General features: G+C 48.0%; 4 protein-coding genes and 1 long non-coding RNA gene across 12 annotated transcripts in view; 1 reads left to right on the top strand and 4 right to left on the bottom strand.

The window, feature by feature from the left end:
- Positions 1 to 41,156: 41,156 nt before the first annotated feature.
- fbxo3 (F-box protein 3) lies at positions 41,157 to 73,295 on the bottom strand. The gene is made up of 12 exons (XM_030086429.1): positions 73,195 to 73,295; positions 63,535 to 63,624; positions 63,271 to 63,434; positions 48,653 to 48,767; positions 48,371 to 48,575; positions 47,225 to 47,270; positions 46,546 to 46,630; positions 46,346 to 46,468; positions 45,827 to 45,942; positions 45,650 to 45,757; positions 45,462 to 45,544; positions 41,157 to 42,443 (listed from the first exon to the last, which is right to left on the bottom strand). Exons 1-12 carry the CDS (start codon positions 73,275 to 73,277, stop codon positions 42,303 to 42,305), a joined length of 1,359 nt encoding a protein of 452 aa, XP_029942289.1. The 5' UTR covers positions 73,278 to 73,295; the 3' UTR covers positions 41,157 to 42,302.
- On the top strand, positions 61,823 to 62,460 carry LOC115384108 (uncharacterized). Its single transcript, XR_003930800.1, has 3 exons — positions 61,823 to 61,850; positions 61,932 to 61,995; positions 62,312 to 62,460. It is a non-coding gene; the product is annotated as an uncharacterized LOC115384108 (long non-coding RNA).
- A 1,722-nt stretch (positions 73,296 to 75,017) lies between the features above and the next one.
- On the bottom strand, positions 75,018 to 114,298 carry abi2b (abl-interactor 2b). 7 transcript variants are annotated; one of them, XM_030086075.1, is made up of 12 exons: positions 114,159 to 114,298; positions 111,655 to 111,822; positions 110,261 to 110,437; positions 106,391 to 106,408; positions 106,177 to 106,280; positions 100,865 to 101,011; positions 96,824 to 96,948; positions 91,705 to 91,917; positions 87,855 to 88,028; positions 85,308 to 85,391; positions 82,044 to 82,229; positions 75,018 to 76,148 (listed from the first exon to the last, which is right to left on the bottom strand). In XM_030086075.1, exons 1-12 carry the CDS (start codon positions 114,273 to 114,275, stop codon positions 75,973 to 75,975), a joined length of 1,689 nt encoding a protein of 562 aa, XP_029941935.1. In that variant the 5' UTR covers positions 114,276 to 114,298; the 3' UTR covers positions 75,018 to 75,972. The 7 variants fall into 7 exon arrangements, with proteins under 7 accessions (XP_029941935.1, XP_029941939.1, XP_029941940.1 ...); XM_030086076.1 differs by having other exon boundaries at positions 75,973 to 76,148; positions 85,308 to 85,394; positions 91,705 to 91,911; XM_030086079.1 differs by lacking the exon at positions 91,705 to 91,917.
- A 1,293-nt stretch (positions 114,299 to 115,591) lies between these two features.
- Positions 115,592 to 131,235, bottom strand: cyp20a1 (cytochrome P450, family 20, subfamily A, polypeptide 1). Its single transcript, XM_030086083.1, has 13 exons — positions 131,064 to 131,235; positions 130,223 to 130,272; positions 129,947 to 130,113; positions 129,733 to 129,878; positions 129,460 to 129,627; positions 129,274 to 129,352; positions 123,073 to 123,185; positions 122,869 to 122,923; positions 121,191 to 121,311; positions 117,640 to 117,751; positions 117,499 to 117,563; positions 117,316 to 117,405; positions 115,592 to 115,989 (listed from the first exon to the last, which is right to left on the bottom strand). The coding sequence occupies exons 1-13, from the start codon at positions 131,133 to 131,135 to the stop codon at positions 115,797 to 115,799; spliced, it is 1,431 nt and encodes a 476-aa protein (XP_029941943.1). The 5' UTR covers positions 131,136 to 131,235; the 3' UTR covers positions 115,592 to 115,796.
- Positions 131,236 to 137,866: 6,631 nt separating this feature from the next.
- Positions 137,867 to 143,217, bottom strand: part of LOC115384199 (transmembrane protein 237A-like) — a 22,199-nt gene continuing 16,848 nt past the window's right edge. The window contains exons 8-14 of one of the 2 annotated variants that reach the window (XM_030086502.1): positions 141,708 to 141,865; positions 140,516 to 140,648; positions 140,236 to 140,427; positions 139,337 to 139,410; positions 139,170 to 139,257; positions 138,977 to 139,098; positions 137,867 to 138,676 (exon numbers count right to left, since the gene is read on the bottom strand). In XM_030086502.1, coding sequence (XP_029942362.1) covers positions 138,612 to 138,676; positions 138,977 to 139,098; positions 139,170 to 139,257; positions 139,337 to 139,410; positions 140,236 to 140,427; positions 140,516 to 140,648; positions 141,708 to 141,865 — 832 coding nt within the window. In that variant the 3' untranslated portion in view covers positions 137,867 to 138,611. Of the gene's footprint in view, positions 138,677 to 138,976; positions 139,099 to 139,169; positions 139,258 to 139,336; positions 139,411 to 140,235; positions 140,428 to 140,515; positions 140,649 to 140,675; positions 141,629 to 141,707; positions 141,866 to 143,217 lie in introns of those variants that run through there. The other variant, XM_030086501.1, reaches the window with a different exon arrangement.

Below are 143,217 nucleotides of genomic sequence, written 5' to 3'. Positions count from 1 at the left end.
TAGGCAAATGCTAACGTTTTGTGGCTAAAATAGGAGCTAATTTCGCTATTTACATTAATAGCTCCCAAACGATGATAGCTAGCCGGCTCAAACTCGCACACAAGGTGTGTGGTGACCTTAGGCACCCACCGATATGGGGCAGCCCCGCCCACCGCGTAGAATTACTGCACAAAGTGGGCAGGAGCTGAAATTAGCCGTTAGCTGCTAACCCTAACTTCCAGCTTGAATAACTCCTAAACGATTAGGGTTAGGAGGATGGGGGTTGGAGGCATGACTCCTGAGGGGGTCCCTGATGGATGTGTGGAAGGGGATCCCTCCAGCGCATAAGGAAGCCGCGTGGTTGTTGCATTTAGCATTAGCCGCCGCTAACGACTTCGGAGTTGAATAACTCTGGAAGGGGAGGGGCTAGGAGGGTGTGGCTTTAACAGCTGACTCCCTGGGGGGTCCCTGACCGGTATGTAGGACCTCATCCCTCTGCTGCCCTCCTAGCCCCGCCCAATGACCTTTTACCTCAGGAGCGTGTTTAATTGAATAACTCCGGAAGGGGAGGGGCTAGGAGGGTGTGGCTTGAACAGTTGACTTCCAGTGGGGTCCCCGACACTTGTGTGCGATGGCATCCCGATCGGACCTTTGGATCTCCTTCAAATCATGTTTTTTCACTTTTTTCAGCGAAATCTCATTTCAGAGAGGATTGGGAGGCTGATGGCATAGTAACCCTAGAGGATCTGTAGTCTGTCATAGGGGGTGAAAATTAACGCTTTGCCCGATTGGCACGAAACTCGGGGAGGTTCATCGGGGGTGCTGGGAGAGCCGCTGTGTTGATTTTCAGCCCTCTGGGACCAACTTGACCCTAGGGGTCAAAGGTCATCCAACCCTAGTTCGCCGACGATTAGGGTTACGGTGATGAAAATTTGATATGTGTCTCCCTGGGGGGTGCCTGACAGGTGTGTTGTGGTGTCATTTCTGTAACCCTAGCAGAAAAATTTGACCTCATGAATCAGCACATAATCTATATGGTTGCATCCGTGGGGATGAGCCCTGGGTGTCCTGAGGGTCGGTTGGGTCAATTTCCACCATGAAATTTGGGACCCTCGGGGATCGGCAGGACCCCCGCACACATACCTCATGAGAGGTCAGGGATCCCCTCATCACTCTAAGGGTGAAACTCAGAGGGTGAAAACAACGCATTGAGCTAGAGACAAAAAAACGCTAGATCCTGCATCGGGGCTTCCAGGGCATCCATCCTGTGAAGTTTCAGCTCTCTAGAATACTTTTTTCCAAAAAAATCCATCCGTTTTCACTTGCCCTGCAGAAGGCCCGAAATAAAGCCTGAATCATAGCAAAATCCCTCAACGCTTTGACCGATCGGCACGAAACTCGGGAACCTGCATCGGGGGAGCCAGGGTATCCATTGTGAGAAGTTTCAGCCCTGTGCGACCCTCCTGACCCTATCGGTCAAAGGTCAACGGGGTGACCTTTCCCATAAGGCCTTGAGCCAGGGAGCTCAAATTCGGGGTCATGCATCGGGGCTGGCAGCACATCCAATCTGTGCGATTTCAGCCCTCTAGGCCACCCGGAAGTCTTTCGGGAGAGCTGAAGGCACTCGTTTTCAAAAACGCCTTAACCGAACATATTTTGTGCGCCATTTTTGAAATACTTGAGCAAACGAGGTCAAAGTGGCATCAAAATGACCGTCTCTAGACCCCGCTGATGTGTGCCGGCTGCGGTGGTTGTAGCTGAAACGGAAATACCTGAAAAAAGCTACTTTCTGCATTTCGCATTTTCACGTTTTTATTTTTTAAAAATCAACGGTAATAAATGGAGGGATGAGACTTTCAGGGTTGCCTCGGGGTCCCCTTCTGCACCTGTGGTAAAATTTTCAGCCTCCCGGGACATGTAGAAGTATGTTAAATAGGCAAATGCTAACGTTTTGCGGCTAAAAAACGAGCTAATTTAGCTATTTTCGTTAATAGCTCCCAAACGGTGATAGCTAGCCGGCTCAAACTCGCACACAGGGTGCGTGGTGACCTTAGGCACCCTTTGATATGGGGCAGCCCCGCCCACCGCGTAGAATTACTGCGCAAATTGAGAAGGAGCTTAAATTAGCCGTTAGCTGCTAACCCTAACTTTGAGCTTTAATAACTCCTAAACGATTAGGGTTAGGAGGATGGGATTTGGATGCATGACTCCCGGGAGGGTCCCTGATGGGTGTGTAAAAGGATATCCCTCCAGCGCGTGCACAAGCCGCGTGGTTGTTGCATTTAGCATTAGCCACCGCTAACGACTTTGGAGTTGAATAACTCTGGAAGGGGAGGGGCTAGGAGGGTGTGGCTTTAACAGCTGACCCCCAGGGGGGTCCCTGACCTGTATGTAGGACCTCATCCCTCTGCTGCCCTCCTAGCCCCGCCCAATGACCTTTTACCTCAGGAGCGCGTTTAATTGAATAACTCAGGAAGGGGAGGGGCTAGGAGGGTGTGGCTTGAACAGTTGACTTCCAGTGGGGTCCCCGACAGTTGTGTGCGATGGCATCCCGATCGGACCTTTGGATCTCCTTCAAATCATATTTTTTCACTTTTTTCAGCGAAATCTCATTTCAGAGAGGATTGGGAGGCTGATGGCATAGTAACCCTAGAGGATCTGTAGTCTGTCATAGGGGGTGAAAATTAACGCTTTGCCCGATTGGCACGAAACTCGGGGAGGTTCATCGGGGGTGCTGGGAGAGCCGCTGAGTGGATTTTCAGCCCTCTGGGACCAACTTGACCCTAGGGGTCAAAGGTCATCGAGCCCTAGTTCGCAAACGATTAGGGTTAGGGTTATGCAAATTTGATATGCGTCTCCCCGGGGGGTCCCTGACAGGTCTGTTGAGGTTTCATATCTCTAACCCTAGCGTAAAAATTTGACCTCACGAATCAGCGCATAGTCTATATGGATGGATTGGGAGGCTGATGAGGAGCATTTTCAGCCCTCTGGGAACCTCGTAACCCTAGCGGTCAACGGTAATCTAACCCTAATTCCATCAACATTAGGGTTAGGGTTATGGGAGTTGGATATGTGTTGATACGCGATGAGCCTTGGGTGTCCTGAGGGTCGGTTCGGTCAATTTCCACCGTGAAATTTCGGACCTCTCGGGGACCGGCAACAACCCCATACACGTATTTCTTGGGCTGCTGACTGTCTGTTTTGGGTGTTTTTGGGCTCATCCTAGCATGTGGAGCTAACATGGCTAAGGATTCCAGATTCGGTCAACCAATGACAGCTTCTGGAATCAGCTATAACTCAGCTCAGGAAGGAGCTACAGTGGTAAGATTGGTGTCAAATTAAAGCTTAGGACCTCAGCAATGCAATGGTGGTGGTTTCAAGTGTCTAAATGTAACTTTTCAAAAAACGATGTCACATTCTGGAAGGCAATTCCAGATTTCGTCAACCAATGACCAAATCTGGAATCAGCTATAACTTTGCCCGGGAAGGAGCTAGAGGGCTGGGATTGACTTCAGATGATAGCTGAGAGCCTCAGCAGTGCAATGGTGGTGGTTTCAAGTGTTTAACTCCACATTTAACGGTCAAGGACTTATTCTGGAAGGGGATTCCAGATTTGGTCAACCAATGACCAAATCTGGAATCTGCTCTAACTCGGCCCAGGAAAGAGCTGGAGGGCTGGGAGTGACATCAGATGACAGCTGGGGGGTCCCTGACAGGTGTGTTGTGATGTCATCTCTCTACCCCCTGGATAAAAATTTGACCTCATGAATCAGCCCATAGTCTATGTGGTTGATCGGTGGGGATGAGCCTTGGGTGTCCTGAGGGTCAGTTTTGTCAATTTCCACCATGAAATTTGGGACCCCTCGGGGACTGGCAACGACCCCGCACACGTGTCTCTCGGGGCGGTGACTGTCTGTTTTGGGTGTTTTGGGGCTGATCCAAACACTTTGAGCTTCAAAGACCCAATCTGGAAGTGGATTCCAGATTCCAGATTGGGATTCCAGATTCCAGATTCCAGATTCCAGATTCCAGATTCGGTCAAGCAATGATAACTCCGCCCAGGAAGGAGCTAGAGGACTGGGCTGGGCTTCAGATGACAGCTGAGGGCCTCAGCAGTGCAATGGTGGTGGTTTCACGTGTCTACCTGCAATCTTAAGGGTCAAAAACGCAATCTGGAAGGGGATTCCAGATTCGGTCAAGCAATGATAACTCCTCTCAGGAAGGAGCTAGAGGGCTGAGATTGGCATCAAATGAAAGCTTAGGGCCTCAGCAGTGCAATGGTTGTAGTTTCAAGTGTCTACCTGCACTTTTTAAAAATCGATGTCACATTCTGGAAGGGGATTCCAGATTAGGTCAACCAATGACCAAATCTGGAATCTGCTCTAACTCTGCCCAGGAAGTAGCTAGAGGACTGGGATTGGCTTCTACTGACAGCTGGGGAGGTCCCTGACAGGTGTGGTGGGGTGTCATCTCTCTACCCCCTGGATAAAAATTTGACCTCATGAATCAGCCCATAGTCTATGTGGTTGGATCGGTGGGGATGAGCCTTGGGTGTCCTGAGGGTCAGTCGGGTCAATTTCCACCATGAAATTTGGGACCCCTCGGGGACTGGCAACGACCCCGCACACGTGTCTCTCGGGGCGGTGACTGTCTGTTTTGGGTGTTTTTGGGCTGATCCAAACACTTTGAGCTTCAAAGACGCAATCTGGAAGGGGATTCCAGATTCCAGATTGGGATTCCAGATTCCAGATTCCAGATTCCAGATTCCAGGTTGGGATTCCAGATTCCAGATTCCAGATTCCAGATTCCAGGTTGGGATTCCAGATTCCAGATTCCAGGTTGGGATTCCAGATTCCAGATTCCAGATTCCAGATTGGAATGGGATTCCAGATGCGGTCAAGCAATGATAACTCCGCCCAGGAAGTAGCTAGAGGACTGGGATTGGCTTCCACTGACAGCTGGGGAGGTCCCTGACAGGTGTGGTGGGGTGTCATCTCTCCAGGACCTCTAGAAATGTTTGACTTCACCAATCGGCCCCCGCTCTCTAGCGTTGATCCGGGCTGATGAGCTTTCTTTGTCCTCAGGGTCGGTCGGGTCAATTTCCAACGTGAAATTTTTGACCCCTCGGGGACCGGCGGGACCCCCACCCACGCGTTTGTGGGGGTGTGACTGTCTGTTTTGTGTGTTTTGGGGCTCGTCCCAACATTTTTGGCATTTCGGGTGAAAATCCCACATGGCCGGGTTCTCTGATTTATTTAGAGTCATTTTGGTGAAAAACATGGGTTAGCCACTTGAAAACTGAATTTTAAAATGGTTTTCTAACTTTTGATGGCTCTCTAGCGCTCAAAACATAGTGGTCAAAATCCGGAATTGAGATTCCGGAATTGAAAAAACCGGAAACGGAATTTTCAGTTCTGGATTCCAGATTCCAGATTCCAGATTCCAGAATTGCAAATTCCGGATCCGGATTCTTCCGTTCTGGAATTCCAGATTCCTATCAAATCGACGGTGTCCCCTAACCCTAACCCTAACCCTGACACAACCCTAGTTCCAGAATGTCACATTGACCAACTTTTGACCCAAACTTCCAGAAACCCTAACCCTAACCCTAACACCCGGACCGGCTCGTCACCCTCTACGCATGGCTCAAGTCTCAAGTCTCTCACACTTAGGGTTACAAAGTTATTAAAAATCGCAGGCCTGCGATTACCACATTTACCCCTTAACCCTACTGGAAGCCCTAACACTTACATTGACTCCTATGGGGCTCCGGGAACATGACTCTGTAACTCAGCCAAACAAAGGCCCACAGTCCTGATTTTCACACCACGCACTCACAACCCTAGCCCTGACACAACCCTAGTTCCAGAATGTCACTTTGACCAACTTTTGACCCAAACTTCCAGAAACCCTAACCCTACCCCTACCACCCGGACCGGCTCGTCACCCTCTACGCATGGCTCAAGTCTCAAGTCTCAAGCACTTAGGGTTACAAAGTTATTGGAGCTTGAGTCAATGACTCAGGACCCCATTTACCCCTATTACCTAACCCGGACCGGCTCGTCACCCTCTACGCATGGCTCAAGTCTCAAGTCTCAAGCACTTAGGGTTACAAAGTTATTACAAATCGCAGGCCTGCGATTACCACATTTACCCCTTAACCTAACCCTAACCCAAACTTACAGAAACCCTAACCCTAAGCCTACCACCCGGACCGGCTCGTCACCCTCTACGCATGGCTCAAGTCTCAAGTCTCTCACACTTAGGGTTACAAAGTTATTAACAAAAGACTCACTTCAAAGTGCCTTTTTTTGGAATAACTCCTCCCCCTTACATCACAACAACATGGTTCACACATGTATGGATAGATCTCGTCCAGACCTATCCATAGATGTCTCAACCATTCATGTCAGTTGTTCCTATAAAAAGTCATTCAATCTCAAAGCAAAAAAGAGGCACTTTGAGTGGTTTTTATCCCTATACCTAACCCTAACCCTAACCCTAACCTAACCTAACCCCTAACCCTAACCCTAACCCAAGTCTCAAGTCTCTCACACTTAGGGTTACAAAGTTATTCAAAATCGCAGGCCTGCGATTACCCCATTTACCCCTTAACCTAACCTAACCCTAACCTAACCACCCGGACCGGCTCGTCACCCTCTACGCATGGCTCAAGTCTCAAGTCTCTCACACTTAGGGTTACAAAGTTATTAACAAAAGACTCACTTCAAAGTGCTTTTTTTGGGAATAACTCCTCCCCCTTACATCACACCAACATGGTTCACACATGTATGGATAGATCTCGTCCAGACCTATCCATAGATGTCTCAACCATTCATGTCACTTGTTCCTATAAAAAGTCATTCAATCTCAAAGCAAAAAAGACTCACTTTGAGTGGTTTTCATCCCTATACCTATACCTAACCCTAACCCTACCACCCGGACCGGCTCGTCACCCTCTACGCATGGCTCAAGTCTCAAGTCTCTCACACTTAGGGTTACAAAGTTATTAAAAATCGCAGGCCTGCGATTACCACATTTACCCCTTAACCTACTGGAAGCCCTAACACTTACATTGACTCCTATGGGGCTCCGGGAACATGACTCTGTAACTCAGCCAAACAAAGGCCCACAGTCCTGATTTTCACACCACGCACTCACAACCCTAGCCTTGACACAACCCTACTTCCAGAATGTCACATTGACCAACTTTTGACCAAAACTTCAAGAAACCCTAACCCTAACCCTACCACCCGGACCGGCTCGTCACCCTCTACGCATGGCTCAAGTCTCAAGTCTCTCACACTTAGGGTTACAAAGTTATTACACGAGCAGTTATTAACTGGGTTCTTAATGATCCCTATTACCCTACTGGAAGCCCTAACACTTACATTGACTCCTATGGGGCTCCGGGAACATGACTCTGTAACTCAGCCAAACAAAGGCCCACAGTCCTGATTTTCACACCACGCACTCACAACCCTAGCCTTGACACAACCCTACTTCCAGAATGTCACATTGACCAACTTTTGACCAAAACTTCCAGAAACCCTAACCCTAACCCTACCACCCGGACCGGCTCGTCACCCTCTACGCATGGCTCAAGTCTCAAGTCTCTCACACTTAGGGTTACAAAGTTATTACACGAGCAGTTATTAACTGGGTTCTTAATGATCCCTATTACCTACTGGAAACCCTAACACTTACATTGACTCCTATGGGGCTCCGGGAACATGACTCTGTAACTCAGCCAAACAAAGGCCCACAGTCCTGATTTTCACACCACGCACTCACAACCCTAGCCTTGACACAACCCTACTTCCAGAATGTCACATTGACCAACTTTTGACCCAAACTTCCAGAAACCCTAACCCTAACCCTACCACCCGGACCGGCTCGTCACCCTCTACGCATGGCTCAAGTCTCAAGTCTCTCACACTTAGGGTTACAAAGTTATTAACAAAAGACTCACTTCAAAGTGCTTTTTTTGGGAATAACTCCTCCCCCTTACATCACACCAACATGGTTCACACATGTATGGATAGATCTCGTCCAGACCTATCCATAGATGTCTCAACCATTCATGTCAGTTGTTCCTATAAAAAGTCATTCAATCTCAAAGCAAAAAAGAGGCACTTTGAGTGGTTTTTATCCCTATACCTAACCTAACCCTAAACCTAACCCTAACCCTAACCCTAACCCTAACCCAGCTTGAATAACTCCTAAACGATTAGGGTTAGGAGGATGGGGGTTGGAGGCATGACTCCCGGGGGGGTCCCTGATGGATGTGTGGAAGGGGATCCCTCCCGCGCGTGTGGAAGCCGCGTGGTTGTTGCATTTAGCATTAGCCGCCGCTAACGACTTTGGAGTTGAATAACTCTGGAAGGGGAGGGGCTAGGAGGGTGTGGCTTTAACAGCTGACTCCCTGGGGGGTCCCTGACCTGTATGTAGGACCTCATCCCTCTGCTGCCCTCCTAGCCCCGCCCAATGACCTTTTACCTCAGGAGCGCGTTTAATTGAATAACTCTGGAAGGGGAGGGGCTAGGAGGGTGTGGCTTGAACAGTTGACTTCCAGTGGGGTCCCCGACAGTTGTGTGCGATGGCATCCCGATCGGACCTTTGGATCTCCTTCAAATCATGTTTTTTCACTTTTTTCAGCGAAATCTCATTTCAGAGAGGATTGGGAGGCTGATGGCATAGTAACCCTAGAGGATCTGTAGTCTGTCATAGGGGGGGAAAATTAACGCTTTGCCCGATTGGCACGAAACTCGGGGAGCTTCATCGGGGGTGCTGGGAGAGCCGCTGTGTGGATTTTCAGCCCTCTGGGACCATCTTGACCCTAGGGGTCAAAGGTCATCTAACCCTAGATCGCAGACCATTAGGGCTAGGGTTATGAAAGTTGGATATGTGTCTCACTGGGGGGTGCCTGACAGGTGTGTTGTGGTGTCATTTCTGTAACCCTAGCAGAAAAATTTGACCTCATGAATCAGCACATAATCTATATGGTTGGATCCGTGGGGATGAGCCTTGGGTGTCCTGAGGGTCGGTTGGGTCAATTTCCACCATGAAATTTGGGACCCTCGGGGACCGGCAGGACCCCCGCACACATACCTCATGTGAGGTCAGGGATCCCCTCATCACTCTAAGGGATTCCCCCAGAGGGTGAAAACAACGCATTGAGCTAGAGACAAAAAAACGCTAGATCCTGCATCGGGGCTTCCAGGGCATCCATCCTGTGAAGTTTCAGCTCTCTAGAATACTTTTTTCAAAAAAAATCCATCCGTTTTCACTTGCCCTGCAGAAGGCCCGAAATAAAGCATGAATCATAGCAAAATCCCTCAACGCTTTGACCGATCGGCACGAAACTCGGGAACCTGCATCAGGGGAGCCAGGGTATCCATTGTGAGAAGTTTCAGCCCTGAGCGACCTTCCTGACCCTATCGGTCAAAGGTCAACGGGGTGACCTTTCCCATAAGGCCTTGAGCCAGGGAGCTCAAATTCGGGGTCATGCATCGGGGCTGGCAGCACATCCAATCTGTGCGATTTCAGCCCTCTAGGCCACCCGGAAGTCTTTCGGGAGAGCTGAAGGCACTCGTTTTCAAAAACGCCTTAACCGAACATATTTTGTGCGCCATTTTTGAAATACTGGAGCAAACGAGCTCAAAGTGGCATCAAAATGACCGTCTCTACACCCCGCTGATGTGTGCCGGCTGCGGTGGTTGTAGCTGAAACGGAAATACCCGAAAAAAGCTACTTTCTGCATTTCGCGTTTTCACGTTTTTATTTTTTAAAAATCAACGGTAATAGCTGGAGGGCTGAGACTTTCAGGGTTGCCTCGGGGTCCCCTTCTGCACCTGTGGTAAAATTTTCAGCCTCCCGGGACATGTAGAAGTATGTTAAATAGGCAAATGCTAACGTTTTGCGGCTAAAAAATGAGCTAATTTAGCTATTTTCGTTAATAGCTCCCAAACGGTGATAGCTAGCCGGCTCAAACTCGCACACAGGGTGCGTGGTGACCTTAGGCACCCTTTGATATGGGGCAGCCCCGCCCACCGCGTAGAATTACTGCGCAAATTGAGAAGGAGCTTAAATTAGCCGTTAGCTGCTAACCCTAACTTTGAGCTTTAATAACTCCTAAACGATTAGGGTTAGGAGGATGGGATTTGGATGCATGACTCCCGGGAGGGTCCCTGATGGGTGTGTAAAAGGATATCCCTCCAGCGCGTGCACAAGCCGCGTGGTTAACGCGTTTAGCATTAGCCGCCGCTAACGACTTTGGAGTTGAATAACTCTGGAAGGGGAGGGGCTAGGAGGGTGTGGCTTTGTCAGGTGACCCCCAGGGGGGTCCCTGACCTGTTTGTGGAAGGTCATCCCTCTGCTGCCCTCCTAGCCCCGCCCAGTGACCTTTAACCTCCAGAGCGCGTTTAATTGAATAACTCTGGAAGGGGAGGGGCTAGGAGGGTGTGGCTTTGACAGGTGAGGCCCAGGGGGGTCCCCGACACCTGTGTGGAATGGCATCCCGATCGGACCTTTGGATGTCCTTCAAATCATGTTTTTTCAATTTTTTCAACGAAATCACATCCGAGAGCAGATTGAGAGGCTGAGGGCATACTGACTCTAGAGGATCTGAAGCTCTCCCAGGGGGTGAAAATTAACGAATTGACCGATTGGCACCAAACTCGGGGAGGTTGATCGGGGGGGCCAGGCCTTCCGCTGTGTGAAGTTTCAGCCCTCTGGGACCAACTTGACCCTAGGGGTCAAAGGTCATCGAGCCCTAGTTCGCAAACGATTAGGGTTAGGGTTATGCAAATTTGATATGCGTCTCCCCGGGGGGTCCCTGACAGGTCTGTTGAGGTTTCATATCTCTAACCCTAGCGTAAAAATTTGACCTCACGAATCAGCGCATAGTCTATATGGATGGATTGGGAGGCTGATGAGGAGCATTTTCAGCCCTCTGGGAACCTCGTAACCCTAGCGGTCAACGGTAATCTAACCCTAATTCCATCAACATTAGGGTTAGGGTTATGGGAGTTGGATATGTGTTGATACGCGATTAGCCTTGGGTGTCCTGAGGGTCGGTTCGGTCAATTTCCACCGTGAAATTTCGGACCTCTCGGGGACGGCAACAACCCCATACACGTATTTCTTGGGCTGCTGACTGTCTGTTTTGGGTGTTTTTGGGCTCATCCTAGCATGTGGAGCTAACATGGCTAAGGATTCCAGATTCGGTCAACCAATGACAGCTTCTGGAATCAGCTATAACTCAGCTCAGGAAGGAGCTACAGTGGTAAGATTGGTGTCAAATTAAAGCTTAGGACCTCAGCAATGCAATGGTGGTGGTTTCAAGTGTCTAAATGTAACTTTTCAAAAAACGATGTCACATTCTGGAAGGCAATTCCAGATTTCGTCAACCAATGACCAAATCTGGAATCAGCTATAACTTTGCCCGGGAAGGAGCTAGAGGGCTGGGATTGACTTCAGATGATAGCTGAGAGCCTCAGCAGTGCAATGGTGGTGGTTTCAAGTGTTTAACTCCACATTTAACGGTCAAGGACTTATTCTGGAAGGGGATTCCAGATTTGGTCAACCAATGACCAAATCTGGAATCTGCTCTAACTCGGCCCAGGAAAGAGCTGGAGGGCTGGGAGTGACATCAGATGACAGCTGGGGGGTCCCTGACAGGTGTGTTGTGATGTCATCTCTCTACCCCCTGGATAAAAATTTGACCTCATGAATCAGCCCATAGTCTATGTGGTTGATCGGTGGGGATGAGCCTTGGGTGTCCTGAGGGTCAGTTTTGTCAATTTCCACCATGAAATTTGGGACCCCTCGGGGACTGGCAACGACCCCGCACACGTGTCTCTCGGGGCGGTGACTGTCTGTTTTGGGTGTTTTGGGGCTGATCCAGGCACTCAGAGCTTCCGAGACGCAATCTGGAAGGGGATTCCAGATTCCAGATTGGGATTCCAGATTCCAGATTCCAGATTCCAGATTCGGTCAAGCAATGATAACTCCGCCCAGGAAGGAGCTAGAGGACTGAGCTGGGCTTCAGATGACAGCTGAGGGCCTCAGCAGTGCAATGGTGGTGGTTTCACGTGTCTACCTGCAATCTTAAGGGTCAAAAACGCAATCTGGAAGGGGATTCCAGATTTGGTCAAGCAATGATAACTCCTCTCAGGAAGGAGCTAGAGGGCTGAGATTGGCATCAAATGAAAGCTTAGGGCCTCAGCAGTGCAATGGTTGTAGTTTCAAGTGTCTACCTGCACTTTTTAAAAATCGATGTCACATTCTGGAAGGGGATTCCAGATTAGGTCAACCAATGACCAAATCTGGAATCTGCTCTAACTCTGCCCAGGAAGTAGCTAGAGGACTGGGATTGGCTTCTACTGACAGCTGGGGAGGTCCCTGACAGGTGTGGTGGGGTGTCATCTCTCTACCCCCTGGATAAAAATTTGACCTCATGAATCAGCCCATAGTCTATGTGGTTGGATCGGTGGGGATGAGCCTTGGGTGTCCTGAGGGTCAGTCGGGTCAATTTCCACCATGAAATTTGGGACCCCTCGGGGACTGGCAACGACCCCGCACACGTGTCTCTCGGGGCGGTGACTGTCTGTTTTGGGTGTTTTTGGGCTGATCCAAACACTTTGAGCTTCAAAGACGCAATCTGGAAGGGGATTCCAGATTCCAGATTGGGATTCCAGATTCCAGATTCCAGATTCCAGATTCCAGGTTGGGATTCCAGATTCCAGATTCCAGATTCCAGATTCCAGGTTGGGATTCCAGATTCCAGATTCCAGATTCCAGATTCCAGGTTGGGATTCCAGATTCCAGATTCCAGATTCCAGATTCCAGGTTGGGATTCCACATTCCAGATTCCAGATTCCAGATTGGAATGGGATTCCAGATGCGGTCAAGCAATGATAACTCCGCCCAGGAAGTAGCTAAAGGACTGGGATTGGCTTCCACTGACAGCTGGGGAGGTCCCTGACAGGTGTGGTGGGGTGTCATCTCTCCAGGACCTCTAGAAATGTTTGACTTCACCAACCGGCCCCCGCTCTCTAGCGTTGATCCGGGCTGATGAGCTTTATTTGTCCTGAGGGTCGGTTGGGTCAATTTCCACCGTGAAATTTTTGACCCCTCGGGGACCGGCGGGACCCCCGCCCACGCGTTTGTGGGGGTGTGACTGTCTGTTTTGTGTGTTTTGGGGCTCGTCCCAACATTTTTGGCATTTCGGGTGAAAATCCCACATGGCCGGGTTCTCTGATTTATTTAGAGTCATTTTGGTGAAAAACATGGGTTAGCCACTTGAAAACTGAATTTTAAAATGGTTTTCTAACTTTTGATGGCTCTCTAGCGCTCAAAACATAGTGGTCAAAATCCGGAATTGGGATTCCGGAATTGAAAAATCCGGATACGGAATTTTCAGTTCTGGAATCTGGAATCTGGAATCCGGAATCCAGAACTGCAAATTCCGGATCCGGATTCTTCCATTCTGGAATTCCAGATTCCTATCAAATCGACGGTGTCCCCTAACCCTGACCCTAACCCTTCATAAATTTCGCCCAGAACGTATCCTTTTCCCAGTGCCTCCATTAGCTCAACAGAGACCCAGACAGCGCGCAATGCCCTTTGTTCCGGAGTATGACTGCATTCCGTAGTTTGATTGTTTGTGAGAGCGCATAAATGGCATAATGTGAAAATAAGCTTCCCTTTATCGTTTCTGGTGGGAAGTACCGGGAAAAACAGTTTACGCGGTGGATAGAATGATCTTATTTTAGATAATAATTTAGACAGTCTGCTTTTAACTGAGACATGGCTTGGTACTGATGCACCTGTTATCCTCACTGAGGCTTCCCCACCAAGTTTTAGCTTTTTATTTTCAACCAGACAGGGTAAGAGGGGTGGAGGGACTGCTTCCATTTTAAAAACCTCATTTAGTGCGTGTGCAGTGGCTTTTAACAGTTTTAGCTCCTTTGAGCACCACGCCTTTGTTTTTACCAGTCCCCCAATCCTGTGTTTAACTGTGTACAGACCCCCTCAGTACTCTAGTCTTTTTATTAGTGAATTTTCAGAAATTTTAACAATAATTCATTCTAAATATAACAGAATTTTAATAACTGGTGATTTTAACTTACATGTTGACGACATCTCGGACTCTATGTCCAGAGAATTTTTAAACCTTTTAAACCGTTTAGATTTTAAACAGCATGTCGCACAGCCAACTCACAACAGAGGACACACCTGGACCTGGTTATAACCCACGGTGTGTCCATCAGTGTGTCCTCTGTTGTTGACCTGGCTGTGTCTGACCACTACTGTGTGTTTTTTAACATCACCAGTTTTAACCAGTAGGGGGCCCCGGTGAGAGCAGTGAGGAGACGCTACCTTACTTATGAAGTGGCTGCAGATTTTATAGAGATCTTACAGAGCACTCCTGCTGGGATTTTACCTGCACCCTGTGATTTTATCGTTGACAATTTTAACAGTAAACTGAAGTCCAGTCTGGACTCAGTCGCTCCACTTTTAACCAAAACTATCAAGGGCCATTCCAAACCCCCGTGGAGGAAAAACGATGCAATCACCAAACTAAAAAGAAACTGCAGGAGAGCTGAAAGAAGGTGGAGAAAATCCAAGTTGACTGTACATCACGACATTCTACATCAACAACTCAAAATTTACAATAATGCAGTTAAACAGGCCCGAACTTCCCACTTCTCTCAACTTATTTCAGACAATAAAGACAACCCCCGCTTCCTCTTCTCCACCTTCTACATTTTAACTGGCACTCATTTTAATAAAGCTTTTAAGGAGCCAACAGACGCTCTCTGTGAAGACTTTGCAGACCACTTCAGAATTAAAATCATGGACATCAGGTCCAGTCTTTTACCCCAACAGGTTTTATCAGTGAACACAGCTGAACCGTTGTCCATGCCTGAGGAAACACTGGACAGTTTTGACCTGGTTGATGAAGGACTCTTGGTCGAGTTTTCTCCCAAGTAAAATCAACAACCTGCCTTTTAGATCCCATCCCCACACCACTTTTTAAATCACTTTATGGATTCCTTGAGGAACAGATTTTAAATATCATGAACAGCTCTCTTCAAATGGGTGTCTTCCCCACTGCCTTTAAAACGGCGGTGGTGAGGCCCCTTCTGAAGAAGAGCAATTTAGACCCTAATGTTCTTAATAACTACAGACCAGGATCCAACTTACCATTTTTAAGTAAAGTTTTAGAAAGACTGGTTTTTAACCAAGTCAATGACTTTTTAATGATCAATAACATTTTAGAAAGACATCAGTCTGGTTTTAGAGTGAACCACAGTACCGAGACGGCCCTTTTAAAGATTTTAAATGACATCAGGTGGAATTTAGATAAGAAAAAACTCACAGTGTTGGTTCTACTGGACCTGAGTGCTGCATTTGACACAGTAGACCACCACATTTTAATAAATAGATTGAGTCACCTGGTGGGCCTCTCTGGTACTGTTCTTAACTGGTTCAGTTCTTATCTCACAGATCGATGTTTTTATGTAAGTTTGGATACTTGTTCCTCAGGAATCCATGAAATTAGGTGTGGGGTTCCCCAAGGTGCAATTTTAGGTCCCATACTTTTTAATCTCTACATGCTTCCACTTGGGGACGTCATCAGGAGACACAGCATCAGTTTCCATAGTTACGCTGACGACACTTAGCTGTTCATCGCCGTGTCTCCTGATGACTCAGGGCCAATAGAAACCCTTTTTAACTGTATTTCAGACATCAAGTCATGGATGCAGTGAATTTCCTGCAGCTCAACCAGGACAAGACTGAGGTTTTAGTTATCGGTCCCGAAGGTCAGAGAGAGAATATTTTACCTAAATTATCAGATTTTAAGAACCTGGGCGTGATTTTTGACTCTGAGCTAAGTTTTATTCCACACATAAAAAAACATAACTAAGATTGGATTTTATCATCTTAAGAATATAGCCAGAGTCGCCCGTTTCTCTCTCAGGCCAGTACAGAGGTGCTAATGCAGCTTTTATCTCCTGTAGATTAGATTACTGTAATGCCTTGCTCTCTGGTCTTCCCAAAAAGAACATTTCAAACCTACAGTTATTACAAAACTCAGCCGCTCGCGTGTTGACGGGGACCAGGGGGCGGAGCCACATTACACCGGTTTTACAGTCGCTGCATTGGCTCCCTGTCTGCTTCAGGATCGATTTTAAGGTTCTCTTATTAGTTTTTAAATGTCTTAATGGCCTTGTGCCTTCTTATCTAGCTGACCTGTTTTTACCCTATCGACCCTCGCGGGCCCTGAGGTCCTCTGGCAGCGGCCTATTGTGTGTTCCTAAAGCCAGAACCAAAACCCATGGTGAGGCGGCTTTTAGCCACTACGGCCCCGCCTGTGGAACAGCCTGCCGGAGAACCTCAGGACCACAGAGACTGTTGATAGTTTTAAAGGGAGGTTGAAAACACACCTTTTTAATCTGGCTTTTAATTGACCTTTTATACTTCTTATCTCCATCATTTTTATTTTTGGTCATTTTAATTTTTAATATACTTATCCTATTTATTCATTCTATTTTTACTATGTACTTTTAATTTATTTTATTTTCTATTTTATAATCTTATCTTACTTTTTATTTATTTTTATTTTTTTTATTAGCTTTGTATCATGTCTTTTTAACATCTGTTTAACTCCAGTGTTTCCTCAGGGGGGTCCTTCACACCGGGAGTTGGTCCCGGTCCTCTGCTGGGGTCGCTGCGCTCCAGTCCTCTGGTCCTGGCTGGCCCGGGGTCTCCACACCTTGGTGTGCGGGATCCCGTTGGTCTGACGGGGTCGGGGGTCGAGCGCTGGTGCCCCAGTACTAATGACCTTCGCCTTCTCCTGGTGTGAACGGCCCCACTGGTAGTGTTTTCCCATGATGCTTAGTGCCATGCCATGTCTCCTCTGCCTTGCTATGGGCATAAATTGGGTGTGTTTGTGTGTATGTGCGTGTGCGTGTGCATGTGCGTGTGCGTGTGCGTGTGGTGTACACTTATTGATGGTGCAGCTTTTGTTGTTTTTTTCCTTTTCTTTTTTTACTGTTAAGCACTTTGCGTTGTTTTTATTATCATGACTAGTGCTATACAAATAAAGTTTGAAGTTTGAAGTTTGATAGACTTTAGCATGAATCAAGCCAAAGTAATTTTCAACTGCATCGAAATTGTCTCTGATTATTTTTGGATGTGAAAGCGGAAACGATCGACACGACATAATGTAGGGATAAAGCGAAGTGAAATCAAAATAGTTGATCACCTCATCAGCCTCGGCAACATGACGCATCCGGATAGCGGCGGTTCGCCCTCCGTATAAAGCTTCTCTAGGGTCTAGGGGAATTGGTTCTTGAAACCTCTCTAAGAAAGATTTAACAGTAGGGTCTGTTTTTTTAATGAAGTTGCAGTCATATTCCCACATTGGCACCACTGAATGAACATTGTATTCAGTTTTTAAATGCTCGGTTCTTTTTATTGTGTCCGAGTATAATTCGCAAAAACAATCACCTGTGAGAGGAGATTTTTCGTGCGGGTTATAACAGGATCTACAGCCGTGGTAAAAACATCCAAAAAAACTAAAGGCATGTGTCTCGCCATTTACCACCGCATGGTCATCCACAAAATAGCGGCCGATTTTAACTTCTCCCCCATTCAATGCATGTTGAATTGAAATTCCGCGCATGAAAGCCTCATACTCCAACCACTGGATTGAAGCATGTGAGAAAGCTTTGAAGGATGATTGGTAATTATCGGGAGAAGGTATGGCGACAGATTCAGGTTCTAAGAATAAGGTTTGAAAAACACTCAATGCGGCTGAAGCAATTGTAACGTTCTCAAACGGATCACACTTTGTCGTTCGTATGAATTCCTCATGAAATTTCATCGCACCCTCTGCTAAGATTTGAACATCATTTTTACAGTAATACACTAACTCACGATCATAGTTAAATTCCAGATCTTTTACCGTCTCATACCAGTGAAAAAAACGTTCACGCATTTTAGGATTCATTTCATCAACCCCGTACATGTCAGGAGGAGGATATCTCCCTTTATACCCCGCTTTTGAAAAATCTGTAAATTTGTGTGGAAAGTAACCTTTTTTGAGTTTAGTATTACATCCTAACGCCTTAGGGAAATCCCTGAGTTTTGTTTCGTTTCGTTTCGTTTATTTTGTTCTTATTTTTCATGGCAGCATTAAGAGTAAATACATTTATCTTATACAAATTATGAAAGAAAAAAGAAAAAGCAAGTACATACCATGAAGTAAAGAACAGGAATAGGTTGAAGAACAATGTCTTATTTAACCCCTACCCCATTCTCATAACATAAATACAATATTGTAAAACAATATCATATCATAGATGACCTTATGTGACTTAAATCATATACTGTGAAGAGAACACAAATATACATCTTAATTTTCACACTCCTTTTTATATAATCGCATAATTGACTGTTTAAACTTAAACTTAAATTGATCAATATTTAACCATTTTTTCATTTCGTTGTCAGTTCCATTCCATGTTTTAACGCCGGCCACAGAAATACACATTTGTTTAAGTGTTGTTCTTGCATATGGTTGTTCAAAATCATACATCCTTCTGCTAGTAAAACTTTTTGTTGTAAAAAGGGTTTGGAGCCCGGTCAGCAACAAATTCTGCCTGGCTTTAAACATAATCAACAATGTTTGCAACGTAATTAGATCTTTCAATTTTAATAGTCCCGACTTCAGAAACAGTTCATGTGTGCTCCTTTGAAGTAACTCCATGAAGAAGTCTAATTGCCCTCTTTTGTAGAGAAACTAATGACAAGAAATTTGATTTATAGGTATTTCCCCAAACTTCTGAACAGTACATAAAATATGGTAAAATTAATGAACAATAAAGGATCCTTGTTTTGTAATTCAGAATATACTTGACCTTGCTTAAAACAGCGAGGTTTCTGCAAATTTTCTTTTTGACTTGACCAGTATGTGGCTTCCACTTTAATTTATCATCAATGATAATGCCTAGAAATCTAAATTCTGAAACTCTTTCCAGATTGGTTCCATTCAAACTTAAACTAATATTTTCAGAACTTTTTTGATTTGTAAACAACATATATTTACTTTTTGTAACATTTAATGAAAGCTTATTTACATTGAACCATTTCTTGTTCCACATTTTTTTACCAATGAATCTAAATCCTTACCAGTGCAAAAAAAATTTGTGTCATCAGCAAAAAGAACAAAACGTAATATAGTAGACACTGTATAAATATCATTGATATATAAAATAAAAAGTTTAGGCCCCAAAACAGAGCCTTGTGGGACTCCACATGATATTCTTTGTCGGCCAGATAAATATCCATCAAACTCAACATACTGCTCTCTGTTTTGCAAATAACTTTCTACCCATTTTAGTACTATCCCCCTGATTCCATATGCTTGTAATTCAGTTAACAATATATTGTGATTCAGAGTGTCAAAGGCCTTTTTGAGGTCAATAAAGACTCCTATTGTATATTTTTTATTTTCCATTTCTGTTGTTATGTCCTCTGTAATTTTCATGAGTGCCAAAGCTGTAGAACGATTACTTCTAAAACCAAACTGATTATCATGCAGTAACATATGTTTTTCAATAAAGTTGTCAAGTTTCTCAACAAAAAATTTTTCCAAAACTTTTGAAAACTGTGAAAGCAAAGAAATGGGTCGATAGTTTGTGAGACTGTGTCTATCACCTGATTAAAAAAACGGAATAATCTTTGTCACTTTCATTTTCGTTGGAAAGACTCCAGTATTGAATGACAAATTAATAATATGTTTTAATGGTTTAGAAATACAATTTATGGTCTTTTTCACAATAAACATATCCAAACCGTCACTGTCACATGAATACTTTGTCTTTAATTTTGACACCATGGCAATAATCTCAGTCTCACTAACTTCATTGAGATAAAGTGATTGTACAACTTTGCTATCAACTTTTAAAAGTGTTTCTTCGTGCTCAGGAATAGATTTTGCAAGATGTGGACCAACATTTACAAAAAAAGAATTTAATTCCTCAGCCATTTCTGCAGCCTGAATTTCCTCGTTTCGTTCATTCAGTAAATAAAATGTATGGCCATAAGAAACTTTACAACCTATTATTTCTCGTAGCACTCTCCATATTCTTTTAATATCACCTTTGTTCTTCAATAATTCGTTATTATAATAAAATTTGTCAACTAGTCAACTTGTTTTTATAAGTCTTGTATCGTTTTTCTGCTGTAACTGTTCGAAATTTCAGAAAGTCCTTATAAAGTTTGTTTTTCTTCAAACAGGACTTTAATATGCCCTTTGTCATCCAAGGCTTCTCACCACAAGAAGTCGTAATTCCGATTATTTTTGTAGGACAGTTCTTATTATATAACAATAAATACCTTTGTAAAAACTTCTCATATGCTACATTTACATCATTCTCGTTTTGGAGACAGCTCCAGTCTTCTTTCAAAAGATCATCATTGAACTGATTTATTCTGTCCAGTGTTCTCACTCTAATAATCTTAATGTTTTTTTCTGTTTTCATTTTTACCTTACAACAAAAGGTCAAGAATACTGGTAAATGATCAGTTCTATCAGTAACCAAAAGTCCACTTCTAATAGTGTGATCGAATATATTTATAAAAATATTATCAATGAGCGTGGCACTACTTGAAGTTATACGACTGGGCCTAGTGATGACTGGAAAAAGGCCCCTACTGGTCATTAAATCAAAAAACTCTGAAGTAGTAGTATGAATCGATATGTTAAGAAGATTAATATTGAAATCACCACAAACTACAAACTTTTTATTACCATTATATTTTTCGAGTAATCGTTCCAATTCTTCTGTAAATAATTGTACATTTGATCCTGGAGTTCTATAAATGCAAGTCACCACAATATTTTTTTGTTTTGGAATTTCAATCTCAACTGTCAAACATTCCATTAAATCGTCCACTGAAGTCGTCATACACTCAATTATTTTACACTTCAAAGCACTACAAACATAAATAGCGACACCCCCTCCCTTCCTATTAACTCTGTTAACATAAAACAATTCATAACCTTCAAAATAAAAATCTACTCCTTTCTCATCAGTTAACCAGGTTTCAGACAGGGCTATGACTGTAAATCTGTTTTTAAACCTTTTTTAAATATTCAGATATTTTACTGAAATTTGAATACAGACTTCTACAATTAAAGTGAATTAAAGAAAATACATCAGTTATTTCAATTTCATTATTAAATTCAACGTCCGTATAAAATTTACAAGAAGCATTTGTAGGCAAATTGGCTTCTGAGTCCAGTTCATATTCGTAGTCATAGAAATGGTGGTCAGAATTGTCAATGCTCGTTACCAATTGTCCACTCTCTGCAGTCATTGCGCACCATTTTATAACCTAATGACCACATCAAGCCTCAAGACTCCACTCGCCACTGTGATTATCACATACCTCAATCCTTCTTTGTTTCATCTTTTTCGTATTTGTCCAGGGAGGAGCGAAGCATTTTGACGCTGTCTGTTATTACTCCAGCGGGGGAAAGTTTGTTCTTGTTCCGGGGTGAGTGCCAGCCTGCTGCCCGCAGAGCTGACTCCCAATCCGGCTCCTTTTGTGGAGCTTCCATCATTACGCCAAACTCCTTAAGACCTTCAGCTGCCTCTTGTGGATTGTCAAAAGTCTTAAACTTCCCATCTTGCAAGAACAACTTAAGTTTTGCAGGAAATAGTACACGAAATTTAATGTTTCGCTCCTGGAGCTGTTTTCTTGCATTCCTGTACATTCCGCGTTCTTTGTACACTTCGGCCGTAAAGTCATCATCAAAATATATCCTTTGATCTTTAATCCGAATATCCTTTAGAGACCATGCAGCCCGTAGCACTCTCTGCTTCTCCTCAAAACTTCGGAAACGGACTATAATGGACCTGGGGTTGCGCGCAGAGGGGACACCTGTGCGGTGCGCCCTTTCAATGTAAACCTCATCCCGGATACTTAGTTTGTCACAAAGCAACTTTTTAATGAAGTCAGGCACGTTGCTGCCTTCTGTCTTGAGTGGTATAGGTATGAAGGAAAATGAGTCAATAAATTTAAGGTCAAAGTCAGTGTCCATAATCAGAATTATTTTACTCCCTTGAGCCACAACAAATGGTGCTACACCTTGCTTAACATAAGTATTTAAACTTATGTGATGGTCAAAACCTTTCCCATAATGCAAAATGAATGTTGTGTTTTTGTATTGTTTTTTTCGATAATGCATGAGAAACATTGAAGCACAGTCAGAGCCTTCCCAGATCCGAACCTCATCACCTGAGGATTGAGCTACAACGAGCACTGGAACATGAGTACCACTGGTCTGAGTGGTCTCAAAATCAAAAAATACCAGCTTCTTTTCATTAATCTTCTCCTCAGGCGTCTGCTCTTTTACGCGCATATAGCAAATATGTTTTTCTTCAGGTTCTGCTGTGGAATTGGAGTTTTGTTTGCAGGACTCAACAACTGATGCTCTCTCTCCGCTCAACGGGGGCAAAGTGTTTTTACTCTGTTTACAGATGGGACAGCGTTTAACAAGGCATCTATGGGGTTGAGGATTTTTAATCGAAATGTAGTAAATTGATTTGCATTTTGGGCATTTTTTACTTATTTCACAGTTGGAGACTGCTTTTTTGGCCTCGGGATGCCATTTTAACTCACGATGCCGCTCGAAACACTGGATATTCATACAGAACACACATATTACAACTCATTCCACAAAAATGTTTGTACTTCATGTGGTAGCCTGTGTGACAATGTTCGCAGAAAAATTTCACGCCGAGAAATGCCTTAATATTTTTTATCCCAAAATAGTGGCCGCTGTGTAGAAGGAGATAATATGTTTTCGGCCGAGGAGGCGTTTGTGTTTGAAATGTAGCCAAGTTTTTCCGCCGGTTATTCTCGTTATCAATCGAACGGTAAAATACAACGATTTTACAATCCAGCAACTGTTCAAATCGCTCAACGTCACTGAATGTCACGTCTTCATCGGGGTTCAGACCAGCCCTAATGTGAATGTCACGCCCGACGGTCAAAGCTTCTGCGTATGGTAGGGAGGGGTTTTTCAGACAGGCTAAATTTACAGCAAAACATGTCTGATCCGGGTTCAAAAGTACATTTAAATGTCTCGCTTTTTTTCTTATAATTTCAGCCTCAAAGCACGATTCTATTCTCCTTTTACCACTACCACGGGGTGCTCTTACAAGATTCACGACGAGCTCCAGCGATCCATCGGTGAACACGGACATATTGCTCTGTATTAATCTATCCAAAAGATCTTGAAATTCAGAGAGGTCACCAACTCCATAGCGAACTATTGCGCTAACATCATCTTGCAGACAATCAGCACGCAAATTGACTTGAATGAGGTCATTTGGCTCTGCTTGAAGTCTTTGTATAACTTCTGAAATCCATCCGTGTATCCCTTCAGTCACATTCACATAGAAATCATGAAAATTCGGAGTAGCCGATGGCAGCAGAAAGTGAAGCATGGTGCGGATTTCAACATTGTTAAAGCGCTCTCGCCGTGTAACTTTCATGTGATCACTATTTGCAATGGCTGAGTTCGACTGATTGCTGCTGCTACCGGGAGCATCTCGAGAGGTTGTCGCCCGCGCCTCAGTCTCCCTCTGCCCATTCACTTCACCGTCCACGTTTCCCGCCGCATTTTCTCTCCCCACTGCTTCACCCCTCCCTTCCTGAATCTCTGTATTCAATGCGGACTCTAAACACTCAAGGTCATTAGGGGTCCACGGTGCACTCATTTCTGTATATTCTTCTCTCTCAAAGCTGTTGAGCGCGTCGCAACATATCCAATCTTCAGGACTCCAGGCAATGTCTGACGCAGCATCATCATCTAACACTATCGACTCCAGTGAAGGGTATCTGTAATTCTCTAGAATGTTGTCTAGTTCGTCTTCCCCCGGGAGAAAAACTCTACTGGTTTGAGAGTGATGCTGCGGATGCTGTGAAGGGGAGCCAGGTTGAGACGGAGGATTGACACGTTCATTTACTCTTTCGGCATTCAACTCGGAGATCGTTCGGAGGAGGTGTTGCGGGATTTCCAAGAGATTGTCACTTTCTGATTGATCCATTGTTTTTTATTTAAATATTTTTAAAAGTTTCAGATATCGATTTCAGCAAATGCTGTTTTAGAGAAGTGCGGGCAGTCTCGGCAGCGGTGATCACTGGACGCGTACGATCGCACGGTTGTTATTACTCACTCCAAGAGTGTGAGTTTTCGGTCGGTTGCGATTTTGTCTAAGACGCTGAAATATTTCCACAAGCATCCATTCCTTGAACAAGAAAGCGTCCTTCATGTACCTTTCAAAGGCCTGTTCGATCACAGGAACGACGTGATTGAAGTACACTGATTCGTCTTCAGAGTGGGGGGTTGTAGGGTCACGACTGCTCTGCCCTGTCATATCTTCATAGTCATTCTCTTGATTGAGGAAATAGTTTCTGACCTCCCTATCCTCATCATCACCGACACCGCTCTCACCCCCATGCACCGCATCTTCGTCGCCGTCTCCCGCCGAAGCCTGCTGTTCTTCTGTCTCTTCCAGATCAATCACGGATGCAGATCGTCCAGCCTCTTCCTCTCTTTCAGTCTTGCACGCTGTTGAAGGTGGAACAGCCACAATTCCTGGAACACATGACAGCGTGTTAATCACCCGAATTAAATCCACACAATTTACCGACGGGTGAAAAAAGATGTGAAAACTTACGAGACGGTGAGACGGTGTGCCGGATCCAGAGAGGCCTGAACGCAAGAGATGTTCCACGGGCCGGAGATGGTGGAGGTGTCGTGAGGTCGATGACAATTTGGCCTAGAAATGGATAGAAATAAGAACTTATATTTATTTAAAACAGACTGTAAAGCGAGTTATTTTTAAAATACAAGAAAAAAAGAGAAAATATCAACACACCGTGAGTCGAAGGCGAACTATGCTTCGGTCGAGCCTGACGGTCTTCCCAGTGTCGCCCCGGTTCTATAATGCGGAACAATCTTATCCATCCATTATTCAGTATTACAAAAATATATGTTACCAGTACAAAATAAACATACGTATATACAATGGCTCGCCATGATGTGAACGTGAGGCTCTGCGGCTCCCTGGTCCTCTGAGGGCGGATGTGGACTCTGACACCCGTTGGTAGAGAATCCAAAGCTGTCTGAAGTTCGATGCGGAGAGCCCGTATTTATGTGTATCTTGGGCCACTGGGAGGGGGGATCCCACGGACCGCACACGCGCACACACGCACACACGCACACACGCACACACACACACAGAAAGACGCATACATACACACACAAGCACAGGCACAAACACACACACACACACACAGTACAACCCCCTTCCTGTGTACATCACACTCACTTATGTCAATGGCTCTATGGACTTGCTTTCCCACATTTGTTCATACAAACTTTCACCGCCAAATACACATGTGTTTCTGATAGCACATACAGATAAGGTTAAATTGGGTCATATGATCCTTGGTCTCACCATCCAGAATAACAACACCGCTTATGTTATATCGCTGAGAAACACAGCATCATTGACCGGGACACTTATCCCATGTTATCCCGTGTTCATCACGCTCACTTACAACCACTTGCTTATCTCTTTTTGAAATCGACTCCACTCTCCCCACGCTCCGCTCAGACAGAGCGGGGCTCGCATGCCTCCAAACATCCCATCTCAGGCCAACTTTTTTAAAAACTCCGATGGACACTGCCTTTCAAAGTACATCTATGACAGTGAGTAAGTCATCCAAATCATTGTCGTTGGCTCATGTCCACATATCCTGAAATTGTTTGAGACGTCTTGTGACGATAAAAGTTCTTTCACAACTTCCACCTTCACTCTCGGTCATCACACCACCCCCGACAATAACTAGGCCATCTATAGCCATCACATTGATGCAGACCCACCCTTTATCACGAGAGCTCACATCATTCGGAAACACCACCTTACAATAACTAGGTCATGTCTAAGATAAAGGACCCCTCTCATTCAGATACATCACGGGTTCATCACGAGAACTTACATCATTCGGAAACCCATTTCCGGTATGAGCTCATGCCGGAAAGGGGCGGGACTTTTTTATTTTTCTGGTATTTTTTTTGATGATTACATTTATATGACGTCATCCCATTTTGACAGAAAATGGGTTCACATTCTCTCTATAGATCATTTCCTCGCTCCTTTGTCAATTAAACATCCATCATATATAAAAGTCAAACCCTTAAAGAAAATTAATCAGGTTAATACTTACCATCAATCCATAAATAAAATAAAAAACGATTATAAAAATATTCATGATCATGAACCATACTTACCTTACTTGTAAAATCCTCCGGGATCCTGAAGACCTGTAAATCAAAAGAAAAAGTTAAAGAAGTTATAATATAAAACTAAAATTGATCTTGGTAGCGGTACTAACCAGAAGTAGCACAATGATGACGCACATAGTGGCGCGACGCGGGGTGGATGTCCTTCCTTCCCTCCACGCGAGAGAGGGCGGATGTCCTCTGCGAAGTGAAGTACATTTTACGGATTTTAAGGTGACTTTCACCCACTTTTGTATAAAATTTTACTAACTGGCGTGTCCTTGCATGATGAAGGACCCTTTGACCGAAACGTCGCGACGGACGCGCTCGTTTTTGAGCTCAATCCACTTTGTTATTTTTTTTTAACGGAGAAACCCAGCTGGGTGTCCTTTGAAGGACAAGAAGACATCATGACTCGACGAGGCAGGACCGGATGGTCCCCTCCAGATGATTATGAAGACCACCATTACAACCGAACACACCAGGTGCATGGGGAGAGCCCTCGGGGAGGTGGTGACTCGCGGGGGGATGACACACGGGGGCGCTCCAAATCCGGGAAGGCCCGTGCAGACCCGCCACCGACTTTGGGGACGGACAACAGAATACTGAACCTAACTCAGCCAGCGCCTCACGCGAGGCGGGGGGCTCCCGGTGCGCGTTCCCCTGATTCCCACCATCACCGTGGGCGCTCCTACGCAGATGTAGTCCGGGGTTATCGTACTCGTTCCTATTCGAATGAAGACAGAGAAAATCTCCAGACTGAAAGACCACTTACCAGGAGACGTGACTCACCTGTGAGACAGACACACAGACCGAGATCACCACTTGATGACAGAGACATGAGGGTGGACTCTAAGAAGAGACGGCATTATGCTCGGGACCGAGATGACTACAGACCTTCTTACCTTGTCCACAACGAGAAGACCCTCCTCCAAGAGAACGCTCCAGAACTCCAGAGAGAAGGGAACGGCGCGATCGATCGCCATACAGAGGAAGGGCAAGATCTCCAGAACAAAAACGGCGCAGATACAGATCATCTCCGTTCAGATCTCCTGAGAGAGGATCACGAAGATAGAGATCCTTTCGAGACAGATCTCCAGAAGGGAGATACTACAGACACAGATCACCAGACTACTACAGATACAGCAGAAGATACTCACCCAGGAGGAGAGCTCCATACAGACGAAGCCCAAAATGGCTTAAAGAGACTCAGCAGAGAGACTCTGGATAAAGTCCAGGCAACCATCATCGCCTGTGACTCGGAAAGACGAGCTATGCACAGAGCAGAAGCCCCGAGTTCAGATCAAGATGAAAAAGAAGAGAGACAAATTCCTCCAAGTTCCTTCAAGACCAGAGGAGTGGCAACATCCCCCTTCAGGAACACGGATTTGGCTCCTGATTCACGTCACGGAACCGTTATGAGTCATCCCACTCCAAGACAAAGAATTGAAATTTCTCCTCCATCCAGAGATACGAACCTCAATACAGAGATTACTCAGTCATCAAAGGGGGAAAAAAAGAAGAACTCCAACAAAGATTCACTTACCTCCAAGACGACTGCCACCACTCCACCTCCTATGGCTCCTCTTCCACAAAGACCTCAGAGAACGAGAAGAGCTCCAGCACAAAGCAGTCAAGAAATCCCTACTACTTCTGCTGCTCTTCCACAAACACATCAATCACCAAGACCACAAGATCTCCAACCTGAAGAAAATCCTCAACAGAACCTAAACGCAGAACAAGAAAACTCGACCGAAGACTCCCTTTCTGAAGAGGAAATGGATGACGAGACTGACCAAACAAGTGAGACACGGAGAGATTTACTCCCTCTAACACAGAGACGGGGGCAAAATGAGGTTCCAGATACCCTGAGCCAAGACAGAGTCAGGGACAACACCAGATCTCCAGTTTCCATTGTACTGGAGGAACATCAAGAACAGAGAACTTTTCTCAAAAAAAAAAGCAGTGTGGCTCACAAACCAATCCCCACCTTCCACCTCTGAAGACTTACCACAAAACCCAGAACCGCAACCTGAAGCCTATCAAGAAGATTCTCAAAGATCTCTCTCTCCATCTTTGAGACCCCTTAAACAGATGGCCCATCAGACCAGAACTGCAACGAAAAGAAGCACTTTGGATGATATTCCAATGGAGGAATCAGCAGCTTTCTGGGAAGAAGTGAGAGAAGCTGCAGAACAGGCTGACAGAGACAGAACAGAACCGATGGTGGTGGCTCTCCCACCTTCTCCATCCTTTGCGAACCCTGTGGAGGGACTTTACAAAGTCAACAGACATGAGAAAGCACGTGACAAACATTTGGACTGGTCCATTGACATTACTCACAAAGTGGTCTGGATGGGGGACTCCAACTTGGACAGAATTCGAACCCACAGCTACTCACAAATCCAAATTGACTCTTACCCGGGAGGGGCGGGGGGACATTTCGACATGCAGAAACCATTCTGACAAAAATCCACACTCCGATTCCTTCAGTCAAAACAGTCCTGTTTGCATTTGGCCTGAACAGCAGAAATCAGAGAAGGGGGGACACTTTAAGGAGATCAGTGGTTGACCTTTTGGACAGAGCAAAAACAAAATTCCCCGATCACTTAGTTTCCTTCTCTCAGCCACTCTCTCATTTCCACCTTCCCTCGTCTGCTGAAATTTGTGAATTAATCAGAAATTCAAAATCATCCACCTGTCAACTTGATCCTCTTCCAACCCCTTTGATCAAAGCCTGCCTCCCCTCCCTGTCACCTCTGATCACTGACATCATCCACTCCTCCCTCACCTTTGGTTCTGTTCCATCGCCGCTGAAATCTGCTGCAATAACTCCAATTCTCAAAAAACCTGGTTGTGACCCCAATAACTTCAATAACCTTCGGCATTCTAATCTGCCATTTCTCTCAAAAATTCTGGAAAAAACAGTTCTCTCCCAAATCCACTCTCACCTCTCCAATAATAGCCATCCATCCATCCATCCATTTTCTACTGCTTATCCGGGGCCGGGTCGCGGGGGCAGCAGTCTCAGCAGGGATGCCCAGACTTCCCTGTCCCCCGACACTTCCTCCAGCTCCTCTGGGAGGATCCCAAGGCGTTCCCAGGCCAGCCGAGAGACAGTCTCTCCAGCGTGTCCTGGGTCTTCCCCGGGGTCTCCTCCCAGTGGGACATGCCCGGAACACCTCCCCAGGGAGGCGTCCAGGAGGCATCCTAAACAGCTGCCCGAGCCACCTCAGCTGGTTCCTCTCGATGTGGAGGAGTAGCGGCTCTACTCCGAGCTCCTCCCTGGTGACTGAGCTCCTCACCCTATCTCTAAGGGAGCGCCCAGCCACCCTATGAAGGAAACTCATTTCGGCCACTTGTATCCGGGATCTTGTCCTTTCGGTCATGACCCAAAGCTCATGACCATAGGTGAGGGTAGGAACATAGATTGACTGGTAAATCGAGAGCTTCGCCTTTCGGCTCAACTCCTTCACCACGACGGACCGATACAACGACCGCATCACTACAGCCGCTGCACCGATCCGCCTGTCAATCTCACGCTCCATCCGTCCCCCACTCGTGAACAAGACCCCAAGATACTTGAATTCCTCCACTTGGGCTAGGGTCTCTCCACCAACCTGTCGGGGGCAAGCCACATTCCTCCGGTCGAGGACCATGGCCTCGGATTTGGAGATGCTGATCCTCATCCCTGCCGCTTCACACTCTATGGAAGACGTGGCAACGGGATTGAGGAGGTCCTCAAAGTATTCCTTCCACCGTCCAGCAATATCCCCTTACCAACCACCTCGGTGACTTCGGCTTGGGTGATGGACAAGTCCACCTCTGAGACCTCAGTCCACCACTGAGACCTCAGCCTCTGCTTCCTCCACGGAAGACGTGGCGACGGGATTGAGGAGGTCCTCGAAGTCTTCCTTCCACCGTCCAACAATATCCCCAGTTGAGGTCAGCAGCTCCTCCTCCACTGTAAACAGTGTTGGCAGAGACCTGCTTTCCCCTCCTGAGGCGCCGGACGGTTTGCCAGAATTTCTTCGAGGCCGACCGATAGTCCTCCTCCATGGCCTCCCCGAACTCCTCTCAGACCCGAGTTTTTGCCTCCACAACCACTCGGGCTGCAGTTTGCTTGGCCTGCCGGTACCTGTCAGCTACTTCGGGAGTCCCATGAGCCAGCAAGGCTCGATAGGACTCCTCCTTCAGCTTGACGGCAGCCCTCAACGCCGGTGTCCACCACCGGGTTCGGGGGTTGCTGCCACGACAGGCACCGGAGACCTTACGACCACAGCTCCGGGCAGCTGCTTCGACAATGGAGGTGGAGAACATGGTCCACTCGGACTCAATGTCCCCAGCCTCCCTCGGGACATGAGAGAAGCTCTCCCGGAGGTGGGAGTTGAAAGCCATGCTGACAGAGGGTTCCACCAGACGTTCCCAGCAGACCCTCACAACACGTTTGGGTCTGCCAAATCTGTCTGGTTTCCTCCTCCGCCAGCGAATCCAACTCACCACCAGGTGGAGATCGGTCCACAGCTCTGCCCCTCTCTTCACCCGAGTGTCCAAAACACGCGGCCAGAGGTCAGATGACACGACAACAAAGTCGATCATCGATCTCTGACCTAGGGTGTCCTGGTGCCAAGTGCACTTATGGACACCCCTGTGCTCGAACATGGTGTTCGTTATGGACAAACTGTGACTAGCACAGAAGTCCAATAACAGAACACCACTCGGGTTCAGATCGGGGAGGCCGTGCGATCCAATCACCCCCTTCCAGGTCTCACTGTCACTGCCCACATGAGCGTTGAAGTCCCCCAGTAGAACAATGGAGTCCCCAGTCGGAGCACTGTCCAGCACCCCTCCCAGGGACTCCAAGAAGGCCGGGTACTCTGCACTGCTGTTTGGCCCGTAAGCCGAGACAACAGTGAGGCACCTGTCCCCGACCCGAAGGCGCAGGGATGCAACCCTCTCGTTCACTGGGGTGAACTCCAACACATGGCAGCTGAGCTGTGGGGCTATAAGCAAACCCACACCAGCCCGCCGCCTCTCACCGCGGGCAACGCCAGAAAAGTGGAGAGTCCAGCCCTTCTCGAGAGGTTGGGTTCCAGAGCCCAGGCTATGTGTGGAGGTGAGCCCGACTATATCTAGCCGGTACCTCTCAACCTCCCTCACAAGCTCGGGCTCCTTCCCCACCAACGAGGTGACATTCCATGTCCCTAGAGCCAGTCTCTGTGTCCGGGGATCGGGTCGCCGGGCACCCTGCAGTCGGCTGCCACCCAATCCACTCTGCACCCAGCCCCTACGGTTCCCTCGGTGGGTGGTGAGCCCACCGGAGGTCAGGCCCAAGTCGTCCATTTGGGCTGAGCCTGGCCGGGCCCCGTGGGCAAAGACCCTGCCACCAGGCGCTCGCTTACGAGCCCCAACCCCAGGCCTGGCTCCAAGGTGGGGCCCCGGCTGTGCCATACCAGGCGACGTAACGACCTTTGTTGTCTCTCTTCTCATAAGGGCTGTTGAACTGCTCTCAATCTGGCCCGTCACCCAGGACCTGTTTGCCATGGGAGACCCTACTAGGGAGCATAAAGTCCCCCGGCAACATAGCTCCTGGGTAAACTTGTATTTGTAAATTCATTTTAACAATTTTTTATATTTTAACCTATGAATTTGAAACTGTTATCTTGTTTCGTTGTGCGGTGACCTTGAGTGTCTTGAAAGGCGCCTATAAATAAAATGTATTATTATTATTATTTATTAATGCGGAATTGTATGTCCCTTTGGTGAATTTTTCACGCTACTTGACTGAACCTGAACGCTTCATTTTGATGGGTCTTAACGAGTTCTTGCAGGACTACGTCAACACCATTCCTGAGCTTCCAGATGACCAGTTCCGGACGGAGGTGGACATGATCCACTGGACCCCCAACACAGCACAGAACATGCTGCATCATTGGGTGAGACATTTAAACAAGGAGAGCCCCTGAATCCCTTAATGGAGGGGCCCTCTCCTTCAGTTACCAACCACCACAACAATACAGTCCTTAAAAGCAACATTCTGAACTTATCTAAACACTTTAAGTTAACCACTACACAGCAGGATCTGTTGGAAAAAGGCCTCACTTTTATATCCACCATTCCTGTTAAAGGGAGAAAAAAACACATGAGAAATGACATAGCAGAATATCACAGAGGGTTAAAACTTGCAATTTTCTTCAAAGAAAAAGAAAAAGAAACATACTTACCTTTCTTACCAAAATCCACGTGGCTTCCTCCTCAGGCCTGTATGCCAGACGAACTATTTGAGTTAATACAGAGGGATTTGGACATCTTCCATTCCTTCCACGGCGCCTGGAATAGAGATAGAGTTAATATCACGAAACAACAGAGAATGGAGTTAAAAGAATGATCTCAAAATGCAGATATTGTCATAAAACCAGCAGATAAAGGCAGTGTAATTGTCATCATGGACAGAGAGAACTACTTACAGGAGGCCTACAGACAATTAAATGAGCCTGTGTACTATAGAAAACTGGACAAACCAATGTTTTATGACACTATTGTTGTGCTTGATAGAATTCTCAGAACTTTACAGATCAAGGGATACATCACAAAGAAACAACTCACCTTTCTGAGAGGGGACCCCAAACCGAGAGGAAGGAGATTCTACATCCTCCCAAAGATCCATAAGGAGCCTGACAAGTGGACCGTTCCCTTTGTTATCCCACCAGGTAGACCTATTGTCTCCGGTTGTAGCAGTGAAACCTATGGAGCAGCAGCCTATATAGATCATTTCCTCACTCCTTCGTCAATTAAACATCCATCATATATAAAGACTCCTACCACTTTCAACAGTGCATATCAAAATTAAAAAATTTCCCAGCCCTTTTTCTTGTTCTCCATTGATATTGATAGTCTCTATACAAATATAGAAATTCAAGCAGGCCTGGAAGCAGTTAAAGAAATCTTCAGATCCAATCCTGACTCCAACAGGCAAGATATGGAATTGCTAGCACTCTTAGAGATTAATCTAACTAAGAATGTGTCATGGTGGGAGTGCCGTTCGACCCAGGCGCAGAGACAGAGGCAAGATGAGGTGTGCAAAGGTTTATTTAGAGCAAAGAGTCACTCGGACTGCAGCCTGGCTGCAGTGCCGCAGATTGGCTTAAGGCGAGGTTGTGGCAAGGTCGTGGGGTGGTGTGGCGTGGCGAGGTCGAGGCATGGCCGAGGCAAAATCCCTTACTGAGATGTGCTGGGCAGGAGAGCGCTTCTGCAGCAGCACGGCAGACCAGAGAAGCTAACGATCCGGCACGGACCAGGTGGCTGGGAGTGGCTTAAATAGGCAGACAGGGTGGCGGTCCCCAGCTGACTGTAATGAGTAATCAGCAGGACCCAGGGAGACTGGGACCGCCCCCTAGCCTGCCAGAGCAGAATCCTGACAGTACCCCTCCCTCAAGGGACGCCCCCTGGCGGACCACCAGGCTTCTCGGGATGGTCCCGGTGAAACCGGGCCACCAGCTCCCCGTCCAGAATGCGGGAACCCACTGCCGTTCCTCTGGTCCGTACCCCTCCCAGTCAATCAGGTACTGCAAGCCCCTGCCCCGACGTCGGACATCCAATATCCGGCGCACTGTGTAGGTGAGCCCTCCATCGATCCACCTAGGTGGAGGAGGATCAGCAGGAGAGGGACAGAGGTTACTGGAGTGATGGGGCTTCACCTGGGACACGTGAAATGTGGGATGGATCCGCAACGACGGGGGAAGGGACAGCCTGACCGCAGACTTGTTGATGACCCGGGAGATGGAGAATGGACCGATGAACCGAGGCATCAGCTTCCTGGAATCAGACTTAATGGGGATGTTGCGAGTCGACAGCATGACCTGTTGTCCCACCTGATAGTCCGGGGCTGGAGCACGCCTCCGATCCGCCCACCTGGCATTTTCCTCCGAAGACCGGCGAAGGGCGGCCCTGGTGAGGCGCCAGACCCGTTGGCATCGGCGGATGTGCCGTCCCACCGAGGAGACAGCAACCTCCCTCTCCAGCAGGGGCAGCAGCGGGGGGTTGTACCCCAGAGCCACCTCGAACGGGGACCGACCCGTGGCCGCCGACACCGAAGTATTGAGGGAGTACTCCACCCAAGGAAGCAGGCCACTCCACAGCGCAGGATTGGAAACCGTCACACAGCGCAGGACGGTCTCCATGGCCTGATTGGCACGCTCAGTCTGGCCATTAGACTGCGGGTGATACCCACAGGAAAGACTGACGGAAGCCCCCACCCCCTCACAGAAAGCCCGCCACACCTGCGAGGTGAACTGAGGTCCTCGATCCGAGACGATGTCAACGGGGATACCATGGAGCCTGATGACATGGAGCGTGAGGAGGTCAGCCGTCCTGCGCGCCGAAGGCAGTTTCGGCAATGGGACCAGATGGACCGACTTGGAGAACCGGTCCACGATAGTCAGGATGCAAGTATGACCCCTGGAGGGGGGAAGCCCCGTGACGAAGTCCAGAGCGATGTGAGACCAGGGGCATCCGGGAACAGGCAGAGGCTGTAACAGACCAGAGGGAGGGGCAGACGAAGACTTCCCCGCAGAACACTCAGGACAGGCACGGACGTAATCCTTGACATCCCTCCACATACCAGGCCACCAAAATCCGCGGCGCAGGTGGAACAACATTCTCCTGACCCCGGGATGACAGGTGAGTTTGGATGAGTGAAGCCAGTGTAACACCTCACCGCGGACCTTGGATGGAACGTACGTCCTGTTGGCTGGACCTCCCCCAGGATCCGGCTCACCCACCAATGCCTCCTGCACCCGTTCCATAACGGGCCAGGTCAATGCCCCCACCACACAATCCACCGGGATAATGGTAGTCTCCTTACTCCTCTCTCCCTCACCAGCGAATTGACGAGAGAGGGCATCGGGCTTGACATTCCAGGAGCCTGGGCGATAAGTGATGGAGAACGAGAAGCGGTCAAAAAACAACGCCCACCTGGCCTGCCAAGAGTTCAACCGTCTAGCAGATCGAAGGTATTCCAGGTTCTTGTGGTCAGTCCAAACCACAAACGGCTGCCTCGCCCCCTCCAGCCAGTGCCGCCATTCCTCCAGGGCCAACTTGACTGCCAGCAGCTCCCGGTCCCCCACGCTGTAGTTCCTCTCCGCGGGAGACAGGCGCTTCGAAAAAAAAGCACAGGGGTGGACCTTACCATCGTCCAGTGACCTTTGCGAAAGGACAGCGCCGACTCCAGCGTCAGAAGCATCCACCTCCACAATGAGTTGCTGGGCTGGGTCCACCTGTCTCAGGATGGGGGCACTGCCGAAGCACTCCTTGAGTCTGGCGAAGGCCTTCCCAGCCTCCTCAGACCAGGCGAAGCGGGACTTGGTGGATGTGAGCTGGGTGAGGGGACGTGCTACCTGGCTGTAGCCTCTGATGAAGCGCCTATAAAAGTTCGCAAAGCCCAGGAAGCGTTGCAGTTGCTTGCGGTTCAGGGGGACAGGCCAGTCCACCACTGCCTTGACCTTAGCTGGATCCGCCTGGATCGAGCCCTCTGCGATGGTGAACCCCAGGAATGAAGTGGAGACAGAGAAGAATTCACATTTCTCTGCCTTGACATACAGCTGGTTCTCCAGGAGCCTCTGCAGCACCTGCCGGACGTGGTTGACATGCTCCTCCTTAGATCTGGAGAACACCAGGATGTCGTCAATGTACACACAAACAAAAGTGTTCAGGAAGTCTCTCAACACATCATTAATCAAACGTTGGAACACTGCTGGGGCATTGGTGAGGCCGAAGGGCATGACCAGGTACTCGAAATCCCCCACCGGAGTCTTGAACCCCGTCAGCCACTCGTCCCCCTCACGAATGCGGACCAGGTGGTACGCATTGCGCAAGTCCAGCTTGGTAAAGATGGTGGCTCCCTGTAACAGCTCGAAAGCTGAGTCCATGAGGGGCAGCGAGTATTTGTCTTTGACCGTGATGTTGTTGAGCTGCCTGAAATCGATGCACGGGCAAAGAGAGCCATCCTTCTTACTGACGAAGAAGAAGCCTGCCCCGAGAGGTGACGAGGAGGGTCGGATGATCCCGGCCTTCAGGGCATCCTTGATGTAGGCCTCCATGGCCTCCCTCTCGGGACCCGACAGGCTGTAAAGTCTCCCCGACGGCAAGGTCGCCCCCTTCACCAGTTCGATGGCACAGTCGTAGGGCCTGTGAGGGGGTAAAGACAAGGCCTTGGTTTTACTGAACACAGGAGCCAGGTCATGGAAAACCGGAGGCACCAAGGAGAGATCAGCAGCCTCCATGGTGGGCTGACGGGTGGGCAGAGATGGAGAACAGGCCGGAGGCAGTTGGCCAGGCAGCGAGTACTCCACGAGATCACCCTTCCCCCGGTCCAGGAGATGAGAGGGTCGTGGATCTGCAGCCAGGGGTACCCGAGGATCACCTCATCCATGGACTGGGGTAGAATAAAGAAACTGATCTCCTTCCTGTGGTTACCGGAGGAAAGCAGAGTAACAGGAACTGTGCAGGACTCAACGATGGCAACCTGGGTTCCAGAAGCACCGAGGACCCGTTTGGCTGGAGCATGCCCGTCGACGTCGACCCCCAGCCACCGCGCCAGCCCCTCCGAGATAAAATTTCTTTCAGCTCCCGAGTCCACCAGAGCCTTGGATTGCATCTCCACTGACCTCCATGACAAAGTGACAGGCAACAGAAGCTTCTTAAGGGGACTTTGATCCTCCTGACCCGCCAGGCCCCCTACTTTCACTGGCGGGCCATGTCTTTTGGCCGATTGGGACACCTGTTCCGGACATGGCCGGACTCCCCACAGTAGAAACACAGTCCCAGACTCACCCTCCGCTGGCGTTCCGGCCCGGTTAGCTGGATACGACCGACCTCCATGGCATCTGGATCCTGCTCACCCGTGAGCGCCGGAGCTCTGGGGCGGGCTGAGACCGTCTTACCAGGGCAGACCTCCCGGGTGCGGTTGTCCAGCCGAACCGCCTGGGATATCAGGTCATCCAGCGTCCCTATATCCTCTCGGCGCGCCAGTTCAGCCTGGAGCTCCGGACGTAGCCCAAACAGGAATACCCCACGCAGGGCTATGTCATTCCAACCACTTGCGGCTGCCACCACCCGGAAGTCCACCGAGTAATCCGCGATGGAATGACCTCCTGGTCTCATCGTCAGCAGCCACCGGGAGAAATCCCCCTCCTCCTCAGTGTGGTCGAAGGCCTTCTTAAACTCAGATGAGAAACGAGAGAAGGAGTAGTTAGCAGATGCAGCACTCTCGATGATGGCTCAGGCCCAAGCTAGCGCCCGCGAGTCAAGAAGGTTAGTCAAGTAATAGATCTTGGAAGCATCAGTGGGGAACTCCTCCGGAGCCCATTCAAAAACTAATTTACATTGAAGCAGAAAACCACTGGCTCCTCCAACCTCTCCCCCATACCTTGACGGAGAGGAAATTGAGATGATGCAACGCTGGCCGTAGGCCGCTCCACTGGTCACCGAGGGTGGGGGGCCCGATGGCGGAGTAGATGCACCCGGGGCTGATTTCGCCAACTGATTCACCATGGACATACACTCACTCATCTGTTGTCCCAGATGATGCAGGTAGCCCTCGACAGCATCCAAGCGTTCCTTGGGTGTGGCGGGGCGACTCTCTGCTGGGTCGGGGGTCTGGCCGGATCGTTCTGTCATGGTGGGAGTGCCGTTCGACCCAGGCGCAGAGACAGAGGCAAGATGAGGTGTGCAAAGGTTTATTTAGAGCAAAGAGTCACTAGGACTGCAGCCTGGCTGCAGTGCCGCAGGTTGGCTTAAGGCGAGGTTGTGGCAAGGTCGTGGGGTGGTGTTGCGTGGCGAGGTCGAGACGTGGCGTGGCGAGGTCGAGACGTGGCGTGGCGAGGTCGAGACGTGGCGTGGCGAGGTCGAGACGTGGCGTGGCGAGGTCGAGACGTGGCGTGGCGAGGTCGAGACGTGGCGTGGCGAGGTCGAGACGTGGCGTGGCGAGGTCGAGGCGTGGCGTGGCGAGGTCGAGGCGTGGCGTGGCGAGGTCGAGACGTGGCGTGGCGAGGTCGAGGCGTGGCGAGGTCGAGGCGTGGCGTGGCGAGGTCGAGGCGTGGCGTGGCGAGGTCGAGGCGTGGCGTGGCGAGGTCGAGGCGTGGCGTGGCGAGGTCGAGGCGTGGCGTGGCGAGGCGAGGTCGAGGCAAAATCCCTTACTGAGATGTGCTGGGCAGGAGAGCGCTTCTGCAGCAGCACGGCAGACCAGAGAAGATAACGATCCGGCACGGACCAGGTGGCTGGGAGAGGCTTAAATAGGCAGGCAGGGTGGCAGTCCCCAGCTGACTGTAATGAGTAATCAGCAGGACCCAGGGAGACTGGGACTGCCCCCTAGCCTGCCAGAGCAGAATCCTGACAGAATGATTTTGAATTCAATAAGGAATATTTTCTCCAAATCAAAGGCACTGCTATGGGCAAAAAATTTGCACCTGCATATGCTAATATATTCATGGCTAAGTGGGAAAAAGAAGCACTAGATAAGTGTCCAATTAAACCTCTCATCTTTTACAGATATCTGCATGATATTTTCGGATTGTGGTCTGGATCCCAAGAACAGTTTGAGGAGTTCATCAGGATTCTCAACAATCATGACCCCTCTATTAAAGTGAAATTTACTCAATCTGAGAGATCCATTGATTTTCTTGACATGACTGTCTTTAAGGGACAAAGGTTTGAGGAAACTTTTAAATTGGATACAAAAATATTTTTCAAACCCACAGATATTCATGCTCTGCTCCACAAAAAAAGCTTTCATCCACAACATACTTTTTGAGGATTGGTTAAATCACAATTAATTAGATTCTGCAGACTTTGCACTCAAACTAAATCATTTAATAAAGAAGCCTTTAAAACTTTATTTAATGTATTAAAATACAGAGGTTATTCAAGGTCCCTTCTCAGAAATGCTCTAAAAAACTTTAATAAGAAAAACACTAATACAAATGAGAAACAAATAATGATTCCAATGATCACATATTACTCATTACACAGTGCTGAAATGCAAATTAAAATTAAAACCAATTTTACCTACTATATCCAAGCTCAAGGACTTTTACTTAATCATAGAATAGTTTCGGGCCTATAGAAGGAATAAAAATCTGAAAGATTTTCTGGTAGTAGCCAAAGTCAAACAACCGAGATTAGATAGAAATGAATGGAGACAACAATTGTTGGATTCAGAAGTTTAATTATACACAGGAGTTTTAATAACAGACATTTATAACACATTTCCAGGTTCTTTAACCTAAACTTAACCAGTTGAGAACCTTACCAGGTCCTTTATGCCTAAACCTAACCATTCTTATTAAAACTAATACTAAATATATAAATATATAATTTTATATTATCTCAGAATATTAAAATTCCAAAACAAAGAAGAAACCTAGAAAAATAATTAATATAGATCCTAATATTCCAGAAAAAATAATGACTATCAAATAACATTATCTTACATAAAAAAAGTCTCCATGTATACTTACCACCAGGATTATTGCTCTTCAAACACTTAAAGAAAATTAACCAGGTTAATACTTACCATCAATCCATAAATAAAATAAAGGATTATAAAAATATTCATGATCATGAACCATACTTACCTTACTTACCTGTAAAATCCTCCGGGATCCTGAAGACCTGTAAATCAAAAGAAAAAGTTGAAGAAGTTATAATATAAAACTAAAATTGATCTTGGTAGCGGTACTAACCAGAAGTAGCACAATGATGACGCACATAGTGGCGCGACGCGGGGTGGATGTCCTTCCTTCCCTCCACGCGAGACAGGGCGGATGTCCTCTGCGAAGTGAAGTAAATCCAAATCCGGGAAGGCCCGTGCAGACCTGCCACCGACTTTGGGGACGGACAACAGAATACTGAACCTAACCCTAACAGCCAGGTAGCATACCCAGTGAAGTTGAAAATGTAAGCATTTGTAACGCTAACCCACAGAAATGCAGCTTTACATTATAGTAGCCTATGTTGTACACAATAAATACATGCAAAACAAGCCTGTTTGGGCTGGTGGGCTTGTCAAGAGACGGACCTGAATAGACAGTAATGAAAGACTTTAGAAGGGATGAGAGCATTTTCATGCTAGCATTGTGGAAGTACTGATTGCAGGTGCCTGTGTAACTCATAAAGGCACAGTATCTGGACTCTGGGTCGAGCTAAAGCTGGTGCGCTTTCACACATCTGCAGCATCGCACCCCAGGTCGACCCAAGCCGTTCTGAGACCCCCCATTCAGCCGTTCTGAGACCCCCCATTCAGCCGTTCTGAGACCCCCCCATTCAGCCGTTCTGAGACCCCCCCATTCAGCCGTTCTGAGACCCCCCCATTCAGCCGTTCTGAGACCCCCCATTCAGCCGTTCTGAGACCAGGGTTTCCGCCAGACCTTTTCAGTGTGGGCCCCCCCCCGCACAAAATTCTGCAGCGCCCAGACAACGGACAGGGAAAAAAATTAAAATTAGTGCCCTGTTAGCAATTAACAGTTGCGCACCACGTAGCAGCAGCAGCAGCCGACCTCCCCATTCAGCCGCTCACCCCCCCCCCCGTCAGCCGCTCTCGGAGCGGGTGAGTTAGAGTGACAACTGGTGCGAGTGGCGCTTTCACACCAACCCAGTCGCGCCGTGCTCGGTTCAAAAACTGTGTCAGGTCAAACTAAAGTGGGTCGGTGTAGAAACACCGTAAGGCTTTGACACTCATCAATACCCCGTATGGGTTAGCTCTCATCACTGACATCCTCAAAAAATAATACAGTTTGAATATGACACTCCAAGTCAGTTTTATTTTCCTCCAAACATACAAACCAAACCACTAAGAAACAGAAAATCTGCTGAGACACACACGAGCCACAAACACTTCATATAAAAGGAAGCCCCGCCCACTCAGCATGATGGTAAAAGCTGTTTGTTTTCTGCTCCAGCAGCTATTTTACCACCTTAACACCTTAACAAGGAGAAATAGAAAATCTGGTGTGTTTTCTTAACTAAGTGGGAAAACGAAAAATATGTCAGGAGCTCAAATGCGGCCGCTGCATGAAATCATACATGGAGATTTTTTCTTTAGAATTCACCCTGAAACCACACATCAACCCCATTTTTCACTGACAACTGTCAAAGCCGGTTTATCCACCAGAGGTTAGAGAAAGCAGAATCAGACCAGGCTGGGAAGCTTTTATCTGTCCACCTAAACAAGCTTTAAGCTGTCAAACTGTCAATGTTCATTGATTTCCCCCCCAGAACATTAGTTTCAGTCTACAGGTGGCAGAGAAGCAGTTAAGCAAAAAACAAAACAAAAAAAAAACTGAACAATAATTGGATTTTTCTCACTTCTCACTGAAGATGTTGCAGAAGAAACAAAACATAAGGCAAATGTGCCATTTTAACTCTTCTTTAGTGATGCTAAATCACAGTAGTATCCAGTTGGTCCTCAGTCTGCACGTTCACGGTTCATAGAACGTCGTGTCCAGGTGATCTCGGGCATGCAGCTTGAAGTCGGTCGGAGTTTTTGGCCCATCTCTTCCTTCCAGTGAGTCTCGCATGTCACCTGCACCACCTGCTTCAGGGAGTTCCTCAAACCGTCCATCTGTTCTTCAGCTTCATCCAGGGTTAGGGTTTTCACAATAAACTTGACAGTGACTCACTGCGCCATCTTATGGTGGAAAGTGGGAATATGACATTGTTCTTACACAAAGTTATAACAGCTGTTTTGGTTTTCTTTCAAAAATCTGAAATTCTGCACATCTAAGAAGAGACGCTCAGCATTTTCATCCTGCTCCTCTGTCATACGATGATCGTCCATACGGCCAACTTCCAGGTCTTTAAAAATGTACCGTCTGGTCCACTGAGCAGAAAGCTGAAGCAGTTTTGTTTGGCTCAGGTCCCACAATGCCTTGCTCCCTGTCAGAGGTCATATGTGCCGAGGACACCACGCCCCCTCCAGAGCCGCCATGTTGATTCCCCGCAGGCTGCCCAAGTCGTCGCTGTCGCCATCTCTGTTGCAGAAGTCGTCGCTGTCATCATCGTCCAACCGAGGCGTCCCCGTTTTCTGCTGCAGAAACCAACAAGCTGCAAATGAACAAAAATTCACAAGAACAATCTAGAACTATCTCAGCTCTAAGTCCAGAGGTGACCTGACCTGACCCAGCCTGAAAGATTTATATATTGATCAACATCTCGCTTTGTTCACTCAGCTAAAGATCAAGTTTTTACTCCCCACTTCACACTTTCTTCATACTTACAGATTAGGAACTATCTTCGGCAGAATATACCGAAACTTGAGTCTCTGCCAGAAGAAAGTTTAATCTATAAGCTAATGCAAGGCATCAATTAATCCAATTTAATACTCTGCATAGACTTCATTATTCTCAGACTAAATTGCATAGAATCTTCCCTACAACTGCTCCCTTTTGTGATTGCTGTAAATGTGCGGAGGGCTCTCTGGCCCGTTTATTCTGGGCTTGTTCAAAGATCCATAACTTCTGGCAGTAAATCTACCAGTGGTATGGAAGCTTGTAAAATTGCGTATTTCTTCCAGACCCTGTGACTGCTTTGTTGTGGACATCTCCTTCCCTTCTGCGCCTCAGCTCCTCTGAATGGCACACAGATGTATACGCAGGGCTGCACATAAGCAGTGCGCTGGTGCGCAGCGCGACCAAACTAAAACAATGCGTACCTGATGAAACGTTGTAACGCTCATCTGCGTACCAGGAATTGGGGATAGCAAGGTGCGCATCTGTGTGTCGGATAGGCCGGTGCTCACCCGGGGGGGGGGGGGGGGGGGGGGGGGCTGGGGGCGGGGGGGGGGGGGGGGGGGGGTGCAGTGTTCACCCGTCCTGTCGGACCGGGGGGTGGGGGTGGTGGTGCAGTGTTTACCCGTCCTGTCGGACCGGGGGGTGGGGAATGGTGCAGTGTTCACCCGTCCTGTCGGACCGGGGGGGGGGGGGGGGGGGGGAATGGTGCAGTGTTCACCCGTCCTGTCGGACCGGGGAGGGGGGGGGGGGTGCAGTGTTCACCCGTCCTGTCGGACCGGGGGGTGGGGGTGGTGGTGCAGTGTTTACCCGTCCTGTCGGACCGGGGGGTGGGGTGGGGGGTGGGGAATGGTGCAGTGTTCACCCGTCCTGTCGGACCGGGGAGGGGGGGGGGTGCAGTGTTCACCCGTCCTGTCGGACCGGGGTGGGGGGGGGTGCAGTGTTCACCCGTCCTGTCGGACCGGGGGGCGGTGCTCACCCACAGCTTTCTTTTCAGGTGTAATGTTCTGCTGTTGCCAGTAAAATGATGCGCATAATAGTTGGGACTGCTCTGTTTAATCTACACTCCTGCGCTGGGGATACGGCAGCCGCACAGGGACATAAAGCCCGCTGAACCTCCTCTGAAGCCCTCTGGCGCCCCCCAGGGGAGGCGTGCCTCACACTTTGAAAACTGCTGGTTTAAGTGATAAAAAGCAGATACCATGCGAGCACTTTTATTTTTCAGAATTTTAAACACCGATATGTTTCGTGAAAGTTAGAAGGTTTCAGACATTCTGCTGCTCTGCTTCTCTTCATTTTCAGTTGAAATTAAACCAGGTATGTAACACTGTCCACACTTCCCTCTATTTTGTTCTTCCTGTAGGTAGGCCCGGGAAAAATGTAATTACAAATGTGAGGATCGAGCAACATCCCAAGGTTCTCCCCTGAGAACAAGACAAAAAATATGATGTGCACCCCTGTGTATACGGTATGATTATTGCGTTAAAAAAAAAAAAAAAAAAAAAAAATCTCAACTTTATGGAAAACTGACACTCTACCTCAGCTGAAGATGTGGCCAAGTGAAATGAGTATTGTCTTGCACATGGAAAAGATCTGGAATACTGTTGAAGACGAGCTTGGCAGATTTGTTCAGATCTGACAGCCTTTTTTATAACATTTAACAAAACATAAAATTGTATCAATGCCTTATGGTGCGTTCACATCGGACGCGAATAGCCGGCCGATTTACATAGAAAATACATGGTTTTCGCGCGGCCAGGAAGCGGCGAGCGGTCATGCGGCGCGAATTCAGCCATTCTACTCACGCGAACCGCGCGGCGGCTGCACGAATCGCTCTACTCGCGCTGCTCAAAGTTGGGAATGTTGAACTTTCGAGCAAATTCGCGAGCGGCGAACCAATCCCAGAGCCGCTCTATATGACGTCATTGATGACGGACCGGAGCCTCGGGAAACACCAGAAATGGAGGAGAAACTGAACACAGCGGTCTGCCTCGCCCTGAGCTCCCTTCGTCGTATTTTTATAGGGACAGGAATAAAAAGGAGCTTTGAGGAAGATCAGTGAGGAGGTCGGGTCCCGGGTAAACTGAGTGAAGACATTGTGGTGAAACAGTGTTTACTGTTAGTTAAACCGTGAGTTCACTGAGAGGTCGGGTCCCCGGTGGAACAGAGCGCCGATGCGGGACAGCAGCTCGTCAAACTGGACCGGGAGACACGGAAGTCCCGCTGAAAGCGTCCTTCATCCTGGCGCAGCTCCTGAAGTAAATGGTGAAATTCGCCATACTCTGAACGCCTCTGCAAAATATAATGAATCCAGACACGTCGCCTGGACTCGCGACGACGTTGACGGGCTTTATCAAGCAATTAAGCAGACCGCCGGCGACAGAGACGCGAATTCAGCGGCAGCCGCCGCCGGGTCACACAATGCACAGGCGGCCGACCAGGGGCGGATCGCGCCGCGCTGCTCGCCTCCGGTGTGAACGCACCATTAGTTTCAAGCCAGGGTACCACTCTTTTTTTGTTATCTTTTTACCTTTCATACCATTTTTGTCTTGCAGTGTAACGCTGACTGTACTTTATTGAATTTATTGATTTTTGATTTGATTTGATTTTTTTGTGAGTGTGTATGTAGTCGCTGCTGTTCTGTTTAATGTTTACAACTTTATAAAACTTGAATAAACATATTCAAAGAAACAGAAGTGACCTAACAGTGCATGATGGAAAACTAACATTCAAAATGTGACCTTTTAATGAAAATCACCAACAGGCGAGAAGATATGTGCATTTTTGTGGAACGGCAGTTTGAGGTGAAGAGGCGTTACCGTCGGGGCTGGCGGCTCTCTGAAGGGCGGACACACCATGTGGAAGCGCGGGATGGTCACCTGAAAAACCTCCTCCTTGTTGGCTGCAGGAGAAACACACACCAGAGCGGAGCCTCACTGTGAATGTAGCCCTAACCCTGAACCCTGACCCCTGGACCCTAAACCCTGACCCGGAGGACGGCGCTCACCCAGCCGGTGGAAAGTGTAATGTCCCTCCATGTACTCGGACGGCGTGGAGAAGGTGGTGCAGCTGGCGTACTCATGCACCTTCCCAGGCGTCATGACGGGGAATTCTCCTGCACAACACACACACACTCAGGCATCGTCTCAGTGAATGGCAGCGCAGCTCGTCACGCCATGCCTACCGACGACGCCGGGACCCTGAACCTCCTCCACGTTCCCGTCGGAGGTCGTGATTTTCCAGTAGCGGCTGTCCAGCTGGCAGGCGGCGTCCGGCAAGGCACTGCTTGACATTTCTATCCTGCGCACACACAGATACTGATGATGGCAAACATAATGGTTTTTAAAAACACTGTGAATCAGCAAGACTCGCAAATAATTACACAAGAGTATGCACTGATTTCATGAACAACAAAAAAAAAAAAATTAAATTCCAAATAAAATATAAAAATGTGAATTTTGTTTGTTGACTCCTTCTAAATTCCTGTCATGTGTTGCTGATGGTTATGTAAACTTAAGTAGTTGATGAAATGAAGATTCTTTTACTGGACAATTCTAACTGGTAAGACTGACAAAGTACAAATTACTGCACATTAAAAAAGAAAAAAACAATTTAAGGACCTATTTTTTCATTTGCTTGGAAAAAATGTTTAATGACGACAAAACAAAATACAATAAAGAGAAACATAAGAGCTGAGCGCTACCTGATGCGGTAGGTGAAGAAGAAGTGTGGCGGGTGGACGGAGGACAGCTCGGGCAGGAAGGACGTCGATACAGAGACGGTGATGTCCCCGGTGGTCGCCACGCAGCTTTTATCGTGGACGTATCTACAGACGGTGGGACAGACGGCACGACTCAGGACAAAGACAACGCAGGAAGACCAGCGTCTGGAACCGAGGCACACCTGAAGATCTGGTCTCTGATGATGGGAAACTCTCCACTCACTACGTTCTGGACGTACGTGGTGAACCACTCCAGGAAGCACGAGCCTGAGCATGCACACACACACACACACACACACGAGAGTTGATAAAACATCGAAGCATTGGACGCTGAACTAATACCCCTTTCCCACTGGCCAAAAAATCTAAACCTGCTAATACTCGGCTGCTCCTGGCAATGGGAAAGGGTTTATACAGCATTTCAACCCGGTTTTGTATCCGCTGGGCTTGAGTGTGAAAGGCGTAGCTGGGCCGACGTGGTAATTTACGCAATGAAGTCAACCCAGCATGGCTACGTTAGCACGCTAGTTGCCGTTCTTGGACACAGCGTGAGATATCCTTCGTCAAGACGACCCAGCATTGGCGAGATCAGAGAGCTTCTCTTAATCGGTGGGGAAGAAGAGATTGGTCGACAGGTAACGGGAACCTTGCCGTGGTCTGTCGCTCTGATGATGTCATCAATGTGGGACACCATCAGCGAGGGAAAATGCAGCCACACAGCTTGCCTGCAGACAACAAGACCGGGGTCTGCAGGCAGTGGAAAGGAGTCAAATGTCGACTGTAGCGAGTTGACCAGTGTTACCCGCTACTTTCAGTGGGAAAGGGGTACAAGTGAAGCATCATAAAGACGTCTGGACTGACCTGTGATGAACATGTCGATGGCTGAAGGGTCCTGAGCCATCTGATCCTGACACACACACAAACAAACACAGTTCCAGTTTGAACAGTCTTTCTCTGATCTGTCAGTCTGCTGGTCCGTTGTCCAGGCCACCAGGTGTGAGTCTACTCCCGTCTCTGTCAGTCTGACCCTGAGGAGCAGAGGCTGGACGGGGTTAAAGGTGGAGAAGGAAGATGAAGGCACCTTCTACTCTCACCTTGTCCCGATAAGCAGACTGTAGAGGGCCGACAGCATGGTGGGTCTGTGTGATTCACTGTTTGTATCATGTTTTGTGTTATTTTCAAGACATTTCAATGGTTGTGCCATGTTTTGTGATTATTTTCTGGGTGTTTTTTTTTTTTTTTTTTTTGGTGTTAACATTTGTGGTCACATTCCTTGTAAAAGGTTTGTCGTGTGTGGGACCAACCCAGGAATTCCACATCCTCCGTGTCTGCTCCGTTCCGCCCCGCTCCGTTCCTCTCCGTATTCTCAGAACCCACAGCTCCGGATTGCTCCGGATTGTTCCGGATCGCTCCGGATCGCCTCTGTTCCGCCCAGCCGGAGAAGCAGAGCAGTGCATGTATGGACATGAGCCTACAGACGGGCCATGTATGCAGCTGTGTAAACTTTCAGAAACGGTCGACTGCAGCTTGATCACAGGCAAAATAGAAGTTTATGTCATATAAAACTTGAAAGTGTGTTTTAATTTTTGTTTGTACCACTTTTTAAAGTGTATATTTTAATCAGTATGCTATGCCTATTCATAATGTATCTGAACATTACTGTGAAGACAAATAAAACGTCTTTAAACAGTTTAAAGTTTTTAATAAAGACTAAATGATTTGATTTTGTATAAAGCCGGAGGTTGTTAGTTCTCTTTCCTCTTTGGTGCATCTGAACTGTGGACATTTATGCGTGCGGAGACCTGGACGGACCGGACCGGACCGGACGGAAAAACAGACCTTGGCTCTATTTTTGGACTGGCGGAGCGGAGGCTGTGGAACAGCTACCGTCATTAAAACAGCAACGTATTTGCCGCGGGGGTCGGAGCTGAGCGGACCGGAGCCAACACGGAGGATGTGGAATTTGGGTGTAACCCGTGGTCCTCGGAGCTCGTGCCGGGTACGTACGGGACAGGGGTAGAAGCTCTCGAAGCAGCGGCGGCCCTCGGCCGGCTCCAGAGCCATGTACTGACTGAGACCCGTGTGGAAGCAGAACGTGAGCGGCAGGCAGCCTCGCATCCCCTTCCTCTGCTGGAAGCCGCCCGCCGCCGTCTCCACGTCCAGCAGCACCTCCGAGCGGTAGTGGTTGGACAGAGACATGCTGCCCATCAGCCTGACACAGAGTCAGAGAGAGGTGAACACACACACACACACACACACACACACACACACACACACACACACACACACCCTGGGATGACCAGGATCTGGCCATTGTGGATGCGATAAGAGCAGCGGTAATCGTCCGGGAGCCTGCAACCAATCAGAGCCTCGATGTCGTTCAGCTCCGCCTCCGTGGCGCCATCTGAGTACCGAAGACAAACACCACATCACCACTGAGACATAAAAACACACTAACATTCAAAACTCCAGAGGAAATTTTACTTTGTCCCTGCCGGCTGTAAAACGGCAATAGTAAAGCTGACGAAAATTTAGAAATAAAACGTAAACAGTTGGAGTTGAAAAGACAGGATAAGGGCATGAGTGAAATGTGGCCGTCGTGGCCAGATATCTTCCAGACCAGAAAAAAGCTTTTCCTCACCACTCTTGGAGGACGTGAAGTTTCCGACTGGTTAAATCCAGTCGAATGAAAAAGCAAAATAGATATGTATTGGCGACTCCAAGCCAGCCTTGTCGCCCTGAGAGGAAAGCTGAGGGTTCTGTTTGTCCGACGCTGCCGCGTCCTCCAGAGAGCGCGCCAGGACGTGAATGCGGTTCAAATCGTTTAATTCACATCCGTCAGCATGCAGTCGGCTGCACCTCCAATGGCCTCTTTGTGTGAACGTAGGGCTGGACGATATGGCCCAAAATTTTATCATGATATAAGTCTTAATTTCAGTCGATGCGATATAATTCCGATATTGATATAAATTATACAAAAGCCTCAGAAAAACTGTTAAGAATCATGCACATAATGTACCAGCTGTAAAACTAGAAATGATTTATCCAGGAAGCTCCTCCAGTATCACATTTTAGAAATAAAAACTAAAATAAATTAAATGTTTACCTTTTATTTAAGAAATATGAAATCACTGTCAAACAGGTTTCACCTGTTTCAATGTAAATAGCTTTAACTTTACACTTAAATACAGATATGTTATTGTCATAAATTCAAACACAGGTGCTTCAACCAGGAAGAAAAATAAAAGTGCTCAGAATTACTGCAATAAACAGAAAAAAGAGTGAGCAACAACAAACAAATATTACTGGGACAGGGAATTGAAATAACTGCCAGACATTCACCTTTTCAGTATTAATAGCTTTAACTTTTAAACTACAACACAGTTTTTCTTATAGATTTAAACAAAGGTGCTTCAACCAGGAAGGAAAATGAAAGTGCTCAGAATTACTAAGGTTAAGTACAGAATTACTTAAAGGAGTCATATTATGCAAAATTCACTTTAAGAAGGTGTCTTTATAGTCATATTGCCTCCCAGAGCCTCTGTATGATCCCCCAGAAGTGAAACATTCAGTCACCTCCCTCAATTGTGCGCTCCACTTTTAAGAAAATATACACTCAAACACGCGGTTCTGAAGTCTCCCTCTTTCTGAAATTCATCCTAATTCAGTGTGCTGCAACATAAATAAATCTGTGCCAGTAGCACCGAGAGTAATTCTGACTGCACTGGGTGAAAATACAGGTTGTCAGCTTTCAAATGACACCCCAACCATGCATGTACTCCAAACAGTTCAAGAACAGCATTCAGTTTACTTTGGGTACGTCTTTAGTTGAACTTTTAGGCGAAAATGGCCCCGAGCTTAAAGGGTTAAAGCTAGGGTTGGCGATCTTGGAAAAATAGCGTTAGCATGCAGCATCTCCCCAAGGCTCCGTCAAGCTAGCTCCGCCCAGCTCCCACCCCATTGGAGGAGCTCCCGTTGGAAGCGGAGACGTTCGCGGTGCTTCTGCGTCCAGTGCGTTCCTGGCCTAACCTGTCCTCAGCACTTCGCTTCTTCGTTTTTCTTTATTTGCACAACGCCAAGTTATGGCGCATTGAACGGTGAGTGAACCCCCAAACATTCGTCTCCGCCATTCTGCAACGACGCTCCGTCCTTCTACGTGCACTGAACCAGGGTCAGTGCACGCGTACATGTACACGCAGGGGGCAGGTCGAATGGCGAAGGGATTTGATTGGTTCAAAAAAAAAATGTCCCCTCAAGACTATTGGTTGCTGTTTTTCCCGTTTTACTCCTGCTGTAGATAGCGGATATTTTCCAAACTACTTTAAGAACACGCTATGAATTGCTTCCCATCGGGTCATAAAGATCATTTTAACCAGTATTTAAAAAAATGTATCTCATTCAGATCGCCAACCCTAGCTTTAATGACAATGAGCTTGTAGCATATCGTCCAGCTCACAGCGACGGGATGGAGGCGCCCTGTGTATGTGACTGACATTTTCTTAAAGAGTTATTGAGACCGATAGTCTGCATCTGTCAACATGCTATCTTTACTGGACTGTTCAGTGAATATTCTTAATTTGTGGCCATGAATTAGTATTTCGTGCGCACGATTTATTATTTTGCGGCCACAAATTAGTAATAATAATAATTTATTCAATTTAAAAGCGCCTTTCACAACACCCAAGGACGCTGAACATTAAAACACCGAGAAAAATTAAAAGCAGTTCTAACAACATAAACAAAAGGCAGCAACACTGAACGGTGAGAGCGACGATGAGCCGTTGTTGAAGTAGGACTGTCTGAAGAGGTGAGCTTTGAGTCTGGCTTTAAACAGTGGCAGGAAGTCAGTGGTGCGGAGGTCTGGAGGGAGAGCGTTCCAGAGCTGGAGCAGAGCGACTGGATGCTCTGGACCCCATGGAGACCAGGCGGCAGGGGGAACAGGAAGCTGGAGGAAGAGCGGCGTGAACGGACAGGAGTGGCCATGTGGAGGAGGTCGGATATGTAAGGTGGGCCAGGTTATGGAGCGCTTTGAATGTAATGAGAAGAGTCTTATAGTTAATTCTCTGTTTTATTGGAAGCCAGTGGAGCTGTTGTTCTGCGCAGCCTGAGCGTCTGACGTCACTCTGGTGAGTGTTTTCCGTGTTGGTGAAGCTTGCTGAAGCCTGCGAGCGACTGAAGTGATTGCTGTCTCTCTCTTGCTATTACTGTTAATTCACGAAGCAATCAAAAATCGGGGTTATTTACGCCCCCGGGGTTACTTCGCCCCCGATTGACCAAGCGATCTCTCGTGAATTACATTTCTTCTCCGCCGTTAGCGCCACCGGCGTGCTAACTAGCTTAGCGTGCTAACTAGCTTGGTCCGCCGGGACCGCTATGGCGTCCTCCCCTCTGTCTTCTTTTCTTTCCTGCTCAGTGTGCCGTATGTTGAGTCAGAACCCTGCCTCCCTTGACGATAGGGGTATTTGCGTAAAGTGCAGTGTATTGACAGCGCTGGAGGCCAGGGTAACCGAGTTAGAGGAGCGGCTGCGCAGATGTGAGGGGCAGGGCAGCGCTAGCTATAGCGAGGTAGCGGCAGGGCTCGCAGCCTGTTCCCGCAGTGAGAGGAGTGTCAGCAAGCCTAGCCCCGCAGCGTGTCCCGAGCAGCCGGGACAAGACCAGGACCGGTTTGTGACAGTCCGGAGGAAGGCTAGTGCTAAGCACCGCCACGTAGCACTCCAAGAACCGCTTCACGTCTGCAATAGGTTCTCTCCCCTCAGCGACGACACGCCGGCTGAACTGGACACGCTGGTGATTGGCAGCTCTATAGTTAGAGACGTGAAGCTGCCAGCGGTGAAGGTTAGGTGTTACCCGGGGGCCAGAGTGGGGGACATCGAGGGGAACCTCAGGCTTTTAAAACAGGAAGGTAGGAGATTCCGTCGAGTCGTGATTCACGCAGGCGGTAATGATGCCCGGCGGAGACAATCAGAGGTGCTCAAATTACAAGTAGCCTCGCTGTGTGAATTGGCTAAGTCGATGTCTGATGCCGTAATATTCTCTGGTCCCCTGCCCAATTTGGTCAATGATGAAATGTATAGCCGACTTTCATCATTCAATCGCTGGTTGTCTAGATGGAGTGAGGAAAACGGAGTTATTTTTCTAAACAACTGGTGCACCTTCTGGGGAAAGCCTGGGCTCATCCGCAGGGACGGCATCCACCCAACTTTGGATGGTGCAGCCCTTTTAGCTCACAATATGGCTGATCGGCTTCGTACTCTAAATTGACAATCCAGCTATGAGCCCCGGGCGCAGAGCAGTCGTGTAGAACACTCCTCTGTTGATCTTGTTGATCCCGTCACTAATCCTGCTCCCGGATTTTTACAAGTCAAGCATGGAGGTTTACCTAGGCTAACAGAGACTGAGTCTGTCCAAAGTGCTCAAAGCATTAAAAAAAAGTCAATGGGTAAAAAGCTTAACACCTGTACAAGACAGAATAACTTTTCCAGTAGGAAATACATAAAATGTGGTCTACTAAACATTAGAGCAATCTCCACTAAATCTCTGTTAGTTAATGACCTTATCGGTGACAATAACATTGATCTCCTTGCTCTAACAGAAACTTGGCTCCAGCAAGATGACTATGTGAGGCTCAATGAATGTACCCCTCCAACCTATGTTAATTTCCAAACAGCCAGATCAACAGGTGGAGGTGGAGGTGTGGCAGTGATTTCCCACTCCAGTCTTCTTCTTAAACCCAAAACTAATGTTAAATTCAACTCTTTTGAAAGCTTAATACTAACGCTTACTTGTCCAAATTGGAAGAATCAAAAAGCTGTGCTATTAATTATTGTGTATCGACCTCCTGGTCCTTACTCTGACTTTTTAACTGAGTTCTCAGAGTTTTTAAGCAATATAGTATTGACTCATAACAAGATCCTTATAATAGGTGACTTTAACATCCATGTGGATGATTCTGGTGATAGTTTGAGTAATGCGTTTATTGCAGTATTAGATAGTATCGGTTTCACTCAAAATGTTGATGAATCCACTCATAGTCACAAGCACACCCTGGATCTGGTCTTAACATATGGGATAGAAGTCAGTGACCTAAATGTTCTCCCTCAGAACCCCATACTGTCAGACCATTTTTTAATTACTTTTCAGGTTTTGATTGAAGACTACTGTGCTCAAAAAGATAAAATTCAGCTGATACGGACATTATCTGAAAAATCTGTGGCTCGGTACAAAGAATTGATCCAGCCTGCATTTGCTGCATTATCTTGTGAACTCACAGAAATGAGCTTATTGACCAGTGGTGGTAATAGTGATCAGTTTGTTGACAGTGCTATGCACTCACTAAAATCTGCCCTTGACGTAGTGGCCCCGTTGCAGCTGAAAACCAATCGACCCAGGCGCGTTGCTCCATGGTTTAATTCTGAAACCCGTGTTCTCAAACAAAAAACTCGGCAATTAGAAAGACTGTGGCGTAAATCTAAATCAGAACAATCTCTGAAGGCCTGGAAATGTAGCTTGCTAAGCTATAAACAAATTCTTTTTAAAGCCAAGACATTATATTACTCTCGTTTAATAGAAATAAACAAAAATAACCCTCGGTTTCTATTCAACACTGTAGCCAGACTGACAAACAGTCATACTGTAGTGGAACCAGTAATCCCAGAATCTTTAAACTGCCATGACTTTCTTAAATTCTTTAATGATAAAATCATAACCATTAGAGGTAAAATCAGTGAAGCGCTTTCCTCAGATCAAGCTCAGGGAATCTAGCCACTGCCTCCACCTGAAATACCTAACCCTATACCTGAAATACTAGATAGTTTCTTATTAGTAAATGGGGCTGAGATTACTTCAATTGTAATGTCTTCTAAAACCTCAACCTGTCTCCTAGATCCAATTCCAACTAAGCTTTTCAAAGATATCCTTCCAGTTATCTTAAATACGATCATAACTATAATAAATACCTCTCTAGAAAATGGCTATGTGCCACAGTCATTTAAATTCGCAGTAATCAAACCACTGCTGAAAAAACCTAATCTCGATCCTGATATTCTCGCTAACTACAGACCGATATCAAATCTGCCTTTTATTTCAAAAGTCCTGGAAAAAGTTGTGGTTAAACAGCTTTACCGCCACCTACAGGACAATAGTTTATTTGAGAAATTTCAGTCAGGATATAGAGCTTATCACAGCACTGAGACTGCGTTAGTTAAAGTCACTAATGACTTGCTATTGGCGGCTGACGCAGGTCTAGTCTCAGTCCTGGTTCTCTTAGACCTCAGTGCAGCTTTTGATACAATCGACCACAATATTCTCCTGCAGAGGTTAGAATGTGAGGTCGGCATCAGAGGAAAAGCCCTCTGCTGGTTCAAATCCTATTTATCTAATAGGTACCAATTTGTTCACGTTAACCAACAGTCCTCACCGTGCTCCCAGGTCAGTTATGGGGTTCCTCAAGGGTCCGTGCTCGGACCAATTTTATTTCTGTTATATATGCTTCCTTTAGGGAACATAATTAGAAGTCACGATATCAATTTTCATTGCTATGCAGATGACACACAACTGTATTTATCTATGAAACCTGATCAAACTAATCAAATAGACAGACTCAGTGACTGTATCAGAGAAATTAAAACCTGGATGACTACGAACTATCTCCGTCTGAATCCTGGCAAAACAGAGGTCATTATACTAGGCCCCCATAAACTGAGAGAGTGTCTATCCAAACAGATAACGTCAGTGTATCCTCCTCCTCTACTGTGAGGAACCTCGGGGTCTTATTTGATCAGGATATCTCATTTAAAGCACACATCAACCTGGCTTGTAAAACAGCTTATTTCCACTTGCGCAACATAGCTAAAATAAGAAACATTCTACCTAGAAGCGATGCAGAAAAACTCATCCATGCATTTGTTTCTGCGAGATTGCACTACTGCAACTCCCTTCTCGCAGCCTGCCCAAAAAGTGTATTAAAAAACTTTCAGTTGGTTCAAAATGCAGCCGCCAGATTATTAACTGGAACTAGAAGACGTGAACACATTACTCCCGTTCTAAAATCTCTTCACTGGCTTCCAGTCGAGTTTAGAGTTAGATTTAAAATCCTTCTCCTCACTTACAAAATCCTAAATGGGATGGCTCCAACCTATCTCCAAGATGCTTTAACGCCTTATCAACCAATCAGAGCACTTCGCTCTCAAAATGCAGGGTTACTGGTGACTCCTAGAGTCTCTAAATGGACACTAGGTGGAAGAGCCTTTAGCTATCAGGCACCATTTTTATGGAACCAGCTTCCAAGTGGTGTCAAAGAGGCAGACACAGTCTCCACATTTAAGGTTAGGCTCAAGACGTTTCTCTTCGATGCAGCCTATGATCAGGTCAGCTAGGGATTCTAAACTAAACTAAACTAAACTAAACTAAACCAAACCAAACTAAAGTAAACCAAACTAAACTAAACTAAACTAAACTAAAACAAACCAAACCAAACTACAGTAAACCAAACTAAACTAAACTAAACTAAACTAAACTAAAACAAACCAAACTAAAGTAAACCAAACCAAACTACAGTAAACCAAACTACAGTAAACCAAACTAAACCAAACTAAACTAAACTAAACTAAACTAAATTAAATTAAATTAAACTAAACCAAACCAAATTACACTAAACAAAATTAAACTAAACCAAACTAAATTAAACTAAACTAAACTATACTAACTAAATACTAGTTTAAACAGTTAAGTATCCACAAAGCTGCCCCAGGAGCTAGAATGCTGTGGGAAGTACGGTGCACTGAGCCCTGTCCTCTAATGTCTGAATGTTATTCCCTTTAGTCCGTTCATTGCTTTTCACCTGCTGTCCCCCCCTTCGAGGGGGAGTCTTCTCCAGTTTCAGTTGCTGACTCCACTATTACGAGGGCCTATGAACAAGCTCCATCCGGACCGGGAGGACACCCCTGTCGGTCCTGCCTGTGGACTGGCTTCGGTTCTACTGCTGGGATCCGTGGTTCTTGTGCTGGACCGACCAACGGACTGTCCTCAACATTGTCCTAGGCTTTACTTCTTATTGTCTCATGCTAGCTGTTGCCAAAGCTGTCCGTCCCTGGGAGAGGGATCCCTCCATACTGTGGTTCTCCCCAAGATTTCTTCTTTTCCCACTGGGTTTTTGGAGTTTTTTCTTGCCGGATGTGAGGGTCGAAGGCGGTGGTTGCTTCGTTCTGTCTCGTTACTGTAAATATTGACATATTACCATTATGCTTATTCACAGTTTTTACTTTTACTGACAAACGTAACATCTTGAAGCCCTCTGAGGCAACTGTTGTTGTGATACTGGGCTATACAAAAATAAATTGATTGATTGATTGATTGATTGATTGACTGTTGTAAGATGGGGGTGATGTGGTGAATGGCGGGAGTCCGGGTAATGAGGCGAGCTGCAGAGTTCTGGAGGAGCTGCAGTTTCTGGAGGGATTTGTTGGGGAGACCAAGGAGAAGTGCATTGCAGTAATCAATCTGGGAGGTGACGAGGCTGTGGACGAGGATGGAGTGGTTTGAGAAGTGAGGAAGGGTCGGAGACGAGAGATGTTGCGCAGGTGAAAGAATGCAGACCGAGTGATATTACTGATGTGGGAGTGGTAAGAGAGTGTACTATCAAGGATGACACCCAGGCTCTGGACCTGGGGGAGGGAGGGACAGTTGAATTGTGGATGGAAATGGAAAAACTGTTGGATTTGGAGAGAGTGGAGGGGGTGCCTACAAGGAGGACTTTGGTTTTAGAACTATTTAGTTTCAGGAAGTTGAGAGTGAACCAGGAGTGAATTTCTTGTAGGCAGAGGGAGAGGGAGGCTGGAGGGAGTGATGAGATGGCTGGTAGAGAGGGAGAGCTGGGTGTCGTCAGCGTAGCAGTGGAAATTTATATTGTGTCTACGGAAGATGTGACCAAGCGGGAGAATGTAAATGATGAAGAGAAGGGGACCCAGGACAGAACCCTGGGGCACGCCGGCGGAGACAGAGAAGGTGTTGGACTTATGAGATTTGAGTTGGATGAATTGTGTGCGGTCAGAAAGACAGGAGGTGAATCAGGCGAGGGGTGTGTGGGAGATGCCAATGGATGAGAGTCTGAGAAGCAGAGAGCTGAGAAATGGTGTGGAATGCTGCTGAGAGATCAAGGAGGATGAGAATGGAAAGGAAACCAGAGTCTGAGGCTAAGAGGAGGTCGTTGGTGATTTTGAGGAGTGCTGTTTCAGTACTGTGTCGGAGACGGAAGCCTGATTGAAACTGCTCGTAGATGTCGTTGGTGATGAGATGATGGTGGAGCTGAGAGGCTACAGATTTTTCAAGGATTTTGGAGAGGAAGGGTAAGTTGGAAATAGGACCAAACTTAATGAAATTGGATGGGTCCAAGCCGGGTTTTTTCAGGATAGGGGTCACAGTAGCGGTTTTGAATGAGTGAGGGACAGTGCTAGAAATAAGAGAGGAATGAATGATGTTGGTGACGAGGGGAGCAAGTGAAGGTAAGCAGGTTTTTACAAGAACTGGAGGGAGGGGGCCAGCTGGCAGGTGGAGGGTTTGGCTTTAAGAATGAATTCAGAAATGGCTTGGACTGAGGGGAGGACAAAGCTAGAGAGTGGGGTTACGATGGGCAAGACGGGGATCGCAGAGACTCCAGAGACTGCAGGACCACATGTAGAGAGTTGCTGGTGGATATCAGAGATTTTGAAAACAAAAAAGGACATGAGGGAGTTACAGAAATCAGTAGACTGCATGTGCTGGGGGAGAGAGTCAGGGGGTTTTGTGATGTTGTTGAGAAGAGAGAACAGGGTTTTGAGTTGTGTTGATTGGAGTGAATTAGACCAGAGTAGTGAGGAAACATGGTCCTTATAAAGCATGACATGATTATTGTACATCTCTTTGTGTATGGTGAGTCCAGGTTTGTTGTACAGCCGTTCCAGCTGTCGACCTCGGGATTTGAGCTGACGGAGGGCAGGGGTGAACCGGGGTGAACCGGGGTGAACCGGGGTGCAGAGTGGGAGAAAGAGACGGATCTGGTTTTTAGTGGAGGACGACTGTTCAGGAGTGTATGGAGGCTGTTGTTGTAGTGGGAGACCAGATCGTCAGGTGAGCTATTGACAGGTGTGCTTGGAAACTTATTAATGTCTGAAGAGAAGGTGTCAACATTTATGTTTTTGATATTGCGGAATGATATGGTACGGGGGAGGATAACTTTGGATAAAGAGAGGCTAGTATTGAAAGTAATTAGCATGTGATCAGAATATGGCAGCGTGTGAGGCGTAAAGTCAGAAGGAGTGATCCCAGAGCAGCAGACTGAATCCAGAGTATGACCTTTACAGTGGGTTGCGAAGTTAATGTACTGCTGCAAACCAAAACTTTCTAAACAAGATGAAAAATCTTTAGAAAGAGGATTTGTGGTATTGTCCATACGAATATTGAAATCACCAAGGATAACTGTATTTTGAGACAGAGATGAGAAGTGAGTAAGTAGGTGAGAAAAGTCATTCAAAAAGTCCTTATTATATTTTGGCGGGCGGTAGACGGTAGCCACAATTACAGGAGAGGGTCCAGGCAGCAGTGAGGCAGAGTACTGGAAGGAGGAGAACCCCGGAGCAGCAGGTACCGGCGCCACTTTCCAGCTCTGGCGGTGTAACATGGCGAGACTCCGCCCCGCCCACACGTGCAGGGTTGACCGATGTAAACAAACCCCGGCGGCGCGACTCATTCAGGGAGGCAAAGTGATTCGGCTGCTGCCAAGTTTCAGTTCGGCACAAGAAATGAAGCTTTCGGTCCACAAGGACGTCACGGATGAGACGCTTCCTGCTGCTGAGAGAGCGGATGTTGAGGAGACCGAGGTTGACAGCGGTGGAGAAGCTCTTGGCCGAGGAGTTAGCCGACTCAGCTAAGCTAGCCAGGACGCTGTGGTCAACATCCCGACCAGCGTAACGGGACGGACGGCGAAAGGTGGACCAGAGCGATTTTATTGGATGAGAGTCATTGTACTGGAACTTACGGCGTGATCCACGGTGAGTGTATCTCCGTCGGGGCTGGAAGGCGATGTCCGGCGGGATACCGAGCCCAGGTGGTGGCGCAGAACGAAGACGTGGTGCCGAAGTTTTAAAAGTTGGGCAGCAGAGTACAGGAGGAGAGCATTTGTTTGGGGCCGGGACACGTATGACACCGGGAGCCAGATGATGGCAAACCATCTCCTTAATTGATAGATCCACATCGCTTCTCAGGAGAATACGAGGTCAGCCACAGGTCACAGGTCACAGGTCACAGGTCCAGGAAGGCCACAGATAACAGCTGAAGCCACAAGTCCATCACGACATTCAGGACTGTGCCATCACAGTTTTATCTTGTTTAGTTTACCGGTGAGCAGCGGCAGCAAGAGCGCGCCAGCGTTCACTCAACCGGAACCGGAACCCGGAAGTATTCCGGTAGTCATTAGCTTGTGGAAGCTTGTTCAGTGGCGTTTACATCACGAGTTCTCAGTTTGGAGCTCAAACTCACCGCGGTGGAGCTTAGCTTGTAGCCTGAGCTGAGGACGGCCAGCTGTGGTGTGCTGCCGAGTAGTGATCACTCTCTGCGGCGCTTTCTGTTTTGCTTGAATCGGCGGCGCCGTGAACAGCAATTAGTGATTGTGAAACGCAGACTGTAATGCACTATATTGAAATATCGAAAATTTGTTTAAAACTCATATCATCGTTATTGGATAAAAATATACCGCGGTATATATTGCTATCGGAGTTCTGTCCAGCACTATGTGAACGTGCATCAACGAAAACGGGCCAAAACACGGCAAATGGTCAACAAAAATTATGGCAACCCCGCTCTCCTCTCTCCACCTGCCTGCAGGTAAACACACCTCGCCGCCCATCACTGCATGCGTCACGTGACCAAGCGCCCGTGCATCACCATGGAAACCTTAAAGGTGTAATACAACATTTTGATTTCCGGGTGGATCACCCTAATAATTGGTGGGTCTGTTTGTCAGTCATTCTGACGAGCTGCTTTCGTAAGGCGGTTCTCCGTGCTTGCGCCCAATCAGCTTCTCCCTTTTGCGCATGCAGAATGTTTATGTAGCCGTGAGCTAGTACTTACCGATGGCGAGTCTGACATAATGAAACTGGAACTGTTTCGGAAAAAAAGCTTTATTTATGAGCGAGGCGGATCGCAGAAACTAAACAGAGCTGTGCACGCCGGAGAAGAGGAGGTCGCGCTCGTACACTTCCGCGTTTCCTGGGAGAAGCAGGAGAGCCGGGCGATGGTCTGGAGCATGGCGTTGTTCAAAAAGTGAGTAACAGACGTGGGGCTTCGTCTTTTCGAGAAAATTGTGTATTAGACCTTTAAACACCCAGTGACACATACACACCCTTTATTCTGGCTCCTACAAGATTTAAAAACGGATATAAAAAAAGATATAAAAAAAATATTAAAACATCCAACAACAGCTATAAAGAGTACACCCATCACCTCTGACCCTGAACCTGACAGTACCGACAACCAAAGTCTCAAAAAGATGCTCCTTATAAACCAAAACCTGCTCAATGCAAACAATCAGAAAACTGTTGATACTTGTCTGGCTGCATTACTTGCACACTCTCAAAAGCAAAACTGTGCCTCTCACCCTGACTAAATGAAGGATGTTAAAAGGAGCTCAACTTAGCCATTAAAACTTAAATGCTTAACATAAAAATATAATAACAATATAACCACATATCTTCACAAAATAAAATACAATTCAAAACACAAATTATTCTAATCAAATGTCATGTACAGAGTAAACAATCTGTAATGGCTCCACTACCACTGGGAGTAAGAAAACATTTCAATGAAGCTGTATCAATAGTAAAAAGTAGTAAAGTAAGTGTGAGTAACAGAGTACCAATGAAGCTCCAGTAGTAATGCTAAAAAATCCAGACTAATCAAGGAGCAGTCTGCACAGCAGGGGTGTGTTGCCATGGAGACCAGCTGCTCTCAGCAGGTGTGTGTTGCCATGGAGACCAGCTGCTCTCAGCAGGTATGTGTTGCCATGGAGACCAGCTGCATTGGGCAGCCATGACAGTAACAACAGTTTTTCATCTGCTTTGTATGGTTGAAGAAAGGCTGTTTCTCCAGAACTCAGAGGTGAAATTTAACTTCCAGCCACCAACCCAACGAGCCATTTCCCTGCTTGAAGACCAAGAAAAACGAGTCAGCATATATTTTTGTATAATTTTGTTTGACTTAAAATAACTCGTCTCCTCCAGATGCCCTGGATGTTGATGATGACAAATGTAACCCAGGTTAAAAATCATGGAAACAGTTATTTTCCATCCGTCCTGAGTGCACCTGAATGCACCTTTACGCTGCGTGTTGACGTACCTCACACAACTCCGGTCATGTGACAGAGCGAGCCAATCGCGTCTCAGAGTGACCTGCTTTTCATGCTTCAGCTGTTTTCCCCACTCAGACGTGTGGGGGGAAGCCAGCCGACAGCTGTGAGCAGGTTTGTTTCAAGCTTTACAATCATTCATCTGTGCTTTTGTTTCAAACTCTGTGCGCTGAGTATTGCATTATACACTTGTAGAAGTCACTGCCGGGCCTGCAGGGAGTCCCTAGCTGCCATCTTGTGCCGTTAATGTGAGGAACTGGTGAGTTGAATGAATGCTTCAATACTATGCTGGGCTAATGCAGCTCTGTAGCATTAGCGGTAGCATCAGCCCTGACACACATGATTGATTGCTTATGTGAAGCTTTTGTTGGCAAGCTGATGTGTTTATCTGTTAATTTCAGTGTGTGTTGGTCTGTTGAATGCACATGAACTGTGAGATGCTTCTCAATTGTAAGTGTAAAGAATGTAGCACCTTATGTATTTACTTTATTGATTATTTGTTTTGTGTACACATGAACTGAGCTCAGGGTAGTTAACATCTAGCCAAACATTTACTGGTCCTGTTGTTGAAACAGGCTGGGTTTCCATCCTGGACTGGAGTGGACCTGATGGCAGCCAAGAAACCACAGCTTGGACTCAGCTACAATCAACAGCCTTTTGTCCTACTGGTCTGGTAGGAAGGCTCGCAGCCTGTCCTCCCCTCCATGCACCTCACTACACTTATTGCCCACCTGCTCGCACTCCCCTTTCCCATGGATAATACAACTGGACATTTTCAATTGAACCTTCACTAAACCCTCGTGGGTTGTTGGCATCGGGTTTTTGTGTGTGTGTATGTAATCACCAGGGGTTAATTTATTTATCCGGATGGCTCATTTTGAGGGCTTTGTGTTGTTGTCAATTAACAAACCTGAACAGTGATCAAGCGCTTTTTTTCAAACTTCAACCGGTCAACTGCTGCAGTATTGTAAATATTTTCTTTATGTTAATTATTTTGTGTTTTTGGGATATTTCTTTTGTATAATTTGTTCACTTGTGTCATTTCAATACACGGTGTGGATTCCACCAACCTTGAATTACAGTCTCTGCTTTTAATTACACACCACCAGCTCCTGTAGACGTGCCCAGTCTTCTGAACTGCCCAAATTTATTTTCTCTTATTCTTTCTAATGGCGTGCATTAACAACGCACCCGTTACATCTTCATCCTTCTTTAGTGTGTTTGAGTCTCTTCTGTGAAGACATTATGGACAAGAGAGGGTCCATGGCATGCTGCGAGTGCAGGGAAAACTAGAGAGTTGGAACGTTTGTTTTGTGTCTCCTGTTTTCTCCTGGAACAGAGGTTACTTCGCACCTTGCTGGGGGCAGGAAATAAGAACTACCACAGTCGAAAGACATGCTGGGTGATTCCAAAGTCATGAAAAGCCACCGACGAGAAACAAATGTCAGCATGTTGTATTCCTGTAACTGATCCCAAAGAGACAGTGAGGTAGAGGGAGTGAGAGAGAGTGAAGAGGAGCTGTGCAGTGTGTCACCTTTCAGTGAAGTGATCATCCGTGGACACCTCTCCTTCAGGTAGGCCTTGATCTGCTCCCAGCAGCTCTTCAGCACCGGGTAGAACCGGATGTACCGGCCCAGGTCCGAGTAGTACTGCCTGAACAGAGAGTACCAGGAGAGGCCGCTCTGCTGCCGTTGTGCACTGTGCACGCACACACAGACACAGACACACTCAAACACAAACACGTTGACAGTGTTGCTGCGATGAACTGCTGTGTGTTGCCACTGTGTGCAGAACTCACTCTGTCAGCAGCCAGTGTTTGGAACACAGCGACTTCCACAGAGGGCTGTGTCTGGAGAGCTCGTTCAGCCTCCTGCTGACCACACTGCAGCTAAACACACACAAACAACACTCATTCACAAGCTGCTTTCTGTCCTGCTGGGCACTGGATGACAACACTGAAAGAAACAGAAATTCATTTTGACAATCCAACAAGCAACATCAAAGTCCATAATACAGATAACTCAATAAAGCAGTGGAACAAGACATAAAATGATGAAATGAAAACCAGGGCTGCAGCACAGGTCGCACATTTAACATCAACATCATTTTCTGGGTGCTGGACCTCCAAAATAAAACTCTTCTTCAGGTCGTATCGGCACGTTATCTCTCCCAACTGCTGCAGGTTGCAAGCTGTGTTTTTCCGCCCAACCATGGACAATGGACCTGTACTGTTAGAAATTGCAAAACAGCATATTTTGTATGATTATGTTGTGGATGTGTTTTGTGGAGAGCCTTCTCTCAGCGGGTGAAATCTCACGAGACTCCGCAGCAAACGCATCCAGTGTAGCATGGCAAAGCTCTGCTGCGGAGGACGCCACGCAGACACACTGCGGGTAAAACGGGGTAAAACCCCTCTTTTCTGTCCTTAGCATGTTTGCGGCGACATGCGGACAAAACAGACTGGCTGGCTATCTTCTGCGGAGCTTTGCGGCTGCTTTGCATCTTTCCGCTGCTAAACTGCCTCCAGTGTAAATACAGCCGCTCATTACAATCGGGGCTAATCCTTACGACTACTGTTGCGTGACGTGACTCAACACAGCCGCACTGCTTCAGCTTCCGCTGTAAAATGCGCTGAGTATCAGACCACTTCTCAATACGCTTACTTCTTTGTACTTGTGAACTCACAGACTCGTGAAATGTCATCAGTCGGAGACCAAGTACTGATTGATCCAATGCAAAGTACGCAATTCTCCAAGTACACAAGAAATACCCGGATGTGGACTAACTCCACCCACTTTATCCAGTCTGCATCGGACCAGACTTGTGTAGACTTGAGAGAGAAGAAAACATTTTACAAGACATGACGGAGGAGTAAACAGGCAGCGGTGAGTAAAAAAAAACAAAACTCTGAAATATTATTATTTAAAGAACGTAGTTTTAAAGCTAGGGTTGGCGATCTTGGAAAACTAGCTTTAGCATGTAGCATCTCCCCAAGGCTCCACCTAGCTAGCTCCGCCCAGCTCCCGCCCCATTGGAGGAGCTCCCGTTGGGAGCGGAGACGTTCCTGGCCTAACCTGTCCTCAGCGCTTCGTTTCTTTTTCTTTATTTGCACAACGCCAAGTTCTGGCGCACTGAACGGTGAGTAAACCCCCAAACATTCTTCTCCGCCATTCTGCAACGACGCTCCGTCCTTCTACGTGCACTGAACCAGGGTCAGTGCAGGCGTACATGTACACGCAGGGGGCAGGTCGAACGGCGAAGGGATTTGATTGGTTTCAAAAAAAGGTGTCCCCTCAAGACGATTGGTTGCTGTTTTTCCTCCTGCTGTAGAGAGCGGATATTTTCCAAACTACTTTAAAAACACGCTATGAATTGCTTCCCATCGGGTCATAAAGATCATTTTAACCAGTATTTAAAAAAAATGGATCTCATTCAGATCGCCAACCCGAGCTTTAAGAGTTGTAGGCGAGAATTTAGTTTTTTAGAATGTTGATGTGGGGTCAGTCTTTTCACAACAGGCCGATTTGAACATTTGTTTGAGGATTACAGACATTTGTGGACCAGACGGTGACCCGAGGTGACCCGATGCTCAGCTTCTTCATCTGGGCTGCAGCTGGCTGCGACCCTCTGCTGCAGTGATCTGTGTGAATCCACCGGTGTCTGGGTCCAGTTTAATCTGTTTCAGAGTAAATATGCTCAGCTGAAGGAAAAGTTTAAAGCTGTTTAACTGAATTTTAATGTTTAAATGAGGTGAATGTTAATATTGACCATAAAGTTCAGTCTCAGTGATGTTGAGGATCGCGGGTAACACTAGGAAACTGTTCATTTGCCATGACTACCGAGTGTGTGCACACACACGGCGGGGCCCGGGAGGGCAGCCCTACCCCCCACATTCGAGCTGAGCTTCAAAGCCCACCTCTGAGCAGAGGTGATGAACTGTGATTGGTCAGGGTTCACAGATTTTACAGCAGTTTTACTGTTAAAATTTTGGTAATTGTTGATAATGTAATTATTAATCCAAATGAAAAGTTTAACCAAGTTTATGAGACTGATTACAACGAGCTGGTTGTCTTTTCATAATCATTAATTATTACCGATAGCCAAAACCATTAAGTTGAAAATCACAACATTACTGGTGCGTCCTGTGTGAGCCAGAAGAGCATTAATGGTGTGAACCCCAACAGGGGTGCAAGTGTCTTCTACTCGTTTTACTGGTGAATGTTGAGCATTCAGACGAAGGGCAAATCCCAATTCTCTGCTTAATCCTCAATCTTACTCCTCATTCCTCAAAATGCGCGCTCCCGTGAAGTTAAGTGTCGTCCCATTCCTAAACAAGTTGAGGAAAGGAGCGAGACTAAGACAGCGCTCCAGGCGTGTGCGCTCTCTCTTCTTCGGACGGTCCAAAGAAGCGTCGCGCTAGCCGCTAGCACCCTCCCGACGGTCCGAACCCCCCCCCCAAACTTTTTTCCTGCAGGAAACACTGCACTTCCAGCTTTCTTCTACCCTCTTGCGCAGTGCTGCCCCCTGTGGTCCAAGGACGTAACTGTCTTTAAGGGTTGTCCCATTTCCAAGTGACTTTACATTCCTGAACACTTGTTTTGAGGAGGCACTTCATTTGAGATTGAGGATCAAAAGGTTGAGGAGTGAGGATTAAGCAGAGAATTGGGATTGGGCCTAAGACTATGAACTGTTTCAATCAAAGCACTACTGAGGAACCAGAACCTGGTCCAGAGGCGATCTCAGGGGCTTTTTCCTGGAGCAGAATCTCTAGCAACATAACACTGTTCTCCCTGGAGAACCTGAAGACTGGAGTCACATGACCTCCAGAGAACCTGAAGACTGGAGTCACATGACCTCCAGAGAACCTGAAGACTGGAGTCACATGACCTCCAGGATCAACACCTTATCAGTGATCTGCGCATATTGTTGTTCCTGGTAAATAAATGAACTGTAAAATTTAAAAAAAACATGCAATTTAAACCTTCTGGATGTTTCTAACATTTCTGCCTTTATTCTTGAAGGTTCAGTTGAAGTTTTTTCAACAAAGTTTTCATGAATCCCCGACTTTCTTTGGTAGGCGCCTTTTTATGATGAATATCTTTCTTAGCTTAACAGTTTAACACATTGATATATTTACTGAAGAGAGAAATGAACAGAGCCAAGGATGAGTATCAGACCAACGTCATACGGTGTACCGTGAAGACACGACCAGACGGCTGGCCAAAGGCAGGCAGGTAGGACAGACTAACAGTTAAATAACTGTATTTGTAGAAATGCCTGATCACCTACTCTTCTTCTGAGCTTAGCTTCGAAAAGTTAAACAGTAAGTGAAAGGCTTTATCGGAGGACAGGGAGGCTAGAAGTATTAGTAACCCTGTGCTATTCATGGCATTCATGAGACATAATAGGTACAAGCACTCTGGTATATTTTTCTACAGTCTCGGTCATCCTGTGTTGTCATTTTTATCTTTTTCCAATGTTTATTGCTGTGACTTATTGTATAAACTCATTCCACGCCAACTACTCTCTTCCACAAATACTTCCTGATCACTGGCTCCGCTATAAACACTCGTCTTATGTTGCATTGTATTAATATTTTTAGGGTGTGAACGGCCCCACTGGTAGTGTTTTCCCATGATGCTTAGTGCCATGCCATGTCTCCTCTGCCTTGCTATGGGCATAAATTGTGTGTGTTTGTGTGTATGTGCGTGTGCGTGTGGTGTACACTTATTGATGGTGCGGCTTTTATTCTTTTTTTACTGTTAAGCACTTTGCGTTGTTTTTATTATCATGAAAAGTGCTATACAAATAAATAGAGTTTGAAGTTTGAAGTTATTTGAAGTTTGAAGTTTGGATGCACAATAATTATCGGTCCGATAAATTATTGGCCAATATGGGGCAAAAATGACATCCTTTTTATCGAACCGATAATTTAATCCGATAAATTAAACCGATAAATTAATGGGTTCAGAAAATTGCTTGTCTGCATGCTGCGCCTTTAACTTCTTTAACTTCTGGCTGGAGGAGACGGCAGGTTTCTTCTGCGGGTTCACTGCTGCCCTGCATCTTGACTGCTAAGGAGGAGAAGGGTTTTGCTCCCCTCCGTAGCTTCAAAAGCTGCCGCAGCTAGTGTTGCGTTCAAGTCGACTCGGAGACGCGAATACAGCTGACTGCAAGCGGTGCAGCGTGGCAGCTTTTCAAAATAAAACCTACTGCTGGGTGGAGGCTGTGTCAGACAAGCTGGGTTACAGCAGCAGTACGGGGTCTACCAGAGACCAGCCGCCACGGAAACACCCCAACAAGCTGGAGGGAGAGACGCTGCAGCTGGCATTGATGCTAATGGTACGCTAACGCTAGCATGAGGGATTTTATATACAACAAATTAAAGAAATGTGACAAAACGCTTAGTGATCATATCATCAAGCTAACAGCTGAAACGGCCCTTTAGTCTGACAACTTGTGGAGCGTCTTTGATTTAATGGAATTATGAGGTAGTGTGTTTCAAAGGCGACAGAGCCCTCTAGTGGTCATTTAGCACAACTGCAATAGAAAAAGGTAAAGCTGACATTACGTGTAGAAAAAAATTGGGAACGTTGACACTAGTTTTTAGATTTGAGGCCGACACGTCAATGCATGTAATTTATTTCATAGTTGAAAAATATTTCACTTCATTTTTTTGTCTCAGTTCTGTGAAACCCTTTTCTTAAAGGATGCAGTTTTTGCTTAAGTTGGAATTTGATGTCGTATTTGATACACTTCTGTGATACACAGTTTTGAGAAGTTTGACAGTCTGTGTAAACAAATAGATTTTATTTTGATTTATTTTGTTAGGAAAAAAATTGAAAAAAAATAGACTGTTAATCATTGTAACCGTTTGATATTTTCACAAAGAATAAATGAAGATGTGAAGAGTCTGTACTGTTTGCAGTTATAGCCAGGCCAGAGCTACTAAAGTATTATTGTTTTCATCACTGCATCTTCAAATTATTTACTCTCCTTTGTACTCAAACTTCAGATTATTTTAAGATAATATTGAATATAAAAATCTGAACTTATCGGTTATTGGTATCAGTTAAAATGTTCCATATCGTGCATCCCTAAATATTTTAAAGTATGGATGAATGAAAACCAACATATTGGCGTTGTAAATAAACCATTATGTCATCAAAGACACTGGTTCCAAGTGCACATCAATGTCACTGCGTTCTCGCAAGTCTACTCGAAGTACGGCTAACAAGTGTGTACTCAGTACATGGTACTAAGAACTGAGAAACGGCCCCAGTCTTGCAGTAATCCCTTACCGGAGCCGACCAGACACGAATCGGTGGCCAATGTGATAAAAAATACGGCGTCACGTTACTGGTCAAACCAGACGCCTGCATTCTAATTTTATTCTAATGTTCTCCACCCCTGAAGTTTGGTCAGCCAGAACAATTAATCTATTTTTACCCAATCAGTGGAAACCTGGGAGACTGAAGCAGCTGCAGGACGAACTCCATCTCTGGCTGAGGCTCCAGGACAGGAAGGGATCTGGACTTCACAACCACAACATAATACTTGTAATTTGCATCATGCTGATCCTGCTTTGTTCATTACTGATCAATATTGTTCGTTTATCAATCGTTCTTTAACAATCATTTTCATTTGCAAAGACATGAGATCCCTCAGCACAGGGCCTCTGCGGCGCTGTGCAGAGGGATCACGGTGAGCGGTACCTGCCAGGCTGCCTCCTGGGCCTCGGTGTCCACTTTTCTGCGCTCATATCTGTTGGATATGTGCACAGACTCTGTGGCCACGTCGGTTTTCAGCAAGAACTGGAGTTCGGTCGCATAACCGTTCGGCCCTTTTTGGCCTGTCTGCCTCGTCCTGGATGGGGCCGCGGTCCAGGGCTTTCCCACCTGCCGCTTGGCTTTGCCGCGGCCTGAGGATACTTTGTCTGCGACGGTGCTGGCGGGAACAGGAGTTCTGCCGCTTGCCGTTTTTGGTTCCTGCCCGGCTGCCGCTTCCCGTGTGTGGTCGCGGACCGGGATTTCCCGCCTGCCGCTGTGGCTTGCCCCGGCCGGCGTGTCGCTGCGGCGATGCTTGTTCACGTCGCGGGCTGCGCTTCGGCGCATGGATGCCCGCCTCGTTCTTCGGGAGTTCTACGATCGTTCTGGACGTACGGTAGGGCTGCGCGGTATGACGGTATAATATCGTGCGACGGTGTGAAAGTGTTTACCTGTTGAAATGTTGCCGTACCGTTTACAGCGGAGCGAGAGCAGACGTCTGCTGCAGCTCTGAGTCGGTGTTCAGTCGTCTGCTCTCGCCAACAGAACAGCCGGAGCGCAATTGTTTGGGTGCGTTTGTGTATTTTCACAGCGTGTCCCGATGTCGTGCGGAGTTTGTTCGCTGCATTTCATCGGTCAGGTAAGCACAGGGTGCGCTCGCGAACAACACCAGCGTCTCCAGGAGAGGCGGAGCCATAATGGCGAACGCAGAGACTAGCGGCTCCGGGAGAGACGCTAAAAACTCAGGTCTTTTTTTTTTTTCTTTCATGTTGTGATTCAGTGTTTCCTGCAGGAGAACAGTTTGGCCAGCGAGTGTGACTTCTCGGACCATCGGGAGGGAGCTAGCGGCTACCGCTAGTGAGGCTTTGCACCGTCTGAGGGAGAGAGAGCGCAGTTTTTTTTTTCCCCTTGCCTTGTCCGGGCGCTGCAGAATTTCTTGTCCGGGCGCTGCGGAATTTAGCGCGGCGGGGCGCTCGAACTGAAAAGGTCTGGTGGAAACCCTGCTGATTTTTTAAAAATAATTTCAGTTATATAAACCGGAGTTTAAAAAAAAAAAGAGGAAACTGAGATAATGCGAGTTTGGTTATTTTTAAGCAATTATTTGAATTTACAGGGGAAAAATAATACCGTGATATATACCGTTACCTTGATATGAAATTTCTGATACCGTGATATAAGATTTTGTGCATACCGCCCAACCCTAACGTACGGTTTGTTTACTTCTGCACCAATCTGTCAGCAGGCCAGCTGGGAGTACATTCATCGACCTACAGCCTTCGCCTTTGGCGAGTACCCCATAGCGAAGCCCGTAGGCGGGCTAATCACTTCCGAAGCAGAATTAGTAGTTACTGGATATAACTACTACGAGTAAGTGTGTGCCCGCCTACCTGCTGGCCCAGCTGTCTGCTTCCCAAAAGGCTGGTCCATGCTTCACATGTACGCGTTTCCGCGTCCGCTTTGGAAGCTCCGCCCACCACCGATGCGGACGCGATTTCTCCCATGCTACATTTTGAGCTCAGCTGTGCGTCTCATGCAGGCGCGGTGATCCACGCAGCCTGGAGAAGCTTTTCCGGCTCTACAGACTGTTTATCTGCTCCTTTATTACGGTTTATTTAGAGAAAATTAAGCACATACATTGTCAGTCCATTATCTTTAAGTATTAAAGTTTATTTAGCCTTTTTTTTCTGTTTCTGAATCGCGGGGCGGCGCCGGAGCGATTAGTTACTTTTTCACTTCTGTCTGCAGACCTCCTCCTCCCTCCAGACAGTCTCTCTCTCTTTCCACCAGTTTTTCACTCTTTCGGTGTCTTTAAGTGGAGCCATCAGGCTGGAGCTCCGTCTACTTTCACTTTTACCGTCATGTTTTGTTTGCTCTGGCGCTCTGGCGCAGGCGCACACTTCCGCGACCTGCGCGCAACGCGGTCTCAATTCCTGGCTGCTGCGCGGACGTCCGCGCGGACCCTAGCGGACAGGAATTCATGACGATTTTTACGTCACGCGGACCAACGCGCAACGCGCACCCACGCGGACATGTGAAGCATGGACGGGCCTTTACTCTGTTGACGTCAGAAGAAGGATTTGACGAAGCGCCCGCCTTGGAGATATACCCTCGGCGAGGGGCGTGGTGGTGCACCATTGGGCGTCGGGGATTGGTGCGTCGAACATGTCATTGTCTCAGTTGATTGGACGAGGACAGGGGTCCCCATAGCGACGCCCGCAGCCGGGCACGCACTTACTCGTAGAACTGGAGTTACATCCAGTAACTACTAATGCCTAGTATGACCGTTGTGAGAGAGAATGGTTGGTGGTGGGAGGGGCCGATGGCGCAGACTGGCAGCCTCGCTTCCGTCAGTCTGCCCCCCCCAGGGCAGCTGTGGCTACAGCAGCAGCTTACCACCACCCGGTATGGTGTGAATGAATAATGAATGCAATGCTATTTAAAGTGTCTTTGAGTGTCCTGAAAAGCGCTATATAAAACCAATGCATTATTTTTATTATTATTCCTTCCTGTCCTGGAGCCACAGTGAGTGATCGAGTTCGTCCTGCAGCTGCTTCAGTCTCCCAGGTTTCCACCGATTGGGTAAAAACAGATCAATTGTACTGTCTGACCAAACTTCAGGGGTGGAACATTAGAATAAAATTAGAATGCAGGCGTCTGGGTTGACCAAGCAGCATTCCGCGAACGGCGTCTGCCCACATACACGCCGTATTTTTGATCACATCGGCCGCCCATAGACACGAACCGCATCCAGTTCCCGGCGTCACACACTCACACACTCCTACTATAAACTCCAAAAACAGCTGAAATTCTAACCAAACGTGGCTCAGCTCCCAGTTTAAATGCAGGAGAAGATACTGATATGAGGTTTGCACATCTGGACAGGTTAAAAACATGGTGACGTTTTGATATTTTAATGGCGTCTTTACGTGAACGTATAGTGAGGATGGACTTGTTCGGGGATGTATTTTTTCTTCATTTTTTCAGTCGGCTCTCATGCCATGGGGAAAATGCCAGGTTTTGAGGAATTTTCTCATGGAATGCTGAGAAAAGTCGTAGCACACAATTCAAGATTTTCCGCTTGTTTTGATGTGCTTGTTGTGGTGTTGCTCCATTTCGTGTTGGCCAAGTTTTCCAGCGATTAACAGATTATGAATAATATAAATAAACCCTGGACGAGGCCGGGCTGGGACAGTAACCTGCACCTTGCCGGGGCAGACAAAAAGAATAAGTTAAAAAGGTGGTTCCCCTCAACAGTAAAGCAATAGATTTTTCTCGTTGATGAACATTGCAATGTTTTTTTTTCCCTGCTGTTTTTAGTCTTTATCTCTCTGCCAGCTTGAATGCCGGTGTTTTGGATGAAGTGGTTCCCCTGTTAATTCCTGACCGACTTCCTTGAGCCTCTGTCGTTGCTGCAACAGATGAAAAAAATAACGCTCACGAAATCTACGACGCTTCAGAGCTTTGCTATGAATGCGATTAGGTTGTATTTTGCCAGGAACGCGGCGGATTTCTTGGACGTGTTTTGAAGATGTGTTGTTACTGGCAGCGAGAAGGGACGTTGGTCACCACTTAACAGGGAAACCGCTTCGTCCGCAGCACCGGCGTTCGAAACGGGGTCTGGGATACTCGATTCGGGAGGCTCGGAGCGGTACCGGCTCGGGCCGCGGTACCGGAGGTCGGACAGGACTTACCGGCTCAGGTCGCGGTAGCTGAGGTAGGACAGCACGTGCAGCAGCGGGTCTGTGGGCAGCTGGTCCATCCGCAGCTCCGCCATGTTAGCGTTAGCAAACACTCTTCTTCTTCTTCTCCTCCTAATATGGAGGAGCTGCAGCAGCGCCCCCTGCTGGATGACAGGAGAAACAGCCGCAGTTCTCTGGTGCGACCAGTGTTAATTTTGACAGGAATTTTTCCATTTCATTTTAGTTTTAGTCACTCACCAAAGACTTGATTTAGTTAAAGTCACATTTTAGTTTTTTAGTTTTGTTTTAGTTAGAATTTAGTCTGTGGAAATTAGTTTTAGTTTTAGTCTTAATTTCAGTCTTGATGAAATTTGACAGTTTTGTTGTACTGTAGTAAATTAGATGGATAGATGGATAGATGGATAGATAGATAGATAGATAGATAGATAGATAGATAGCTAACTTTATTGTCTCAGTAGGAAATTTGTCTTGGGCAAAGTGCAAAGTGCTTCATCAACATACACATAAAAACAACACAACATAAAACCACAGTATAGCAGAAGTGCAAAAGGATATGTGTCACGGTTGTAAAAACTCCACTGTAAGCATATCTTTAATTATGTTTAGATATTTAAATTTAGAATGTATCATATAACTCTTGTATCATTAATATGAAAATCTATGGCTTGTTGGATAAAATTTAAATATACGAACTTCAGATTCTTTCTCTAAATTCTTACAACAAATGACGGCCTGCAAGAAAAAAAGCTCCAATCATAATGACCAGCAGGTGGCGGTAATGCAACCAACGGGATGCAAGCTGCCATACAACATCACAGAAGAAGAAGAAAAAGCGAAGCACAACAAACAGCAGTGCTGCTGCGGTGCTGCGTCTCCGTTCAGGAGACAGAACGGAGCCGGACCGGAGCCGGACCGGAGCCGGACCGGAGCCGGACCGGAGCCGGGGAGCCCGGCGTGAGGACGGTTGTAACCCAGCTTGTCCGGCGGCCAGCGGCAGCTTTTTCGTCACATTTTTACTCGTCAGTTCATGATGTTCAGAGATTTTGTTTTAGTTTTTGTTGTCATTACTTATTAAATTTACGTTCTCGTCACAAATTAGTCACGGAATAATGGTTCGTCAACGAATAGTTTTCGTTTAAGTTTTCATTGACAAAATTAACACTGGGTGCGACGCAGCGCAACATCTTTTTTAAATGTATTTGTTTTCCTTTTCAAACTGATGAACCAGCACAAGAGGAAGAGTCAACATGTTATGACACCAATAAATCTTAATAATTTTATTGTCTTTGTTCTCATGATTTTACAAATATGATACTTCTGCAATTTAACTTTAAACTGTGCAACACAATGGCATTATGGACCATTTCAACTGGAAGTTCTGAGGGAAGTCTGTGAATCCAGCAGACCCAGGGTCCGGAGCAGGCTTTCACAGCCCAGCTCAGCTCGCCGTTTGTCCGCAGGATTCACCGGCAGCTTCACACACACATTTATTCACTGGCGACGTCCACTGTCAGAGATCATTCTCCTCCCTCCCCCTTGAAGTGTAGCTGTACAGTCTCTTTGGACAAGGCTGGGTCCTGGTCAGAGAAATGGGTTTTTGGGACAGCAGCACAGATCAGAACAATGGCATGCAAGACTCACATACAGACCCACTTGTTAGAGTTTTTTTTTTTTCATAGAAAATAAAGATTCTGACATAAGTACAAGCACTGAGCCCTCGCAAACACCCAACAGTCAAGCGTATTAAACTGTACGATGGATTAAAGACGCCTGAACTGACAGCATGTGTGTTTTGTTTTGTTTTTTTTAATTTATTTAAGTATAAGGGGCTTGTGATGGTTAAAACCATTTCAACACAACAGCTGGCTTCTTTTTCATATTCAATAAGTCCCAAAGTGAGGGCATAATACATCTCACATTTATATTTCTTCAACACCTTTTAACTACAAATGTATGTGCTTCTGGTTTAAAAGAACTCCAAAAGAAACCTGGAAAAAGTAAAGATTTGTAGAGCAAGAACCTCACTCTGGCCAATTTATTGCAAATGGAGTGATGACCTCTGAACAGCAACACACACTTCAATATGGCACGAGCATCTTAGGAAGGAGCTAAATGCACTGTTTTCAGTGGGTGAAGATCGAAAACCAAACCACACCAAAATATTAAGACATTAATCATCAATAGACCAGAAAATAAATGTTTTTCCCCTCACTGAAACATGCAGTCTACTGCTTTGCAATACTTGCTTCTTTTTTTTTTTTTTTTTTTTTTATTTTGGGGGGAGGGGGGCAGTTACGCAATCTCACTTCTATTATTCATGATGGGAGCAGCAGAGTAAGACTTCAATATCCAGGCCAGCGTGCAGCCGAGGGTCTCCGCTCGGAGGAACGCCTCTCAGCTGGCCTGCGGACTGGGAGTGCTCTGAGGGAGCCGGGGTGTCCTCTGGTGTGCTTTTAGTGAGCTCTGGTGTGCTCACTGCTCTCAGGAAGGCATGGGAGTTTCCTCCAGTGCTCGCTCAGCCCCACATCCACCAATAAATAGTGTTTAAAGTAAGGGCAAATAGGTTCAACGCCAACAAAATGAAGCCAAAAAAAGGATGTAGTGAGCGCAAAGTGGAACACAGAGTAGTCCAGTCCTCCTCTGTCCAATGAAGAAAGAGGGATCTGCTTGGAGTGGTGGCGGTTTGTCCTCCACCTCCCTCTTGGCCCAGAGGGGACCATGCCGTCTCAAAGTCTCTCCCTCCACTTCCTCCTGCTCTGCTGGGGTTGTTCAGTCGGCGTAGTGCATGATGGACTCCACGTAGTTGCCGGGGAAGAGGCCCGTGGTGCCGTTCATCACGCCCTCGTACCAGCCGTCGTCGTTCTTCTTGATCACGTAGATGATGGCGCCCTCCTGGAACGACAGCTCGTCGTCCTTGTCCCGGGCGTAGTCGTAGATGGCCACCACTGAAACCAGACAGACGGCAGACAGATGCTCAGACGGGAGCTTTTGACATGCAAACTAGGGCTGTGAAAAACTTTGGATTCAGCAAAGTATGGCAATATTCAGCTGCCCGATATATCAGTTGAATAACACATGGATGCTTTAAATGTGCTGTGACTTGTGAAGCTCAGCTCCAGTGGACTCTCCGGTTTCAGACAGTGTGGGAGTGAGCGGCTCCTGCTGCAGCTGATGGAGCTTTCTGGGAGCTGTTCAGGGAAAAGACAAGAACAACTACTTTGCAATGTTTGGAATCCAATAGTTTGGAGTCAGTTTGCCAGTATCATCTGATGGACATATACGTCAACCTGTGTTATCTCTTTTTATTATTCAATGATTCAGACATTGCAATATATTGCATCCCATGAATGGTGATGGATATCATATCGTGAGGTCCTTCTTAATACACACCCCGAATACAAATAAGATGGATTTGACTCGGCACTCAGTGTTCTGGGCGCTCCTGTCATCTCGTTACTGGTGAGTAGGTTGGTTTTCCGAGGCGGAGCGCAGCTTTGACTCAGGTTTGCGTTTCACTTCATCCCCAGCCGCTGGTGTTGTTTTAAATCATTGCTGCGCGTGTCATCTCTCAGCGTTTGGCGCAGCACCATAAAAAGCACATCAAAACCTGTGTGGTTTCTGGGAATGCTGTGCTATGACGTGTCTCAGCGTTCCGGCAAAAGAATTCCAAGAAAGTTGCCTAAAACCGGGGATTTTCTTCTCTATGTAAGCAGATGAGAGTCCTCTGAAATGAATATTTTGAGGTCACATGATGCAGCGGTGCTCGGTACAAGTTAATTTGGAGGCTCTGGGGTTAATTATCCTTTTAGACACGCAAAACGTGCCGTAATGCCTAAACTTTGATCTGTTCTGATAGATAGCAGTTGGCATGGCCACACAGTCAAAAAAGGGGCTAGCTAACCCGACAGACGCACATTCCTCCTCCTGTGAAGAAGAAAAAAGTCTCACTGAGAAGCTGGCAAGATGGTGCATGGACACAGAACGCCACTGGCCGTGGACACAAGCTGGGAATCAGGCCCTCTCCAGCCAGATGGACGTGTGGACTGCAGAGGTCCATGAGTCCACATCGGAACTGAATGGGCTGACGGGAGTGCATCGGGACAGCGGAGGACCAAACAGCTGACATGTACGGCCAGCTCGCTAAACTAGCCAAAGAGAAGTTTTACTGGAGAAGGTGGGGTCACAAGAGAATCACAGCATGTGCAATCACATCTGAAGGCTGGGAAGGCAATGATCCGCTAGCACTTTCCACTAATTGGCTCCACAATGTTTTTTTTTTCTTTTTTGACTTTCTTGATTTGAGCAGCAGCAACAGCAACAGTTGTCCATTCATCAAACAATGATATTTAAACTGTGCTCAAAAGGGAGCAGGTAGAAGTTCCAAGAACTTATCAGGTCCACTCCTTCACATTTAAGTATAAGAGAAAATGAGTCCCACATCCATTAAAAAAGAAAAGAGAAAAATAAAACATTTACAAACCTGACACACATCAAACTCAAACATCAGACATATTATACAATTTATATTATTTTCTGTATTGCTTTTTGGTGCATACATATTCCTTAAATTTACAATATTAAGAGAGCATCTCAACAAACAATATACTACTATCGGGCTTTAGACAGTGTAATAATGTCTATCAGCCACCTGGGGGTTGGATTACCCATATTTCTGAAGTAGTTCTGTTTTTCATTTCTTTTTAAATACATGTAGACTTCTGGATTCTTGGAGGGATTTATCGAGCTCATTCCAGATTTCACGCTTAAATCTAAAGCGCGGCTGTGCTTTGAAACTAACACTAACTGAACAGATTCCCTCATTTTCCTGAAGTGCCTGAGAGAGACTTTTGTTTGAGTTTTCAGGACTGAGGACACTTCTCCCTCTGAGGACGCAGAAACGCTAAAAACCTTTTCTTGGTTATTTTGAGCAGGCCAGTCAGGATGTATCTTATATTTTCATGCTAGCAAGTTTGCTAACTTCAAAATGAAGTGATGTTACCGAGTTCATGCAGATGCAAGGTAGATGCGGAGGTGCACTAATTGAATTCCATTGTAACTTTTCTAGTAAGGGTTTTTACTGTTGTTTTCTTATTGTTTGAATCTGTTCTTTTATATAATTGTCAAGCTCTACAGATCTGAAACATCTGATGGAAGCTATTAACCACCTTAAAGGACCTATATCATGCAAACTCCACTTTTTTAAGGTTTTTAGCATGCCACAAAGTTGATTTCCCTTTAAAACCAGCCCCAGAATGTTATTTGCCTTCATCCACACATGTCTGAGTGATCTCTTTCAGTCTGCTGCTCTCTACAGCAGCCCCTCCCTTCGGGTAGAAAACAGCTCATTTGAAAGTCTTCAAACCTAAGTACGTCACAAAAGTTGAACTCCTCACGCTGTCAGTCAAAGTCCACAGGGGGAGAGGCGGGATTTTCAGTGAAACAGAGCGTTTTCTCTTCCGGGTTTCAGAATTAGCCTCCGAAAAGCTTTTATTTAACATAAAATGACTTTTCCTTAGCGTCAAAAATAAACTGTTACCATGTTAATGCTAATAATGAGGTTTGGACTAGCTAAAGAAGCATGATACAGCCCCTTTAATGGCTGAAATCATCGGCGCCTTGGAAAGCAGCAACCAGCTGTGAAAAGTGTGCACTGCACCTATTGTTGGTTGAATGGGGAGGTCTTTTACTTAAAGGGACTTAAGGCAACTTCACAAAATTTACCTCAGTGCTGCCGCGATAGGCGCTGTGGGGAACTGCAGCCACCAGCCAAGGCGGCACGGGAGCGCACAAACACTTCCGGTGCGCGTCAAGCCGTAGCGTAGGCGCTGCGTAGGGTGCTACGTACACGGCGTAGCAACGGCGTCGCTGCGACGGGGAAGCATGCCGAGGCTTTTACAGACTGTCCGTCTTCACAGCACTGCACCAGGGATGCAGTGTTTGAGTCGGTGTCCGCGGCGGCCATATTCTTCCTGTCCAGCAACGTACAGCGTCAATTTACGTCACATCCCCACGACTGCGCGGGAAATTAGGACCCCGCACTGCAGCAAATTATTTGGCACACAGCCTGTATAAGGCAACAGACAGATACGTGGATTGGCCTGTTATTTTAGGTTTCTAATGCTTCACGGCCCGTTAGCACTGAATAAACTGGAAATGCGTAGTGTAGTTTTTCACAAATCTTGCCTTAAGTCCCTTTAAGAATGTCATTGCTTGTTTGCTTATTAGTTTAGCAGAGCATATTTTGTATAAGTAAAAACCTAAAAAAAAATATATATAATTGTGTAAATTATGTGGATATGTGTAAAAATCACTTGTATATGATTTTGTGAAGCTAAGAGGAGGTGCTCGTTTTTGTTTTATTCTTTTTTGTAATTTTTACGGTGTTCACGAAAACTGAATATCTTCCTTGTGAAGAAATAAAAAGCATGAGTTGAAACTCTGCTCGTCGTCATCTGGAAAACTCCAAGGGAGTCGCTACAGGTTAGGATGAGTTCACAATGTTTAAATAAATGTTAAATAAAAATTGTTCAATCAAAATATTGTCCTTGTCCAACTATCTTTCTTGAGTGAACCTAACATCGCCACTGCCAGGGATTAGGCCCATATATCGTAAAGTATACTGGGAGCAATACCTTTGGATTGGAGAAATAGTAATCTTTAATTTCTTTGCCACATTGAACTTACTACGAGTTACACTAAATCAGAGCTTCCAGATCATTTTACACACATTGCTAATTTTTCATCCACAACTGAATTATCAAAACAAATGAGGCCCGAAATAACTTGACCTCCCTTTCACTCAAACCAAAACAAAGGTTCATTTCAAAAGACCAGGGAGGTATTTTGTTATTTACCTGACAGTTTCGGCAGCTGTCAGCTGTCTTCTTCAGAGAGTCACGTGATGTTGTGGTGACGTATCTTGTCAGCTGATTTATACAGGTTTCCTGCCAAAACCTGTATAAATCAGCTGACAAGATACGTCACCACAACATCACGTGACTCTCTGAAGAAGACAGCTGACAGCTGCCGAAACTGTCAGGTAAATAACAAAATACCTCCCTGGTCTTTTGAAATGAACCTTTGTTTTGGATTATAACTTGGAAGACCAATGAACCTTTTTGGACTATCCCTTTTACTCAAGTAGAATTCAAAACAGCTTCATGTTCACTCCCATCTAATAAAGCCCCAGGAGAGGATGGTTTCCCTTCTGAATTTCATAAAGAATTTAAAGATTTACTCCTCCCCTAAATCACAGACATAATAAGAGTATCAAAACACATGCAATACCTGAAACTTTTACAACTGCCATAATCACAATCAGACAGAAGAAAAATAAAAATCATTTAAAATGTGCCTCTTACCAACATATCCTTGCTGAACACCGATTAGAAATTCATTTCTAAATTGTTAGCAAATAAACTAGGTGATAAATTACCAAAAACAATAAACCCAGACGAAAGTGGCTTTATCCAGAACTGCACATCTGCCAATAACTTATGTTGGCTCTTCAACATCATCCATTCATTTTGGCATCTCCTTCAGCCCAAACTCCACCCCTCCCTGCGCATGGACCACAGACTGTGAGGAGTCTGTCAGAAAATTTAAATGCTACAGTACAGAGGAGGGAAACAGTTTAGAATTCTCTTAGAATTCACCCTAGCATTTGATAATCATTCCGTTTATTCATGTGTTTTGTTTTTTAACCTTTGACTCCAGAGTGGGGCAGTATAAATAAATTACAGTCTGTGAGTAATACAAGCTACTTCTTTAAATCACGACATATCTTAAATGATTAATTTTGCCCACAGGTTGGACAGATAGTTTAGACCAGAATAAAAACACATTTTGCTTTGATTAGGAAGTCTCCTTATGTGTCCGTCCGCTATGAAACCATGGACTCCTCAAATTTGTGTGTGTGTGTGTGTGTGTGTGTGTGTGTGTGTGTGTGTGTGTGTGTGTGTGTGTTACTGATCCGGTCCCGACAGGCTACCGGCTGAGTCCCAGGCTACCAGGACCGAAGGCGCCGTGCATGGTGCTGGGCTGAGCAGCAGGTCGCACTGCAGAACAAACTTGGCTGTACTTCACGCTGACAGCCCTCGCCAAGGTGAACCACGGTCAACTCTCCGCTATTTTCTACCATGGCCTGAGTCGAAATCTCATTAAAATAAAACAAAAAGGGATGGTAAAAGGAAAGACATGGGGGAAAAAAGGAGAAAATCTGAAAAAAAAAAATAGTTATCCTAAACTGCATGTTAGCACAGCAGACTGATTTCCCTGGACCCGAGACTCTGTCTCATGGCAAATTTTATGAAAATTGATAAACCAGTCCACAAATATCAAACAAAATTGCTTGAAGTAGCTCTGGTGGTACCTAATAAATGCATTGCTGTTCCATGGAAGTCTGACTCCCCCCTGCCTCAAACCAAATAGTATACAGAGATGAACAGCTGTATATCTTCAGAAAAGATGACATACAGTCTAAGAGAAGCATACAAAACCTTTGCAGTTAAACTTATAGTTTTATTGTGGTTTCCAGGCAACATTTTGGTTCATATCAATGTATTTAAATATGTTGCAAACTAACTGTACCTAAAACAGTAACGGGAGTGTTTTTGTTCTCATCTTTTTGCTTTTGTGGGAGTTGTCGGGGCAAAATTTAAAGTGTTATTTTTTGCTTCACAAAATGTGAATTTGAAACCAAAAATGAAATATGAAAAAATAGTTTCCTCACACTGATTTGTTTCCCTGACTGAGGTACCCCTCCCATTTTGCAGCTTGAAATGCCGCAGACCAGTTTCCCCCACAATGCCACTGGTGGACTGGAGAGTTTGAAAGCCAACCTTTCTCCATGTAGCTGCGTGGCGCCCAGGGCGGGTCCTCCTCGGCGTACGGGTCGCTGTACTCCACCACGGCCGACTCCTCCTCGTCCTCCTCGTCCTCGTAGTCTTCGGGGGGCGGGGGCGGCGGCGTGGGCTCCTCAAAAACGGGCTCTTCTGCAGGTGGAGGTGGGGGTGGCACGTCTGAGACTGCAAGACAGGCACTGAGTGAGGTGGGGGGAGGGGCATGGTGGGAACTGATATCTGCATGCAGACATGATTTTATCGTTTATTCACAGTGGCCACAGTTGCTTCAGAATTACATTATTCAGGATTAAAGAATCATTCTTCACATTTACTGAGGAACAGCAATTCTGAACCGAGTCTTATTATCCTCCTTCATTTAATTCCTTTAAAGGAATACCCCAAAGATTTTGGACCCAAAGCCTTTCCCTATCATTGACAAAGTTAGACAAGCTCATAAATACCTTTTTTGCGTCTTCGCGTCCAGCGGCTGGATCCCAGCTGTTAGCATCGTAGTTAGCTCAAGATCAGCTTCGCTCAATTGCTGGAAGTAAATAGGAATCAGAGCCGGACTGATGAAAGTGGACAAAATCCTCCTTCCAGTAGTGCAGGGGACGGCGTATTAGCACGTGAAGTAAAACCCAATAGTTTTAAAACATTTTAAAAGACGCGTTTTCTTTCCAATCCATTGAAATAACGTTTTGATACACAGACCTGTGCATGCGCAGTGCTCCGTGTGAGGATATACTGGAGCACAGCAGTAGAAGCATAGACTCAGCCGCTGTGCGCCGGTATATCCTCCCCGGAGCACTATGCTTGTGCAGGTCTGAGTATCAAAATGTTATTTTAACGGATTGAAAAGAAAACACTCCATTTAAAATGTTTTAACCATTCGGATTCACTTCACGTGCTAACACGCCGTCCCCTGGACCACTGGAAGGAGGATTTTGTCCACTTTCGTCAGTCCGGCTCTGTCTCCTCTTCACCTGCAGCAGTTGAGCTAAGCTAACTACGATGCTAACAGCTGGAATCCAGCCACTGACGCACAGACACAAAAAAGGTATTTATGAGCTTATCTCACTTTGTCAATGACTGGGAAAGGGCGTAGGTCCAAAATACGTAAAATATGTATTTGCCTTAATTTTCCCTATTATGTAATGCAATATCTAGTGCTCTATAACTCTCAGCATAACTTAAGACACAATGAACAAATATTCTTTATTGTTCCAAGAGTTAAGCGTGAAATCGGTAAAGACGCACTTTGTGTTAGGGCCCCTAATAAGTGGAACAATCTTCTTGTATCTATTCATTCTATAACTTCATTAACTTCATTCCGTAGTGCTCGATTAACACATCTTCAAAACACTTGCCACTGTTTTTAGTTTGCTCGAACGGCCATAAATGATTTTTCTTCGTACGTCCATAAGCGAAAAGGTTCCTGTGATTTAAATTGTTGTTGCGATTTTGTGTTTTGACTATGTTTGACTATGTTGTGCTGACTTTGATGGGTGGAGAGAGACCTGATGGGTGGAGCATTACAGAGGTGAGGTTAACCTGAACCTAGCATTACAGAGGTGAGGTTAACCTGAACCTAGCATTACGGAGGTAGGTTAACCTGAACCTAGCATTACGGAGGTAGGTTAACCTGAACCTAGCATTACGGAGGTGAGGTTAACCTGAACCTAGCATTACAGAGGTGAGGTTAACCTGAACCTAGCATTACAGAGGTGAGGTTAACCTGAACCTAGTATTATGGAGGTTAGGTTAACCTGAACCTAGCATTACAGAGGTGAGGTTAACCTGAACCTAGCATTACGGAGGTGAGGTTAACCTGAACCTAGCATTACGGAGGTGAGGTTAACCTGAACCTAGCATTACAGAGGTGAGGTTAACCTGAACCTAGCATTACAGAGGTGAGGTTAACCTGAACCTAGCATTACGGAGGTGAGGTTAACCTGAACCTAGCATTACGGAGGTGAGGTTAACCTGAACCTAGCATTACGGAGGTGAGGTTAACCTGAACCTAGTATTATGGAGGTTAGGTTAACCTGAACCTAGCATTACAGAGGTGAGGTTAACCTGAACCTAGTATTATGGAGGTTAGGTTAACCTGAACCTAGCATTACAGAGGTGAGGTTAACCTGAACCTAGCATTACAGAGGTGAGGTTAACCTGAACCTAGCATTACGGAGGTGAGGTTAACCTGAACCTAGCATTACAGAGGTGAGGTTAACCTGAACCTAGCATTACGGAGGTGAGGTTAACCTGAACCTAGCATTACGGAGGTGAGGTTAACCTGAACCTAGCATTACAGAGGTGAGGTTAACCTGAACCTAGCATTACAGAGGTGAGGTTAACCTGAACCTAGCATTACAGAGGTGAGGTTAACCTGAACCTAGCATTACAGAGGTGAGGTTAACCTGAACCTAGCATTACGGAGGTGAGGTTAACCTGAACCTAGCATTACGGAGGTGAGGTTAACCTGAACCTAGCATTACGGAGGTGAGGTTAACCTGAACCAAGCATTACAGAGGTGAGGTTAACCTGAACCCAGCATTACGGAGGTGAGGTTAACCTGAACCAAGCATTACAGAGGTAGGTTAACCTGACCTAGTATTATGGAGGTACGTTAACCTGAACCTAGCATTACGGAGGTCGGCTAACCTTCACCATCATGGAGGAACTCTGTCCACACATATTGAACTCAACGGGCTGTTCTCATTCAGTTTGGGCCTTTTTGTCTGTTGAGCTTCTCTTCCCCATCTGTTGACTGATGGTGGATTTTCACCATGACAGCACAATATTTAATACTGCAAGAGAAAAGACGAGGAAGCTGGATGTGATCAAAGTGCTGCGGTGTGGTTTGACTGTTTCATATCAAAAGGCTGTGGTGTTAACTGGAGCTTCTGGCAGGGTCAAACGCTGAGTCTTCACAGGTTTTCAACAGATGTACTGAGAACAAGTTGCTATATATTGAGACAGTTGGTTCCGAAGCTGTCAAAGTGTATGCATAACCAGTTCAGCTGCAGTTGATTGGTGAATAAATTCAGGAAGCTGAAGGAGTTTACTTCTGTTTTGTTGAAACAGTGTTGAACACTTGTTACCAGCGTTGGTTGACGGAGTTACATCCTATTGGACTTGGTGAAGGCTTGCATAGAGCGAATTTATCAAAATCAAGAACTAAAAGTGAGAAAGGCTGGTGGACAGCTGCTGGACTCTGGTGGCCAGCCAGAAGAAAAGAAACTGGAGTTAAAAGCCACTTACTGGTCTCCTGGACCCGGGCCACAAAGCCCATCAGAGGCAGCTGAGGAGTGATCTGCATGGAGGGGGGGGGCGGGGCAACAGGGCCTGCTGGACCAATCCAGGGTGGAGGCAGAGAGGTGGGGGTGAGGGGGGGAAGAAGAGAGAGGGAGAGGAGGGAGGATGAAGAGCAGGGAGGAGGAAGAGGAGGAGGAGGAAGAGCAGGTTAGAAACCACAACAGACGGAGCAGCAGCACTTCAGGTTTCAGTTTTCTGACACAAAACAAAACTTTTTCCTGGACAAATTGTCAGAAATGTTCATCAAAGTAAAAACAGGTACTGTGTCTTCTTTTATCAGGCAGTGGATGAAGAGAATGACAGATGATCAATGTGGAGGTGTAACCTGAGCAACAGACCATCAGCAACCTGATGATGTACAAACGATCAGACTCACTAACGTTGCACTGGCTTTAAACCAGCCAGTGCAACCCTCAGGCTGAAGAGAAATGGACAGATTCCCTGTTATGCTGCCGTCTCTCCAAACACACCGAGTCAGTGTTCTTCATTCTGGATGCAAAAGTCTTTCTACAAAAACATTAAAATAATTGGCTACAAACTGTCTGTGTGACCATTTTTACATAGAAATTCAAAAAAGGGGTGTAAGCCCACAACAAAACTGACTGTAAAATATGAATGTTGGTGTATTACATGCTGTGATGCATGGAATCATTATCCAGAAATCATTCAGTCCCCTCCTTTTTCCACATTTGAAGTTACAACCGTATTCCAAAATGGATTCAATTCTTCACTTCATCTCTCATCAATCTGCACACAACACCTCATGCTGACATCAGGAAAAGATACTGAAATGAGTTTTTCAATGTATTAAATAGTGCTGGGCAAGGATTCAATTTCTTAATCACGATTAATCACATCATTTTTCTGCAATTAATCACGATTAATCACATTATGCGTAAAATACAATAATGTATTCAAAAGCACTCGGTAATGATCATCCTGCCCACAGCCGGGGACAGGGACTTCTTTTCTTTTGCAAGAATTTTGGAAGAAGCATAATTTTACAATAATTTTACAATTCATCAAATACGATTTAAAATAATTTAAAATACCAACTCTTTACCAAGATCAATCAATCAATCAATGTATTTCTGTACAGCCCAGCATCACAACAGCAGCCTCAGAGGCTTCAAGATGTTACATTGGTTGGTAAAAATAAAAACAGTGAATAAGCATAATGTTAATATGTCAAATTCACAGTAACGAGACAATCCAGATCGCCCCAACACACACACTCACACTCACACTCACACACACCAGCTAGTGCAGAGCAAAGCAGATGAAAAGTGTTGTTTGGTGTGAGGCCACTTCTTCAAACGTCTTTCCCTCTCCGACCCTCCGACAGAGCAGACGGGATGAATCCAGTCAGGCTGAATTGAGCCTCATGAAGCCAGATTGTGAGTTGAAGGAAAATGTACTTTATTTTGCTGTTTTCAGCCCCTGAAGACTGCCTAGCGGGCCGAAACGCTGTGCCGGCAAAAGACGCGATTTAAGTTTCACTTTCATTTCTGTCATTTGCGCTCCTCATCTCAGGTTGTGTCTTATACCAGCCGTTTCCTCCTGATTTCTCTGATAATTCGGCTGAGTTCATTATGGCAAATAATGAGGAATGGAGCGTGCATCACCACAAAAACCGCTGCAGCTGTGCGTGCTTTGTGACACTCAGCTGGAGCACAATGTGTGTGTGTGTGTGTGTGTGTGTGTGTGTGTGTGTGTGTGTTAACGCCTGATGAAAATATTTGCCGGCGTTAAGGAAGCAGTGCTTTAACGCGTCACCGTGCCCATCCCTAGTATTAAAATAAGGAAGTGAAGTAGTAGTTCAAGTATCTTTGGGTTTGTTCAGGGTGGGGGACGGATGGAGGGGACACTGACAGGCGCATCGCTGCAGCGTCCGTCGGCAGGGATGCAGTCGTTGTATCGGTCCGTTGTGGTGAAGAAGGAGCTGAGCCGAAAGGCGACGCTCTCGATTTACTGGAATGGACACCTTCACTGTCCTTCACCATGACCCAGAGGGACACCTTCACTGTGACCCAGAGGGACACCTTCACCGTCCTTCACCGTGACCCAGAGGGACACCTTCACTGTGACCCAGAGGGACACGTTCACCGTCCTTCACCGTGACCCAGAGGGACACCTTCACTGTGACCCAGAGGGACACGTTCACCGTCCTTCACCGTGACCCAGAGGGACACCTTCACCGTGACCCAGAGGGACACCTTCACCGTCCTTCACCGTGACCCAGAGGGACACCTTCACCGTCCTTCACCGTGACCCAGAGGGACACCTTCACCGTGACCCAGAGGGACACCTTCACCGTCCTTCACCGTGACCCAGAGGGACACCTTCACCGTCCTTCACCGTGACCCAGAGGGACACCTTCACCCTACACTGTGACAAAGTGACATTATGCTCTGTATTTCAGGGAAGCGACTTGTGACCTTTGACCCTTCGCAATGTGTCGGTGGTCTCATGACGGCCCGGTCAGCCCTGTACCTGGGTTCTGGGTGAAGTGCGGCCCCCCGTTGAGCTGGCTCTGGGTGAGGACCACCCCGGGCTGCCCGGTGACGGACGACGGTCGGCGGTACGGCAGGGAACCCCCCACCGGGGCGTTCTGAGGCTGCTGCGGCTGCTGCATCGGGCGGTTCATGCTGTAGAACTGAGGCGCACCTGTCAGAGACAACAGCAGAGGGCAGCAAAGACAACCTTAATGGCTCTCATATAAATTACATTTTAGCTTAATTGACTGAAACTGTTGGATGTTTCTTGTGAGGCATGTCACTGAAGAAGCTAATACAGTCAAAACAAGTGGTTAAAAAAAAAAATGCAACACCAATGGATCTGTAATATCATGCCAAATCCAAAATACGTCTGAGAAAATCAGTTGCACAGCAAAAACAGCAAAACATTTTACCACACAGCACATGCATGTTTCATCTGAGCAGCAGCATGGACGGCACAGACGCAGCGGCCGATGAAGGACAAGTGGCTTCGTCAAACTGGAACACTTATTGTGAAACGCACCGAGGTGCGGCAGCTCCTGGGATTTTTTAAAAATGAAACCTGACTCTTCTGTAGGGCTGCACCATTAACTGAAATCCAACTGACATTAACGTTTAGCCGAGTGCAATCATGTAATCGCAAGACCCTGCGCTTTTTTTTTTGTGGCCTCCCCGCTTTGACATTGGGAGTGACAGATATATTAGCCAACCAGAATTGCCGTGGCTCGGGTCTTTCTGACGCTGGCCAATCAGAAGTGACATAGTCTGTCTGCACTCCTGTTGCTGCGATCAACCATGATGAGACAGTCCCCATAATGCTTTGCCACCTGATCACATGAGCAAATAAAATCTGCTTGTTGTATCTAAGCTAATCAGTTCAAACAGAACGGCAAACATGAAGCTTGAGCGGTGATTGGCCGGACGGCCGGCCGCGGCAGAGCTGTCGGTGGGGGGCTTCACTCAGGAGGCCAGCCGGGCTCAGCAGCTGTCTGGGGTGGGGGGCTTCACTCAGGAGGCCAGCCGGGCTCAGCAGCTGTCCGGGGTGGGGGGCTTCACTCAGGAGGCCAGCCGGGCTCAGCAGCTGTCCGGGGTGGGGGGCTTCACTCAGGAGGCCAGCCGGGCTCAGCAGCTGTCCGGGGTGGGGGGCTTCACTCAGGAGGCCAGCCGGGCTCAGCAGCTGTCCGGGGTGGGGGGCTTCACTCAGGAGGCCAGCCGGGCTCAGCAGCTGTCCGGGGTGGGGGGCTTCACTCAGGAGGCCAGCCGGGCTCAGCAGCTGTCCGGGGTGGGGGGCTTCACTCAGGAGGCCAGCCGGGCTCAGCAGCTGTCCGGGGTGGGGGGCTTCACTCAGGAGGCCAGCCGGGCTCAGCAGCTGTCCGGGGTGGGGGGCTTCACTCAGGAGGCCAGCCGGGTATGACGGTCCGGCTGAGCGCTCGGCCTTTGGAGGGGGGGGAAGAATGCTGGCAGTTCTAGTGTTCATCATTATTTCCCTCCATTCCGATATTGACGTTCATCTCCACTACAGGAATCAGCGGAGAGCTCATTCCCTCAGGTCATTCATTCATTTCGGCTTCTCCGTCAGCGTGATGTACCAGAACATTTTTCCCAAGCTTTCTCATGCGACACATTATTGGCCCAGTTTACATGGTGTTTTTTCAATCCGATTGTAAACAATAGTATTAAACGCGAGTGTATTCATGTACAGCATACAAAGCATCCACGATGAATCCTTGTTTACAAGGACCCGGTGACATGCACACAAAGTCTCACGAGGAACTTGCAGGTCTTCCTCTCAGCAGCAGCAGTCCTCAGCGCCCAGCAGAGAGTTTTTATCTGCTGATATCTGCTCAAATAATGTCCCAAAATCTCCATGATACCTGCTGAAGGAGCGGCTGCTCCCCTGACCGCAGCACCGCCGTGCGGAGCAGCACGTCTCGCTGTGAGCTCTGCGCCGCATGCCGATGTTTCGAATTAACTGGTGCCCGTGTTAACTTGTGACCAATAATGACTGAAACATCTAGTCGTTCTAGCGAACCTCGGCTATCGACAGTTACAGTGAGTGTATACGTTTAAAGTCTTTTGTGAGTCTTACTTTAACAACTGCTGTAATCAGCATGTGTTTACACAGACCTCCGCTGTCATTCGTTAACACGGGAACCAGTTAATCCATAACACCAGCCGGCGATCGCTCGTATTCTGCTATGGAGCTCTTTATGCAACTCGCTGTTGCGCGATTTGGTTCCATCTCGCCTCTCCAATGTTTTTTATTTCGGGGTTTTGTATTAAAAAGTGTTTTTCCACCACCGTGGCGTTCTCTGCTGGTTTTTTGACTGTGCTGCTTCCTGTTTACTGACACGTCACACGTCACTCCGTATGAGGGAACGCACGAGGAACAAATACTCTCCTGTTTAATCCGCTCCGCCACACACTGCAGCTCTCATTCCGCTTGTACTTTCTTCTTCATTTGTTCATGTTTAGACCTGCTTGTTCTACTTCTTCTGTGATAATGGTGGTTGCCGGCAGCTTTTAGGCTCATTACCGCCATCTAAGGTTGGAATTTTTGTTTTTTTTACTCACTGGTGTATTCGTCGTGTGATTGTGTGTGCCGAACCATGACCCCCGTACCGTGACGGTACGGGACGAATACAAATACCATTACACTCCTATATTTCACTGTTGTTTACATCAACTAGGTTGGTGCAAATGTAAATCTGCGCTCTCGCCGCGGCAAAAAACAAATAACAAAAAAACCTACATCCGAGTGCATCGTCAAAAAACTGTGCAAATTGACGCGCCACAGCCGCATCGTGATTAAAAAAAAAACGAGGCTTTTGGCCGAGTCGGTGAGCAGCTTACAGTGACAGTACAACTCGGCCACTTCAGAGCCCCCCCCCCAAACTGGCTTTACTCACTACTGAACACATTTCAACCCAGAATGGAACCACCAAGATACCAGTATGTATTTAGCTCTTACAGAAAGTGCATTAATATTTTCTCTCGGATTGTATATTGGAATGGATGCTATCGCCATGTTTCCAGATGAACTGAGCAGAGCTCTCTTCTGGACACAGCAGATTTACGTGACTCATACCACAAATCGCCATGAGACTGGGTTGTCTATTCTACGTGCCGCACCGTAAATATGGAAAACATTTTTTAAAAAAGCCACTGATTGACATTGTGCCTCATAATCTGGTGAGCATTACAGTGTGGAAAATATGGGAAATTATTGCTTTATAAGGATATTGAAAAAATGACTCCTCTAAAATTAAACCGACCATAATTTTGGCAGTTTCATGCATTTAGATGTCTAAAATACAAAAATTGAAAATGGAATCGCAATATTGGTCTGAAAAATTGCAGTTAGGTTTTTTTGCCAAAATGGTGCAGCCCTACTCCTCTGGAGACCTCACCCTGACAGAGACTGAGTTCTCAGAGTACTGGTCTACTGGAGGTTTCTAGGTTCCCTTGAGCTTTCAGCGATCAGCCTCCTGCCATGTGGAACCAGTGAGGGAGGCTGACACAGTCTCCACTTTCAGACCTTTCCAGTTCGTAAAGCTTGCAGTTGGGGCTGCTTCAGGCCTCCCTGGACCATTTTCTGATTGAAGATGTTGTAGGTCTGGCCGCTGGAGGACCGACACCGAGCTTCTCTCCTCGGGTTTCACTACTACCAAGGTCGTTCTAGTCCTCCTCCTTCTGCTATCCACAGATCACCGAACTCCTCCAGGAATGACTTTTTGCATGGCATTAGAAAAACGCTTGAGTGTCACAAGCTGTCAGTGTGATGATAGATGGAGGGGGGTCTGTAGGTCATGCAGGGGGGGGTTCTTCAAGCAGGTCACACTCACCTTGTGCAGCGTTGCCATAAGCAGCATTGCCTGTGCCAGTGGGGGCCGAAGAGGCGGGGAGCTGGGGAGGGGGTGGGGGTACAGGCGGGATCTCTACAGGGAGGTTAGGAGCCTGTGAGGGGGGGTCTAGGACAGAGGAAGGGGGGCCAGGAGTCGTGGCAGTGTTGGGGGGAGGTTTTGACGAGTTGGAGGAGACAGGGCCAGAACCTGGGGGGGGGGGCAGGTCGAGTGAGGAGATCGAAGGTGAGGAAGGAGAGAGAAAAGGTTGGTGAGGTGTTTCAGAGCAGAGTGAGGTGGGAGGAAAGGTTGCAGCAGTCCTGGATGCTGGTCCTGGATCAGTCACGTTAGGGTGTTTCCTGGTCCTGGATCAGTCACGTTAGAGTGTTTCCTGGTCCTGGATCAGTCACGTTAGAGTGTTTCCTGGTCCTGGATCAGTCACGTTAGGGTGTTTCCTGGTCCTGGATCAGTCACGTTAGGGTGTTTCCTGGTCCTGGATCAGTCACGTTAGAGTGTTTCCTGGTCCTGGATCAGTCACGTTAGGGTGTTTCCTGGTCCTGGATCAGTCACGTTAGGGTGTTTCCTGGTCCTGGATCAGTCACGTTAGGGTGTTTCCTGGCCCTGGATCAGTCACGTTAGAGTGTTTCCTGGTCCTGGATCAGTCACGTTAGGGTGTTTCCTGGTCCTGGATCAGTCACGTTAGGGTGTTTCCTGGCCCTGGATCAGTCACGTTAGGGTGTTTCCTAGTCCTGGATCAGTCACGTTAGGGTGTTTCCTGGTCCTGGATCAGTCACGTTAGAGTGTTTCCTGGTCCTGGATCAGTCACGTTAGGGTGTTTCCTAGTCCTGGATCAGTCACGTTAGGGTGTTTCCTGGTCCTGGATCAGTCACGTTAGGGTGTTTCCTGGTCCTGGATCAGTCACGTTAGGGTGTTTCCTGGTCCTGGATCAGTCACGTTAGGGTGTTTCCTGGTCCTGGATCAGTCACGTTAGGGTGTTTCCTGGTCCTGGATCAGTCACGTTAGGGTGTTTCCTGGTCCTGGATCAGTCACGTTAGGGTGTTTCCTGGTCCTGGATCAGTCACGTTAGGGTGTTTCCTGGTCCTGGATCAGTCCCGTTAGGGTGTTTCCTGGTCCTGGATCAGTCACGTTAGGGTGTTTCCTGGTCCTGGATCAGTCACGTTAGGGGTGTTCCTGGTCCTGGATCAGTCACGTTAGGGTGTTTCCTGGTCCTGGATCAGTCACGTTAGGGTGTTTCCTGGTCCTGGATCAGTCACGTTAGGGTGTTTCCTGGTCTCTGGATCAGTCACGTTAGGGTGTTTCCTGGTCCTGGATCAGTCACGTTAGGGTGTTTCCTGGCTCTGGATCAGTCACGTTAGGGTGTTTCCTGGTCCTGGATCAGTCACGTTAGGGTGTTTCCTGGTCCTGGATCAGTCACGTTAGGGTGTTTCCTGGTCCTGGATCAGTCACGTTAGGGTGTTTCCTAGTCCTGGATCAGTCACGTTAGAGTGTTTCCTGGTCCTGGATCAGTCACGTTAGGGTGTTTCCTGGCCCTGGATCAGTCACGTTAGAGTGTTTCCTGGTCCTGGATCAGTCACGTTAGGGTGTTTCCTGGTCCTGGATCAGTCACGTTAGGGTGTTTCCTGGTCCTGGATCAGTCACGTTAGGGTGTTTCCTGGTCCTGGATCAGTCACGTTAGGGTGTTTCCTGGTCCTGGATCAGTCACGTTAGGGTGTTTCCTGGTCCTGGATCAGTCACGTTAGGGTGTTTCCTGGTCCTGGATCAGTCACGTTAGGGTGTTTCCTGGTCCTGGATCAGTCACGTTAGGGTGTTTCCTGGTCCTGGATCAGTCACGTTAGGGTGTTTCCTGGTCCTGGATCAGTCACGTTAGGGTGTTTCCTGGTCCTGGATCAGTCACGTTAGGGTGTTTCCTGGTCCTGGATCAGTCACGTTAGGGTGTTTCCTGGCCCTGGATCAGTCACGTTAGGGTGTTTCCTGGTCCTGGATCAGTCACGTTAGGGTGTTTCCTGGTCCTGGATCAGTCACGTTAGGGTGTTCCTGGTCCTGGATCAGTCACGTTAGGGTGTTTCCTGGTCCTGGATCAGTCACGTTAGGGTGTTTCCTGGTCCTGGATCAGTCACGTTAGGGTGTTTCCTGGTCCTGGATCAGTCACGTTAGGGTGTTCCTGGTCCTGGATCAGTCACGTTAGGGTGTTTCCTGGTCCTGGATCAGTCACGTTAGGGTGTTTCCTGGCTCTGGATCAGTCACGTTTGGGTGTTTCCTGGTCCTGGATCAGTCACGTTAGGGTGTTTCCTGGCTCTGGATCAGTCACGTTAGGGTGTTTCCTGGTCCTGGATCAGTCACGTTAGGGTGTTTCCTGGTCCTGGATCAGTCACGTTAGGGTGTTTCCTGGCCCTGGATCAGTCACGTTAGGGTGTTCCTGGTCCTGGATCAGTCACGTTAGGGTGTTTCCTGGTCCTGGATCAGTCACGTTAGGGTGTTTCCTGGCTCTGGATCAGTCACGTTAGGGTGTTTCCTGGTCCTGGATCAGTCACGTTAGGGTGTTTCCTGGCTCTGGATCAGTCACGTTAGGGTGTTTCCTGGTCCTGGATCAGTCACGTTAGGGTGTTTCCTGGTCCTGGATCAGTCACGTTAGGGTGTTTCCTGGTCCTGGATCAGTCACGTTAGGGTGTTTCCTGGTCCTGGATCAGTCACGTTAGGGTGTTTCCTGGTCCTGGATCAGTCACGTTAGAGTGTTTCCTGGCCCTGGATCAGTCACGTTAGGGTGTTTCCTGGTCCTGGATCAGTCACGTTAGGGTGTTTCCTGGTCCTGGATCAGTCACGTTAGAGTGTTTCCTGGTCCTGGATCAGTCACGTTAGAGTGTTTCCTGGCTCCTGGATCAGTCACGTTAGAGGTGTTTCCTGGTCCTGGATCAGTCACGTTAGGGTGTTTCCTGGCTCTGGATCAGTCACGTTAGGGTGTTTCCTGGTCCTGGATCAGTCACGTTAGGGTGTTTCCTGGTCCTGGATCAGTCACGTTAGGGTGTTTCCTGGCTCTGGATCAGTCACGTTTGGGTGTTTCCTGGTCCTGGATCAGTCACGTTAGGGTGTTTCCTGGTCCTGGATCAGTCACGTTAGGGTGTTTCCTGGCTCTGGATCAGTCACGTTAGGGTGTTTCCTGGTCCTGGATCAGTCACGTTAGGGTGTTTCCTGGTCCTGGATCAGTCACGTTAGGGTGTTTCCTGGCTCTGGATCAGTCACGTTAGGGTGTTTCCTGGTCCTGGATCAGTCACGTTAGGGTGTTTCCTGGCTCTGGATCAGTCACGTTAGGGTGTTTCCTGGTCCTGGATCAGTCACGTTAGGGTGTTTCCTGGTCCTGGATCAGTCACGTTAGGGTGTTTCCTGGCTCTGGATCAGTCACGTTAGGGTGTTTCCTGGCTCTGGATCAGTCACGTTAGGGTGTTTCCTGGTCCTGGATCAGTCACGTTAGAGTGTTTCCTGGTCCTGGATCAGTCACGTTAGGGTGTTTCCTGGCTCTGGATCAGTCACGTTTGGGTGTTTCCTGGTCCTGGATCAGTCACGTTAGGGTGTTTCCTGGTCCTGGATCAGTCACGTTAGGGTGTTTCCTGGTCCTGGATCAGTCACGTTAGGGTGTTTCCTGGTCCTGGATCAGTCACGTTAGGGTGTTTCCTGGCTCTGGATCAGTCACGTTAGGGTGTTTCCTGGTCCTGGATCAGTCACGTTAGGGTGTTCCTGGTCCTGGATCAGTCACGTTAGGGTGTTTCCTGGCTCTGGATCAGTCACGTTAGGGTGTTTCCTGGTCCTGGATCAGTCACGTTAGGGTGTTTCCTGGTCCTGGATCAGTCACGTTAGGGTGTTTCCTGGCCCTGGATCAGTCACGTTAGGGTGTTTCCTGGTCCTGGATCAGTCACGTTAGGGTGTTTCCTGGCTCTGGATCAGTCACGTTAGGGTGTTTCCTGGTCCTGGATCAGTCACGTTAGGGTGTTTCCTGGTCCTGGATCAGTCACGTTAGGGTGTTTCCTGGTCCTGGATCAGTCACGTTGGGTGTTTCCTGGTCCTGGATCAGTCACGTTAGGGTGTTTCCTGGTCCTGGATCAGTCACGTTAGGGTGTTTCCTGGTCCTGGATCAGTCACGTTAGGGTGTTTCCTGGCTCTGGATCAGTCACGTTAGGGTGTTTCCTGGTCCTGGATCAGTCACGTTAGGGTGTTTCCTGGCTCTGGATCAGTCACGTTAGGGTGTTTCCTGGTCCTGGATCAGTCACGTTAGGGTGTTTCCTGGTCCTGGATCAGTCACGTTAGGGTGTTTCCTGGCTCTGGATCAGTCACGTTAGGGTGTTTCCTGGTCCTGGATCAGTCACGTTAGGGTGTTTCCTGGTCCTGGATCAGTCACGTTAGGGTGTTTCCTGGTCCTGGATCAGTCACGTTTGGGTGTTTCCTGGTCCTGGATCAGTCACGTTAGAGTGTTTCCTGGTCCTGGATCAGTCACGTTAGAGTGTTTCCTGGCCCTGGATCAGTCACGTTAGAGTGTTTCCTGGTCCTGGATCAGTCACGTTAGGGTGTTTCCTGGTCCTGGATCAGTCACGTTAGGGTGTTTCCTGGCTCTGGATCAGTCACGTTAGGGTGTTTCCTGGTCCTGGATCAGTCACGTTTGGGTGTTTCCTGGTCCTGGATCAGTCACGTTAGGGTGTTTCCTGGTCCTGGATCAGTCACGTTAGGGTGTTTCCTGGTCCTGGATCAGTCACGTTAGGGTGTTTCCTGGCTCTGGATCAGTCACGTTAGGGTGTTTCCTGGTCCTGGATCAGTCACGTTAGGGTGTTTCCTGGCTCTGGATCAGTCACGTTAGGGTGTTTCCTGGCTCTGGATCAGTCACGTTAGGGTGTTTCCTGGTCCTGGATCAGTCACGTTAGGGTGTTTCCTGGTCCTGGATCAGTCACGTTAGGGTGTTTCCTGGCTCTGGATCAGTCACGTTAGGGTGTTTCCTGGTCCTGGATCAGTCACGTTAGGGTGTTTCCTGGTCCTGGATCAGTCACGTTAGGGTGTTTCCTGGTCCTGGACCAGTCATATGAGGATGTTTCAGACAAGGAAAGCGAAAAGGCAGATTTACCTGGGAAGGCGGTGGGCGGGGCCGGGGTTGGCACGGCGATGGGAACGCCCACGCTGCCGCTGCCGCTGTTTTCCCGGCTGCTGCTGCGACTGCTGCTGGGGTGGCTGCCTCCACTGCTGCCGCTGCTGCAGGCAGGGCGGCACAGCATGTCAACAACATGTCAACAACACACACACACACACAAGCTCACTGTGCTGCACACAAATCGCTGCTTCAGAGACAAACAATCGGAGACGGCAGAAAACCCTCTTCCATAAAACAAAGGGAAACCGTTGGAGACACCAGAGCGCGGCTGTTTTCACAACGTTCCACCTTCCTGACCTTCACATGGCTCCTTCACCACACCATTCATTGTTGTCAACCGGAGCACAGCAGTAGAAGCCGTGGACTGAGCCGCAGTGCTCCGGTATATCCTCCCCGGAGCACTATGCTTGTGCAGGTCTGAGTATCAAAACGTTATTTTCACGGATTGAAAAGAAAACAAGTCTTTTAAACTGTTTTATAACCCTTGGGATTCACTTCACGAGCTAACACGCCGTCCCCTGGACCACTGGAAGGAGGATTTTGTCAACTTCCGTCAGTCCGGCTCTGTCTTCTCTTCACCTCCAGCAGCTGAGCTAAGCTAACTACGATGCTAACAGCTGGGATCCAGCCACTGGACGCACAGACACAAAAAAAGTATTTATGAGCTTATCTAACTTTGTCAGTGATGGGGAAAGGGCGTGGGTCCAAAATCTTCAGAGTATTCCTTTAATGGAGACATGACGACAAACGAAGCATCTCATTGTGACACGTTCACACTGTACTATTAAAAGAAAAGTCCACTTGGTAATAGATTGGACTCCTTCACAGGTCACAAAAAAGAAAAAAAAAATCAGTGCTGTCAGTTTTAAAGGTGGTATGGACAATTTTTCTTTCTGTGGCTTGTTTGGCTCACCACCAAGTCAATCAAGCCGTTGAAGGCGCTCACGTAAAGGCGTTCAGCCAGCTGAGCCGGCTGCGTACGACCTGCCGAGCAGAGTGAAAGTTATGAGGAAAGTCTGACAAAGTCTGAGATGCTGACTGCTGTAAACCGTGGCGTGCACGTACAGGTAAGCTGAATGAGCTCACGCATGCTCACTCCTGGCATGTGGAGCATGTCCTCTGGAGGAGCGGGTGAGATGGTCTGGCACATGCACATCATTCAAAAAGGCACTAACAGCCGCTGGTCTCCACATTCCAGGAAAGTCATCCATACCACGTTAAGTCACAATTACCGTATCGGCCCGAATATAAGACGACTCTGATTATCAGACGACCCCTATTCTTCAAATACCATTTTGTGAAAATAAAAGTATGTTGAAGTCAATAAGGTTACCCATCAGATAACGTTTTACTGTACAATTATTTAAACTCAAAGACTCACAACAGAGAGAACTTTTCACCTGATTTAAGATAAAACAATATTACTGCAGTATTAAATAAAAAAAATATTCTCCTTCTCAAAATAAGCAACAATAAGCAACAATTAAGAACCTCAAAGGTTCAATAACTGCATCAATGATGTAAATAACTTCATAACCATCAAACTCCAGTTCTGTTCAGCTTGATGAACATGAATAACTCAGCCTCCTGGATGCTGGGTTCAGTCTGGCCTGTAGAGAACAGTTCTTCAGAGAGGAAGCAGCAGGTTTCAGCTGCTCTGAGCTTTTATTACTTTCTCCTGAAGGATGTAAAACTGAAACCAACCAGATAAACATAGAAGTGAACAAACACACAAGATGTACCACAACACACATCACTGTCTGAAAATACAACAAGTCGGTATTTAAATCAGAGCCGCTAGCTCAATGCTAACTATTAATGGAAACGCCATTGACATGCTAACAGAATTAGCATCTGCGTTGAAACTTCAAAACAAACGGCCAAACTCACAAGTATCAGTTTCCCCTCCATCCTGAACATCAGCTGAGTATACTCGAGTACTGACAGGCAGGTATTCTGGATGCTGTTCGAGAGGAACCTTAGAAAAACCAGCAGCAGCCACACTGCTCAGTCTTCTTCTCTCACTGCTGCAGGCTGACTCTCTGTCCAGCTCACTAGCTCCCCCTAACGGGGGGCGGAGCCACTGCATGGAGCAGAGGCAGTCCAGCTCCCCGGGACTCTGGCTCCACCCAGTCCTCCACCCAGTCCTCCATCAGAGCACCACCCCGCTTTAGAGAAAACCATTTCTGGAGAAAAAATATCGTCTGATATTCGGGCCGATACGGTAACTGATGGAGGGCAGCCAAAGATTCTTCATTTCTTTTCCAAGCCACTTGTCCTTTTCAGGGCCGTGGGGGGCCAGAGCCAATCCCTGCAGCTGTGGGGGAGGGCGGGGTCACCCTGGACAGTCCGCCAGTCTGTCTGAGTGCCCAGAGGGAACCCACACACACAGGGAGAACATGCAAGTTCCACACAGAAAGGCCTCAGGCCCCGCACAGAACTTGAACACAGGACCTTCTTGCTGTGAGGCAAGAGCAATAATCACTGTGCCACCATGCGGCCAGTCAAAGACTGACTTTTTAAAACTGTGATCAATCACAATTTTTAGAACAAAACTAAAACCTAATCATAATGCACCTGAACTGCACAGGGATGGAGAAAAAAAGTCCCATCATGCACCTGTGTTTCACAGGGAAGAGGAAAACAAGATACCAATGACAGTAAAATGAGTTTTGTCTTTTCTTGGAGTCAACTACGATCAGTCGCAATGTTAAAAAAATGATCATCACTGACAGTCCAACAATTAATCACCAGTAATCACCAATGGCAATTAAAACTGACAGCACAGAACTTAAAAAAAGAAAAAGAAAAAAAAAACCTAAAACAGTTAATTATAAGCACGGAATATTAGATAGTTACTTTAAGGTACAACAGTAATATAGAATATATAATAAGAATAATAAGAAATTCAAGATAACAATTCAGACCATTCTCAAGTTTCACCTGTCACTGAACAAACATTCCCTTTCAACAATCTGTCGTCTCCATCAACAAACGTGTCGGCTAAGTGTTGTTCTTTCAAAATGTGAGTTCCGGGACAGAACAGCTCCGACGGGCGGGGCCAGACGGTCACACCTGCGGGTTCCAGAGCCAATCACAAGAGTTCTCAAGGTGGCCAAAAAAGCAGTGCAGCAATCGTGCTGTCGGACGATCAGCTTAACATAACTTCAGAATCATCCTGCAGAAACCCCACGCTCAAAACATGTCGCTGTAACAAGAAGAAAGGCAGGGGAGGCAGCCGGAAGCTGCACGGGGGACATGGGGGACACGGGGGACACGGGACGGATCAACAGGAGAGGCAGCCGGAAGCTGCACAGGGGACACGGGGGACACGGGGGACACAGGGGACACGGGGGACACGGGGGACACGAGACGAATCAACAGGAGAGGCAGCCGGAAGCTGCACGGGGGACATGGGGGACACGGGGGACACAGGGGACACGGGGGACACGGGGGACACGAGACGAATCAACAGGAGAGGCAGCCGGAAGCTGCACGGGGGACACGGGGGACACGGGGGACACAGGGGACACAGGGGACACGGGGGACACGGGGGACACGGGGGACACGGGACGGATCAACAGGAGAGGCAGCCGGAAGCTGCACAGGGGACATGGGGGACACAGGGGACACGGGGGACACGAGACGAATCAACAGGAGAGGCAGCCGGAAGCTGCACAGGGGACACGGGGGACACGAGACGGATCAACAACAGCAGACAGAGATATGAGACGCTATGAGGAAGCAGGAGACATGGAGACATGGAGACATGGACGCTGAGAGATGAGGAGGGAAATGAGCTGTGGATTTATGGCATCTGTTTCCACAAGAAAGCTTTGGGGGGGGGGGGGGGGGGGGGTTCCTACATCCCCTGCTACTGGGGGCTGAAAGAAGGAAGACAAAGTGTCCTGCGAGGAGGACGGGCCACGGAAAAGACCAAAGAGCTGGAGTGAATGAGGGAAAGGGGGGCTAGTTTAGGAGTGTGGAAAGGCATGCTGGGAAAGTGGGAGGGGGTACCTGTACGTGCGGTTCCTCTGATTAACAGATGCAGTGCGTGCAGGGCTCTGCTGGGGGGGCGCCATGTTGCGCATCGGGCTCGAGACGTAGTCGTTAGGGACAACAGGCGGACGCACCGGCTCGAGCGTCCTATAGGGGGAGTGGCGCCTGGAGGGGGGGTGGGAGGAGGGGGGGCATCCACAGAGAAGTGTAGAGGGAAGGGAGGAGGGAGAGAGGGGAGAGCAAAAAACAAACAAGTGCAAACTTAAAAAATGGGGAATGACAGAAGGTGTGGATTGTTGGGGGGGGTGGGGGTCCACGGGGGGGGGGGGGGGGGGGGGGGGGGGGCAGAAAGGCCTCATTGTCAAGTCAAATGTTTGTAGGAGCTCGGAGCCAGTGCAGCTTCTCCACAGAGTGAAAACACTTCAGAACCAGTGCTTCCAAGGAGGGGGGGCTTCACACTGGGAGTTTGATCCGGTGCGTGTCGTCCCATCCTGGCTGGCTGGGGGGGTCTACACCTTGGTGTGGGGGCGCCCCGGTCTGGAGGGGTGCCGGCACGCCAGCAGTCCTGGTTCAGGACTTCTTCCGGCGTGGACGTGGTTTCCCAGAGTGCTCAGTGCTTTGCCATGTCTCCCTAATGTAAAGGACCAATGTGGGAATGTGGGTGTTTGTATGCGAGTACAGTTTTTGTGTGTGTGTGTGCGTGCGTGCGTGCTTGCGTGCGTGTTTATGATGAAGGTGTGGTTAGTGTCATTTTTTTATATAGCAATTTTTGTTTTTATTACTGTAACACACTTTGGGTGTTTTCATTCATTCATTATCTCCCGCTTGGCTGGAGCCGATCCCAGCTGCTGTGGGCGAAGGCGGGTACGCCCTGGACAGGTCGCCAGTCTGTCGCAGCACTTTGGGTGTTTTTACTCATTTATTTATTTTTTTTTAATGAAAAGGGCCGTAAAAAGATTGACTGATTGAGAACAAGCTTCCTGAGTCGGGTGAGTGCACTGAGACCGAAAGAACCCTTCATATCATGGCATGTACCTTATTCATGGGTTATTTAAGATTAATGTGCAGATTCTCAGAGGGTTCCTAAACGTTCTAACTCCCCAGTTTGACCGAGTTCTCATTCATGTGTCCCTTCATGACCACGTCCCACTGAGACGTCCATGCTTCATTCAGCTTGATGCAACAGTCTAATTCCAAGCTTGAACTTCCCATTTTGGAATGTGAGCATGTGTGGTTCTGTCACTCTGTCCTGTCCGGGTCTGTCCCGCCCCCGACCGTCCGGGTCTGTCCCGCCCCCCACCGTCCGGGTCTGTCCCGCCCCCCACCGTCCGGGTCCGTCCCGCCCCCCCACCGTCCGGGTCCGTCCCGCCCCCGACCGTCCGGGTCCGTCCCGCCCCCCACCGTCCGGGTCCGTCCCGCCCCCCACCGTCCGGGTCCGTCCCGCCCCCCACCGTCCGGGTCCGTCCCTCCCCCCACCGTCCGGGTCCGTCCCTCCCCCCACCGTCCGGGTCCGTCCCGCCCCCCACCGTCCGGGTCCGTCCCGCCCCCGACCGTCCGGGTCTGTCCCGCCCCCCACCGTCCGGGTCTGTCCCGCCCCCCCACCGTCCGGGTCTGTCCCGCCCCCCACCGTCCGGGTCTGTCCCGCCCCTCACCGTCCGGGTCTGTCCCGCCCCCCACCGTCCGGGTCTGTCCCTCCCCCCACCGTCCGGGTCTGTCCCGCCCCCCACCGTCCGGGTCTGTCCCGCCCCCCCCCGTCCGGGTCTGTCCCGCCCCCCACCGTCCGGGTCTGTCCCGCCCCCCCACCGTCCGGGTCTGTCCCGCCCCCCACCGTCCGGGTCTGTCCCGCCCCCCACCGTCCGGGTCTGTCCCGCCCCTCACCGTCCGGGTCTGTCCCGCCCCCCACCGTCCGGGTCTGTCCCTCCCCCCACCGTCCGGGTCTGTCCCGCCCCCGACCGTCCGGGTCTGTCCGGCCCCCCACCGTCCGGGTCTGTCCCGCCCCCCACCGTCCGGGTCTGTCCCGCCCCCCACCGTCCGGGTCTGTCCCGCCTCTTAGGCTACGTCCACACTGCAGGGCTTAATGCTCAATTCGGATTTTTTTGTGAAATCCGATTTTTTTGCGAGTTCGTTCACATTTACAATAAAATGCGACTTGTATGTGATCTCCCGTCTGAACGGAATACCACCAAAAGTGTCCCGCATGCGCAGAAGAGGACATAACGACGTCACGCAGCAGCGCTTCAGTGTTTGCGGAACCCAGAAACAACATACAGAATCTGTAGCTTTTCAAGCGTCGATGATTTATTTAAGAACTGATCAAACACGTATTCTTACAATTGAATAGTGAGCAATCATTTCAGTGCTGCGCTTCTAATCAGCAGCGCCGAGCTCCTTCTGTGTGTGTGTGTGTGTGTGTGTGAGAGAGAGAGAGAGAGACAGGGAGCGAGAGAGAGGGAGAGAGATAGGGAGAGAGGGAGAGCGCGCGTGTGGATATTATTATTATTTTTCCTCCCCGTTGTCCTGGCGCTGCAGAATTTAGCGAATGAGAAGGAAGAGAGCCGAGTTTTTGGCCATGGCGTTTTGTGGGGCAGCGGCAGCAACAGAGAAAGGCAGTCAGGAGAGGTGGGACAGTGATGAGAGGCTTTAATGATACGGAGTTCAATAATAATTTTCGGATGACAAGAACTCCCTTAATGTGCGTCTGCGAGCGCCTTTTTTTTAACACTCACGGTAAGACTCACGTCTTCGGCGCCCCACATCGTGACGTGCAGGTCGGATAAATGCGACCTGGCCGTTCAGACTGAAGTCGCATGGCAAAAGATCAGATACGTATCGGATTTAGGACCACATATCCAAGTGGCCTGGGTCGCATTTGAAAAAATCGGATCTGTGTCGTTCAGACTGTCAGGAAAAGATCCGATACAGGTCGCATAGGGGCAAAAAAATCGGATTTGGGTCACTTCAGCCTGCAGTGTGAACGTAGCCTTAGTTTATTTACTTCAATGTGTTCACGTTCTCACTTTCAACTAACATTAAGTTTGAAGGTTCTACAACAGATTCTGTCATGTAATGAATTATGACATTTTTAAAGCAACATGGAACTCGGTTTGTAAAATGAAGACGAGGAATAAAAAGGCGACCCTCAGGTTTAGTCCGTTTTCCCAGCAGGCACTGGGGTGACCCGTCTCTGAGGTCTGCTGCTATGAGGGACATGAGGCAGCCAGGAGTGAGCGAGCTGGGTTCAAAAAAACTGAAAGGACGAACATAAAAAGAAAAGTAACGGAGGAACAATGTGCCTGAAGAGAACCATGGAGGGTTTGGAGCTGTGCTGGAACAACATGGAGACACAAACACATCTCTGAAGGTCAATGAGACACGGTGAACACACACACACACACACACACACACACACACACACACACACACACACACACACACACACACTCAGGAAGGTCTCTGAGGTGAAGGGGACACAGCATGAACCAGCTGCACAAGCAGAGTTCCTGTGGAAGAAGAAACGTCTCCGACAGTCAGGCAGGACGAAAAACACCAAACACTCCCACCGCTGAGACGAGCCTCACAGGAAAAGACCAGAACCCCCGCTGGAACCAGAACCCAACAACCCAACGATCTCACAATGACGGACTTAAGATTCAGATCTTTTCCAGATCTGACTGAGCCCTGACCAACGCCGCTGGAGGCTTCAGTCAGCTGCCCTCCATGGACAGCTACCATATCGGGCTTCGGGGTGAAATTTAAGGGTGATATTAAAATGAACTCTGACCTCTATAGGTGATATTAAAATGAACTCTGACCTCTACAGGTGATATTAAAATGAACTCTGACCTCTACAGGTGATATTAAAATGAACTCTGACCTCTACAGGTTACCTCTAGTGACCATCTTTCTAACATCCAACTGTTCAGAGTTTCAGGCAGTTCTGCACAACTCGCTGTTTTCCAGGCTGGAGAACTGAAGGGTTCAGGGACCAGTCCAGAACTGAAGGGTTCAGGGACCAGTCCAGAACTGAAGGGTTCAGGGACCAGCTCAGAACTGAAGGGTTCAGGGACCAGTCCAGAACTGAAGGGTTCAGGGACCAGTCCAGAACTGAAGGGTTCAGGGACCAGTCCAGAACTGAAGGGTTCAGGGACCAGCTCAGAACTGAAGGGTTCAGGGACCAGTCCAGAACTGAAGGGTTCAGGGACCAGTCCAGAACTGAAGGTTTCAGGGACCAGTCCAGAACTGAAGGGTTCAGGGACCAGTCCAGAACTGAAGGGTTCAGGGACCAGCTCAGAACTGAAGGGTTCAGGGACCAGCTCAGAACTGAAGGGTTCAGGGACCAGCTCAGAACTGAAGGGTTCAGGGACCAGTCCAGAACTGAAGGGTTCAGGGACCAGTCCAGAACTGAAGGGTTCAGGGACCAGCTCAGAACTGAAGGGTTCAGGGACCAGCTCAGAACTGAAGGGTTCAGGGACCAGTCCAGAACTGAAGGGTTCAGGGACCAGCTCAGAACTGAAGGGTTCAGGGACCAGTCCAGAACTGAAGGGTACTGGATTCAGACTACCTGAAAAACGTCATTCATCCAGTCATTTATCACAAAGCTCCTGCAGCATGGAGGAGGCATCATCAGGGAGCAGCTGCTGCAGACTGGATGACCTCAAAAAGAAAGACCTGCACTTTCTCCAGACCTGATCCGGAGAAAAGCTCTAGATCAGGTCGTCTGTCCAGACCAGGCCCTTGGAGATTCAGCCATTAATATCAAGACAGAGTACAAAGTCCAGACCGGGACATGGTCCTGTGGTCTACCTCCACTGCTGCTCGCTTCAGGTTCAATAAACTGTTTGAGATGAGGAACAAATCACTGATGCTTCTGCTGAAATGTTATATTTTTCTGATACATCACCGTAGCAGAAACTCGTTTTATTATACCTGTGCCATAAATTTCACCCAAAAGACAAACATCCCAAACTTTCCCTGAGCAGCATGAAATACACGAGGCCCCAGACACACGAGGTGGTTTTGTTTTTTAAATGGGAAGTCTTTTACCTCCACGTTGAACAATAATAACTAGTTCTACTGAGGTGTGAGACGGTCATATGAGAGGACAATGTCACTGTACTTCCTGTTTGAGCCTCAATGAAGATGCAATGTGTCTGTGTGCTGAAGATCAGATGTAAATTCTCAGTTTAGAATTAAAAAGAAGAGCCATCATAAATACAAAGTAAAGCCCATCCTCAGTCTGGAAACCTGGAGGGAGCATGGCGGTGATGAAACCGTCTGCAAGCGGCTTCCCCCTCCGCCCTCTGCAGCCCCATACCCGCACTGCTACATACCCAAGGGTCCCTTTCCCCGACATGGGCGGACTGGGGGGCTTCTGTGTTGGGGGGTTGGTCCGTGGGAGCGCGCCTCCTCCGGCCTTCATGTTCTGAGCGCTGGCCTGTGAAGAAATGACAACCGTTCAGATCCAATTTAACAACTGTGGTTAAAACAAAACAACAAAACAAGTCAGTGAAAAGCCACTGAAGTCTGTCACTTTCAAAGTCTTACCTTGAACCTTTGCAACCACTACGGTTTATAACAAGGACAAAGTTAGGCAAGCAGAGAAGAGAAAAGAGAAGAAACAGGATGATTAGTTTATCAAGAAAAAGAGGAAACCAACAGTTTACGCAGAATGCGGGCATGTTGGCCAGCTGCACTGACTGAAAAGTCCTCCATAAGATTTGCTCATTGTCACAGTTCTGGTGTTATTTATGGGCTTACTGGCCCTACACTGCACCCTGCCTCTGATTGGCTGGCTGGCCCTCATACAGGTGTAGATGTGGCAGGTGGGGTCAGGGATTTCCACAGAAATCCACATTTGGCATTCTAAAGTGTGTGACTGTAACAGACTTACCAATTTAAAACAATGAGTGAAGTTTAAAGGATGAAGCTGGCAGCTGAGACAGAACCGGTTCTGCCTGTTTCTGAAGACACGTCACTGAGATACGGACCAGATTCACTGTTCACTGCTCACACAACTGAAATAACAACTCTATGGTTTATACAACATCAACAAGACACAACATAACATGCAACGTACAACTGGGATTCTGAACCATGAACATCTCACTCATTCACCTTTTCACATTCAGTTAAAGGTGTCATCACCCCAAAACCCCACCTGTCCTTATTAAACCCTATACTGGTTTTGGACCTCAGTTGAAACCTGCCTGGAAGGCTGGAGTTTGACAGCAGCAGAGTTTTTTTATTTTCCATTTGGGCTCTACGGTTCAAAACAGAACGGCCCACCGAAAAAAAATAAAAAAAATTAAAGCCGCAAGCGGCATTGGTCGGGACCGAGCCTCCTTGCCGGCCCGCTACTGAGACATCCACCCACTAACATGGGAGTTGTTAGCATCTGTCATCCACTAACAGAGTTGTTAGCATGTCCCATCCACTAACATGGAGATGTTAGCATGTCCCGTCCACGAAAATGGAGCTGTAAGTATCTGTCATCCAATAACATGGAGTTGTTAGCATTTCCCATCCACTAACATGGAGCTGTTAGCATCTGTCATCCACTAACATGGAGTTGTTAGCATGTCCCATCCACTAACATGGGAGTTGTTAGCATCTGTTATCCACTAACATGGAGTTGTTAGCATTTCCTTTCTACAAACATAGAGCTGTTAGCATCTGTCATCCAATAACATGGAGTTGTTAGCATGTCCCATCCACTAAAATGGAGCTGTTACCATCTGTCATCCACTAACATGGAGTGTTTAGCATGTCCCATCCACTAACATGGAGCTGTTACCATCTGTCATCCACTAACATGGAGTGTTTAGCATGTCCCATCCACTAACATGGAGCTGTTAGCATCTGTCATCCACTAACAGAGTTGTTAGCATGTCCCATCCACTAACATGGAGATGTTAGCATGTCCCGTCCACGAAAATGGAGCTGTAAGTATCTGTCATCCAATAACATGGAGTTATTAGCATTTCCTATCCACTAACATGGACCTGTTAGCATCTGTCATCCATTAACATGGAGTTGTTAGCATGTCCCATCCACTAACATGGAGTTGTTAGCATCTGTTATCCACTAACATGGAGTTGTTAGCATGTCCCATCCACTAAAATGGAGCTGTAATCATCTGTCATCCACTGATACGCCTCCCCACCAGACACGACGCGTCGCGTCTGGTGGGGAGGCGGCTTTTGGCCCCGCGTTGTTCAGCGTCGGACCTCAGAATTGACACGCGTTGAGCTTCTCGCGTTGACGCGCTTTTTGACGCAAAATCGCGTTCGGTGTGAACGTAGCTTAACGAGAAACGGACGAAAAACAAGAGAGAATTGTTTTTCCCCTCCCGGCTCCGGGCTCGGTCCCTAATTGCCCTCCGGGCTCGGTCCCTAATAAAAAAACCTGCTGCTGGGGTTTCTGCTATTTTTGATGTTGTGTCCAAGCATGCACCACCCCGCTGAGCAAGCACCACAGGGTCCTGGGGTCTGGGGGTCTGGGGATGAACATACCGTTACTGTGCAATAGGGCAGGACAATAATTCAACAGCAATCAATACTGATCGATAGATGTGTGCTGAAGCCCGCTGGACCAGTCCAGACTGGTTAAAAAAACGCTAAAACACTGGATCTGCACACAGTTCCGCTTCCTTTTCATGACAACCTATAATGAAGCTTTATACTAATCAAACTTCCTCCATAAAAATCACAAATGCAGACCGAGGCACGCTCTGTCACCAAGTCCTGCCCCACCCCTGGCCACTCCCACTGCGTATAACCCCACCCCTACCCGCTACCGCTGCGTATAACCCCACCCCTGGCCGCTCCCACCCCATGTAGCCCCACTCCGAGCCGCCCCGTATAACCCCACCCCTGGCCGCTCCCGCCCCGTGTAGCCCCACCCCTGGCTGCTTCGTGTAGCCCCACCCCTGGCCACTCCTGTCCCATGTAGCCACACCCCTAGCCACTCCCGCCCCGTGTAGCCCCACCCCTGGCTGCTTCGTGTAGCCCCACCCCTGGCCACTCCTGTCCCATGTAGCCACACCCCTGGCCGCCCCATGAAGTCACACCCCTGGCCGCCCCGTGTAGCCACACCCCTGGCCACTCCCGCTCCGTGTAGCCACACCCCTGGCCGCCCCGTGTAGCCACACCCTGGCCGCTTCCGCTCCGTTTAGCCACACCCCTGCCTCGAGTGTGGCGATGCTCCCTGACTCTTCTCAGAGTCGGGATCAGAGCAGATCCAGGAAAAGTTACAGAGGCAGCGGCGGCCAGACGTGCACCAGAGCATCGACACGGCGTGGCACACCGAGCTCACACACCGACACAAACAGCGAGGCACAGTGTTTTCTCTCCACGCTAATAGATCCACCGCCGCTCTGCTGAAGTGTCCCTGATCTGAGGCAGAGTTGAACCAGTTGAGCTATAAGGATGGGAAAAGGTTGCTTTGCTTTTGGTGAGATAGCATGAGCGGCTAGCGGCTAGCGGCTAGCGGCTCCTCCAGGAGGATGAGTGAGGTAAACAAACCCCCAGTGCTTTAACCTCCAGAGTTTGATTCTTGGGTGGCGTTTGTCTACATGGCACATGGACTGTGTGTTCTTTAAAGTAGCTCATTTGGCAATAGCATAAAATAGCCAGGGCTGCACTTAAAATTTATAGTTACATTTTTGATTGTCAGTAATTATCAATGTCGATGTATTTTAAGTTTTTTATCAATATGATTTTATTCCTATGTCGTCGAGCCCTACTGTGAAAACCTATTTTTCTTCCTGTACTGTCGGGGTTCTTCACCAAATCTCTAGGCTATTCACATCAAACAACATATTTTATGTCCTCACCATTTTGTGGTCATTTTCCATCTATTCATGCTCTCCTCTGACCAAAATTAGGGGCATAATCCTCTCGAACAATGAAAGAGTGTCATGTGCCTGAATGTTTGTTTTCACTCCAACATGGCGCCGACTGCCCGGCGTGCATTGCGAGGCCGAGTGTGTGACGTCAATACTCTATACTCTATGGGCTGAAAAGCAGTGACAACCAGCTTGAGGATTGTTCTTTTGTCCTGATAAACTTCAAGAATTGATATTAAGGCAATTTAAACGAGACTGGATATGAAAACAGCAGGTGATGACTCCTCGAAGAAAGAAATAAAGTGGTGGTGGAGGGGGTCATACACTGATTTAACTCTGATTTTACTCAAAAACAGAAACCTGAACGCCGAATGCTCGACCTTGACAAATCCCTTTCCCTAGATTTCTTCTTTGAGAAGATCAGAACACCGTCACACTGAACAGAGCGCGCTGCAGAGGAGATCAAACTGGACAATGACCAGCCTCGGTTCAGGACTCCTCTACTACGAAGACAGAACGGCGTGAATGTTTGGACTTCTCCTCCCACAGAGCGACAGTGAAACCAGCACCTTGACTCCGTGGCCCATGTCGTCCAGCAGGCTGTAGTCGATGGGTTTGCGGATGTAGCGCACGGGCCTCTCGGGGTTGGCCGGGGCGATGATCTTGTGTGTGCGGGAGGTGTTTTTGTTGGTGGTGAGGATGCCGATCTCCCGACGAGCAACCTTCTCTTTATGGATGTCCACAGTCTGGAGGAGGAGCACAGGACGGGAGCTCAGACCGGCCAGCCTCGCCAAAACATTTGCAGAACCATTTGTGTCATGTGGCTGTTTTTTTTTTTCCTGGCTTTAAAAAATTTTGTAAAAATTAAAAAAAAAAACAGATTATTCAAAAATGATCACACTTTTTTATGCATCTTTTTTTCCCCTCACTTTGTGGCTGCTTCATACTTTTAAACAAGGAACAGCTATTTCTATTATTTATAGTATCCATGAACCAAAGTAATCAAATGTTCTCCAACCCTGTTCCTGGAGAACCCTGTCCAGCATGTTCTCGCTCTCTCCCTGCTTCAACACCCTCAGTGCCGATCAAAGCCCAGTACTGATCCTGTCAGTGAAGCAGGAGTGTTCTGGGTTCTGCTGGGTGAGACTGAGAACCGCTTGATGAAGAGTTCTGATGTCCATGGTTCCACGGTCACTAGCTAGAACCATGAGCAGCAAGCAGGAGCCGTGCCAGGAATGAAGACAGATTTATAGCTACGCATCAATCATGTCAGGGTTTTTATTGGTCCGTAGCTAAGCTAAGGGGGAGGAGTTAGTTTGTTAATTGGTGCTTTGTTACTCATATGTAGAAATAGTTTTGTTTTTTGCTTTTTTGTATGTTTTTTTTTCCTGATACACGGTGATATTAATTTAATATTTCTTTCACTGACCTTCAAGCTATGGCTCGCTGACTCCAGTTTGAGAACTGCTTCTGTAAACATGCTGTTACTGTGCAAACCTATTTGTTGTACTTTTTTAAAACAAAAAAGACATACACACTTTTGAATAATATTGAATTTCTCACTTTGTCAGCCATTTGTTAAGTTTTGTGCTCGTGCACTACGTTCGCGTGCATCTCCTGGGGGCGGAGCCCCCCCCGACCTGCCTATCAACACTCACTAATCACTGAGCAGAAGCAGAAACCACTGGTGAATCATGTGGTAGCAGTTTGGTTGTTGGCTCTTTCAGAGCAACTGCACAGAATTTAATAAGGAACACTGCCTCATGATGGGTTGTAGATATGATTACTTCAGCTGATATTAGCGCTGTCGGTGGCTTTTTGCGTAGCTAGAGAGACGAATCGTACCAGCATATGTTGATGTCAAATTGCGCACCTGGCAGGTCAGCTATTCCGTAAGATGTAATCATCATGCCCCCCATCCACCCCACAGAGCCGAGCTGCTTGAACGAGGGGGGTTTCCCACCTGTGAGATGTGGTTGATGGAGGACTCCATGCGGCGCAGCTGCGAGGCCTGGATGTCGAGCATCTGCAGCACGTTGTTGGCCAGCGTGTTGATCAGGTAGGCCACGCTGGCCAGGGACTGGGTGGTGTAGTTCTTGGTCTCCTCCAGGGCCCTCTGCTTGTCTGGAGACTGGACCAGGAGAGAGAGGAGAAGGTGGAGAACCCTGCATGTTCCGCTGAGCTACAAGCTCATCCCATCATATTTAGGTTGCTTTGTTTAAAGTTATTTTTTTTTTTAAATTCAATTCAGAACTGCAAGAGCAATAAGGTCCTGGGTTCAAGTACCGGCCGAGGCTCAGGCCCTTTCTGAGTGGAGTTTGCATGTTCTCCCTGAGTGTGCATGGGTCCCTTACGGGTTCTCCGGCTTCCTCACACAGTCCAAAAAAATGCATGTTAGGTTAATGGGTCAGCCTCAAAGTGCCCCCAGTGTTCTAGCAATACTCCATTGCCCCCCATGGAGTATTGCTAGAACACTGTCTGGTGTCTGGTACTGAAAAGGCCAAAACAAAAGTAAGTACTGCAGTACAGTACAGTACAGTACAGAACAGAACAGAACAGAACAGAACAGAACAGCTGCAGGTTATTTGGCCTCAGATATGGCAGGATTTTGTAAATCATTTGATCAGATCAGAAATGGGTTTATTACCAAGTACAGTAGCCTACATGAGACATTTGCTTTGGTGGAGGAGCAAACAGACAAAGAAAGGGACAGACTTAAAAAAGCACAACACTGTAAACGCAAACACTGACATGACTTTAGTGTAAATAGTATATACAACTTAATTTATGCTAGTTTTTTAAGTTTACTTTGTTTCTCCAAGTTTTCTGTACTTTCTCCATGCTTACTTGTTCCACTCAGTGATATTTACTGGACTCTTCTGGGCGTGTGGCAGTTTGTGACCATTTCCGCTTGGCGCGCGTTAACCAACGAAGAAGAACGAGGCATTAACATGCAAGCTGTTGAAGCGGTGCAGACAGCCCAACGCGACAGGCTGGCCTTCAGTCCGGCTTTTGTTTGTAATTTGAAAGTCCGGACTCCCGATGAAGACGTGGTGTTGGGGAGCTTCTTGTGAAGCCACCAAGCTTTAAATCTGGAACGTTTCAGCCAAGGTCGACCTCTGATGACTGTTGTTGCTGTTTGCAAATATGAACACCAAAAATAATAATAAAAAATAATGGTTTTCATAAAGCTATTTTTGGGAGTTATTATTTTTAAGTAAGCTGAATTAAGGTACATGAAGAGCATTTTATGTAGTATTACGTACTGCTCACACAGTGTTTGAAGTCCATGTGTCTTCCCATCAGCAGCAGAGTCGGCAGAGCAGTCAGTGCTCTCGCCTTACAATCAGAAGGTCCTGGGTTTGATCCGCAGACCGTGTGAGAATTTGTTTGGTGGAATATATTAATCTGACTCAAGGGATTTTAGTTCAAAAAACTTGGTTGGAAGTTAACATTACTCAGATGCTTTCAGTGCTCACAACTTTAAAAGAAGAAGCTCATTCATATGACAATTTCACTCTACTTGACACAGTTAAGTTCCTTTACTTAAATTTCCAAAGGTAATCGGTTTCCTAGATTCGTTTGAGTAAAGTTAACTTGTTAGAATTTACAGTGAAGTATAACGTATAAATAGGAGGAAGTAATACACAAACAATAACACAAGACCAATAACAACAATACATTTACATTTAAGAGCACAGCAGACCTTTAACACAATCAGTGTCAGGGTCAAAGGTCAGAGTAGGCAAACACGATTGTTTACACTTGTTGCAGTTGCCTGAAAATTGTTTGCAACGCGTGTGAAGTCGCTCCACAGCTGGTATAACCAGAAAGACGTGTTGCTAAATGTCCTCCAGATAAATATTTCAGATTCTGAGGAGGTAAAACCTCAGTGGAATCTTGTCAGACATCTGAGCAGCCACCTCCTCCAATCGGTCACACCTCCTCCACCTTCCAACACGGGGCAGGTGCGGGCACTCACAAAGCCAGGGATGGACCCGCACGGCTCTGCAGGCACACGCTCCCTCCATGAGTGAGCATCTGCACCGCTGAAAGCAGCATAGATCACAGGGGCTCCCCTCCAGCCACCACACCATCACGGGCTGATCCGATGAGGAGCCGCAGCCTCTGGGTGCTCGCTCGGCTGGGGTTCTCGGTCAACAGATCCATATTCACGGTCCCTGCTGGACTGTCACTGCCTAGCAGCGAAGCAGCAACCACTCGGTGCACGGAGAGGGCGCCACGGCAGCTCCGGCACACACCGGCAGAACGAGCAGACAGCGTTTCGAAGGGCAGCTTTAGTGACAGCCCGGAGCTTCAGATGCTGCTTGTGGCTGCTTCAGCCGCAGCTAGCCCGCTCTGCTGCACCACATTAGCACCAGCTAGCCTAGCATCTAGCCTAGCATCGGGTCGCCCCGCCACGGTTTCATGAACACACCGAGCAAAGCTTCCCCCTTCACAGCCTACCTGGACATAGTTGCTCTCGCAATACTCCGCGACTCTTTCCAAGTTGGTGAAGCTGTCCAGCAGAGCGCTGCGCCCCGCCGGGATCTCCTCCTCCAGTAGCATCTGTAGCTCCGCCATTTTCACATTTTTACCGAAGAGTCGAGTATGTGCTCAATGGCGCCCCCACGGCCGGCTGCGGTACTGCAGGCCGTGTATGTGTTCAGTGGCGCCCCCACGGCCGGCTGCGGTACTGCAGGCGTCCCATGGCTTTCGATGTTATCTTTAATAACATAAATGGAAATAAATCAAAAGGATCATTTCCTCATCATTTTTATTCACTTATAAGTCTCGATACTGAGGTGAAGGAAATAGTTCAACTTTTTTACCACCTAGTGGTTCCGTCTAGTTCCATCTTTCTGCTTAATTCTTCAGGGCATTTTACCACCAAATGTAGAAGTTTTCTTGACTTTCCTCTGATGAACTACAGTCTGCAGGATGTCAACAAACTTCACAGAATCTCAATAAATCATTTTCCTTATGAGGAATGCAGAACATTCTGGAAGTTTTATTTTTAAAATGTAAAGAGAAATATAGCTACTTTAGTCCTGAATTTTGTTGACACTTTCCATGTGTGGGCAGGAAGATTCATGCTATTCCTGCTTTTTGAAGTCACGATAACATTCTGCAGGTTTGTATAAAACTTAAAGGGGACATATTATGCTACTTTTCAGTCATGGCATATCGGTCCCAGAAGCCGACAAACTGTGTTAAAAGTTTTTTCACCCCAAATTCATCCTTTGTTCAGGGTTTTCAGTCAGACACCGAGGGGAGTGGAGGGACCGGCCAATCGCCGTGCCAAGTCTTTATTTACCCCCACAGGGATTCGGAAAAACCTTTATTGAGGTAAAAAAGTTGCATACTTCTCATAACTTTAAGAAAAATCAGAATTAATCTTTTGCAAACAACAGATAATCTACATTTTGAAGATCTAGCAGCAGCCAAGCCAAGGTCACGAACCAAAACCCTGTGTACGAGTCTCCTGGAGGTTTTACCATGAAAGCTTGTTTGTTCAGAGTTTTATTTTGAAGTCCTACAAGCTACAATGTGGAGAGCTCCAGAAGACCAAGGCCAGACAGGCCGTTACTGGATAAAAACCTCATTTAAAGAGTAAAACACACTTTACTGATTGATACAAGAAGAATCAAATGGGGGAAAACAAAAAAAACCATTGTGTGAGTGAGTGTGACATGTCCTCTGGTCTAATCTGACCATGTCTCATTGCATTATTTAAACATTTACCGAGACAATTGATATACAAATGTTTTATTTTTTCTTAACACTCCCACAACAATCTGAGCAGTTGTGGTGTAATGTCATTCATGGAACATGAAAGCATAAATCAACAAGAGGAATAAAAATGTAAGACATTCCACACAATAAAAACAGCTGAGAGCTCAAGTTCCTGCGAGAGACATTTAATGACTGATAAAAAGAGGACAGGGACGCATGTTCACAGAACAGTCTCAAAGGTGCTCAATAGAGAACGTGATCAGAGGACGGTTCCTCCAGTCATGATGCATTCAAAGTCCCTGGGAGAGAACAGCTTCACCTCATGAGGGTCAGATCAATACTTCACAGGTCATGAGATGTTCTTATCATTTACTGTCCCGTCCCTGAAGGTCCTGAAGGTTCTGGAGGTTCCGTCCTACGTCTGCTGACGGTGACCCAGGTCTCGTCTCTGGGGGAGGACACCAGCTCAGACCGGACCTCCGAGACATGTCCCTCCAGCTGGTGGAGCTTCAGCTGCCGCACCAACGTGGCCAGCAGCACCGTGGCCACGGTATAGGCAAACCTGGCAGGAGAGGTCAGAGGTCAGCAGGCAAACCTGGCAGGGGCCGAGGAGGAGAGGTCAGAGGTCAGCAGGTTGACTTCCTCCACCTCCAGCAGACTGATGACCTCCTGCTGCTTTGAGGCTTTGACTCATGTTCTGCATGGTTCCTCTGAGACGTCTCCAGCAGTGGTTCCAGTTCTCGGACATGTCTTCACAGAGGTTTTGAAAACCTACGGGCCCTCTGGTGGTGAATTCCACTGCCGAGGAGTTTTGTTTGTTTGTTTGTTTAAATCCGAGGCGGAATGAGCAGCAGCTGCTTCTCTCCGGCCAGAGGCGCCGCTACACACAGGGCCCCGGGCTGGAGGGGGCCCCGGGCTGGAGGGGGCCCCCGGGCTGGAGGGGGGCCCCGGGCTGGAGGGGGCCCCGGGCTGGAGGGGCCCCGGGCTGGAGGGGGCCCCGGGCTGGAGGGGGCCCGGGCTGGAGGGGGCCCCGGGCTGGAGGGGGCCCCGGGCTGGAGGGGGCCCCGGGCTGGAGGGGGCCCCCGGGCTGGAGGGGGCCCCCGGGCTCGAGGGGCCCCGGGCTCGAGGGGCCCTGGGCTCGAGGGGCCCCGAGGGACGGCTGACATCAGTCAGTTTCAATGACAAATTTAAGGCGCAACACTAAACGCTCCAACGACAGCGTGTTGAAAACCCCCCGCATGGGGCCCTTTCCGAGTGCTCAGCGGTTAGTTGCTGGTAGGAGGGCCCCGACAGACGGCGGATATCAGCGACACAACTTGAAACCCCTCAGATAATTTACAATGACACGTCGGGAACCTACCTAATGGGGCCCCACGACTACCCGGCCTGCATCAACGTGACGCTTTACATGCAGTCAATATTCAGATTGAGGTCAATAGTATGACGCCATGACTGCATTTGTACTTCCTGCCACTAGGGGTGCTGTTTGCATGTTCAACCTTATTTTACACAGACACCACAGAAGAAGAAGGGCCCCTGAAGTGCAGGCTGTCTCTGCATGCTGTGAGAAAAAGCGGGTTAGGTGATGCAATGCCCCTGAACTTGTTCCTCTTGTAACCGGGTTGAACCATAAAAAGTGGTTGTAAACAATAACGGTCCACATGTCACGGGCTTCATGTTTGCACTTATGAGCATTTCCCATACATCTGTTAACTCGTGATTATTATTATTATTATTATTATTATCATGTAATGCACTTTTTTGACTTTTTTTCTGTCCTCTATTCTTGTGTGCAATGCGGTGGTTCTGGTTCTCATGGTTCCTCTGTGTCTTTAGCGGTGGTTCTGGTTCTCATGGTTCCTCTGTGATGTCTAACAGTGGTCTGTACCTGAGCTCTGGACAGGTCTGGTTCCCGGAGAACCCCAACAGACAGAAACTTTTTCTGGCCGGTTCCTCCTCAAATCGATCAGGATCAAACCTGAAGGAGAACAAAGAACCTGATGACAAATTATTTTTCTCTTCCCTTCATCAACATGAGCAGTGACTCAGGATCCTGCTGTCAACGTTCTACCTGTACGGGACGTTCCAGGTTTTGCCATCCTGCAGGACCACCCCCAAGGCGTAGACCACCAGAGTCTGGAACAACACTCGTATTTAGACCAGCTTCACAAACGTCTTCTTCCATCTCTACGAGACGAGAACCTGTGAGAACCTCTTTGGGGATGACATGCTGATCCACTTTGCCCTCCACTTCCTGCAGCCGAGCAGCCACGGGGGTCAGCTTGGCGGTCCGGACCGTCTCATTCAGGACCAGCTGGCAGTATCTAGAACAGCAGAACGGTACGGTCAGTATCCAGAACAGCAGAACAGTACGGTCAGTATCTAGAACAGCAGAACGGTACGGTCAGTATCTAGAACAGCAGAACAGTACGGTCAGTATCTAGAACAGCAGAACGGTACGGTCAGTATCTAGAACAGCAGAACGGTACGGTCAGTATCTAGAACAGCAGAACGGTACGGTCAGTATCTAGAACAGCAGCACAGTACGGTCAGTATCCAGAACAGCAGAACAGTACGGTCAGTATCCAGAACAGCAGAACGGTACAGTCAGTATCTAGAACAGCAGAACGGTACGGTCAGTATCCAGAACAGCAGAACGGTACGGTCAGTATCCAGAACAGCAGAACGGTACGGTCAGTACCTAGAACAGCAGAACAGTACGGTCAGTATCTAGAACAGCAGAACAGTACGGTCAGTATCTAGAACAGCAGAACGGTACGGTCAGTATCTAGAACAGCAGAACGGTACGGTCAGTATCTAGAACAGCAGAACAGTACGGTCAGTATCCAGAACAGCAGAACAGTACGGTCAGTATCTAGAACAGCAGAACGGTACGGTCAGTATCTAGAACAGCAGAACAGTACGGTCAGTATCCAGAACAGCAGAACAGTACGGTCAGTATCTAGAACAGCAGAACGGTACGGTCAGTATCCAGAACAGCAGAACGGTACGGTCAGTATCCAGAACAGCAGAACGGTACGGTCAGTACCTAGAACAGCAGAACAGTACGGTCAGTATCTAGAACAGCAGAACAGTACGGTCAGTATCTAGAACAGCAGAACGGTACGGTCAGTATCTAGAACAGCAGAACGGTACGGTCAGTATCTAGAACAGCAGAACGGTACGGTCAGTATCCAGAACAGCAGAACGGTACGGTCAGTATCCAGAACAGCAGAACGGTACGGTCAGTACCTAGAACAGCAGAACGGTACGGTCAGTATCTAGAACAGCAGAACGGTACGGTCAGTATCTAGAACAGCAGAACGGTACGGTCAGTATCTAGAACAGCAGAACGGTACGGTCAGTATCTAGAACAGCAGAACGGTACGGTCAGTATCCAGAACAGCAGAACGGTACGGTCAGTATCTAGAACAGCAGAACGGTACGGTCAGTATCTAGAACAGCAGAACGGTACGGTCAGTATCTAGAACAGCAGAACGGTACGGTCAGTATCTAGAACAGCAGAACGGTACGGTCAGTATCCAGAACAGCGGAACGGTACGGTCAGTATCTAGAACAGCAGAACGGTACGGTCAGTATCTAGAACAGCAGAACGGTACGGTCAGTATCTAGAACAGCAGAACGGTACGGTCAGTATCTAGAACAGCGGAACAGTACGGTCAGTATCCAGAACAGCGGAACGGTACGGTCAGTATCTAGAACAGCAGAACGGTACGGTCAGTATCCAGAACAGCAGAACAGTACGGTCAGTATCTAGAACAGCAGAACAGTACGGTCAGTATCTAGAACAGCAGAACAGTACGGTCAGTATCTAGAACAGCAGAACAGTACGGTCAGTATCTAGAACAGCAGAACAGTACGGTCAGTATCCAGAACAGCGGAACGGTACGGTCAGTATCTAGAACAGCAGAACGGTACGGTCAGTATCTAGAACAGCAGAACGGTACGGTCAGTATCTAGAACAGCAGAACAGTACGGTCAGTATCTAGAACAGCAGAACAGTACGGTCAGTATCTAGAACAGCAGAACAGTACGGTCAGTATCCAGAACAGCAGAACAGTACGGTCAGTATCTAGAACAGCAGAACGGTACGGTCAGTATCTAGAACAGCAGAACGGTACGGTCAGTATCTAGAACAGCAGAACGGTGCGGTCAGTATCTAGAACAGCAGAACGGTACGGTCAGTATCTAGAACAGCAGAACGGTACGGTCAGTATCCAGAACAGCGGAACGGTACGGTCAGTATCTAGAACAGCAGAACGGTACGGTCAGTATCCAGAACAGCAGAACAGTACGGTCAGTATCTAGAACAGCAGAACAGTACGGTCAGTATCTAGAACAGCAGAACAGTACGGTCAGTATCTAGAACAGCAGAACAGTACGGTCAGTATCTAGAACAGCAGAACAGTACGGTCAGTATCCAGAACAGCGGAACGGTACGGTCAGTATCTAGAACAGCAGAACGGTACGGTCAGTATCTAGAACAGCAGAACGGTACGGTCAGTATCTAGAACAGCAGAACAGTACGGTCAGTATCTAGAACAGCAGAACAGTACGGTCAGTATCTAGAACAGCAGAACAGTACGGTCAGTATCCAGAACAGCAGAACAGTACGGTCAGTATCTAGAACAGCAGAACGGTACGGTCAGTATCTAGAACAGCAGAACGGTACGGTCAGTATCTAGAACAGCAGAACGGTACGGTCAGTATCTAGAACAGCAGAACAGTACGGTCAGTATCTAGAACAGCAGAACAGTACGGTCAGTATCTAGAACAGCAGAACGGTGCGGTCAGTATCTAGAACAGCAGAACAGTACGGTCAGTATCTAGAACAGCAGAACAGTACGGTCAGTATCTAGAACAGCAGAACGGTGCGGTCAGTATCTAGAACAGCAGAACAGTACGGTCAGTATCTAGAACAGCAGAACAGTACGGTCAGTATCTAGAACAGCAGAACGGTGCGGTCAGTATCTAGAACAGCAGAACAGTACGGTCAGTATCTAGAACAGCAGAACGGTACGGTCAGTATCTAGAACAGCAGAACGGTACGGTCAGTATCTAGAACAGCAGAACGGTACGGTCAGTATCTAGAACAGCAGAACGGTACGGTCAGTATCTAGAACAGCAGAACGGTACGGTCAGTATCTAGAACAGCAGAACGGTGCGGTCAGTATCTAGAACAGCAGAACGGTACGGTCAGTATCTAGAACAGCAGAACAGTACGGTCAGTATCTAGAACAGCAGAACAGTACGGTCAGTATCTAGAACAGCAGAACAGTACGGTCAGTATCTAGAACAGCAGAACAGTACGGTCAGTATCTAGAACAGCAGAACGGTGCGGTCAGTATCTAGAACAGCAGAACAGTACGGTCAGTATCTAGAACAGCAGAACAGTACGGTCAGTATCTAGAACAGCAGAACGGTGCGGTCAGTATCTAGAACAGCAGAACGGTACGGTCAGTATCTAGAACAGCAGAACGGTACGGTCAGTATCTAGAACAGCAGAACGGTACGGTCAGTATCTAGAACAGCAGAACGGTACGGTCAGTATCTAGAACAGCAGAACGGTGCGGTCAGTATCTAGAACAGCAGAACGGTACGGTCAGTATCTAGAACAGCAGAACGGTACGGTCAGTATCTAGAACAGCAGAACAGTACGGTCAGTATCTAGAACAGCAGAACAGTACGGTCAGGAAACAGCCCGTCACATCCTGAGTTTAAAAGCAGCTGTGAGCTACTGACCTGAGCTGAGGAACCTTGTCCAGAGAAACCGGATCAGATCCCAGAACCTCCTGCAGCTCCTGATACAACCGGTCCTGAACGTCTTCAGAGGCGGACAGGAAGTGAAGAGCCCAGACGCACACTGCAGAGACAGACAGACAGGAAGTGAAGATCTCACTCTGTCTCACTCTCTCCAACAAAGTGAGAAAGTGTCTCAGAGACTCATCTCAACAAGCCAAAATGGTTCTCTTCTAGCATATAAGCCCCTCCCACTGGGTGTGGCAAACAAAAATAGTGCATTAAAAAAGACAGTTTTGAACACTGAAACATAAAATCATATTAAACATCAGTGGAAGGGAAATAAAAACCTACTCATCAATACAATGTCTCTCTCAGTTTAAAATACACTCTTATAAAACATAAAACATACATATTTGGTCCATTATTTCAGGGCAGCTGGTCGGGTGACCGTCCTGCCGGCGCCCCCATGAGGCCAAGTCTGTCCAACGCCTGGTGAGTGTGTGCCGAGGTGACGGTGAAATCGAAGCTTCATGAAATACTGAACCAATCTGACAACCGTTTCAAGAATGAGACACGACTTCCAAGCATTTGACCAAGTTAGAAGAGTGACACCTGCTGGCTCGCTGGAGAACTGCATCCAAGAGGAAAAAACATAAAATGCCCCAGGACCGCTTTGGACTTGTAAACAAAGTTTAACAAGTGGCGCATTAAATGAATGTCTGTATGTGCGTGCACACACACACACACACACACACACACACACACACACACACACATTCTTGCCCTTCTTGGGCGGTATCTCCTTCCAGCTAAGGTCTTCTACCAGAGGCCTGGGAGCTGGAGGGATCTGCAGGATCTACCAGAGTCCTGGGAGCTGGAGGGTTCTGCAGGATCTACCAGAGTCCTGGGAGCTGGAGGGTTCTGCAGGATCTACCAGAGTCCTGGGAGCTGGAGGGATCTGCAGGATCTACCAGAGTCCTGGGAGCTGGAGGGATCTGCAGGATCTACCAGAGTCCTGGGAGCTGGAGGGTTCTGCAGGATCTACCAGAGTCCTGGGAGCTGGAGGGATCTGCAGGATCTACCAGAGTCCTGGGAGCTGGAGGGATCTGCAGGATCTACCAGAGGCCTGGGAGCTGGAGGGTTCTGCAGGATCTACCAGAGTCCTGGGAGCTGGAGGGTTCTGCAGGATCTACCAGAGTCCTGGGAGCTGGAGGGTTCTGCAGGATCTACCAGAGTCCTGGGAGCTGGAGGGATCTGCAGGATCTACCAGAGTCCTGGGAGCTGGAGGGATCTGCAGGATCTACCAGAGTCCTGGGAGCTGGAGGGTTCTGCAGGATCTACCAGAGTCCTGGGAGCTGGAGGGATCTGCAGGATCTACCAGAGTCCTGGGAGCTGGAGGGATCTGCAGGATCTACCAGAGTCCTGGGAGCTGGAGGGTTCTGCAGGATCTACCAGAGTCCTGGGAGCTGGAGGGTTCTGCAGGATCTACCAGAGGCCTGGGAGCTGGAGGGTTTATTTCTTTTCTATTGTCCTTGATGAACTTGCTGATTGGATCATTTGAAACACAGTGTGTTTGTTTCCACTGGTGAATTCCAAGCAGACCACATCCCATAATAAGTCTCATTGAGCCTGCGTAAATCCAGTCAGTCAGTCCAGATGTTCCGGTTCTCATACTTACAGTTAGCAGTAATGACGCTCCCAGCCAAGGTGAAGACCATGCAGTCCTCCAGGATCTGAAACACAGCCAGAGCCAACAATCCCTGAATCAGGACCTTCATAAGTGCAGGGCTGTGTGTGTGTGTGTGTGTGTGTGTGTGTGTGTGTGTGTGTGTGTGTGTGTGTGTGTGTGTGTGTCGGGGGGATGTTGCCCAGGTGGTTTCACCTGTCGCTCTGAGAGGCTGGACTGAAGCAGAGCATCCAGAAACACCGTCTGCTTCCTGTCGGCCTTCCTCTCTCTGAACACCGACAGCAGCAGCGACTCCATCTGCGACAGAGCTGACAGAACAACACCGTCAACACACACAACACCGGAACTACTGAACAACACCGTCAACACACACAACACCGGAACTACTGAACAACACCGTCAACACACACAACACCGGAACTACTGAACAACACCGTCAACACACACAACACCGGAACTACTGAACAACACCGTCAACACACACAACACCGGAACTACTGAACAACACCGTCAACACACACAACACCGGAACTACTGAACAACACCGTCAACACACACAACCCTGGAACTACTGAACAACACCGTCAACACACACAACACCGGAACTACTGAACAACACCGTCAACACACACAACCCTGGAACTACTGAACAACACCGTCAACACACACAACCCTGGAACTACTGAACAACACTGTCAACACACACAACACCGGAACTACTGAACAACACCGTCAACACACACAACCCTGGAACTACTGAACAACACCGTCAACACACACAACACCGGAACTACTGAACAACACCGTCAACACACACAACCCTTGAACTACTGAACAACACCGTCAACACACACAACACCGGAACTACTGAACAACACCGTCAACACACACAACACCGGAACTACTGAACAACACCGTCAACACACACAACCCGGGAACTACTGAACAACACCGTCAACACACACAACCCTGGATCTACTGAACAACACCGTCAACACACACAACCCTGGAACTACTAAACAACACCGTCAACTAGGGTTGTAACAATACATGTACTTGTACTGAAGCGTTCCGGTCCGGGCCGTTGGGTTCGGTACAGGACTGTCTCCGGGTGAGTTCACGGGCCAAAGTTAGTTAGTTTTTTTTCCCGCTCACAGCCGGATGGTGCGTGTGTTTACGTTCTGCAGCTAGCATGTGCAGCTACACCTGCAGCCATGACTGCTGCTGCTAGCAGCTTCGTCCAGGCTTCAAAGTGAGTCTGAAGCGAACAGGCTGCAACTCCGTCTGAAGAAACTCAGAGAAAAGCTGGAGGACGGAGAGAGCAGACTCTGTCAGGAGGAGGAGGAGGGCTGTCACTGAAGAGAAGCAGTGTGGAACCATACCGGCTGGCGGGGGGGGGGGCTCACTGGGGGGGGCTCACTGGGGGGGGGGCTCACTGGGGGGGGCTCACTGGGGGGGGGGCTCACTGGGGGGGGCTCACTGGGGGGGGGCGCGTGCCTCGGAGGGAATACGTCTGCTAGGGATGAGCGACTACACCACTATCTGTATCTGTATCTGTTTGCCCATCCAAATTATCTGTATCCGTATCTGTACTCGTAGGGGGCGTGGTCTGAACCGGAAGTGGGCGTGGTTTAACTGGAAACAGGCTGGGGCAGAATTTGGTACACTATTTTAAGTCTGAAATTGATATGGATTGCTCAGAAGTTGCTATATTGATTCTTCATTTGAAAACTATTTACAGAACAGTCTCAGTGATACAATGTACAGATTTTTGTTTTTTTATTTTAGTCAGAACATGAATATTTTTAAAGTTATATGTAAATGATTATTTATTCACACAAAAGCCTCAGAAATACAATTTGAATATTTTTGGTCACAATAGTAAAGGAACTATTTACAGAACAAGTATTTTTTATTGAGTCAGATCATGAATATTTTAGTTGTATGAATGCCCCCCCCCCCCCCCCCCATGATCCCCACCGGAATCTCCCAGCGTCCAGGGAAACCTCTCATCCCCCCTGCTGAGCTTCCTGGTCCTGTCCGCGGCTGCAGTACCAGGACACGACCGGGACGTGGACCTCGGTCCAGTTATCATCTCTCTCCCATAGATCACAGCCTCCCAGTGGAGCACAAGCCCAGATTATTATGAAAAAGAAGAGAAATAAGGGAAAAAAAACGCGAGGGAAAACGAAACTTAAAAACCCCCGAAAAAAACCCCGAGTATGCAGCACAATCACCCGACGTTCAACCTTATAAGGTTTTCCTCAGGCACAATGCAGCTACAAAGAAATAAAATACCGCATTTTTAATTTATCAGCTCCGACTGGCTTCTCTCACCAGGATCCTGCCGTCTCGGTGGAGCAGGAGCAGAATGAAGGACCAATGAGGATCTCCCATCAGCACGAGGACGAATCATGACGGACAATGCTCGGGCTGTCCTCGGATTCGGAAAAAATGCATTATCCGTAACGAGTACTCGTTTAAAGGGGCTGTATCATGCAAAATTCACTTTTTGTATGTTTTAACCTTGTTATATAGTTCTGTACTCACCGAAAACTCCCCAAAGCGTTTTTTTCCTTTGTACCTGCGTGTTCAAGCTTTCCCAGTGTTTGTGCTGCTCAGAGAGGCAGCCCCTCCCACCGTGAAAACGCTCTGTTTTCCCACGTTGACGTCACACAGTGAAGACGGCTCCCCTGAGCCCCCCCCCCCCCCCCCCCCCCCCCGCAGGCCCTCGGCAATCAGCGTTGCTGCTTTTTGTAACTCCGATTTCGAGGATAAACTTTGAACATCGTCTGAAAGCAACAGTCAAGCAAGAGCAAGAGTCTGGAGGGTCTCAGTCATGGCAGTGGGAGAAGGTTTGACCCGGGATGCTGACCCTGCAATCGACCCGGTAAATTCCCTGGTGAGTTTCTACCGGCTTTTAGTGGGAGGGACACATCCGGGAACTTACATGATGACGTCGACGCGGCGCGGCTAAGTTAGCACGCTAGCTGTTGTTTTTGGAGCTTCCCCTGATCCGTGTGGAAGAGGAGATTCGTCTCCAGGTAACAGGGACTGTTTTCCGCTGCATTGTTTACTTTCGTTTTGCTCCGTCGCGCTGATGATGTCATCAACGTGGGACACCATCAGTGCGGGAAAACGCAGCGACGCGGCTCGCCAGCAGGAGGTGAGACGCGGGTCTGCAGGCGGTGGGAAAGGCGTCTAAAAAGGCGATAGTTAGCGGGTCGCAGACACGGGTCGACCCGCTAGCTGCAGTGGGAAAGGTTATACGAGTTACACTAAATCAGAGCTTCCAGATCATTTTACACACATTGATCATTTTTCATCCACAACACGTAACCATCGTCTGAACGCATCAATCAAGCAAGAGCAAGAGTCTGAAGGGTCTGCGCTTGGTGAGTTTCTAACAGGAAACAACGTTTTCGCGTGTCTTTGCGTGTAGAGAAGCTAGAGCTAAAGAGCTAAAGCTAGCCAATGTATTTGTTTTGAAGCGCTGATTGGTTGAAGTAGCTGTCAGTCAAAGTCCACAGGGGGAGAGGCGGGATTTCAGTGAAACAGAGCGTTTTCTCTTCTGGGTTTCAGAATTAGCCACAGAAAATCTTTTATTTCACACAAAATGACTTTAACTTAGCGCCAAAAATAAACTATTACCATGTTAATGCCATTTCTAGGGTTTGGACGAGCTTAAAAAGCAGGATTCAGCCACTTAAAGTGAAATAGTGATGCGCAAATCATCCATTAAAATTGGCCTAATTCTGCATATAATCCATGATTATGATCATACTAAGTCAATAATAATAAATTAAAGGAAATACATGGGGGAAACGGCAGTTTTCCAATATTTAGGGCCCCCCCAAAATTTCACAAATCATGTTTTCAGGGGGGTCATGTCTCATCAAGGGGGCTGAGACCCCCCTGGCCCCCCATAGTTCGCACCCTGAGTGAAAGTATCTAATCGCTCAGGCGCCGCCCCGAGATTCAGAAACAGAAAAAAAAGGCTAAATAAACTCTGACACTAAATGATAACGTCCTGACAATGTCTGAGCCTCATTTCCTATAAATAATCTGAATAAAGGAGCAGATAAACAGTCTAGAGAGCCGGAGAAGCTTCTGGAGGATGCGTGGATCAGTGCGGCTGCCTGGAACGTCCACAGCTGAGCCCAAATGCAGCAGCAGAGAAGAGCGCTGGCGTCGGTGATGTGCCGCACAGCCGACACAGACAGGCGGACATGGAAGCATGACAACAACAGGAACATTTAGGCTTTGCATTTTGTTCCCTACTGTATCGAAACCGAACCGAACCGTGGCCTCAGAACCGAGGTACGTATCCAACCCAGATTTTTGGGTATCGTTACCCCCCTACCGTCAACACACACAACAGCTGATCCAGGGTTTCCCCCAGAAAACTTGCTAAGCCCGGTGGTTGGACTGCCAGAGAAGCCACCCGTGTTTATGTAAAAAAAAAAAAAAAAAGTTAGGTTGACAGAAATTTGGAATTTCTGACTATTTTGTTTTATTGTCAGCATTTATTAACATTACTTAAATGCAGAGTCTTCCAAAAAGGCATAATCTTAAATAAAGTTTTAACAAACACAAATAAATACAATTAAAATAAATATCAATTGTTTTCAATTAATTTAAATCCTAATGAATCTTAAAACAAGGCATTGCTGTTCACATTTAAAGGTAAAATTAATTAACAAAAATAAAAAAGTGCAAACATGATCAAGGTGTAAAAACAGGGACTCAGAGGCTGAAGAGGTCTCTGCTGGACTGTCTGACCTCGTCTACTTTTGAATGAAAAACTAAAGAAAAACTATTAGATTGCTTACAGTTAATAATATTCTTACGTTCTTTAAGTGTTTGTTGTTTCTATGGAGTTCACAGCAGTGCAGCAGTCCAGCAGTACCTCCTTCAGTCCAGCAGAGGGCGCAGTGTTACTGTTAGATGTACAGTGCAGTGTGAAGCAGTAGAAGAAGAAGGTGTGTGAAGTCCTCCAGACTGATGAAGCATGTTGTTCGTTCTGCTTCATTAAACAGAAGCAGCTCCACCGTCTGGACAGAGAATCATTCTGAGGACGGAACACCAGCCGTTTTGGATTAAATCCTCTAGTTTGATGTTTCCCATCGCGGCTCGCAGGAGGCTGCTGCGGCGACGTGCTAGCATCCATGCTAGCTCGCACCGGCTCTGCCTCATCAACTTGCCGTGGCTCTCTGATGAAAACACGCCTCACCTCTGACCCCTGTGTGTTCACGTATCGACCAGAAGGTGTCGCCATTGCAACTGCATCACCAGATGCCATTAAAAGCTCTGGAGACCGTCTTTGGCGTCGCTGTTTTGGCTCATAAAAAAAAACATATTTACAATATAAAAAAAAAAACACCGAAGCTTAGCCTGGCGGGGGGGTAAGTAAAGGCTGGCGGCCCGCCAGGCTATAAAGCTCTGAGGGAAACCCTGAGATCATCTGCGACAGAGCTGATGACAGAACAACACCGTCAACAAGCAGTCACACTCCACACAACGCTGGAACTACTGAACAGCACAACACACACAACAGCCGATCAAAACTCCACCTCAACAGTAGAAGTCTGAACGCCAACTGTCACCAGATCCAACTCTCTTCAGGCCAGTGAAAAAGTCATTTCATCATCATCATCATCATCATCATTAAATTCAGAAATGAGGTTATAAAGTGAAACGAGGTTAATCAGTGATCAGGACAGTGATCTGGTGACTGGAGGCATGGAATGGTTCACAAACTACACACCTGTTCACAAACGACACACCTGTTCACAAACTACACACCTGTTCACAAACGACACACCTGTTCACAAACGACACACCTGTTCACAAACGACACACCTGTTCACAAACTACACACCTGTTCACAAACACCACCTCACAAACTACATGACGGGATATATTTTTTGGAGTCTCTCTGAACATCTGGATATTTCTTCATGGCGTCTCTCTGAACATCTGGACATTTCTTCATGGCGTCTCTCTGAACATCTGGACATTTCTTCATGGCGTCTCTCTGAACATCTGGACATTTCCACGGAGCACCCCAGAGCTCAGTGTTGGCACCTTAACTGCTCAAACTGAACAACAAAACCTGTGAAGTTTCTGAAAGGGTGAAACGTGTTTTATTTGCGATGACACCAGTGTTTTTGGAACTGCTGAGAATTCAGAGAAGCGTTGGGGGTTAATCCCCTCAGAGTTGAAAAAAAGTTCAACCTTCTCCTTCAAAAGTTCTCCTTGAATCATGATTGTGAATTTGGATTTGAAGGCAGGATGGATGTTGACAGGTCGACAGCAGGCATGTCCACTGGTTGGCTTCTGTGAGGTTTGGAGCAATGCATCATGGGACTGTAGAGAGGGACTGGACTCACTCACCCTTCTCATAATGTTCTTTCCTGCTGGAGCTTTTCTCCAGCGATCCATCCAGGTAGCCTTTCCCGATCTCTGACCAGATCTAGAGGTGTGAGACAGTCACGTGTCCACATGAGTCCACACCGTCCACTGTCACGTCCTCCGATGCGAGTGTGTTCAGGAAGGGGTGAAGCCGGGAGCTCTCCTCACCGCGTCGTGGTTCCTGCGGAAGGCGATCACCTGGGCGTCGTCCTGGAAGCGCTCGCCCAGAGCCAGCTGGGTGACGGTCTTCATGGCCAGGCCCAGCAGGTGGGCGCACAGCGGGGTGTGCTGGGCCTCCGGGAAAGACTTCCACTTCTCCACCAGCTCCTCCACCAGCTGCCACACACACACACAAACACACACACACACACACACTGATCAGAGCGGCGGTGAGACGACGCCTCGCAGCAAGAACCGTGAGGTTCACCCTTCAGCGAGAACCTGGAGCAGCAGAGGAAAGTTCTTCTTCAGCGAGCCGTCGATGGCGCTCTCGTACAGCTTCTTCCTCAACACCGTCTCAGTGGCCCCGCCCCCCGTCCCCGACCGGTAGCCCAGCAGCGACTTCAGCATCGTCTCAAAGGAGTCGGCTGAGGAATAAAGGATTAGAGAGGAGACACACACTTCTCCGTGCGGACGCTGCTGCGGGCTTCCTTACTGCTGTGGTTGGGGTTGACGTGTTGCCGCAGCTGGTCGACGGAGCCCAGGCTCACCACGGGCCGCCCGCCGAACCAGAAGGACGCCACAGGGCCAAACTCCTGATGCAGACCCACCAGGAACTCATGCAGACTGCCTTTACTGGCGATGTCCTGCAGGTTCCCGTCTCTGAGGGACAGACAGGCACAGACAACACCCAGCTCATCCTGCCTGCGGGTCCAGGTCGGACCAGCACCAGGGAGTGTGCTGCATCAAACAAGAACACATGAGAACTTACTTCTCATCTGTGGGGTTCAGACCCGGGATGCCGGAGGCCCTTCTGGATGACTAAAACAGGATTAAAAGAAAGAAAAGAAAAGTGTCTTATTAACACAGAAGGTCCTTCTGTTGACGCTGATCAGCATGTAAACAGGTGAGTCCCTGCAGCCTGGCTGGATCGTCAGCCATGTTTACAAATTCCACTGAAAAAAATATCATTTTAAAATGGATTCAAAGACAAACACAGTTTCAAACACATGACTGAGAAGAAGCTGACAAAATAGAATTTTTTCATTGAATGTAATATTTTTAAGGTTCTATCTCATGCGAAGGGTTAGGGACAGGAGACAAGTGAAGGTCTTAATGATTATAGTGACGCTGCAGTGAATCCCAGTGATGGCATTATGTTGTTTTCTTTCTTTTTTGTTTTGCTTTTTGTTTGTTTGTTTTTTTGTTTTTTTTGTTTTTTTGGGGGGGGGGTTGTCTTCACTGTTGCAGCGTCTTGTAATTTGCAGACAGTCCCTTACCACCCAGCACTGCTGCGATACAGTGACTCTTATAAACGAGCTTGTGGCGTGTCGTCCGCCTCACGATGGGATGATTGAGTCTTACTGACGGTCTGTTAAAGAGTTATTGAGACTGAAAGTCTGAATCTGTGAATATCGTGTCAACTTTACAGACTGTCAGTTTGCTGATTGCCGACTTTTTCAAGATACATATACGTTTTTACAGATGTCTTCAACGTCGTAAAAGACGCGTGGAATGGTTAAAAAATAAGAAAACCCGCAAATGGAGAGTTTGAAAAGGAAGTGTGGTAATGGCACAGGTCCAGCTAATGGCTAAGCTAGCTTCGAACTCACCGGGTACAGGTAAAGAACAGCGCCGACCAGCGCGAGGACAAAGGTGACCGCGAATAAAGCGAAGTCCAGCATGACGGCTCACGGTTAACGGAACGGGTTCACCAGCTGGAGCTCTAGAATGTTCACCAAGCATGGCAGTCTCCACGTCAACACGAGCGACTCCTCTGCGCTCCTCTACTCGGCCTGGCGGTCACGGGCAAGACGGGAGCAATGGAGCGCAGAACAATCGCTCTTCATCCATGCATCTTTATCCTGGAAAGTAAAACACGCGCTGACCTTTAAGAGTCTTTTCTTTTCTTTGAAGGTCACCTGGCACTTCAGTCATTTCAAAGAATGAACAATATTTCAAAATTCAGCAACTCAGTCATTTTATGTGTTACTATATTCAGACAACAGCAGGTCTTTTTATCAGGGAATCTGTTTTCTACAATTCCCACAATAGGATCAATTTAAATGCTGATTTTAATCTGCATGTAGAGAATGTATTAGATTCTGCATCCAGTGATTTCTTGAAAATTTTTTAAGAAAAAGCAGGTGCGGCGGAGTTCGGTGGTAAATTAGAAGTAGAATAGACATTATTTATCTCACGATAGAGAATTTTACCATTTATAATTTACCAGCAGAAACTGTTTTAGAAAGCTGCTGGAACAGTATGAAGACATCTTGAAGTGGACCAGAGGATGAGCATCAAATCAAGACAAGAAGCAGATGAGGTCAATCTGGACAAAGTGTCCAACCACAGGAAAAGTGAGAAGAACAGACAGAAAAATAAAGTCTCAATCAGATTCCTGCTTATTCTATTTCCATTTATTATCAATTTGTATACGTGGATGTTGATCGTCAAAGTCTGTTCCTAAATTATGACAGTGAGGATTAGAACATACAACATCCTGCACAGCTCATGGAAAATACTATTTTTTCATTGTCAGAGGCCCAAATCCCTCTTATCAAAAGTAATTTGGCCGAAGTTACTGTTGTAACTGAATTACTGAGGAAAAAATGATCTTTTTCCAATATCATGGCGTTTCTCTGGACCTTTGTGCTTTTTGGGGTAATTGAGCCTTCACTGGGCTTCCAGAACCATCTGGATATGTTGGAATCTGTATTAGGTGTTGAATAAAACTCCCCAGTGATATATCCCACATCATTTACACAAACAGTGTGCTAACATACTGGGTTTTTATTTTACCTTCAGCTCTACTGAACTCCAGGTGGTGCTGGGCAGATGTCTTTACTGTCTGAAGCCACTGGGGGGCGCTGTCTGTGCAAGAAATGTCTGGAAGCACTTCATGGTCAGTCCTTCAGCCTCTGGTGTCGGGGCGCTTCTGGCCTCTCTTCTGTGAGGGCGGGGGTCGGCCTTCCTGGGGGGGGGTCGGCCTTCCTGGGGGGGGGTCGGCCTGCCTGGGGGGGTCGGCCTTCCTGGGGGGGGGTCGGCCTGCCTGGGGGGGTCGGCCTGCCTGGGGGGGTCGGCCTTCCTGGGGGGGATCGGCCTTCCTGGGGGGGTCGGCCTTCCTGGGGGGATCGGCCGGCCTGGGGGGGTCGGCCTGCCTGGTGGGGGGGATCCCCAACAACTCCCTGGCCTTTTTTCAGCTTTTTCAACCAATTTAACTGTTTAAGCTTTTTTGTAGGTTTTTTGTTCCTTCAGTAACTGTTTCTTTTCTTTCTTTTTTTTACTTTTTATCAGCTTTTTTGCAACTTCTTCAAATCTTTTCACTCACTGTCCTGCTGATCTCAGGTCAGACCACACAATGAATGTGAAAGTGTGACACACAGATTACTGTCGGCAGCTGGCCTCTAGAACCAGCCCCGCTCACTCCTCATCCACATTTGGATTTGGGCTCAGTCTGGACAGGAGCCCAGAGAAACTTCTTGCAGGAGGCGTCGGTTACTCCTTTGACTGACAGGCACTTCAGCCAATCAGCGCTTCAAAACAAATACGTCATCAAAATGCGTTCGCTTCTCTGAGGGTTAGCATTAGCTCTCGTGGGTACCCCATCTGTACCCGGAACACGATCCGTACCAGACGCCTCTGCGCATGCGTCAACTCCCCGCACATGAGCAGAAGTGGGTGTAATTTACAACACTCTGCTGTGGAAATTAAATATAAAAATATATATTTTAATTGCTGCCAACTGTCACGCAGTGGCCGGATTCACACGCTCCTCGCCACATCCTCCATTTCTCCCACTGAAACGTTTTTTCAGAGACTTTGTTTTAGATTTCGGGTCAAAAGTGATCTGTGATCTACCTGTTCAGCCTGTGAACTCGTGATCCATTAGTTTGTAGTAATTCGTAATTTGTAGTAGTTAGTAATTCGTTTATGTCTGTTGTGAGAACATTTGAAGGCATTTTGAGCGCTTCGTGGACGCTGTTTGGAGGGTTCCATGCTTAAATAGTGCAGCTGCGTCACTCCGTCCTCCCAGCATGCTCCTTGTTTCCATCTGGTCTGTATCGATGCTGATCAATCAGGGACTCCAGAGCAGGATTCACTGTTGTTTATCAGTTTTGGGATACAGCTGTTGTTAAACCTGTCCCAGAAGTTTGCCACCATCACAGGGCTGGTCCTGGTCCTGGTCCTGGTCCTGGTCCTGGTCCTGCCCGATGCAGTGTGTTTTCTGTGGTGGGACTAAACAAGACCAAGACCAGGAACAGCTTGGCTCTGGGTGGAACCCTGGAACCCTGGAGCCCTGCTTCCAGTGGGAGCCCTTCCCCTCCCCAGCATCTGGGCCTCAAAGACCAGGACTCAGTACCAGAAGACTCAGAGCTTCAACATTTTGACTACAGCATCCTTTATGCACAACCTGAGACAGAGTAATGGGATTACAGTTAGCACAGAGATACACCAGCCTTACAGTGCTACACTGCTAAATAATATTACATAGAAATTAAATAAGTTTTATTATTCTCTGCTCCTTGTCAGACCTTTTTTGTTTGTATTCTGTTCTTTGTTTTTCAATTCATTTTTTAAATGTTTGAAATAAATTCCTTCTCTTATTCAAACATACAAATTACATTTGTTGTCTGTGGATTTGTTCTCTGCACACTGGAGCTGAGTGGAATCAAAAATAATTAAAAATAACTGCAGTGAAAAGACTTTCCTGTGGTCTGTGTGACAGTGTGATGTGATGAAATTATGCAACTGTTGTGTGTCAGATGTTTACTGTTGAAACTGTGTTGGTGTAACGTCACATCTGATAATGTACACAATCTTAAAGTGTGGAGAGCCAGGGACCAGGCCTGGAGAGCCCTGGAGAGCCAGGGACCAGGCCTGGAGAGTCCTGGAGAGCCAGGGACCAGGCCCTGGAGAGCCAGGGACCAGCCCTGGAGAGCCAGGGACCAGGCCTGGAGAGCCAGGGACCAGGCCTGGAGAGCCCTGGAGAGCCAGGGACCAGGCCTGGAGAGCCCTGGAGAGCCAGGGACCAGGCCCTGGAGAGCCCTGGAGAGCCAGGGACCAGGCCTGGAGAGCCCTGGAGAGCCAGGGACCAGGCCTGGAGAGCCAGGGACCAGGCCTGGAGAGCCCTGGAGAGCCAGGGACCAGGCCTGGAGAGCCCTGGAGAGCCAGGGACCAGGCCTGGAGAGCCAGGGACCAGGCCCTGGAGAGCCCTGGAGAGCCAGGGACCAGGCCTGGAGAGCCCTGGAGAGCCAGGGACCAGGCCCTGGAGAGCCAGGGACCAGGCCTGGAGAGTCCTGGAGAGCCAGGGACCAGGCCTGGAGAGCCCTGGAGAGCCAGGGACCAGGCCTGGAGAGCCAGGGACCAGGCCTGGAGAGCCAGGGACCAGGCCTGGAGAGTCCTGGAGAGCCAGGGACCAGGCCTGGAGAGCCAGGGACCAGGCCTTGAGAGCCAGGGACCAGGCCCTGGAGAGCCCTGGAGAGCCAGGGACCAGGCCTGGAGAGCCCTGGAGAGCCAGGGACCAGGCCTGGAGAGCCAGGGACCAGGCCCTGGAGAGCCCTGGAGAGCCAGGGACCAGGCCCTGGAGAGCCAGGGACCAGGCCTGGAGAGTCCTGGAGAGCCAGGGACCAGGCCTGGAGAGCCCTGGAGAGCCAGGGACCAGGCCTGGAGAGCCAGGGACCAGGCCTGGAGAGCCAGGGACCAGGCCTGGAGAGTCCTGGAGAGCCAGGGACCAGGCCTGGAGAGCCAGGGACCAGGCCCTGGAGAGCCCTGGAGAGCCAGGGACCAGGCCTGGAGAGCCCTGGAGAGCCAGGGACCAGGCCCTGGAGAGCCAGGGACCAGGCCCTGGAGAGCCCTGGAGAGCCAGGGACCAGGCCTGGAGAGCCAGGGACCAGGCCTGGAGAGCCAGGGACCAGGCCTGGAGAGCCCTGGAGAGCCAGGGACCAGGCCTGGAGAGCCCTGGAGAGCCAGGGACCAGGCCTGGAGAGCCAGGGACCAGGCCCTGGAGAGCCCTGGAGAGCCAGGGACCAGGCCTGGAGAGCCCTGGAGAGCCAGGGACCAGGCCCTGGAGAGCCAGGGACCAGGCCTGGAGAGTCCTGGAGAGCCAGGGACCAGGCCTGGAGAGCCCTGGAGAGCCAGGGACCAGGCCTGGAGAGCCAGGGACCAGGCCTGGAGAGCCAGGGACCAGGCCTGGAGAGTCCTGGAGAGCCAGGGACCAGGCCTGGAGAGCCAGGGACCAGGCCTTGAGAGCCAGGGACCAGGCCCTGGCGAGCCCTGGAGAGCCAGGGACCAGGCCTGGAGAGCCCTGGAGAGCCAGGGACCAGGCCTGGAGAGCCAGGGACCAGGCCCTGGAGAGCCCTGGAGAGCCAGGGACCAGGCCCTGGAGCGCCAGGGACCAGGCCTGGAGAGTCCTGGAGAGCCAGGGACCAGGCCTGGAGAGCCCTGGAGAGCCAGGGACCAGGCCTGGAGAGCCAGGGACCAGGCCTGGAGAGCCAGGGACCAGGCCTGGAGAGTCCTGGAGAGCCAGGGACCAGGCCTGGAGAGCCAGGGACCAGGCCCTGGAGAGCCCTGGAGAGCCAGGGACCAGGCCTGGAGAGCCCTGGAGAGCCAGGGACCAGGCCCGGAGAGCCAGGGACCAGGCCCTGGAGAGCCCTGGAGAGCCAGGGACCAGGCCTGGAGAGCCAGGGACCAGGCCTGGAGAGCCAGGGACCAGGCCCTGGAGAGTGGGACTCTGCCTGCAGGAGGACTGCAGAGGCTCAGACTTCCCCGTCCAGAAGCTCCGTCCACCACAGGTGCATTCAGCTGGACTGAAGTGTGTGTTGAGACACAGTGAAAGCTTCCAGTTCAGTCTATTATGACTACATTCTTTTTAAAGCTTCTTTTACCAATGAGTGTTAATAAGAGCAGATGTGCAGCTTCAGTCAGATAACACTGTCCTCATAACAAAGAAAGTGATAAAACAATGTGGGTGATGTCAATAATGAGCATTACATTCATCACAAGCAAACCTTTGAAATAAACAAAATTACTGTGTAATAAATAATTTTCATAATGTATTCCATCCCTGAGAGTGAGGATGCTATTATTATATTCTAGTCTTCATTTGGCGTGTTCTGCCTCCTTGCCTCTCACCAAAACCTGCCCTCTTCAGCTCCTCTCAGCAGCCTCCATGTTCTTTATACTCTGTTTAAACTGTCTTCTTGTCTGTCACGTCTGCTGATCGTCTGCCCGTCCAGCAGGGGGAGCTCTCCTCTGCTCACACTGAGCTTTCTTCCATTATTTCTGGTCGAGAGTTTTCTTGGGAGTTTCATCTCAATGGATGTGAGGGAGGGCAGAGGATGTTGCTATGAGGCTGTGTGAAGCGATTTCAGACAAATTATTTGTAAAAATGGGCTTTACTAATAAAATGACCTGCTTCGTTTCACCATTTAGAGTTTAGTTTGATGGTATTTTCAATATAAGATGCTTAAACGATCATTTCTGAGTGAGATAATAGGATAAATGTATCTTTCTAAACTAGACACACACAGATCGTTTTAAGGATGTAATTTTGCTGAACTTTAAAGTAACACTAAGGAACTTTCAGTTTCCGTTGATTTTGGCGGCGCCAGTGGACAAAAGCGGTAGTGTTTTGCCTAAAGGAATACTACAGTTCCCATGAGGACTAGTGCGTGACGTCGTAAAATGCTGCTCCCGGTGGCATGCTGTCAGACTGAACTCGCCTACATTTGTTTCCAGCGGCTGTGTGAAGGACGGATAGCGACGAGGTCATGAATCTAATGGTGGCTAAACAATATTATATCATAATGTGACGCATGCCGTGTGCTGGGTTCCTACCACCCTCCTCACAGTTTCTTAGTCCAAGTGAAAGCAATACTGACGCCCTCAGCCCGTGACAGAGGGGTCATTCAACCCGTTGTAAGTCGATGTGTCATCACAAAAGATATTAAAATGTTTTATTAAGGTTGAAAAGTTCCTTAGTGTCGCTTTAAATGGACATACGCCTTAATAAAGTTTGTCCCAGTAGAGTTGCCGTAACGAGCTGTCTCGCCATAAATCATGTTGTGATGATGAGGGCACATGCGCAGAAGCGTCTGGTACGGATCAGGTACTGACGGGCGCTGTGCTGTAGCTTCTCTACACGTAAAGACACGAGAAAACGTCTTTTCCTGTCCGACCCTCTCCAGGCCAGACTCTGCTCTTGCTTGATTGTTGTAATTCTTGGTATTTTGTCTGTAACTTTACTGACTGCAGCTGTCAGACGATGGTTAAAGCTAAAGTCCGTCATCTCCGCTACGCGCAGCGATGGCGTCACTTCCGGTTCAGCCACAGAATTCGCAAAAAAAAAGAAAACAAAACAAAAAGCGGCAACGCTGATTGGCTCGGCCGTTTCAGACCGAGTGAAATCCCCTCTATGGGCTCCGACCAGACTGAGCCCAGCTCCAGAATCCAGAGGACGAGGAGTGGGCGGGGCGGGGTTACCAGGCAAGTGGGCAGCAGCCGGCAGGCACAAAGTCAAACCTGCTCTGAAATGTTCTTCCTTTCACGTCCTGCTGTGTAGAAATGTGGGGATTTTCTGTTGGATGTGAGGGAGCCGGTCGTGACCCGAGAATTCACTGAGGGAGAGGAGAACTTCTCTGACTGACCCAGAACCTTTTTACTTTATCAAATTGGGAATTCTTTTCACTTTTGTAATTGCATATTCCTTTTGGGCTTTATTCTAAGTTCCTAAAGTGAACTTCTTCTCTTTGCAAATGTTTGTTCATCCTCCTTCATTATGACAGAGCATAGATTGACTCTTTCCTGCGTGGAGATGGATCTGAACTGGACACTGGGATGTGAAATGGCTCATTTATAAACAAATACCCCATTTTTTTGTTTCATTTCAATATTTTATAATGGTGGATTTATTTTTGTTGTGCTTTGGGAATTAGGGACAGGCATTTCATGAAAAGCACTTTATCAATAAACTTCCATTAGATGTTGTATTTCGTCTGATTTAGAGTGTAGAAGACTTCAGTGAAGTCTGTTCTGGCTTCGCGGACCGGGCCTCGTCACCAACAGATGAGCTGCTGTTGGATTTCTGAACGATGTATTCAGCGTACTGTAAGTTAAACAAGAAGAGGTTGAAAACGTGAACAGCTCCACAGCGGCTGGCGTCAGGCCGTCATCTCGGACTTGTCCTCTGGCTTTGGAGGGTCGATCTCCATGGCAACCAGATAACCTGAGAATGGAAGAAAAGACCAATAAAGACCAGCAAACAGCATGTATCACAGGCTAAATCACATTCTAGGAAATATCTTGACATCTGAGTGGTGCCACGGATCCATTTCCTGAGGCTTTCGTCATATTTCTAGAAACTCGGAGCCTTTCAGACCGAAAGTCAGTCTCTTATTTTCTGAAATCCGCGAGGAAGCTGGTACTTTCTTTTCCTTGCATCTCCAGAAAAGCTGTGAACATTCATGAGAGAAAAAGCCAAAATGACACCAGGGCATCGTCCCCAGCTCCGTCTCTCCAGACTGACCCTGGGTGTAGTCCGTCCCGGGCTGCGAGGCGATGAAGATCCAGGCCAGGCCCACCAGCAGCGCCACCACCAGGTTGACGGTCACCCAGGGGTGGAGGATCTGGTGCTCGGAGCCGGGAGGCCTGCGGCACGGAGAGGGGACGCTGAGGGTCGGGGGACGCGCGGACGGCGAGGACGAGGACGGACGGCTCACCACAGCGTGGCGTTGGAGGACGGGTAGAGGTGGATCCGGTCGCTGGTCATCTGCTGGCTCAGAGAAAGCACCAGAGCCGAGAAATACACTGAGAAGAAGAACAATCCTGGCGTCAGTCTGGAGAAACACGGACAACAGAACAAGGAGGACAAAGAGAGCGTTCTCACAGAAGGACGCCAGCGCCACCGGGTCCAGAGTGACGAACTCCCTCAGAGCCTCGGAGCCTTTAGCCAGGTTCACCCTGAGGACAGAACGCTGTGCTCAGCTTCACAAGAACTACTGCTGCCATGCCGGCAAGAAACGTATCTAATTAATTACAGGATTTGTAACTAATTCATCTAATTAATCACATTTTAATCTCATATCTGCTTTAGGTCCTTAAGTGAAGAATTCAAATTCAGGGATGTTTCAGAATTGTAGTCATGACTCTTCACATGAAAACACCGAGAAGAGAAGATTTGAAATCACATTTTTGCTGATGATGACTGAAGCTCAGTCCGGACGTCTCGTCCAAAATAAATCCTGAACCCAGTCAGGCAACTTAAAGAACACTTTCAGTGTGTTTCTTTAAAGAAATTCAGAAGAAGAAAAAGTTTAAGTTCATCCCAGCAAACCAGTTCGGCCCGGTGCTCTGTTCAAAACGCAGTACAAATACAGATGAAAACATTCTGAAATAAAATAAGGCTCAAATATCCACTGAAGCAAAAGAAATTCAAAATGAATAGTAAAGCTAACTTAATACAAAATAAATACAAATATTACAATGAACACTACAGTAGAACATGCCTGTAAATAAGACAACACTTCCAGTCACAGTGAACTGCCACTCCAGTGTGCTATGAATAATCTTAGATTCATTTTTTTTGTGCACTAATTTGCGGTGTAATTAATTAATCTAATTACTGCACCAAAGTGACAGCCCTAACAAGAATCCACTGGGCTCTCGTCCAGACGTTCCTCATTGGGCATGTCGATCGCAGTTGCCGTGAGTACGACTGTCTTCCATCAGCTTGAGAACCCCGAGTGAACCGGGCTGCTGAGGGCCGTGAAGCAGGCGAGGCCTCACCTGTCGAAGGCGGCCACCGTGCTGACGGCCAGCAGCAGGTAGAGCAGGGCCTGGCAGGGGTAGGCCAGGCCGTGGTACTGCCGCAGCAGGTTGGACGGCGCCGTCAGGTGCTGCCCGGCCAGCAGGTAGACCACCACGATGTTCCACACCGCCAGGCCGGCCAGGAAGCCGTGGCAGTACAGGCCGAAGCCCCTGAGGAGGGAGGAGGGAGGAGGGAGGGAGGGGCCTTCGGACGGGCGCCGCGCACTCCCGGAGGCCAGACGGCGTGTGTTCAGCTCACCTGAAGCCCTCGTGCACCTGCACCGAAACGTCTCTGGTGGTCCACAGCGGCTGGATCTGCTGGAAGTCCGTCATGGCGTCCGTCTGGTCGCTGCTCTTCCTCCAGTCGGACCGCTCGGCCGCCTGGAAGCGCTCTGAGACCACCGACACTCGGCTCAGCTTCATTTCTACAGCACTTTACATCTATGACACGCCCACAAGAGTGAGACCGCCGCCACGCCCCACCGCCACGCCCACAAGAGAGGGAGACCGCCGCCACGCCCACAAGAGAGTGAGACCACTGCCACGCCCCACCGCCATGCCCACAAGAGAGTGAGACCGCCGCCATGCCCCACCACCACGCCCACAAGAGAGTGAGACCGCCGCCACGCCCCACCGCCACGCCCACAAGAGAGTGAGACCACTGCCACGCCCACAAGAGAGTGAGACCACCGCCACGCCCACAAGAGAGTGAGACCACTGCCACGCCCCACCGCCACGCCCACAAGAGTAAGACCACTGCCACGCCCCACCGCCACGCCCACAAGAGAGGGAGACTGCCGCCACGCCCACAAGAGTGAGACCACCGCCACGCCCCACCGCCACGCCCACAAGAGTGAGACCGCCGCCACGCCCACAAGAGAGTGAGACCACCGCCACGCCCACAAGAGAGTGAGACCGCCGCCACGCCCCACCGCCACGCCCACAAGAGAGTGAGACCGCTGCCACGCCCCACCGCCACGCCCACAAGAGAGTGAGACCGCCGCCACGCCCCACCGCCACGCCCACAAGAGAGTGAGACCGCTGCCACGCCCCACCGCCATGCCCACAAGAGAGTGAGACCGCCGCCACGCCCCACCGCCACGCCCACAAGAGAGTGAGACCGCCGCCACGCCCCACCGCCACGCCCACAAGAGAGTGAGACCACCGCCACGCCCACAAAAGAGTGTGTGACGACCGTGTGTTTGTATGTGTTTGTGTACACCTTTGTGTGTGTGTGTGTGTGTGTGTGTGCGCATATGACTGGTTGATGGTGTGGTTTTGGCGTTCAGCCCTGCGCGGGGTCTTCGTGGTGACAGCAGTGCTGACTGATCGCAGCCCCGAGGTTCCTGAGTCTGCTTGTAGCTGAGAAGTGCTGCTTGACAGAGGAGATGGCAGCTCTCTGAGTGTAGATGCACAGGTTTCCATGCGGCGGTACATACAGCCGTACTCACTGTTCCTCTCCACAAACACTTTGCCCACCGGCTGGCTCTGACACTGCGGCGCTGAGAACAAAGCATGCTGGGGGATGGGAGACGACGCCTCAGCTACAATGTCGTCCTCCTCCACGTCCAGCTCGTCGGGAAGCTGCGACTCCACAACTTTTGGCCTCCTTTAAGACAAAAAAACAACCAAGCGAGACCCCCTGCTGAGACGTGATCAAAAACACTCCGTCACACTGAACCGCTGCTGTGTATCTGACTGTGTATCTGACTGTATCTGACTGTTTATCTGACCGTTTATCTGTTTATCTGGCTGTGTATCTGACTGTATCTGACTGTTTATCCGACCGTTTATTTGTTTATCTGTTTATCTGTTTATCTGGCTGTGTATCTGACTGTATCTGACTGTTTATCTGACTGTTTATCTGACTGTGTATCTGACTGTGTATCTGACTGTGTATCCGTTTATCTGACTGTGCATCTGACTGTGTATCTGACTGTTTATCTGACTGTTTATCTGTCTGTTTATCTGACCATTTATCTGACTGTTTATCTGTTTATGTGACTGTGTATCTGACTGTGTATCTGACTGTTTATCTGACTGTGTATCTGACTGTGTATCTGACTGTTTATCTGACTGTGTATCTGACTGTTTATCTGTTTATGTGACTGTGTATCTGACTGTGTATCTGACTGTGTATCTGACTGTGTATCTGACTGTTTATCTGACTGTGTATCTGACTGTGTATCTGACTGTATCTGACTGTTTATCTGACTGTGTATCTGACTGTGTATCTGACTGTTTATCTGTTTATCTGACTGCATATCTGACTGTGTATCCGTTTATCTGACTGTGTATCTGATTGTTTATCTGTTTATCTGACTGTGTATCTGACTGTGTATCCGTTTATCTGACTGTGCATCTGACTGTGTATCTGACTGTTTATCTGTTTATCTGACTGTGTATCTGACTGTGTATCTGACTGTTTATCTGACTGTATCTGACTGTTTATCTGACTGTGTATCTGACTGTGTATCTGACTGTTTATCTGTTTATCTGACTGTGTATCCGTTTATCTGACTGTGCATCTGACTGTGTATCTGACTGTTTATCTGACTGTTTATCTGTCTGTTTATCTGACTGTTTATCTGACTGTTTATCTGTTTATGTGACTGTGTATCTGACTGTGCATCTGACTGTTTATCTGATTGTTTATCTGTGTATCTGACTGTGTATCTGACTGTTTATCTGTCTGTTTATCTGACCATTTATCTGACTGTTTATCTGTTTATGTGACTGTGTATCTGACTGTGTATCTGTTTATCTGACTGTTTATCTGACCATTTATCTGACTGTTTATCTGTTTATCTAACTGTGTATCTGACTGTTTATCTGACCGTTTATCTGATCGTTTATCTGACTGTTTATCTGACTGTTTCTGTTTATCTGACTGTGTATCTGTTTATCTGACTGTGTATCTGACTGTGTATCTGACTGTTTATCTGTGTATCTGACTGTGTA

The sequence above is a fragment of the Salarias fasciatus genome, assembly GCF_902148845.1.
Source record: "Salarias fasciatus chromosome 23 unlocalized genomic scaffold, fSalaFa1.1 super_scaffold_20, whole genome shotgun sequence".
Lineage (NCBI taxonomy): Eukaryota > Metazoa > Chordata > Actinopteri > Blenniiformes > Blenniidae > Salarias > Salarias fasciatus.
Note: the sequence above shows the minus strand (reverse complement) of the source record. Positions and strands in the feature narration are given on the sequence as shown.

Excerpts from the sequence above, each read along its gene's own strand:
- fbxo3 (XM_030086429.1), bottom strand. The coding sequence starts at position 73,277 with ATGGCGGAGCTGCGGATGGACCAGCTGCCCACAGACCCGCTGCTGCAC. Across the intron at positions 63,435-63,534 it reads AAACACTGGCTGCTGACAGA|TGCACAACGGCAGCAGAGCG; the intron begins GTGAGTTCTGCA and ends GTGCGTGCACAG. Across the intron at positions 48,768-63,270 it reads GATGATCACTTCACTGAAAG|ATGGCGCCACGGAGGCGGAG; the intron begins GTGACACACTGC and ends TTCGGTACTCAG.
- abi2b (XM_030086075.1), bottom strand. The coding sequence starts at position 114,275 with ATGGCGGAGCTACAGATGCTACTGGAGGAGGAGATCCCGGCGGGGCGC. Across the intron at positions 96,949-100,864 it reads CAGAGGAACCGCACGTACAG|CAGCGGCAGCAGTGGAGGCA; the intron begins GTACCCCCTCCC and ends CCCTGCCTGCAG. Across the intron at positions 88,029-91,704 it reads TTATGGCAACGCTGCACAAG|GTGCGCCTCAGTTCTACAGC; the intron begins GTGAGTGTGACC and ends TGTCTCTGACAG.
- cyp20a1 (XM_030086083.1), bottom strand. The coding sequence starts at position 131,135 with ATGCTGGACTTCGCTTTATTCGCGGTCACCTTTGTCCTCGCGCTGGTC. Across the intron at positions 130,273-131,063 it reads CTGTTCTTTACCTGTACCCG|TCATCCAGAAGGGCCTCCGG; the intron begins GTGAGTTCGAAG and ends ATCCTGTTTTAG. Across the intron at positions 117,564-117,639 it reads AGCATGTCATCCCCAAAGAG|ACTCTGGTGGTCTACGCCTT; the intron begins GTTCTCACAGGT and ends GTGTTGTTCCAG.